Source organism: Rhopalosiphum padi, chromosome 3 (assembly GCF_020882245.1).
Source record: "Rhopalosiphum padi isolate XX-2018 chromosome 3, ASM2088224v1, whole genome shotgun sequence".
Lineage (NCBI taxonomy): Eukaryota > Metazoa > Arthropoda > Insecta > Hemiptera > Aphididae > Rhopalosiphum > Rhopalosiphum padi.
Window position 1 is genome coordinate 65,031,328 of NC_083599.1, and position 115,429 is coordinate 65,146,756.

Sequence of the window (115,429 nt, forward strand, 5' to 3'; positions counted from 1 at the left end):
CTTTTTGCATTTGCATGTTTTTTGTAGTGGTCGTAGATTATTCTAGGCAAGTTATTATAACTTATTGTTTTATGAAATGGCGAAACTAAATAGATACTAAGTTAAAATTTGCATATTTTGTCATATTTTAGGAAAAGCGCATATTTGAGCAAACTCTTAGCATATTTGTGCATATTGTGTATTGTTTAAATTTGTATGTACGTAAAATTATCGGGGAAAATCTTAATTGGAAAATATTTAAATAAATTAAGATCATAGATTTCAATTAAATATTTTAAAAACCACTGAATTATATAGATAAATACGTATTATATTTATAAATAACAATAAAAACTGATTAATAATTAGTGATTATCATTATATATATATATATTGTATTTTATTACTACGTAATAGTAGTCATTACGTACACATATAATTATAAATTGATACCTATACCCAAAAAACGTATAGGTATGTTGTAGGTACCTATTATAGTTATTTATAAACAATTTTTCATACAATAAATTATTCTAATAATAATTTAATTCTTTATTTGATATTATACCTACCTATATAATAGCTATAATTACCAATAACATAATATAATTTTGGGAAATTTTTGGTAATAAAATAGGTAAGTTGTAATCTCTACCCGATAATTTTGTCATTTACATAATATACAATTAAGGAAATATCGGTGAGAGAATACACCAAACACGTCACGGCTTTTTACTTAAAAAAATAAATTTATATTTAAATACATTACATTATTACATTATAATTTTACTATTTTTACACTATTTTACACTTACAATTTTATACATAAATACATTTAACTTGTATTTTTTGTACTGATTACTCAAATTAGATCCAACATTGAAAAATTTCATCTATATTTTTATAACGAATTTTTTACCACGAATACTAATATGAAAATGAAAATAATTTTTGGAGGATAACGAGAGGCGCCTCCTCGTGATGACCTCTGGGTAATTCTAAATGGTTCTCAAAAATATTATAAGAAAATTAAACGTTTATTTTTATTCGGGCCGATTTTACACATCAAACATTTGTACCTGAAAGAAACCAGGGCCGTTTTACAACTAAATCATTTTTACCTAAAAAAATACGGACCGAATTTACAATGAACCTTTTGAACATATTTTTTTTGTTCGGGCCACGAGTTTAGAATCGCCTCCGAGAAAGACGGATAATTGAGATTCTATAATGTACTAATTATAATATTTAATTGTGTCTTACAGATTTTTACCGTTTTTCAGATTTGTCGCTTCACAAAGTCAAAACGTGCTGAAAAAAAAAAATAATACATTATAACTTATAATATTGTATATTATCTATTATTTATTATAAAAACACGTTCGAACTTCGTAACTATAATATATATAATATGTATACGCTATTGTACATATTTTGCAGTGCATTACTCACACATCGTCGTCGATTGTGTTGAAATTGAAAATACCATTATATGACACTAAATATATATATGATGCTGTTGTACTTAAGTCAGGCATAAATAGATATATAGTATAATATGGTATAATGAAATGGCAGAATAAAATTTGAAATGCGTGAAATCACTGTAGTGATCTATATATAGTCATATATGTGTCTGTCACAGCGTATTTCTAATTTCGTGCGCGAAAAATAGTGATGGTGATCGCGTATATCAAGAATAACCGACGAATAATTTCCGCCATTTTTGACACACCCGCGGTTTAACATATATATGTGTACATATAATATTATAGGTAGGTCGTAGGTATATACTCGTCCGCAACGATCATCCAAAGACGAGTACCTATACCTACAACTTACCTATGTCCTATATATATATATTGTATACACATAGCTAGACGATATTGTACAATACCTACGGTGCTATGATGACTGCAACTGACAGCATATATAATTTATAACGAATCTGAAGGGACCAAGAGATTTCTTTCGTTAAAGAGAGTTTTTGTAATAGAGAGTGTTTAACGTCGATAATAAAATGCGCTGCATGCAACTCGTTTGCGCACATTCAAAATTTTTTACCTGAAAATCGATGACTCGTATGCGCACGACGAAATCAGTCATTTACCTGAAAATAGATCACTCGTTTGCGTACAACTACAACACATTCACACACGTGTACTGCAGTACAAATTATCAAATATTTTATAGCAATATTATCTTATAAGTGTAGATTATATCATTTTGGATTTTCTAAACTACTTTTAGGATAGTTTTAGTAGGTATGGTTCAGTTTCTACAGTTGCTAGTGTGTTGGACGACGTACACGGAAAAAAATAATTAGTTGTGATAATCGATGAACAATTGGTACAACCCAATTTTTTGGTTGTATATATGACCACCAACCTTTTGGTAATTGTTACAATTTATTTTATGTAAATGGTTTTTTATTGTAACAACAGAATAACGAAGTAGTAGGTACATATTTTATTATTAGTTGCAGCTACTGATTAAATGTATTTATAACAAAATAATTTTAGTTTATGTAAACAAGCAATATGTTATCATTACCAAAATAAATGTTTGTCTAACAATGAATTTGGTTATCCCCATTATGACAGTAGGTACTTACAGCAGCTATTTAATCAGATACAGCAAGAATATTTGGTTATGGTTTCAAAGCTCTATGTTGCCAGTACCAAAATATATGTATAGATAACAATTTTTTTTTGGTAAACCTTACTAAAACATTGGTATATACGGCTATTTTTTAGTTTGATGTAGTAAGGATATTTTGGTTAACGTAACATAATTTTTATAAGTTGTGGTAACCAAAAATATAAGTAACAACACATTTTTTAGTTTAATAATAATATAATAAGCATTTATTTAAAAAAGCAATTCATTTCATAATTACAAATTAATAATCATTACCTTATCCAATATGGATATTTATATAATATGTGTAGGTATATATAATATAACATAATAATAATAAATAACTTAATAATAGTAAATACAAAACAGTATAAAATTAATAACTAATAATATACATTATAAATGTAGGTAAATACATCTTCTTTTTACCTTCTAAGCGACATGTTACTTTTTGGGGACTGGCCCCATTTCACATGTCAAGGTGTTGAAGATGGTTCTATACAATATACATCAATATATAAATATTAATGTTATACTTTTGAAATAACTTTAGTTTTATTTTTTATTTACTACAAAATTACACAATAAAAGTAATTTTTTAAAGACCACCTCTAACTGTTATATATCTTTTTCCATTAGATAAAATATTTATATTATTTGGTATGGAATTCAACAAAGAATCATATGAAACAAATATACTTTTGGTAGTATCTACCTCTACCTCATAAGCAAAAAAATGTTCATTGAATATGATAGTATTAAGTTCAAAGCAAAAAAATACTACTTGATCATTATTATAAACAAAAATGTCATTAATTAAACAGAAAACAGGTAGTTCTATTTCATGTATATTTAAAGTCAAAACCATTTTAGGTTGATATCGAGTACCTTTAATATTAATCCATGAATATTTCCATAATGAATCAAACACTTCAATTTTAGTAAACACTTTTATTTTTTTTATAATACTGTCAATGTCAACCACTGATTGAGGAGGACTGAATTCTATATTTCTACCTAGAGTACCTTTTAAAAATAAGTGATTAAGTTGTAATTGATGTTTTATTGCTAGTGTCTTGCAAATGTTACGCCTATTACTTGAAGTATTTGCCGCAATTTTCGATATTCGATGTTTAGCCTCAAAGCGCATTGACCATAAATTTATCAAAGGGCCAAATTTCAACATCATAGTAGGGTAATGCAACAAGTAATGATATTTAGGTTTTAGATTGTTCTTACTAAATATAAGGTATAACTCGTTATGTTCAGCAACAAGTGTTTGAAGTAATTTAGAACATTCTTTTTGGAATGATGTGGAAGTAAGTATATCCAAAATTTTTCTTAGTGATATATAGAGATACCATACTGGTTCATTCTGAGGAACAAAATCTCCTATAAGTAAACCAAAATACCTAACTAATGACATCATTTCTGAAGCAGAGAGTCTGATTGTATTCTTACGAATATGATCCATATTTAATACACAGGGTTTACTTCCTTTATCTGGGCCATAATCAAAGCTTATTATTCGATTATTTAGAACTTCTAAGGAAAATAATTTTAATTCCAATACATAGTAGGATATTAAGAATGATAAGTCATACTTCATTACACCTTCTAATAGATCATGCATCATATCAACACCAACATGATCAAACATTTTAAATCCTCTAACATCATTCCAAACACAAATTCCCGAAATACCACTACTACTGACATTATTTTCAATCAAATCGAAATTGTAATCATCTACTACCCTTATCAGTGTTTCATCTACATAACATTGTTTTCTCATTATTTCTTTATGAACCTTGCACATTCGACATGGATAGTTAGCTGAAAAACTTTCCACAAAGCCTGTAATACTGTGTATACCAAGATTATCTCCCAAGATAAGACCTAATTCAAACTTAACATTAACTAATTCACCATTACTTTCAATATCTATACCTTGTTCTCCTAAAAAGTTTAATTCATCAATAAGAGGTTTGAAAATAATATTGTTACCAAATTTTTGTCTGTCCGTTGAATGAAATAAAAGTGCTAAAAAAATTGTTTTTAGAGTAGACTGTATATGAGGTGGTAAACAAGGTATTGAAATATACACAGCACCTAGTTTGTGCACACCAGAATGACTACCAAGAGGGTTACCTACTTCGTAGTCATCAAAAAATAAAAATATAGGTAATACACATTGAGAATCGTGTTTTTCCTGTTTTTCTTTCCAAACACTCCCTTGTATGAAATTCATTAAAATTGTTTCACAGTGTATGATGTTATTTATATATTTTAATGTGTCTGATAAAATATTTTTCATTTGAAAAAATTTTTTTAAGACATAACGAATTGGGATAATCTGTTGAGTACAATTAATTGGTCTAATTGAAAAAGTATTCGACATTGTGCTATCATTTAGCCTTTGTCCTATTATATATTCTTGGGGAGGTATATATGTACCAAGTTTAGTGAAATATTTAAACCGTTTATACTCAGTATCTAAATTTAAGAAAGTTTTATCAATGTTAACAATTGCACTATTAAAATATTCAAAAAAATCACCACACGATATTTCGTTTTTATCAACAAATTGTTCTAAAATACCTTTTTTTAATGTACTAGTTATACCTCCTATTATTTCATTCATTCCGTCCATAACTTCTTGAACTACATTTCGAGGAATTTGTGAATTTGAATATAATGACGCTAAAAATGTATTTATTTGTGTTTCTGGTAATTCAGATTCAGTATTTGATGACTGGGGTGAACTCGCTGTGACAACAGTATTACTAACTACATATTCAGGATTACCTGTAGATAGTGATTGAGTACTAATTAACTCATGTGTACTAGATGAATCAATTGATAAGTATTTAGTATGAGAGATAAGGTGTTTTTTAAAGGAATTTAATAAATGAAATGAACGATTACAATCATTTTCAGCACAAAAGTAAACAGTAAAGTTATAATTGAAATGTTTATATTGAAAATGTTTAGTTAAAATATGAACTGTTGAAAAACATTGTTTGCATATAAAGCATACAACCATTTTGATATGTAATTAAATTAAACAAATAGTAAATATATTATATTATGAAAAAAATGCACTTAAATTGAAATATCTAGATCACTCATTAATGAATTTACTGTAACATATTCTACATCCCAAGAAGTTTTTAACTTATAGCAACCTTTTTGTATAAAATACCAAACTGGCTTACTTTCAACTGGATACTCTGCATGAAGAGCATGGATAATTTTGAAACAGCAGTCAACAGCAGTAATAATAGAGTTTACAAGATAATATGTATCATCAACCAAGACAAAATACTGAGCAATATCATTAATTGTTGGTCCTATGATAATAATCAAAGGTTGCAATGTAAAAGCTAATTGTTCATATTTTTGTTTTCTTCTTGTAATAGATTCTTGTAACTCTGCATGTGACCTTAAATGAAGTATGAAACCATCTCTCATTTCACTTTTTGAAGGTCTCCAATTACCTTTCCCCCTTTTTTTTTTAATAGTAACAGGGGAAAACAAAAATGGCAGAACCATGAATACTGCCACCAAAGAAGATTCTTCGTTTTCTGAAAATATAATAAAATCATTAAAAATATATATAGTATAAATTAATTATAAATATATACCTTGAGCTTGATCTAAGTATTCATGCAATAAGCTTTTGAGCGTAGGATCTCTAAGATTTGTAGATATACTTTTGGCATGTTCTAAAATTCTGTCTTTATAAATGGGAATGTTCTCAAATAAGGATTGTGTTTTTTCAGGATACAAAAAATTAAAGTCTTCAAGTAACTATAAAATTATGATAGAAAATGATTGTATATTATATAACTGTATAAATAAACATGCAAAAAACTTACAAGTTTATAACCAACAGGTTTTTTTAATGCTGGGAACTCATTCATATATTGACTGACTGTTTGGGTTTCTGAATTTAATACATTTCTTAGTCTATAGCTTTTGGTAATATCCCAATACTTTTCAACTATATCCCAGGGATCAGATGAGTTATTCAACCATTTAATGGGTTCTTCAACATCTTCTATATCTTAACCAAAATGGAATAATTAAAATATGAGTTAATTACTTAATAATAATGACCCACTCAAATCAATAATATTATTTACCAGAATTCACTAATGTGTTTGGGTTCAGAAAATTTGGTTCAATAGTTGTGGTCCCTCTTGAATGATGTGTTATGACACCAGCTTTCTTAAATTCTCTTCGACGGTTATTGAAGCAGTCCAACAATTTTCCCTTTGCAGCTTTTTTTACTGTAGGTCCTAGTAGATATGTAACATAAACAAATTTAATTAAAAAACAAGTTTAGTATTTTAAGTTAAAATTGAATTATGTCACAAAATAATTTACCATAGCTCATATATGGAATATAGTAGGTACTGATATGTTCCTTTGGAAAAATAAAAGTGATTTCTTGAGATAACAATAAAAGCTTTTGGCTGGTTACAATTTTATCTGGTTCGTTTTCTAGTTCTTTTCTGACAATTAAATTACATAATTTTCTTCTCCCCAAGTTATCTAATACTCCACTTTCGCTATACTTAAACAAAATACCTTTTCCTTCATTTGAATTGTTCAAATAGTTGAGTACTAAATTTTGTACCTAAAATAAATTTTGGAAGTTAAAAAAAATTAAATAATTATAATATTTAAATAGTTAAGGATTACCGATTCAGAAGATTGACGTTTTAGACTCAAATTTGAGTGCTGATTATTAATTGCATTTGAATTTGATACATTAAGTGTTTGATTATTGGAAGATGTGAAGGAGATTTCAGTGTCTGATGGAGTATCTGTAAGACCTTCAACACTTGCCAATGATGATGTAGATGGTGATTCAAAATCAATACTTAATGGGGAAGATATGTCCTTTATCAAGAGGAACAAAATGTTAATTTGAAGTAAAAACAACTTGTTGTGTATTATAATTATAGTGAGTTAAATGAATAAATTACCCATGAAGAATGTTAAAAAATTATGTGTGCGCTACTGGTACCTACATAATATAGTATTGTAATGGGCAACTAATCCATATATATATATATTATATATGTTTAAAATAAGTACATATATAATATACATACCTATTGAAATTTTAGAAACTGTGCTTACCATAATTGTAATTTGACTACTTGTGAGATCTAGTACTTTTTTCCATTCATCAATATTTGCCTTAAGCTTGGCTCTATGACCAATTTTTGGAACTAGCTCTTTCATCATTTCCTCACTTAAAATGTTCAAACAAGTAATGTCTATGCCTTCGTCTAACAATAAATACATTTGAGTAAAATACCTTTTTTTGGCTAATTAGTAATTACTACCAATACTACCTGTATCACTACAGGTTGGATTTAAGTGATATTACACAATTTGTGCATTTGGTCAATAGGTATTGAAATTTAGCTATATAAATGTATTTTTATATAGAGAAAACTAAAAGAATATTTTACATTAATTTAAGGACATATTATACATCATCAAATATTATATATCTGGTATTTTAAAAGAATACTAAGAAAATGTATTACCCAGTGCCCATTTAAAATGCCATAAAAATCATATTTTATAACATTTACCACATTATTAAGTCATATTATAACATATAATATTCCTAAGTAGGTCAAAATTAAATGACTAAGGTATTCAGTTGATTTAATATTCTTAAAAAAAGAATTGCAAGTTTAGGTAACACTAGAAATTATCATACTACTATAACATAAACTACCTAGGATCATCAATTAGTGTTAAATTATACTATATTTAAAAAAAATTAGATGGCTGGTATCTATTATTAATGTTTTCAATAATAATTGATATGTTTGATCCGAGTTTGTATCGTATGTTAATTTTTAGTATTAGGTATATTTGTAGTCAGGGCCGTCGTTAAGGGTAGGCAGCGCTGGCATGTGCCTAGGGCCTCGCGCTTGTAGGGGCCTCGCAATTCGCACTTCATAACAAAATATTATTCATAATAATACATTTTTTAGTTTTGAATTTTATTATTTTTTTATGCAATGATTATAATATGTTTATTTGTAATTTGTATGATGAAAAATATTATGCTGTCGGGTTTTAATTTATGTTGGGTATTGTAGTGTATTTAATTTTAATTTTTAATGCAGTACCCATCTAAATCATTATATTTTTTAGTTTATTATTATCGTTGTAGACGTCTTGTGGCCTACCGCTCACACTCCTTCCAGTGCCACGTCAAGATAACATAATAATATTATCGCTAACCAGTACGGCAATACGCTGCGCTGTATGCACGTAGATATTAATAGCTATTAGCTATAGAATAGCTTTATATATATTTTTTATATTTGTTTATTATGGTATAATATAAATTATTTTTTTTATACATACATGAAAGAAGATGTCCTAACTGACTTACCATAATCAACTTTGAGTAATTATTTGTTGGATTTAATTCTACAGAGATATTAGGTATAATTACACATTTTTGGTCATATAGACGTAGGTAAATAGTAAGAGGGCTATGCTCCTTAAATGTTAAACGCTATTCACGCTTTTGATTTCCATAGTATTATTACTATTATTGATAGGAAATTTTATTGGTTTTATCCTACAATAAATTAAAGGGCCGCACATTTCGTAATTTAGATATTACCTAAGGCCTTGCAAATCGTAACGACGGCCCTGTTTGTAGTTCCTTTTTTAAGATTGTTCAATCAATTCAATACTTTACATATTTAAGAGGATCTACATGTGTTGTCTTTGTACTATAAACAAACAACGTAGCAAATTTGTGTTCAGCAATTCCAATTTTGTGTAGTTAGCTTTAATATTAGTGATTAAACATTAAACTATTATAAAACTTATAAAATAAAAAATTATATTCTAAGAATCCACAAAATTGCACAGATAATATTCTTACCTTTAAGTTTATAATAATTCAATTTACTTTATTATTTAAGCTATCTAACTAAATACACAAAATTGTAACGGGTGAACTAAAATTTGCTATTTTTTATGTTTGTGAAACGAAAACAACACATACAATAATATATGAGTTCATTCAAATCTTACGAATTCACGTTATACACGTATAACTTACATATTTATAATGAATTGTACTTACTTTGAAAAACGTCTATGTACTGCTCCAGCCCCCAAGCCTTTAACATATTCGCCACATCGGCATCGGCCATAATATCATAAATCAATTTAAAATTTACAAAATTTGTATTTTCACTATACAGCAAAAACAGCGTGGTTAAGTAGTGAAGGACGTAAAAAACGATTTGCGTCGTGCGTATACAATGAACGCCAAACGCGGCAGCGTGAATTTTTATCTTTACTATACGCATGGGCAATACCCACAAAAACCATTGTACAAAACGTTTTGTTATTTTTACAGAATATTAGTTTTTTTTACGTAATTCAATTTAATTACAACTAATCATATTGTAGACATTACCAAACAATAATAGTCTCAGTTACACGTAGATTACATACAAATTTAGCAAAACAATTTTGTTGTGTTTACACATTGAGTACTAATTTAACAAAAATTTATTTGTACCCACCATATAACTTTTACAGATCTAATAAAGTAACTATACAAAAAAAGCTCTGCAATTATAACCAAAAAATTGGTAGATTCAGATATCAATAGGTTACTACTACTAAATATCGTTCAACAGAATATTTTTGTAAATTATTTTTTTCCGTGTAAACTATTTAATATGGACGTTGAAGTTTCTAATAATTTTGAAACTCGGCGAGGAAAACGATGTTTTAATATTGACAATTATAAATTTAGTGAGTATCGTGTTTTAATGAATGGAAATTTTAGTTTTAGATGTACTAATAAAAAATGTCCTGCGAGTGTTATTGTTAATAAATTAAATTAAATAATAAAAGTAACCAACTCCCATAATCATGAAGAGTATAATAATCGAACAATGATGAGAGAAATAATCAGGAGTATTGTTAAACAGAAAACGATTTGTATAGAACCAAACAAATTAATAACAAATAAATTTAAGTTTGAAACAGACAATCCTAAGCCTGTTAAAGTGAGAAGGAAAATGTGTGCGCAAACGAGTTGTAAAAAAGGGCAAACGAGTTGTAGCCATATAAAATGAATATATTATCGATATCGATAATAACGCGGTATTATTAAGATATTAAAAGTATAGATAATGATGAAAGAATGTAATCGTTCTTGGAAATTTCGGCATTTTGGCCGATTATTTTTATAATTTATAATACTATTATAACAGGTAAATAGTGTTGTGAAACATAAAATATTGTTTCGTTATTGAGAGTGACTATACGTCGTAGAGAATGAATCGACTAATGGGTATTATAAATAGCAAACCGACCAATATTATGTCATGTATTTACGTTATATAGAGTTTTTCGTTGTAAAGAGTTTCGTAGTTATAAAGAGTATATTCACTGTATGTGTATATTATACAAACGGAACGGAAAAAACTCTTCGTATATAATTTATACGCAATGTATGGGCGTAGTCGTACGCTTATGTACCTATAACGTGTTTACGTGTACTCGTTTATATATATGTATTAATAGCTCGCGCTTCGTATATTTAACCAATGGCAATACAACGATATGCGTATGGGCTGTGAATACTACACATATTATTATCATCTACCTATAAAGATGGGCGTCCGGAGGGGGGGAAGACGGGGCAATTCCCCCCCCTGTAATTCAAATTGAATGTTGAACATTTTAACTTTTATATTTTGATTTATAAACATTTCATCGATATTTTTACTTTAGTGTGTGAGGTTGGTATTTGATTTCATATAATTCTATAGTATCGCGCGAGCAGCCGTACCTAACGCACGCCTCTTTGTCGCTCCGTTAAATACCGCCGAGATCTCGATCATAGATGCTCAAATTTTTCCAAATTTATATATGTTTATATTATATTATGTAGCATACATATATATATATACATATACATAATACAAATGTAATATATTATATTATATTAGTAATTCTGTTATATAAGTGAATCAAGTTCGTTCGTAAATTTCCAGTGTCTTAATTACCGTACAGCCGTCGCGTTATCGCGAACGCCGCACGGCCGCCGTTATCGCATACGTCGCGTAGCGGTGCGTGACCTTTGTCTCCGTGACAAACATGCCACAATCGCCGAATCCAAAAACTAAAACTAATATTAAAAATAAAAATATTAATAATAATAATACAAATAATAAAACCATTATACAGGATGCTCGCCTAAACTTATCGACAAATAATCCCAACGTGAGCCATTCACCCACACAAAATAACTTAAATAGTCCAAATAATGATGGCTGGACACATCAAGCCGAGAAAAGAAACCGCTCAAGTTCCTCAGAACCAAGCTCTCCAACTCAAAATACCAACAGACACAAAAAGCTATTTATTTCTAGAAATCGATTTGATGTTCTATCGCAAACTGAAGCAATCGAAGTTGACACAATAACACCAAACCCAGATCCTAATGTAAGCAACCCTGAAGAGCGCACCTCACAGGTAAAAAGTACAAATCTACCCCCTCCCATAATAGTAAAAGGAATTAAAGACTTTGTAAGTCTACGCTCGGAACTCATAGACCTTGTGGGTCCTGAAAACTTCACATTTAAGTCAAGCATTAACAACCTCAAAATCCTAACAAAAAACCCAGAAACCTACCGAGCAATCATCCGTTTCTTACAAGGTGCAGAAGCCGAATTCCACACCTATCAAATGCAAGAAAACAAAGCCTACCGCATAGTCATAAGAAATCTTCACCCAACAACGAACACAGCAGAAATTAGAACAGCTTTAGAAGAAATCGGTTTTCAAGTACGCCAAATCACAAATGTCCTACATAAAACAACAAAATTAAATCTCCCAATATTCTTTGTTGATCTCGAACCTTCAGAGTTAAATAAAGACATCTTCCACATAAACCACATACTTCATACTAAGGTAAAAATAGAAGAACCATATAAAAAACGTGACCTAGTACAATGTCAGAATTGCCAGGAATACGGTCATACAAAAACGTACTGTGCACATACACCAAGATGCGTTCGGTGTGCTGAACATCACATCACCTCAGAATGTTTAAAGCCTCGAAATCTACCCGCCAAATGCGCGCTATGTCAGGGCGAACACCCTGCAAACTATAAAGGATGCCAAATTCACAAGGAGCTTCAAAGACGTCGCAACCCAAACTCAAGAACCATCCAATCAACTTCAATCAACAACCAGTCCAATCCAAAAACCACAGTGAAGACTTCTTCGACTGAATCCAATCCCTCGCCCTCTCAAAATAGAACTTATGCAAATGTAACCTCGAATCAGGAACCTCCGAAATCTAACAACAGTAATCAATTAGACACAGGTACCTTATTATCTAAATTTATCAGTGACTTCCAAGCTATCATAAATCCATTGCTCTCCCTTCTTACAACAGTCCTTGCCAAACTTGCAGCCCAAAATGACAAATAATACCCAAACCTCCAAATCATTGCTCATACTCCTTTGGAATGCCAATGGTATTCATAATCATGTAGCCGAACTCTCACTTGTACTTCATGAAAAACGTATAGATATAGCTCTAATATCTGAAACACACCTCACTAACAGAACAAAAATACACATACCCGACTACACAATACTGAGATCAAACCACCCAGACGGTACCGCACACGGGGGAGCGGCGATAATCATTAGATCTACAATTCTCTTTCACAATGTCTCTCAAATTAGCGAACCCCACATACAATCTTTCACCATACAAATTACTCTAGACCATTCTCCTATCTCCATCTCGGCAGCATACTGTCCCCCTAACCAAATCATTACCACAATACTATTTGAGCAATTTTTCAACTCTCTCGGAAATTACTTTATTGTTGGTGGCGACCTCAATGCCAAACACACCCAATGGGGATGTCACTCAAACTCACCAAGAGGTAACTCTCTTAGACAAGTTATTACTACCAAAAATTACTTAATCATTTCACCCCAAGACCCCACATATTGGCCAACATCACCCCGAAAGCGACCAGATATCCTTGACATATTCGTCTCTAAAATACCGAACAGATTTAACACCATCATAGATAATCTAACGAATCCTCACTCAGACCACTCGCCAGTACTTCTCACCCTTGACACCTCTCCTCAAAAAAGATTAATGAATCCATCATTAATCAATGGAATAATTAACTGGGAAAAATTCCAATCGATACTCACAAACGACATTAACCTGAACGTTAGTTTAAAATCTCCAAATCAACTTGAGGAATCAGTACAATATCTAACATCAACAATACAAAATGCAGCATGGTCCTCTTGTAAACCAAAAATAATTGATAATTACAATCAAAGTAATCTCTCTTTGCCTACCTATTTAAGATCTCTTATTGTCCAAAAACGTCGTGCCAGAGCAACCTGGCAGAGAACAAAATATCCCACCGATAAAACTAATTATAATCACCTATGCACATTACTCAAACGACAAATGGCGAAACAACGTTCAGAAGACTTCGCCAAACAAACTAGCCTCTTAACTGAAAAAGATGGCTCTCTGTGGAAAACCACTAGAAAAATCTTAAAAATCAAAACAATGTCATTTCCAATCAAAAAAATAGACGGCAGTCTCGCTATAAACGATAAAGAGAAAGCAGAAGTACACAGACATCATCTCTCCCAAGTCTTTAACCCAAACGATTCCACCATTCCTTCCATAGAAAACAAAGTACGCAATTTTCTAGATAGTCCACTCCCAATGACACTTCCACCCAAACCATTCACTCCAAATGGGATAAAATTATTCATACAAAAATTTCCACTAGGTAAATCACCTGGTCATGATTTGATAACAGCCGAAATAGCCCGCAGACTTCCAAACAAAGCTATAGTACACATCACTCATATTTTTAACGCAATACTCCGACTTTCATATTTCCCTATTCAATGGAAACTTGCCACAATTATTCTCTTCCCTAAACCAAATAAACCAATAGATAACCCCTCCTCATATAGGCCAATTAGTTTGTTACCTTTCTTTGCAAAACTTTTAGAAAAACTCATACTAAACAGAATCTACCCAATCATCAAAGAAAAGAAACTAATTCCTGACACGCAATTTGGATTTAGAGAACACCATTCAACCATCCATCAAATGCACCGACTAGCCGATACTATTGCCTATTCTCTGGAAAAGAAACTGTACACTTCTGCAGTATTTCTTGATGTTGCACAGGCCTTCGACAAGGTCTGGCATCCCGGTCTTCTTTATAAACTAAAATCGTTCCTACCCCCATCATACTACCTTTTTTTTAAATCATACCTCAACGAACGTTACTTCTTTGTCAGGTCAGGAACCGAATACTCCAGTATATCCCCAATAAAAGCTGGTGTTCCTCAAGGCGCTGTTGTATCTCCAACTCTTTTTAATCTATACTCTGCAGACCAACCCACCAATCCGAATACACAAATAGCTGAATATGCCGACGACAAAGCAATATATGCCACCCACACCGATTCTGACATGGTTTCAACTACTCTCCAAAGACACCTAAATGATCTATCACACTGGTACTCCCTCTGGCGCGTCAAAATTAATGAAAACAAATCTGTACACACCACCTTTGCTCTTCGCCACAGACAACCTCCTCCGGTACATATAAACGGCAAACCAATACCAAACTCCGAAACAGCCAAATATCTAGGTCTAACCTTCGACAAACGTCTAACATGGGCTAAACACATACACACAACAAAATTAAAATTAAATCAACGACTCTACTCTCTCAGACCTATTCTCGGTAAATTCTCAAAATTATCCCTCAAAACAAAAATTCATATATATAATCTTCTTCTTAAGCCTATCTGGCTCTATGGCATACAGCTCTGGGGCTCGGCAAAAATATCAAATACAAAAAAAATACAAGTGTTTCAATCAAAAATCCTCCGACTCATAACCAATGCTCCTCCTTATATTTCAAACCACACACTTCATACAGATCTTCACATTCCGAAAGTCACTGATACAGCCAAGCTATACTACTCAAAATTTAGGAATCGCCTTCAAAATCACCCTAATCCCCATATAAAAAAGCTATTATCCATCTCCATCCCAGGAAATCCCACCAGGAGACTTAAACGACAATGGCCCCGTGACCTTATAAAGTAAACATAATATGAATACACCTAAATAATTGTAAATTCAAGTCGAAGTATCTTCACTGGACGGTTTCTTCTCTCAAGACATTCAAGCTATTGCACTTAATTAAACATACATTATGCTTATTGTACTTTTTGTAGTATAGATTGTATAAATTCTAGATTAAAAATAAAAAAAAAAAAAAAAAAAAAAAAAATATAATTCTAAAACATTTTGTAGTTTACAAGGAATAAACTTTTTTAGCGTATTTTTTGGTGTTTGATTTCATTATGTCCCTCCCTGATAAATTTCCTGCGGGCGCCCATGCCTATATAAAGCATACCAAACGGGTAAATAACCATATAGAAATGATATTATTATAATAATCGTATTAATACCTACACACACACACACACACACACTGTTGTTTTGTCCGACCGCGGACGTACGGGTTTTGTGGCGGGGGGGTGGGGAGGCTGACGGGTGGCGACGCCGCGTGGTTGGACGGTCGTCTCGATTGCGGTGCGGTGGCGGGACGATGGCGCGGCATCGGACCAGGCCTCCCGCCCACCCGCCCGCTCGCGCAACAGCTCGGCAGCCAACCGCGAGACCGTCAGCACTTGTCCACCGCTATAAATATTATCTAAAAACTTCTAAACTCAACTTCTTAACTTACGTAAAGGTGACGATGTACCTACGACTGCAAGTTTCATATGAATCGATTAATTAATTCGTACGAATTCAGTTGCCTAACGGCTAAAAATATCAAAAGGGCAGGTACATTATACTCTATTGGTAAAACGCGATAGAAATCTATATATACATATAAGATAGGTAGGTACATACTATACATACTATAAATAAAATACATATTATGTCATCCGATACAAACAAAATTACTGTTATTAAATAATTGCGTGAATTACCCATCATATATTGTATACTAATATAATAATATACTATATATAATATAGGTATTAATAAAGATGAGCAATATAGTTCTCGACCTAACTGTTTATGTTCACGACACACATCACTTGGGAAAATGCTCTATATTTTCAATATAAATTTAAGGGCGCATCTAAGGCCTGAAGTTCATGGTGACACCCGCATATATATATATAGGTTGAGAACCACTAGCTGATATTTAATCGTATATAATCGTATATATACTTAATATTTAATTTCGTATAATATTATATAGTGTATATTATAGATTATAGTAATTTACACTTTTATATAATATTATGTAGCAGCAGATCTAGATTGTTCACGACAAACCCTTTAGTGTTTTGTAAAAATCCTCAACTAAATACACACTATACATCATATAATAAGTATGGATGCTTATTATTTATATTTTTAATAATTTTGCTAAGACTAGTTCCAAACGTACGCCAGTTGAGAGCAGAGCACCATATAGTGCACTAACATATTTATACATATAGGTACCTATATATATATGGGATAAAACGACTCTGCAGCAATATACCTATATGGGTAGTTACAAAATACAAAATATAGATTATGTCTTTATTATATATACATATGTAGTACGACTAAAAAATTATTATTATTTTAAAACTTTATAAGACTATATAACGTATATATATTTGTTTTCGCCGGTGCCGATCCTACGATTACGGCGGTTGTCGGCAACGACTCGCGAATTATGTTGAGGACGGGAGCGGGAGGGGTTACCCACACAAGTGTACAAAAGTATAAGATTGTAATTTTTAAGATATTACGATCGGTGACCGTTTGGTATAATATATATATATAAATTATTATAATATGCGGGCGCCCAAAACATTAACAAAATGTGAAATATAAATATAATTTAATCAAGAGTACAACGACCTCACTTGCCGTAACGTATAAAAAAAAATATATAATAATAAAATTTGAAATATTTGAATACAAAGGTCGCAACAACAATTACAACTAAGATTGACAGTTGCCAATTATTTGGCCACTGACAACGAGTGGGCAAAATATAAAAAAATGTATGAAATAACCTGAAGGCGACAGCAATGATGGCCAAGGTGACAATGTGGAAGGACAGCCGCGGGTAATGTAGATCCTCTTGAATATGTCAAGGTTTAGTAGATGAGTCAACCCGATCACGGTGACATCAATCACACCTCGTGTTCACACGAGGGTTTTTTTTTGCAACACGCAAAGACGGTGAACGAGCACGACGTTGTGCTCAGTTCGACCATTGGCAAAAGACAAAAAAAAATCGTGGAAGCCTGGCTGGCCGTCGGCTGGCGAAAAATGTCACCGGATAGTGGAGAGGGTAGCTTTGTCGGACACTTTATCTCCTTGCCGGACATCTTATCTCTACCACATCTGTGCTAACCCGAGCATATAAAAATAGGTGACCAGAAAAACCGTTCCGCGATCGAACAATATTATACCCCGGGGTAATGGAAATGTCATCAATATCAAGTTCGTGGGATGCAGCAGAACGATGACAATTTTTACGGTCATCCGCGTAAATCGATATATAATACGAACTATACATATTATTATACGGATAACCTGTCAAAACAGTTGTGAGTTATAAAATATAATATATATATATATATCGTCGTCCTCGTGCCAAAAGTGGCCAAGTGTTTTTTTCTAGTTTTGAGTAATGTCACTATTAAAGTTGAGCGCTTATTTAAAAATCGAGAATTTAACCAATATTTATGAACTTGATACCAATAAAACCGCAATATTATACTTAACACTGTAGTTAGAATTTGACTTAATAATTTAAATTACTTTTAACTGTCTAACTCTACTGGCTATACTATATAGTAGTATACCGAGTGTATAATATATCTAAAAATTGTAATGTTTTTCATGTACCTAGAAGAAAAAAGAGTACACAATGTGGATAAAATCTCAAATAAAAATTCTATTGACATTCACATTACAGAAGCTGAAGGCAAGGCTAATTATTTTTAAATATTGTGTTTCTGTTCTATTATATGTTTATACATGTATATAACAATATAACATATCAGCAAATAATTAAAATTACATTGTCCATATTGTATAGCTGTAGGTACCTAAAATTTCTTGTTTTGTTTTTTTTTTTTTTAATAGAAAATTAAAATGTGTGTGCAAATCATAAATATGTGACTGATGTGAGGGTTAATGCTTATGAACTAAAAGGTATCAGGTATTATATTATGTAAAAATTAAATAATTAGTGATTAATTATTCAAATGCTATTACTTTATAAGTTTCATAAAATATTATTATTTTGACATTTTAAACTGATATAATCACTGATTTGCTAAAATACTATTAATTTTAGATATTAGATATATTTCTTTATTCATTTTTTTTTTTGGATTGTTATGAAGATCATACTAGCATTGAAGTTGAAAAAATTATTGACATTTTTCAAATAAATGGTAATGCTTATATTTATTTATTATGTTAAATTTGCATTTGGTATGTACAGTACATATACATACTTTTTGAAACTGATATATGTACTTTTATAATATTTTATTGTGGTTCTTGTAAATATTTTTTAGGAACAACCAGTGTATGTAATGTAAATATTATTAACGTTATTAGTGTTGGACACTGATGTTCCCATCATAGAAGGTAAAACTCTTTACTTACTAATTTTATTATAAATTATTTGTATACAGTATTGAGGGTATTGTATAATGATTAAAACTAATAACATCAACATTTGTTTAATTTTAAAATTTAAATAATTGTATTACATTTATGTTATATTTAAAGTGCCTGTGTCCATTGATCATGCGTCTAATAGTAATGTAATGAATGAGATAAATATATCTAGTGAAGATCACAAGCCATACTTAAGACAAGATTGTATAACACCACTCTACACTCAAACGACAGGTATTATAACAAATATTTTTCATTTTTTTTAAAGAACTATACAAAAGATCACAAGCAATCTAAATTCTATTTTTTTATTTATAATTATAATTTTTTTATTCAAATAAAATAACTATTATTATCATCATTTTTACTATGGTAATTTTACATATTATAGGTGGTATGTTTAACTATTATTTTATTTGACCTTGTTTTTTTGTTTATTTTAGAGTTGTTTATTAATGAAAAGACTACAAATGAAACTGTTAATTATTATGGGCACAATTTTGTTTCCAATAATCCAATCAGTTGTTGTTACTCAAGGCCATTCTCTCGTAAGATCGTACGAATATCGTATATAAAAGGACCCTTTCAGCCCATTGAGGATGATTTGGTAATTTGCAAATTTCCGAAAAATTATTGTGGTCAGTCATTTCATGCATCATGGAATTAGAAAGATGTAAGAGGTTAAGTTACTCAATAATAGAAGACAAAATAATTTATATTTTGATTTTGATAAATCTGAAACTACTATTTATGTACCTCGTTATAAGAAACATTTCAATTTCTTACCTCCAATGCCCTACTTCACATATCAATGGACATTTACATAACTACATTAAAACTGTTGGGAAAGATATTAATAAACTGAAAAAAAATATAACATAATAATATATCGATTAACATTCATGAAATAATTAAATAAATATAACAATCATAATAAACATAATAAATACCTAATAATTCAAAAATATTTTATAAAAGTAGGTATATTATAAGGTATGAATTAAAAATTGACAGTATTTCACAATTGATGATGATAATAATAAAAAATTTAACATAATAATATATTGATTAACATTCATGAAATAATTAAATAAATATAACAAACATAACAAACATAATAAACATAATAAATACCTAATAATTCAAATATATTTCATAAAAGTAGGTATATTATAAGGTATGAATTAAAAATTGACAGTATTTCACAATTGATGATGATAATAATAAAAAAATTAACATAATAAATACATAATAATTCAAATATATTTCATAAAAGTAGGTATATTATAAGGTATGAATTAAAAATTGACAGTATTTCACAATTGATGTTGATAATAATAAAATATTTAACATAATAATATATTGATTAACATTCATGAAATAATTAAATAAATATAACAATCATAATAAACATAATAAATACCTAATAATTCAAAAATATTTCATAAAAGTAGGTATTTTATATGGTATAAATTAAAAATTGACAGTCTTTTGCGATGGATGATGATCTAACTGTTTTAACTGATCTTTGTAAGTCGTCATATTTTTCCCACTTATCAATCGATTCTCTCCAACAATAACCAACATAGTGTCCAATAGCATTTTTAAGTTTAGACATTGGAGCTAGAAAGCTCACAGCTCCACGCAGTGTATATATTTTATTTAATATAAACATTTGTTGTGGTATTGTCGATAGTATTATGGATAAATCAAAATGTTGAACACTCCTTTGATGATCAGAAGAACTGCACAATAATTTCTATAAATATGTGGTTTTCTACTGTGTAGTTACTTTTCGATGAAATTGTATTACAAAACTCACATTTATGTATCTCTTCTGAAAATCTATTATTTATTACGTCCTGAATAAATGTCATATCATTTGTTGGTAGATTCGCAATAATTGTTTTTTCTTCAATTTCCCTTTGAAAAATCACAGTTTTTATATAAACGACGTTCTTTAAACGATGGGAAATCAATAAATAAACTTTGAAACATAAAGTTGGCTGTACAAGCACAATCAATATGTATAAGACCTCCCGTTAACTGTTGTGGTTGTTTTTCCCGCGTATCACTCAAAAAAATGTCTATGAGAATTATTGCTCTCTTTTTATAAGACTGCATTAACTCCATCTTTTATAGAATGAGCAATAAGCTCATAAAGTTTTGAAAATGTATTTGATGTAACAAATTTAGCGTACTTTACACTATCGACAAATGAACAACATAATATCTGAAATATGGTATCAAAAGCACACGTGTTCGTAAGTGTACATGCCAGACTATTAATTTTAATGCTCCTCAAATCCGTTGTACTCCCAATACCAACTATTGAAGATTTGGTGTTGCTTTTATCATTATAATATAATACAGTCGAATCTTTGTCCAAATAATTTTCTCGCTTAATTTTTTTTTCGGTTCTCCTAGACCTTTCCAATTCTCAACCTCGTTTATGTTGTCGGTTATAAGAGCAATTGAAGTAAAATCATTTTTAAACTCTTGGTTGATAGCTTTGAAACATTCTTCAATAATAGGAGTGTTATCTTCAACCAAATAAATGTTATCTGTGTTATGTTCAAAAGATTTTTCAATGTTGTGGGTGTCGGGTAATTCGTCTTTTATTTATTTTATTTTATTTTTGTCTGTGTCATTTTGTTTCAGTTTAGCTCCTATTATATTCATTGATCCTGTGATATAACTAATATGATCTTGCACAAACTCATCTACTCGAAGTGGCAATGTTTTATGTTGAAATGCTCTATTTTTCAAATCGTTAAAGAGGCTTTCGGAAGTTGAACTGGATTCGGTAATATAGCCATATTTAAAAATAGGTGTCATGATTGCTGACCAGCATGGCAATAGTTTGCAGAAATTTAAAATCTTTTTTGAGATACTTTCGTTATGTAATGCATTTAAATCATCTCCATGGCTTGTCACATCATTACATATGTCCAGGCAAGTATTGTAAACGGACCTCAGTTCTTTAAATATGTTATTTGGTGTTATTTCTTCGGGTATTATGATAGTGTCATCAGTATCAGGTTGTAATAAATTGTCATCGATATCTATCAATCATAATATGTGTACTTATTCTCTCTTTTAAATAATTTTTAGAATTTTGACACGGATTGGGTACTCCATTACAATTCAATCCATGTTCTTCACTTAAAGCTACTATAAATATATTATGTAATATAAATTTAATGTCATCAAAATCTGTGCTTGCAATCAACAAACTAATAGATCTCAAGTAAAAATTTTTTATTCGATATTTACAAGATTTAATTTCAGACCAACTACTTATAAGATGCATTACGTGATTAAAATCATTCCGGACCATACAAGACCATACAAGTAGGTACTTCAGCTGGTTCTTTTAATATTAACGACGAACACACAGCTAAATATTTTGATAGAGAAGAATATTGAGTGAATGATTTTACAACCGCCATCATTAGAGCCAAAGACTGGTCTGTAACTACTATTTTTGGTAAAACTATATTAGTTCTTGACCACTCGGTAAGCCAATTGATAGAGTTACTGTCGTGTCGTTCAGATAACATGTGTGCTGCAGTAAACTGACATTTGTTTTTATAGTCCATAACACTTATTTCATATAGAAAAATTGACGATGAATCTCTACCAGATATTAAATTTAACTTTTTTGTAAGTCCTCCCGTCGCGTCAATTGAAATTCTAGATAATTTATTTTGTGCTGTATACATTCTATATAAGTGTTAATTTCGGTCGACGTCCAATAATGCAAAAAAAATCTATCATTCTATCTATCAATTAGAAATTGGAAAAATAATTATTCTGAGTGTTAGAATAGGTTTTTAACAAATTTTATTAAAATCTTTAATCTAGGAAAACGCTAATAAAAAAAAAATTTGACATAAAAAAATACATAAACAGGCTATATAAAATATTAAAGATTAAAGAAAGGGATCAATATTTATAGACAAAAAAACTAATAAAACTCAAGTATTAATCTACCTATAAAAAGTTGAAAATTAAAGATGATATTTTAAAATATTTTTACATATCCGTCATAAACTTATATAAAAATTCAACTACCGTTTAAGGTCTCTAAGAATAGAGTTGGTTGAAAATTTGAAATACAACAAAATGAATGAAATTTTATAAAACTTTGTAAAAATATCTGATTCCTATTAGACGTATGAAATATTTGAACCTTAATTTCTTATAAACAAAATTACTGTGCAGATTTTCTTTATTTATTACGATTTTTTGTAATTTGAAAAATAACCAATTATCAAATAATCAATTTATTGTTAAATAAACGAAAAAATAAAATCTTAAAGCAATTACCTTGTTTCACTCAGAATATTATAATACAAAAAGTGGAATGTGAAGAAAATGGCATTGGAGTAGTGCATATTGAGATTTTTATTACTTAAGTTGATTAATAAAAATTAAACCAATTACAAAAACATTTGCGAAGGAGTTTATTTATTTATGTCAAAATAAGCAATTACTACAACTACTGAAAGTCACTAGGACTAACATACTATTCATCTAACATTTTTTGTTCAATAAGGATAATTTTCCACCAGGGAAATATTAGTCTAGTATGATAATATAAACAACAAACTACTTGTGTTAAGTATAAATAAAGTATAATGATTAGGTATGCTAAATTATGCATAAATATAATGCATACTAACCTAATAATATGTACATCACCGGCCTAATTTATAAGTCTTAACTTTAGTCTCCAAAAATATAATTTCATGTTTATTTATATCATGAGTATCAAAGATGAATAAATTTGTATTTTTTATTTTATAGCCTACTATATTATTATAATATAATTATGAAAAAAAACCTCATCATGTTAATGATATTGTATTTATTAAAACACAAAATATTTTGTATAGCAAATAACAATGTTTAAAATTAAATATAAATCTAATAATTTAGAATTATTCCATACTAATAATTAATACCACTGTTTATTTTATTGTCTTGTTATTTAATTATTTCAATATTAGTTAAAAAAAAATATGAGAATAAAAATGTCTATATGTAAATATGTTTTTACCATTAAATCGTCAGACATGTAATAGTATTTGTAAAATTTCTTAAAGTCCCTGGTAAGTACTAATAGTAGTAAAACATAATAGGTATAACTGATATTGATATGCATATGATATATCTTCAATTAAAAAAAAAAGTATTTGTATTCAATTACTTAGTTAGTAGGTATTCATAAAAAACATTTTTTAAATAGTATTTTAAAAGTTTCTATTTTACATGTTGTCTATAAAAAATCTTTAAAATACTTTAAATTTTACTTGGAATTTAGGTAGCATGCTGTTGCTTTATAATATGGGTACCAAAATATTAATATGATAATTTTTTATTCATCATTATAAATGCAAGTATATTGTTCAACAATGCATGTATGAGTTTAAAGTTTATAAGATACAACTTTATTAAATACTATCAAATGAGCGTATACCTAACAATTATGTATAATTATTATTTTATTTGCTTTTGTTTTACAGCATTATGATAAAACTTTAAACTTACCTTAAATACAGATTATATTATGTTAAATACATTTTTTTAGTAGCTAGGTATGCATAAATTTTGTTGTATGAAGACAGAACAGGTATAAATAAATAACACATTTTTTAAATTAAATAAATAAACATTTTGTGTTTATAATTATTATAAATAGTTAATATTTGATACTTAATTGTTCATAGTAACTCGTAAGGCAATTGCTATTAATTAAAAATAATTGTATTTTACAATTTTTGAATGAAAAATTATTTAGATAATAATGAACATGAGCTTTAAATAACTATAACATTATTTTTGGTTAATTATACAATATAAAATAACAATACTATGTAAAATAATTATGATATTACTCTGTATTGTATAAGCCCTACAATATAACCATTACAGTATATTTTATAGAATAAATATCAACATTTAATACTGAAAATTGATAGTAGTATAAATTATCTAGAAGTAGAAGAGCAAAATACCTAGGTGTGCTATTACAATTTATTTCTTCTAATTTTCATTTAAAAAAATACTTTACTGCTTCTTGAAAGTCAATTTCAGAAGCATTTTCTTTTTTAACAATTATAACCAATGGGTGCTCATGGATTCAATCAGTGGCATAATTGTGGGGGGCAAGTGGGGGCACTTGCCCCTCCCTGACAATTTTTTGAAAGCTAAAGGTATATATTTTAACCGGTGGGGGAGGGGTGTCAGGGTTTTGATAATAATAAATATATTACATTCATTATACATTGCCTCCCTAGATTTTTTCCCAGTTACGCCACTGGATTCAATCCATTGAGGGATCAGAGGTAAAATTTGACTCTCATAAGTGATGGAAAAAATTATTCATTAGTGTATTTAATAACCTATCCTATGTACAGGGTTGAGCAAGTTTCTTTATTTATTGTAACTGATTACAAGTTACAAGTTACCTACTCGAAAACTGAGTAACCAGTTACAAGATACTAGATACTTTTATATTGTGTAACTGGTTACAAGTTAAAGTTATGTAACTATGTTACATTGATAAATAAAATATGTTTGAATTTATTTTTATAATATAATTAACATATTTTAAAAGTTGAATGTATTAAGCATAGGCGTATGCTTGGTAATATGCTATGGTTTTCACGACAACCTACCTATATAATAAATCACAATAAAAAAACATATTCATATAACAGTCTTTAAAACAATTGTCTAACATAACAGTCACACAATTAGTAGTTAGTCTTATTATGAAATAAGTGCATGCGACATAGGTATAGTGATACTATTATAAAATAGTAATATTTATAATAATTAAATTATTAACTAATTTAATAGGTAGGTAGTATTTATATAATATGATACCTAATACAATTTAAAAACATGAAATTGAGTTTAAAATTAAATAAAAGAATTGTACTATTTATTTTTTACTGAAATGAATAGAATTAATTTTCTTTTAGACAAACTAATTTTTCAAAATTGTGGTCAGATAAATTTCTTCTAGTAGAACAATGAATAAATCCAGCAAATGAAAATTACCTTTCCACTGGAGCAGAAGAACAGAGATTTGTATTAAACTTTATAGTTTTTTTATCGTGACATAATCATTTAAGATTAATGACTTATTTTTATTATTAAAAAATTGTCATTATAAACATTTTGTTCTGTGTTATAAATATTAAATACAGTCTATTACGACTAAAGAAATATAAACATATCTAATATTATGTTTATATATCTGTGATTACAGCACCAAAATGTTTTTTAATTTAAATTTTTTTATAATACCTAATATGATAATCGCACAGTGATAAATATTAAATATGTATATTATATACCTACAATGTAACTTTAAATTTTAACATTAATTTTAATATAAATTTATAGGAAGATGTGTAACTAGTTACAAGTTACTAAAGTACCAGAGTTATATAAGTTAGTTACATGTAACTATGATATGCCCAACCCTGCCTATGTAGTATGTACTGACTGAAAGAGTGCCAATAATTTTAATTATCTTCAGAATTTCTAAATATACTTTTGGAGGTTGTTTTAATGAATCAATATTTTGATTTTAAAATATTAGTGGTGATTTAAAAATTGTTTGAGTATAGACTTCTAGTATTAATAATATTGTTATACTTAAATATTTAAAAAATGTTTAATATATCTTGATATTTTTTTAAGAAAAACATAGGTAAGTATCCAAATAATTTAAGTTTACAGTTCACATGTAAAATAAATTTTGACTTTATGTAATCGGAGCGTTTAAAAAGGGAATAAAAAAGTAATTGGTTAGGGTATACTTATTTATTATTCATATTATATCATACTAGACAGATCAAAGTTTTTTTGAACTAATTTAATCTTTCATCCATAATTAAGCACTGTTGAGACCAGCTCAACAAATTTTCCACCAGGGAATTATTAGTATGGTCCGGTAACAACACACCGGAAGAACTGTGATATTACCCACGTTGGCTTGTAGCATGTTGCATTGTTGCATACGTTTTTTCTGGGATCTAGATTCTACGTTTACGTTGTTCTTAATTTAAAATTTCAGTTTGTGTTTGCTGTCTTCTGTTTTCCTGTTCAGACAGTATTAACTAAGCAGGACGTATTCATAATCATCCATAAGTAAGAATGCACTTTAATTTGCTCAACTTATTTTCGCCAAAAGATAATTTTTTTCAAACATAACCTATGCATTTATTAGGCCATAGTAGTCTAACAAATACATAGTTTTGAACTGAATTTTCTTTGTTAATGGTCTGATACATCTGAAACAATGATAAGAATAAAAAAATAATTGAAATTATTAATTCGTCAATGCCAACTTAGAAAAATCCGACCGATCTAAAGAATACAAAGGTACTAATAATAAAAAATATCCTAAAAATTATAGTTCAAATTTATTTATTTTTCAATTCACATTCAAATATTATATTGTTACCTAATATTACCAAATAGTTAACACAAAATATAAAACATATAAACTTTTGGTTAACCATTAGCGTACTATCTACGCTTTTCAGTCTCAAGACCCAAACTTAAAATACTAAAATCAAAAAATTAAGAGCTTATTTGAGTATAATTAGTTAATTTAAATAAAGAAAATTAACTTTTGAACTTGTTAATGCTTAGGTACCTTTAAAGTTTACTAGCCCTGGACTTCTCTACTTCAGTACTTGGTTAACATTGAATTCCTACATAATAAACTATGTCTATCATTGATGATTGATCTGAGTAACGAGTAACATAGGTAAATAACACTCATATATATATATATATACATATATTTAATCAATGGTCGAAAATAATCAATTGATATTTTGGACCATAATTATGGCTAAAGACCGGATTTTGCATAAATGCATGTACCGTCAAACTGGCCAATTTGAGGCGTGTGTTTAACTTGGAACAAAAATATTATCTTTTAGTTTTACCTCCATAACGGTCTTTTCTCAATTAATTAATGTAATACAAGAACTCTGTTGTTATCTTAGAAATATTTAAAATCACTTTATTAGTGTCTCAGCATCAAATTTTAAAAGAAAGTATTCATTTTTATTAATTAATTTTATGTTTATAATATCTATCGTTTTCAAAAGGTCCGAAAACTTACACTAATACTCGTTGAATGAGACGTTATACATTCAAATTGATAATAAAAAATATGTTCGGATATGTGTTAAATTTACTACTCTATATAATAAATTATTATAATCCTGCATAAATGTCTGTAAATTACGTTTAACTTATTTAGTCCAACTTAAGTCACTGTTATTCAACCTTTGGCCAAGTTATATCTAGAATAAATTTAAACAAGTCCATTACATTTAAATGTGACTAACCTTAATAAAATTTAGTCTAAACACTACCTATAATTATATTTTTAATTCTGTACAGATGGGTAAATGTCGGAGAAAAACTGGTGGTCAAACAAACAAACATTTGAATCAAGAATGTTTTTATTTTTTTTATATGTTTATTTATAATAAAACATGTTACATTGAAAATACCTTTAAATAAATTAATCTTAAAGTTATTTGCAATATAATTTCAAAACTAACCCAATTTACATTTGATAAGATACATTTGGTACACAACACAAAAATTGAAAATATTTTTAAAAATATAATATTACGTTTCTGTAGATCATTATTATTAATTCATTGCATACTGATTTTAATATTGAATGTTTTTATCTTATCTATTTCGACATTTCGTCTAACATTATCGACTTATTGTCATTTGTTAATACTACAGAACACGGACTGACAAACTGATGACTGTAGTTTGAAATGTACATTCGACAATTAATAGTCAACGTATTATAAAAACGTGTTTATTTTGTATAACATTGTTTGTGAATTGTGTTAGTTACTTTACAATAGCTAAGTGTTCAAGTTCAAAATTACCATCACCTAGAAAATTGATTGACATATTATTGTTACTTATTGTTTTTCCTATAACGAATAAATTGTTTATTTTTTCATCACAATCATAAAATATAGATACTGACGATACTGTAGTTTATTTTTTTCTATCATTAATATTTTAATTTTATAATTTTACAATAAATAAATATCCAGCTGTAATAATCAAAAATTATTTTGCATTTTATGTGCATATTTGAAACTTTAAAAGTGCATATTTTAAAATTTTAAATGCATATAAATCCAGTCTTTAGTTATGAGTTTATGAATATAAATCCTTTTATTTACCATGTTTCCTAGATAATATAAAATATATTATAATAGAATATCGTAATCATAATAAAAAAAAATGTAGTAATTTAGGCACCACTCTGCTGTACATTAGCTGTCAAGTGGATCATTATTATGTCTTAAATTTTAATTCAATGATGTATCATTGTACATGAACAACCATAGGCATAGGCGCAAAATGGAGGGGGGGGGTGCTTAACACCCTCAAGTTTCATATTAGTACCTCCAAATTTTTTATAGCATCATCGATTTTTATTGGTTATAAGTTATAACTTAAGAATTATGATCTATATAACTAGAAACTTAAATTTAATCCAAATTGCACCTACGTAAACAAAATTCTGAGTGAAGACGGTCTATCATCCTATACCACCTGATAATTGGTAAGAAAAAAATAACAATTTAAGATATATTAAAATATTAAATTCATGAAAAAAAATTAATAGGTATAAAAATGTATTAAAATATAAAAATTTTTATTATAATTATTAATCACTAGGACAATTAGTTGTATTTTTTGATAAACATTTCCAAGTAAAATGATTTTTACCATTGTATTTAGCTATACAATATAAGTGTATCCTTCAAAACCTACTTTTCCACTACCTACCTTTAGTAGATTTAAAAACGTTCATCTGAAAGAATTAAAATACAAATATAAACAGAACCAATTTGTATTGTAACACTGGTGATGAACTAATTTTTTTTATATTTGTTGTAATATATATTTATTTTATTATTTTGAAAAAATAAAATGATTAAATGTAAATACATTTTTTTGATATTTTTAGGGAATTTAAATTTTATTCCTAATTATTAATACATATTTATTGTAATACTACATGTATATTCATACTGTAGACCAAACCCTCACCGTCGACCCAGAGGTAACGTCGACCGATTCGGCTACACTCTATATTTCGTCAATAATAAACGGCTTTCGACGCATACGCGTCCGACTATAATTACGTGTATAATTATTTACCTCCATGCCTGTCTAGCCTCCATAACCTTCTGCTCACGAAGTCAGATCGACAACGGATATTTAGGCGGCAAGTGTATCGGTCCGGTGGTAAAACTTACACCGCGACCACGGTAACCCATACACTTGTGCGCCAAATTGCTGTAGATAAACGCGCGACGTGGCAACTTATGGACGCACGAATCCGTCCATTAACAAAACGTCCATAAGTGCACACAATTACGTCGATAATGGATAACGGTTTTCTACAGCGGACAAGTATAAAAACGGCACACGTTGCGTACGGCGGACGAACAGCTCGCAGCACTAGCGCAAAAGACGTTCGAAATCCAATAAATATAATTCACGGCGATCGCGCACACAATATCAATATAAAAAAAAACTATCGCACGCAGCGCGCGTAGGTACCAGCCGAGATGGTTGACGCCGCCACAACCACGTCAATGACCATGCGCGATAGAGTTGGTGGACCGGGGGTATGAGTGAATTCGCAAAACAAATATAAATAACAAATGTTATGCAACGAACCAACGACCGACGACGATATCTGATATAGATAATATAATATTAATAATTGGCCGTGGTATCGTTGCACCACAGATATGTATAATAAACTAGATTGCTAACTGCTGCATCCTATCAATGTGTTTAGTTGAAGCAGACAGCAGCCATTTAATTCGAGGCCTATGGGCTTTATCACGGCCTTAGATTTGTTTGATAAGGAAGCCGATAAAAAAAATAAATAATTAAATTATAAAACAAATTTTTATTGCACGTTATTTTTCTTATTTAAACAAATTTTGTATCTAAATATCAATAACAATTTTTAACATAGTTTATTCAGATAGGTTAACAATTTTTACATGTTATAAAATAAAATGGTTTTACTGAGTTTCTGTCGTTTACTAGCAGTTTTCATAATCGAGGATGTTATTATTTTACTGTAAGAATATAATCTCACGTTAAGATAGGTTCTGGTTACTTTGTTTATAATATCGATTTTGTGAGGTCTTGCCAATAAATCTGTTGAATTCCAGCAAGCATCACATTTTGGAAATAGCGTGGTGTCTGTCGCCAGTGAGTTTTGGACATTTATCATAATTTTTAAATCCATATTTTTAATAAACATTTGTTTTTTATCCACCATAATGGTTTTAAATAATGTTTCTGTCAATTTAACAATTTTGTATACCCCATAAGAAGCATACTTCAAACCGCCTCTGTTTTTCATAATTGTAAAATATTTTGGTGTGGTATTATTTTGATAAACGTGATCATTTTCAATGTATGGATCTGTAATAGCTTCAATACAACCATCACATTTCAAAGTTGGGATTAGTTTTTTAACAATATATCCACTTATGTAATATAATATATTTTCAATAGTGATGCTATTAAAATCTAATTTATTGTACTGTTCTGCTAACAATGAAATATCAAATTCATTTTCTAAATTTTGTTCTGGTGCTTTATATTTCCATTTGATTGAAAAAAGAGAATCTTCATGAGGTGACATCAGTGTACAGTTTCCTGAGCTAAGTCTTATTGAAGTGTGCAATAAAGTACTTTTTAGAGCATGTTTGAATTGCAAACAGGTAGGATTATTATTATGACCCAATCGACCTCTCATAAATCCAAAAAAAATTTCTATTGCATCTTGGCTTAATTTGTATGTCAGAATAAATTTAAAATGTTGATTTATTAACAAATCCTTTGCTATAGCTATAGTAGATTTTATGGATGCAGCAAAACCTAATATGAATGTTTTTCTTTTACTTTTCCACAGATCTTGCCCAGTAGCTGTCTTCAGTGAATACAAATAGTCAATATTATTTTTCATTTTTGTTTCTAAGTATTGAATATTTTGTTTATTAATTGGTTGTTTAAAGCCTTTTGCATATGGGTTTCTGGAATTCAAGAAATCAAAAATCTCATCTACAACCCTGATGAATCTTATTGTTGCATCACAATTTTCAAAATCTTTTGAGGTCTTGGATAGAAATTGTAGAGAGTCTGCGACGGAACTGCTAAGTGTTTGAACTGCTAACTTTACCTTCATACTATTGCTTTTCCAATTTATATGTGAAGAGTTTATCTTGTTTGCCAATTTAAAGCCCATGTCGTTTTGCAGTTCAAATAATTTATGAATATATCTCCATTCAATAAGACTGTTGTTTGAATCTTTAAATACTCCTAGTGTTCCCAAAGCATTCCTAGCTAATTTAACATTATGGCATGCATCAGGTGTGAAATAAACATTAGCTTTAGTTGAAGTTATCGAAAAATCAGACTTGATAAAATCAAAAGGTTGGTCTAGATCACATCCTAGAGTTTTAAAAGTTGAAGAATTAGCATATGCTCCATCACAGGTGACTGCCACAACATTAATCCCAAATTTATCACATTGGGTAATAGCAATCCTAATTAATTGAGCTTGTACATTTGATTTAATTTTATCTACAAACCAATACCCAATTGGCCATTTCCATTTTTGTTTTAAGCTAGACAACATAAAAACTAAAACCTCCGTTGACTCTTTTTCACAGTCTTCAACTGTCAAACTATTACCATAGTCACAATAACCAACAAACCTTAAAAAATTTTAATTTATAAATTTATATCTAGTTATAATATATTCAACTATGAATAATATTTTCTAATAATACATACATATGACTAACTTTATCCCACTGAACTGATTTTTTAATACTCATGGAGTCTAATATCAAACAACAAAATTTGTCTTCTTTGGGAAATTTACCTATTTCTAATAGGACATCTTGTAAAATACCAGTTTCAGCATTTATATTTGATACCCAATTTCGTATAGCACTTGGATTAGGCAAAGAAATTGAAGTCCTTTAAATTACAATTTATTTTTCAAAATTACAATTTCTGTAACTCAAATATATAATTGTTTCAGTTATTGAGGATATATACCTACCTAACATAGTTATATGCTTTTGGAGAATAAAAATAAAGTGTAGTTGCAAACTTTTTTACTTCTTCGCTGTATCGCCTTGCAGTAGGAGCCACATTACCATTATTTATAATATCTTTTAAAAAAACCTCAGTAAAATTTTTTTCAATTATATTAGTAGTTTCTCTATCAGTACAGGATCCAATAGTAGACATCAATTGCTGATAAGAATAATTTTTATTAATAAAAATTACAATATAGTTTATTAATATATAAATATACAGTTAAGTTTCACTCATCCGGTAATCAGTCATCACTAATCACTAGAGGCATTTCACATATTATAATAACTTATTAAGTGTGTACTAAGACTAAGCCAATCTTTCTCAGTTAGCATTTACGTAAATACCTCAAGTGAATTTATTTTTGTGTTCTGCCTTCTAACCGTTTGTTGTAAAAGTTTAATTCGCTTTTTGAGGTTGGCTTTTTTTGGTGTATCAAACAATTTTTTTTTAAATTTTCTTTTAAGTGTTGGTGTATATGTAGGGGTATGAGGTGACTGGCTGGAATCTGCAACAAATTTAATACATGACAAAGCATTATTGTATATAAATTAAAATTGTTAACATATTTAACTTACTAGGTCCAATAAAAGTCAGATCGACAACTTCATAATTACACCCAGCATTTTCAACACCAGAATCAATAGGTAAATTAGGAGAAGTAGTTATTATATTAATTATATTTGATGAAGAAGAAACTGTAGATAAAAATGTAATTTACTTAATATAGGTAAGTAGTAGTAATAGGTAAGTAGTACAAATACAACATTGAATGTAAAGAAGAATTTAATTTTACCTGAAGAACTATAATTGTGATCAAATTTGTTGCTGCTTAAACATTTTATTGCTTTTTTGGAACAATCGAAATTGGATGGTATAGCTGTATTTTTTAATATAAGTTTTTCGGGGGCTTCAACAAATTCACTTTTATTAAAATGGAGACTGCATAAGCGTGAAAATTTTGTTGGAATGAAGTTATCTCTTTGGATAGAGTGCACCCATTTTTGTCTCCTTAACTCATCGATTGGAAATCTATAATTAAAAACAAAATATCAAACACATTATTAAAAGTGTATTTCAGTAGAGCTAATTATTTTTGATAACTTTTTTGTAAAGTATTTAGTTACCTAAATAATTTTGTAGTTGAACCAACAACCCCGTCCTTGCTACTGCATCCATCAGCACAGCACTTATATGGCATAATTGGAAAAATAGCATAAAAATATTAAGTCTCAAAACAATATACCTATTGCAAAAAACAGAACACAACAATACTGTCAACAGTGTCAACTACTCAGTTTTGAGTTTTCACAGTAGTACAGTACACAAGTCAACAGACAACAACAACAATTGATAAGGCAAAATCTACATCGGCCTCGATTAAAATGGCGGATAATAACTTCGCATATTATCATCAGTTAGCAATCTAGTTTATTATACATATCTGTGCGTTGCACATATATACGACACATACTATATTATGTTATTATTGTTATTAATTTTTGAGTATACCATCTTATTGTAAACAGTGCCTAGTGTGATAGGTCCATAGTATAATTAATATTAAATATCTAATGAGTAATAATATTTTAAAATTAATCTACATATTTTAAAAATGTCAGTGTATAGTAAAATTTATAATATGCTTAAAAGTTTTATCTCCCCACAAATAATTTAATTGAATCATAACAAAATAATTAACTGCAATTTTATTTATTGTTTTAATATGAAATTTTATCCAAATTTTAACTTCAAATATCTATAAAAAATTATCATAGAATTACAATAAATATTTATTGAAATGTTTAAAAACTTGTTTAGGTTCTTACATTTTTGTATCAGAGGATTAAATACATTAAAGGGGATTTAATATCTTTAATAACACAAAAAAGCTTACAACACCAATAAAGCTATTTACGTTTATTGAGCAAAATTTCACATTTTTAATGAAAAATACATTATACGTTTGAATTGTATAAAAATAATCTTTGTTATTTTGTTATTATTCAAAAAATATTAATTGTAGAAACTTAAAACCTTTTATTTTTATCACTATTTGAAGTTTACATTTTAATAAAATTGATCATAAAAAGAAAAACATTTGAAAATGAAAATTATTTTGTTGTTAAAAATTTACAATTTTTATTGTTTAGGTTTGAAAATAAAATAGAATGTTCCTTGTCAGTTGTGCTTACAGAAATCTAAAAATTAAAATGTCTGAATATACTTCATATTATCTGTTAATTATTAAAATAAAATATATTAGATGATTATTAGTTCATACTATTTAATATCACTTTTGGCTTGCATCTATCTTTTTTCCCAAGTACCAAAGTCTAGTAAATATATATATTTTTTTTAGAAAAATATGAGATACTGTCTTAAAAATATACAAACAGTTATAAAAATCTATTTTGTGTCATCTAGAAATTCACATGAAAATCATATCAATATATCATATTCAACCGTTAAAATCTTTACCCAATTATTTTCCCAAGCATCACTATTATTATTAAGTAAGTTAATTCTTCATAGTAGTCTGACAATTAGATTTTCTCATTCAGAATGTAACTATATAAGTACATTATAACACACTCGTCATTATTCCCAAAAAATAATTTTTTTTGTTTAGAACTCATTCTTATTAAAACATATCAGTGTTCATTAATTATGTTGTAAATAGTACCTATTAAAACAAAAAATTTTAACAAGATATTTTTCATTGCAATTAAAAAATTACTTTTTTTTTTACAATTTGTCACCATCGGCACAAATTTCTATTATCATACAGTTTACTAAACGTGTTCATGATGTTATGGTTTGGTAATATAGGTATGTCTGAAGTTAGCTATAATCTTTTCTACGATGAAACCATGTGACGTGCAACAGATATATATTCCCCTTGGAATTCACAACATACAACAACAGCTATAGCATAATCAAAGCCAATAGAATCATTAGTATAGTACCGCCTTATCAAAAAACGATAAGCGGCACGTGTACGTTAGCGTCGTTACGGCAGTGACGCCGGGAACTAACTTCATTCATGATTGTTGGTTAATCTCAATTCATTCTTTTCAGACCATTTACTGGCGTGGACGTTCGTATACGTTGTGATCTAATATACAATTTTAAGTAGAATTGTTATGTTGTTTTGTCAAACGTGACTTGATTTGATTTATATGTTTATTTAGTTAATAAATAGTCGCGTATATCTACGATTATGTCTTTGAAAAAAACCTCGCAACGGGCTAGTGGCAGTAAAAAAAGAAAACTAAGTGACGGTTCCATTGATATAGAATTGCATCGTAATCTAGATTTGTTTAGTGATCCCGATTTTCAAACACCGTCGGACGGTTACCGAGACCTGTTTGGTGAACTTATACCGCCTAACGAGTGCGTCAATAATGCACAGGCTAAAGATAAATCGACTAAGAAAAAAACACCTGTATCAAAGAGAAAAAAACTGCCATATGAAGATGTTTTTGTAGATACTCCAGTAATAAAACCTAAAAGAGTGTTTGTTGCTACTCCAAGAATGATTAAAATTATGAGGGAGGCACAAAAAGAATTGTACTCTCTTATGGGTGTCAACAAAAGTTCGAGTAATGTTTCAATTAAATCAAACGACAGCCTTAATGTCAGCGGAGTACAACATTTACAAGACAGTCCTATAACAAGTATAAAAAATGTGGCTAAAATAAATACAGAGAATAACGATAAGAATCCTCAACAAGTTCTTAAAGGTAAATTAAAATATTTCATTGATATTAGTATTTATTAAAAAATAAATCCTTGTTGAATAAACTTCTTTGAGAGGACAACTCATTTGTATCTGTTGTATTTGAAACATAAGCAAATTTGTGTTTAATAGAATCCATTTTATGTTGTTAGCTTAAATATTATAGTTAATTTATATATTACAAAACTTAAAGATACGATTATCCAGGGCATCTCATAACATTTTATTAATATTCTAATTTTAAAGCGAGTTATAAGCATTTTTATCCAGTCGATCTCAAGATGAATTTGAGTCGATCACGACACCCTTTTGAATTTTCTTGAACTTTTGAATTTTTTTCAGAAAATAATTAAAATATTTTTTTTTTTTGTAAATTTGTATATCCCATGAATATTAAAAATTATATTTAGAAAAAAGCAATAAATAACTATGAAAAACGGTAATATACACAGATATTGATTAAAAAGTGTAACTATAAAATCTCTGAGGTCGATCGTAAGTCTATTAAAGTTGGCCACCCCTGGTATATTTATATGCTCACACGTGTATTTTAATAGATGAACAAAACTCTAACGGTGTCAAAATATTAGCAATACCAACGACGAGTTAAAATAAAACTTTTAAGATGCCTTAGATATATTTTTACCTAGAGTTGTCTTATAGGTAAATTGACTAGTATTAATGACATGAAATGGTTTCTGCTGAATACAAATTTGCTCTATTTTACATTAATAAGACAGAAACAACACATGCAGATATGGTGTTCTCTTAAGTCAAAATATTTTTATATATACGATACTGTGAATGTCTGTATATAATCTTATAAATGTCGACATATAAGTATCAAAATAATTGGCGAGCGTTGACATTTTGTTTAAATGCACTACTAATAAATGTTAAAATGCATAGTGAAATGGTAATCTCAGAATTATAGGAATATCACAATAGTATTATGTTATTTTATTTATTCTGCGCTATATTAGTTTCTTATGATGGTTGATAATTTTGATAAACTTTTTTACCATACTTAATTTATATTATACTACTAGCAGTGTTGTAAATAATACTTTTTTTATCAAGTAGCTAATTAAAATATTATACAAATACTTTAAAAAAGTGCTTTAAAACCCTTTCACTGCTATAAACTCACATATGCGTCCAATGTAAGCGACTTTGGTGTGCTATGGATGCACATACGTTTCCTACCATTTTAAAAATCAACAAAAGCTGTTATTGATAATGTGATTATAATATTATAAAATGGTAAATAATTAGACGAATCTAAAGACTATAAAAAAAAATATATGATAAATATCAAAAAAGTTATAAGCAAAATTTAAAAGATTAAAGATTTTAAATATTTTAGATTTATGCACATTTTTATATGTATTTTGAATGAACAAAATTGCTTCAATGGTACAGCTGATTTTTTAAAAATTAAAATTTTTTTTTATTAAGCTTAAAACAAAAATTTAAAACTACTTATAACAATTTATGATTATGAATGCAAATAGGATACATTTAAAAGTTTTATATATCTTTTCAATAATTTTAGATGTGAATATTTTTTCTATTATTACTATTAAATACAATTTTACGTTTACAACTAATTTTTACTCAAGATGATTTTTAATTTTGTTTATATACTGAGTGAATATTTTATCAAACAGCACTCGTTACTTCAAAATCTATTAACGCTTTTGAAAATATTTTTTACATAACTTCCAGTCAAAATAAAATAACATCTTATTTTTTGAGAATCATATTTTTAATCATTTTTTATTTTTTTGAATGCCAACAAATATTTTAAATTTTATAGTCAGAAGTGAAGCAGAATATTTTTTAGAGTATTTTGATATATAAAAATCGAAATTTGGACAAGTGCCTAGTTCATGAGTTATTAATATTTAAAACTAGGTGAAAAGGTGAGTGGAGTAGTATATTAACATTTTGGGGGTATCCATATACCATTCCATTCTGCTCATTTAAACTGTAAACACTTATAAGCTAGAGCAAGAACTTGTATGCATTAAAAATTTACATCCCCATATTACATTAAAAATTTGCAATGTTTCTTTAAATATTTTGTTACTTTATTCAATTTTCTATTTATTTATTTGAAAAATAATAATAATAATAATAACACACCCAATACAGATCTAGTCGAATCTACCCAGTAACCATTAAGATAGCCTCTTTATAACAACTTTATGGTTTAATATAATTGTTGACCTTAATTTATGAACAATATTTATCTAAATGCTCGATTTCCGATATCCTATATAAGTATTCTCCATTGAACTATATGATAACTGGAACGCTCACCATGCAGTGTTGCCCGAGCGAGTGTGTTAAAAAGAGATAGCGAATACTTTAGGTGTGTCTATCCTTGTTTAACATACTGCGTAAATGTATAATTTTATTTTATATTACTATGTGCCTAGTAATAACTAATTGTACTTATATATTTATGCAGCTTAAAGCTTAAATCATAATTATTGAATTACGAGATAGTTATATATAATATAAATATTAAATATACATATATATTTTGATTAATTGGCAATTAAATCTTGCCTACATTCAGAAATTAAACTGTTAGCTTAATTGACAAAAAACTATAACAGTTAAAAAAAAAAAAAAATGAAATGTAATAATTAATAATGCTATAAAAATCTTGGGAAAAGGGAAATATTTTTTTCAACCAAAGTTCAGATTTACTTATGTACAATGTTATGGTTCTCTAAACTCATAATGGAAAAATATTTTTTTTTTTTAAATATTGACAGTTAGGCATTAACTAGTTAGTTTTAATACATGATAACTTTCTAACTTAACAGTTATATAATAATTATTATATTACTTACATAATAATATTGTGTACAATATTATTATAATACATTATTATGTACATAATAATGCATGGATGGTAACAACGGCTTTACCGTGTAGATATAATTGGTATTCGGAAAAAAAGGCACCGTACCAACTAAATACATTATTTGTTATTTTATTATGATTTACATAATTAAATATAATCATTATGTTTATCTATGTACACTTCTTTTTTCTTTAACATATTTAAAAGTATAGCTGCAATCTGCATTTAACTTTGTCGATAATTATCATTTATCATTTGTACCTACATAATTCAAAAAATGTTAAGGTAAAAATTAAAAAATAATTATCCAGTGTTTGGAAGCCGCCTTCGAGTTGGTTGAGTGAAAATTGTTTCACTGGAAATTAGGTCAGAAGTAATAATTGGGTGTCCAAAGATTGGATTATTAATATTATTATTATTTTAAACTATAACTTGTATCTTTATCATGGTAATTTTCCTGTAATATAATAAACAATTTCAAAATAATTAAAAATAAAAATAATAATTTCTATTTCTAATGAATGATAATATATTAAACATTGATAATCTTTAAAATATAAATAATATTAATTCAAATTATGTAGATTCTATAACAGATATACCTCTATCAAATGATAATCTATCTCTTTTTCAAATAAATATAAGAAGTATAAATAATCATTTCAATGAACTAGCTATGTTGCTAGGCTCAATAAAAAATTATTTTAGTTATTTTTATAATACAAGATATAAACATAATATAAACATATGCCTACCTAATTATAATAAAGTATTTGGTCAAATGAGTGTTTTATATAACGGTCTAAAACTGTGTCAAACCTTAAATATAAACATTAGCCATTTTAGTAATTTAAAATCATTCAAAAATTATGTAAAAAGTCTTGATCTGTCTATTATTTAATTAATTTATTAGCCTTAATACTATGTTTTTCAATATAATATATTTTTGTTTCATACTCTTATTTTATACTCTGTTAATAGTATTGTATATCTATGCTTTGCTACTTCTTAATATTGGATATTACTTATTTATTTTTATGGATTAATTCTAAGTTTATATAATATAAGAACCGCTCCCCCAGCACAAGCTTCGCTTTTAGGGGGTGCTGCAATTAATTATTCTATGTATTTATATAATGTATCTCTTGTTGTTTTTGCAAAATGTTATTATTATTAAAAAAAAAATATTGTGCATTTACTACTAACTAAGCATATGATAAAGTTAATCAAAATAAATTTGCAAATGCATTGAAGTCTTTGCTCTATTTATAACTCATAAACTACTCATCCAAATTTCAATTTTTAGGTATCATAATACTACAAAAAATATTCTTCAGAATATGAAAATAAAAATGTAAACAACTTAAAATTATTACAATAAAAAATATAATTTTTTTAAATAAATATTTTGTTTAGACTGGAAATTATATAAAAAAATATTTTCAAAAACATAAATGGGTTTAAAAATAATGAGTGTTGTTCGATGAAAAAATCACTGTATAACTGAATCACTAAATCACTCTATATATTGCAGAATTAATACTATATAGAGATATATAATCTAGTGGGGTTTTTTTTTTCTTTTATATAAAAAGTAGTGATACGTATTTGATTTTAATATTTATAATTGATAATTTTTACTATTTATTTAACATACTTTTATTTTTATTTTATAATAATTTATTTTTTGATTTAGGAGTTGTTGCATTTATTGATTACAAAATCGACAATGAACGCATTGATTCAAGTATCAGTTCTAGTCTCATTAAAATAGGTGCCAAAGTCGAAAAAACATTTAATCGAAAAGTAAATGTTATGATAAGTTATTAATCTTTAAATATATTTTTTAATTTTTCTTGATTTTATTTATAGGTTACGCATGTGATGTTTTGTGATGGCTACCGCAGTACATATAATAAAGCAGTTGAACGTAATATCCCACTGGTATCAGCAAGGTGGATGGAATATAGCAGAAGAGCTAATAAGATACAGGATCCAGCTGACTATCCGCCTGTAGGTTTGGAAAAATACACCAAAACACCATCAAAAGTTATTAAAATTCCAGTAAGTAAATTCCAATATATAATTTTAAATTTTAAATGATAATCACTAAAATTAAGTTATGTGATATAAATATTGTAGTATCTTAAAAAAACATTGTACTTCAAATAAGCATCATTGATTATTATTTTATTTTTTGAAATTGATATGTTTATGCATAATTAATTAAAAAATGGTTAATTTTGTTTGTGGTAGATTGGATATAGCGTTTCGTATATTTTTGATATTGGTTCAAATTATTATAAATTTTTCTGATATCTTTAACTATCTTTTGTATTGCTCGTATCTAAAGTTTCAGAAAATAGTATTTTCACTAACACACTCTTTATAAATATTGAACATACTTGCAATAGATACAAAATTTGATTCAACATGAATGTTGATTGACGGCAATAGTGACTAGGGACTTTTGGCAATAAATATAACCAATCTAATATGAAAAATATAATTTTGTATTTTTAGTTGTCTTCGAGGTTGTGTTGGACTAGGAGTTAGTGAAATAGGTTTGAATTAGCTATAGTTTTAGTCTACCGTTTGAAACAATCTTCACCAATACTTAGTGTTTAAAAATATTTTTCGATATACCTTCAATTTTTATCCATTAGTTAAACACAACTATATGTGTATATCATTACTCGCAGTTTCTTAACTTTATCTGATTTGTTTATTTTTCCTCATCGGGTAGGTAATTAGACGACTAGTTACAAGACCTTTTATATAACTACGTTTTTCCTATTATGTTTTAATTTTCCAAAAGAATATGAAGATATGTTTTCGGTCTTCATCAGAAACTAAACCACACATAAAACTATTGGAACTTGTTAATTACCATATCTTAGTCATTTATATAAATACTATTTTATCTGTATTGGTGTCTTTGTTAATGCACATCTGTGTATTTACTTCATTTGGAATAACTATGGCCGGTATTTTTCTACCTTGATTCATTTTAATCTACAAAATTGGACAATCTATTTTTACTACCTATTCAAAATTATTTTATGTTTATAAATTTTAGTTGTACTTATCAATTTGTTAAAAAAACGTATGTTAAACATTAAAAGTATATGCGATCAGTGAATCCAGTGATATCAAAGCTTTATTCCCGTGGACGACAAATTTGGTTGTAATTCAAGAATTAAAATTTACAATTTTGACAGGTTTACAAATACAAACAAATGGTGATTATCAAATTGACCTAGCAATGACCTTTAATTTTAATTAGTTTTTTTATTTTATATTAGCAACATTTTAATAAGAACATATTTTTCAATTAATACATTTTGAAATATACTTAGTCCGACATTTTCATGAAATATTAATAAAAAAAAAAAAATAGTAACACAAGTAAAATATGCAAATTTTTTTTTAAAAAACATCAAAATATGCACACTATAATTTCATTTTTGGACTCATTAGGTTGTGATTCAAATTTTTTACTCATCAAACAACTTTTTGATGCACTCAGTAAAAACATGCAAATGCATGAACTTCCTGCCCTAGTTATTATTATATTTGGGTATAAATTAATATAATGTATTTTATAAATAAGGTTGGGCAATATCTTCGATACAGGTATTTTAAATACACATCTTAGATACAATTACTGAATTATATCTTATATCTTCTATTCTGATACAGTTATGAGAGTATTTAGCATTTTGAATTGTTGTACATTGCTTATTCATCAAGTATTATATTTTATTGAAAAATACTATATACAGTGAAAACTGTATAATGAAGAATAGCATGGGACCAACCAAGAATTCCGCTTTAAGCAGTTTTCCGCATTATTGATTAAAACGGAAAAATGTCAGATTATAAATTCGTATCAATTTTTCATATCGATAAGTTAATACTTTTCATTCAATGATAGACACGTATACTTTGGCATTTTCATATGTAATTGAATGGACGTCACTTGTATGGAGAAGGAAACTGTTCAGTGTAAAACTGTTGGTACATAACTGTTTCATAGCTATACATATGTGGTAAGTTTATATTGCAGATACAATATGTAGTTTTTTATTTATTATTTAAATATTTCAATTTTAACTTTATAACAATATATTTATATTTGACATTTACATTTACTCGTATATGTTGATACTTACTTCCTATAAGCAATAGTTTGTGGTGAGAGAGGGAGTCTTTTACAATTATTTATTAATACACTTTTACATTCTTACAATTTATAATACATAGTGTTAATATTAAGCAGGGCTTGGATTTTATAGCACTAAAAATAAATTAAATATGTGCTATAATATGCCATAATAATATGAAAAATAGCAAAAATAAAAATGTATTCTGTTCATAATTAAAAAAAACTTATATTTATAATAATTGAAGGGTGGGCGGGAATAACGTGTTATGTAGCAATTCGTAAATGTTCAGGAACAACTAAAAACGAAAACTGTATAATACATTTTTTTAAATGTTATTTGGAACACACGTAGCACGTTCTTACATATTCGACTATAACACTCTACTATTATTTTATTTTTTTGTGTAGGTACATCACTTAGACGGTTAACATCACTACTAGATAAATTATTTAGACTCATAGTAAAATAGGTAACACAATTGTGATATCCGCACGTCTCGCGTCGCGTTGACTTACTGTGAATAGTAAACGCTTAACACACATAGCACGTTTTAATAGTCAACTAAACGCCGGTTTCTAAGTTTATACACGATGATTGTGTACGATAAAAACATTCTGGGAATTTTTCGATTCTTAAAACATATTGAGATTGCTTCATAGCATGTTATTCCGCAAAAACATGAAAATTGAAAAAATGTTACATAGCATGTTATTCCCACCCACCCTTCAATTACTGTTTGATAGGCTAATACGCCAGACTATTTAAAAGTAGACTTTAATATGAACAAAAATGTGGGTATTTTTCATATGTATTAAAAAAAAAAAAATTAAAATAAATGACAACATTTTTATAATTATTATACCACATAATTATAACTAGATTTATAAAAAAAAACAAAATAAAACTTTATATTATGCAAATTAGCAAAAAATAGCATTAGAAAATTTCATATTTGGAGTCCCTGGTGCATAAAACAAATTTATAGCTCACTCTCCTATTTTTATCTGTACCCTATAATAATTAGCAAATGTTATAAAATCCGAGCCCTGATAATAATAAAAGAAAAAAAGTGAAAACAATAACAAATCAGTATTATAATAATAATAATAACTTCTTCTTTATATGATGATAACAATTTAAATAAAAAGAATAAAACATAATACAACATAATAAGATATAATAATAATGTTGGAAAATTACACAAAATGTTGAAATGATTCTATTTATGTTTTATTTTACCATAATTTTAAATTTAATATCATTATCAATTAATTTGATATTTGCAGGTAGTTGGTTAAATAACATAATCCCTTTATTTATATAATAATTATCTATCAAAGATGTATTAGGTTTGATAATCTTAAATTACCATTATTTACCTCTCTTATTTTACACATGCTATAGGATTCAATGACTGTTTTATTCATATAGATTTTCATAACAATTTATGCGTTATTGTATAATTATTATCATCTTTCCGTACCAATATTTCAGTTGAGCTCATATATATGTATTTATAGCCCTTTTCTTTCACCAATGACTTGGACTTTCTCAACGATAGTCTTCTATATTTTTTCAAATAATTATTAATGTAATCAATAATAATTGATGAAAATGATAATTATGATGACTTGCATTTTTCATTCTGCATTAAAGGTACACCTACAATTTTGACTGTATTTTCCAAAAATTTCTGATCCAACTCGTCAACTTAAGCTTTTAATTATTTGAACTCTGCTGAAAATTTTTCATTATTTTCAAACAATATCTCTTTTTGTTTATAAAGTTGTATCGGTCATATGAAATAATGGTTAATCAAAGTAATTGAACATTCCTACTTCAAATAATTATTTATTCAATTTATACTTACCATATTATATTTTAAACATTTTGTTGTTAATTGTGAAATTTTGGACCTCACATAAACTTGTACAATGTGACCCCAATTTCTTATTGAAAAATAAAAAAATAAAAATTTTTTTTTCAGAAATCCATGTCATATCAAAAGTTTCTAGATCCAAGTTATATTGAACGTGACCAGCTATTTAAGTCAAAATGTGATAGCATTATGAAACAATTTAATCTCAGTATAAACCATAATGATGAAAATGGAGAAAATCATTCTAGCATTGAGACTCATCAAAAAATGATTGCGGATGATCTAGTAAGTCTGCCTTTAACAGATTGATTGTCAATTATAACTTAATAGCATAAGCTTTAAAAATTGGTTTCCTTTTTGTGAATAAAAATTATAATATAATGGTAAAATTTATAAGTGTATTATTTATATTATAATATTTAATATTATAACCTTTACAATATACATTTATTTAAATATTGCACTCTTATAAGTATGATTGAAATTTTAAAACATTGGCCAGGAGGATCATTCAGTATCCACTCTTAACTGTAATACTGCACAAATTTAAATTTAAACATAAGTATATTTTAGTATTTTATAAAATAGTAATGAATACTTTGTTAAGTATCAAGTTTATAATTCTTTTATAATATGAACGTATTTTAAATTAATATTATAACATTTTTTTATAGAGATATCATTTTATTTTACCTACATTTTTTATGATTAAAAATCATTTAGAAAATGTTAAAATTGATTAATTATTATTTCAGAAATTATTTTTTTAGTTAATAGAACGTTACACATATGTTGTCACCGTCTTACACATTTAAAATATAGTAAAAGCTGTTTTGCGCGGGATAGAACCACTCAGGCTGAGTGATGTTTAGATTCCTTATTGATATATAATATCAGCTATAACGTTTTACTATCAAATTGTTTTGTATATATTTTGTTATAACTTACATGGTTGTTAGTAATAACTTATTACTAAAATACTAGAAATGTTAAATCTAACTCAATAGAATTTTTCTTATATTTGTTTTAATATTCATTTTTTTATTTTAAGGACGATCTCCACAAACCAGATCATATTATTAATATAGTATCAGATGATATACGTAAAGTATTAAATATGACTGATAATCCTGTATCAGATGAAAAACTAGAAGAATTAATTGTACCAATTAGAATAATAAGAAAATATCTCACGCCTGATGGAAAGGAGAATACAACATCTAAAATACTTGATAGTCAAATAGCTAAAATTGAAGATCAACTAAATTTAAATTTTCAATCTAGAAAACGATTTCGTAAACTATTATTTCCTTCTGATGAGGATATAAATAACATTCAAGAAGTTATTAACTCTCCAACTCAAACCAAAGACAGTAATTCCAAAAAAATGTCTGTAAATTCTACGATTATCCAGACACCAAAAGACTCTTTAGCAGATAATAGCGTGGTATCACAGTCAATTGCCTGTACTGGGATGATGAAAAGGTAAATTAAAAAAAAATTAAAATGATTTTTATTGATATTTATTTAAAAAAATAATATTTTATCATTAACATTTTTGTTGAAACAGTGAAATGAAAATTTTAAAATCATCTATAAAAACCTTAGGAAAATTTGTTTTCCATGCTACGGTGAAACCTCAAACTACCTATTTAATTACTAAATCACATTCTAATCAATCATTGGATATTGTATTTGCAAAGGCTTATGGCTGTTTCATTGTTTCGGAAGATTGGGTAAGATATTTTAACAAGATTAATTTTTTTCATATTATGATAGTAGTTTTATTTATTTAGTTTAACATGTTTGTGATATGTTAATTTTTATATTTTTGTATAAAAGTTAATTATTGAATTTATGTTATTTTATTATTAAGGTACATGAATCGTACAGAATTGGAAAATGGTTATCCCATCAACATTACTTGATCTCAGATTTGTCTGAACCTGTAAAGGTAAAACTTCTTAATTCACGTGTATTATATTATTTTTATTAATGTTTAAATGATTTTTTATTAACATGTTTTTATTTTTAAGGAATTTCAATTACAACGTCACACAAAATATAGATCAGTGTTGAAATTTCATATATTTGATAATGCTGGCAAAATATATATATCAGATACCTGTAAATCGCCTGCTAAACTCTTAAAACGATTGGTGCATGCTTGTGGTGGTCATTGTACAAATACCAAATCTATCGCAAACATTGTAGTAGGTGATACACCAAAAATGGATAATAATGTTGACGAAAAATGGATTTTAGACTGTATAACCCAAGGGATATTGTTAAATAAAAGTCAGTATAAATTAGTTAATACTGATGAATATTGATATTTTGACTTGAAATAATATTCATACCAACCAGTGTGAATAAATCTTTAACATTTTATGTTACTTTAGTTTTACTTTTGTATTTCCTTTAACCAATTTTATGTATTTTTAAGTTATTTTGTTACTCTATTTTTTATATCTTCTTATCAAAAATCATTCTATATGTGTTTTTTGGTTATTAATATAGAAAATAATTCATGTAATTTTGTATTTTGTTTTAATATTCATTACTGTGTTAGAATAATCAAATTTTGTGGGTAACAGTAGCTACATACAGTAGTAAGATCATGAAATGGCATCAGCTATCACTTACTTTTCTTTCGTTCCCAACTAAAAAACATCAAAGGAAGAAGAGAATTCTATATTTTAGACTCTGAGATAAAATAATAAAATTTAAAATAATATATGCTTTTTATATTAATATTTATACTGTATTTTCTGTGTTTTTGACTGGCTAAAAACTATTGATGTAGATCTATCAATAATAATTGTTCCGATAAATTTTTTTTAACTAGTCGTGCAAAATGCTTTTTTAATAATGATCATACCTACCACACATCCACCTTAGCATTGCCACCTCAGTTACTCTCGCACTATATTGTGTTTTATTGTTTATAGCTGAAGTCTAACCTACAGCCTATGATTTAAAAATAATATCTTAGTTTTCATTGTTTTTAATTTATTAATTTCTTACTAAAAAAATTTGTCCTGCTATGCCATAGTATATCTTAGATATGACTCGCCGCAAGAAGAGGTTTGAGACTAATTCATGCAATATCACTAGCATCACAACTGTTTTATAAAACCTACCTTTTAATCTCAATTACAAATGAAAATTAATTTCCAACAAGATTTTTAGTTGTGTTGAAACTAGTGTTGAAACTAATTGTTAAATAAATTCTTTGCTATAAAAGTAGTAATTTTTTAATAAAACATAATTAAATTTGTAATGAAATTCTTTGAATAAATAAAATAAAATTTTTCTTCGTCATTACAATTTTTATAATTTTGTATGTGTGTATATATTTTACAAATCTTAAAATAAAAAAAAACATTTTGTTTAAAAGTAGTAAGCTATATCTTTTATAATATTTATTTTTGTTTATAATTAACGCATTGTTGTTTGTGCTGAAACCAATTTTAACATAATTTTTAAATTCAATTTTTTGTTGTGTTAAATAACAGTGCAATATCTAATACAAATAAATAAGATAAAATAAAATAAAATGATACAATATAATGATTAATTACTTTTTATAATTTTAATTAAGGTTAAGTTTTTAAGCTTGTAGTAATTTTTGAATCATGTCCAGGATTATTGTGTTGCCAGTATGTTAAAAAATCGCCTTACAAAAAAATTAACCCTAAATTCTATTAGAATTATCTAAATCATACTGTTGCTGCCGAAAGGAAATGACATAATAATATTTTGCACAGTCCCACCCATACCTTCACTGTTGACCAGCGATTTTGCACTCAATCGCTTATTGCAAGTTGCTGATTGATATCTTATAAACCCTACATAGGAGAACAGTGGTTGTCCGAAAAATGATAATGAACCAACGACTGATAAGAGAGAGGGATAACCACTTGTCCGAAAAATGATAAGATAGGTAGGGTAGGTTATACGGTGGTTACCCAGTGACTAACTTGAGGTGGTGGTTTTTTTGTCCAAGGGAGTGGCAACGTGGGCATCGCTGTAATAACGTTTTTTTTCACCTTAGTGACTGCTGGATTACTGGTAATTGTGGTATCAGTCGTGACATGTCGAACCATGACACTGTTCGAACAACTGCATTCGACCCGTAATTGTAGTATCAGATGTGTTATCATTTTCTCCTACTTTCTTAAGGGTCGAATGCAAGTAGGAGAAAATGATAACACATCTGATACTACAATTACCAGTGATCCAGAAGTGACACCAATGTGAAAAAAAAGTTATTACTGTGATGCCAACGCTGTGCCACTCACTCGCTGCGCTGCATTCGGACAAAAAAAACGAAAATATTCCACGAATTGCTATGCAACAACACCTCAAGTCTATCACTAGGTAACCACGGTATAACCGCGAGTATAACATACCCTACCACTTTTATCATTTTTCGGACAAGTGCTTATCACTTCTTTCTTAACCGTGCCATGTCATTTTCTGTACTTTTTTAGATTACACATTATTTTTAATTTAAACTTAAACAATTTTTCTTTAATTTTTTTTTGTAAATTATTAGAAAAAACAAATGGTCAATTTCGGATAACTGCATTCATAATATCAAATAGAGAAAACAAAAGTTTTGTGTTGTCAAAGCAAACAAGATATGTTCCATTTCTTCAACAACATATCACAGAAAAGGCTTTAAAAAAACTGTGAATAATTCATGTGTGTCTCATGGTATCTAAATGGAATAGATTGTTAAGTTAGTATTTATTTTTTTCTTAGCCTAATAAATAAAACAAACTTAAGTAATTTTTTACTAGGTTTTAACAATTTAGGTAACCTATAATTCTGATGTAATCTTTAAATTTAATTTTTTTACTCAATAATTTTCCAGAAGCTGCAAATAACTAAACATTTATTCAGTGTGCATAAAGAATTAGGCGATTATGACAAGGATTGTTCCTAGCAACACTTCAAAATACTGAACAGTTCCATAATTTATTAATGAATGATGAAAATCAAAGTTTTAGATTAACACTACAACAATCACAGTAAAATACAAGTTGATTACAAATTGAAATTGAATAAACTAAATTTATTGAATAATTACCTATTTATAGATTTTATCAAGGACCATTGGTTGTGAATGGAATTAATAAAGGTGTCCTATTTTGCAATATAGCTCATTTACAGAAAAAAAGAGTAAAATTTAAGAAATGTATGTAAATCTAATGGAAATTTCTTGTGAGTACAATTCTCTATATAATTTTTAGGTCCGTGTATCTGGTTGTGACATTTTTGAATAATGATGTTTATCAGATATTTTCACTCCATGTCTTGTTTAAAAACGTATGTTTTTTAATTGTTTTTAAAATTATTATTTAATAATCCAATTTAAAAATATATACATACCATTAATTTGTTTTTTGTTTTATAGAGTTTCCCAATAGTTTGTCTTCATTTTTTCCAGGTAAATAGTAGCTTCCTTTTGTTGAATCTGAAAAAATGAGTTATTAATAATAAATAATATTTTTTGGCAGTCATACAGTTAAAAAATCTCAAATTTTTCATTTTATATAAACAAATTTTAATGCAACATGTATATTAAAAATGGTAAATAATAGTAAATATAAATGAAACAATTAAATAATTAATTTTTTTCCATAGATTTTAGGTTTGCCATACTTGTAGGCAACACAAATTTATGCTTTACCATCAATGGAAGATAGTTTCAATGAAGTTGTACAATATGTTAATCAATTCTCTGATTTAGTTGTACAACAAAATGAATTCTTAATTGATTTTGTTTTTTAACGATGAGCCCTGAAAATGTCTAAGAATATAATCAAGAAATAAGGACAAATAACTATATTGAGAATTATCATGCTTCATTGTTGAGGCTATAATTAAGCCTCATCCTAAAGTTTGGGAATTCCTTAATATGATTTAAAATTCAATTTTTCTGCAGTAAGTGTCAACTAATTATGGTAGAAAGAGTAACTAAAATTTAAATATTTTATGTTTTTTATTACAGGAAAAGAGAAAATATATTAGAGTTTTAACAGTTTAAAAATGATGATAACCTATTTTAAATATTAATTTATGTTTATGACCATGAATTTATGGGCTATTTATTTTTAAATTGCGTCATTTTTGCGTATTCAATTTCGTTAGGAATTAGTAAGTATCTAAATAATACAAAATTTACATTTTGATCATTATTATTATTAAGTAAAAAACGGCGCGTAGTTAAACAGTCGTGGGAGAAACGACTTTAATATCGGGCGCCTGCCTTTGCAGTCTGTGTCAAATAGCCCCGGACACAGTGTGACCAGTGATCTATGACTCTGTGCCCACAGCCCAACGCAATTTAAGAATTAACTCATGTTGCTAAAATTCGGTCTTTCCTGCCCTGACTGATCGTCCTCGATCAGCGACAATCGCACTGGATATATTGGGTGACTTAACGACATTGATAATTTAATAGTAATAGTATATAATATATGTTTAAAAAAAATTACATTGGGGGAAAAAAGGGTTGCCCTGAATAAGACAAAAACATTAACAAAAATAACATTACGAAAATTTCAGTCTAACTGGTAATATGTGAGAAGTGCTGGCGGTCGTCTGGTCCAGGGCCAATTGTTTGTGGGCGTGGGTTCAAATCACACTTCTGAAATGTTATAAAATGTTTACAAATATACACTATAGATAGAAAGTAATTAACAAACTATTAGGAATTGTAGTTTACACTTACCCAATATATTTAGGAATAATTAAACAATTGATACATATGAAAGGGGGACGCGTAAAAACCTGGAATGTTAAACTCTGGAATTTAATACCTGGACTGTAAAAATTTGGATCTCACACACACATATATATAATGTATCATTTTTAAGGGGGTATGAATAGGTCATAAATATTAATCAATAATGTTTTTCGGGATAGGTACATGCGTAAAGCCATTAGCCCATTAGCGCAAAATATAACCCAAACACAACCAAAAAGCACAAAAACAATACCTTTTTTTAAACTAACTATAAGTGCAAATACATTTTACAAAAGTAAAGTGTGTTTTATCAAAATCATATAGTTGTTAATCAACCTTTTACAGTAGTAATATTAATATGAGTTGAAAAAAATTTTAAATTAAAATTACATATTAGTAGTTATTACTATAATAAAATGATATATAATATATATAAAATGTTATAAAATGATTGATGTGAAACTTGTAGTGTAACGAGTATAATATCGTATCAAGTAATATAATTTATTTTACAAAATAAATAAGATACAAAAGCGCAAAACAAATTTGCGAGTTTGTTGGATCGAAAAAAATAGACTATTTGGACTTTTGGGTTTCGCCGATTCAAAAACCAACAATTGTTAATCTTAAACCGAAAAATTATATCGATCAAAAAAAAAAAAACGTTTCTAGTTCAAATTATAGATTAAAAATTTAAATCAATAGTATGATATTACCTACAGTAACAACAGTTATATAACAAAATAAAAATATTAAAAAAGTAAATATTATAAGGTAAGATTATAGGTAATTTAAATTCATAGAGTGCATAATATTATTATATATAAACTACATAAATATATTTAATTTTTAAGTATCTACCTATTTTAGATGACCTAAATTTATTTTAAATTTTATAATTCTTTCGATCTTGTACAAAGATTTTGTTGAATTGTGTAGTTTCATAAGTCCATTTTAAGCATTTGGGAAAAATATTTTCAATTAAATCAATCAAAGAAACTCCAAAATTTTCATAAAGTTATAGGATAACATATTTTATGTTTTAAAAAAAAACATACTTATGTATCTTTAGTACAATATAGGTATATATATATAATTGCATACCTACTTATATCAGTTGCACAATTTATTATTTTTTTAATATTTTACCAAAGATAAATAAAAATAATAATATTTTTTCTTAATTTTTTTTTTGTTTGTGCTGAAGCTGAATGAGTTTAAAAAATAGATATGTCAGGTACTCAGGTCAGACTACCATTGGAAATTAATGAATATATATGGCCAGTCATTAATTGTGTTATTAAACATATGACTAATATTTATATTATCTTATAATATATCTTTTTATTTCATAGTAAATAATAAACTGAATACAATAAAAACAATAAATTTTTATTTTTTACCAAATCCTAAGAGAGTTGGTAAAATATTCGCTACATACTGGACAACGTTAAGCATCTATGAGGTTTAAACAATCACCACATAAGATTTTATGGCCACAAGGAATTAAGGCATGTGTCCTTTCAGCGTCCGTGCATATTATACACTTAATATCTTGGTTGTTTAATGATGGAAGGATACTTGGAACTTGAAAAAATGGAATATTTTCCAATTCTAACTGCCTATTTCTTGCTTCAATTTCCATCATGTACATCATATCCGGATTGGTATCTTCTGGTGTTATGAAATCTTCCTCATCATCTAAAAAATATAATAAAATTTATGAATATACAACTAGATTAGATATTTTCAGAATAGGTTAGATACTTCAAGTATTAATAAACATTTGTCATAATAATACTATTAAAAATAAATTTGTTCAAATTTTTATTTTTTGTATTATAATATAAATATTAAGTGAAGCAGACGCTCAGAAACATTTGAACACCTAATCTATTATAATTATTGAGATATTAAGGTTATTGCAAAATGAGTTGGATAGGTTATAACATTTAAAACAATAATTTATTTAGACAGTTAATTATGTTAATATGTAGGTTATTGGTAAATAATATGACATTAATTATTTCTGCTATAGATTTAGTTCCTCATTGGACTTGTTAAGACATTTTTTCTAAATAAATAAGTAATCTTCGATTTGAATAGATTAAAAATACTTACTGAATTACAAGGCTCTTCCTCCCTTTCATCTTCAACCAAGTCATCTAAAATAAAATAATAATAACAAATTAATACAAAACATAAATAAATAAATATTAACATTACCATTAATCATGCTTTACCAAATTTTTATTTTAAACTGATAAAAAATACTTACTGAATCTAGAGTATTTAAAATAATTTATGTTAACTGTAATTTTTTTAAATTTCACTCAATTTAATCAAATTAATAATTATTAACAATATTAGTTTTACCATCTAGTTCTGCTACTACTGCTGTTTGATTACTCTCCTCATTTGATCTTTGAAGTAAATCTAAATAAAATCAGTAAATTTAATAATGGCAAACGATAAATATTTTTATTTTCTCACCAAAATTATTACGAGGCTCTTCCTCCCTTTCATCTTCAGCCAAGTCATCTAAAATAAAATAATAATAACAAATTAATACAAAACATAAATAAATAAATATTAACATAACCATTAATCATGCTTTACCAAATTTTCATTTTAAACTGATAAAAAATACTTACTGAATCTAGAGTATTTAAAATAATTTATGTTAACTGTAATTTTTTTAAATTTCACTCAATTTAATCAAATTAATAATTATTAACAATATTAGTTTTACCATCTAGTTCTGCTACTACTGCTGTTTGATTACTCTCCTCATTTGATCTTTGAAGTAAATCTAAATAAAATCAGTATATTTAATAATGGCAAACGATAAATATTTTTATTTTCTCACCAAAATTATTACGAGGCTCTTCCTCCCTTTCATCTTCAACCAAGTCATCTAAAATAAAATAATAATAACAAATTAATACAAAACATAAATAAATAAATATTAACATTACCATTAATCATGCTTTACCAAATTTTTATTTTAAACTGATAAAAATTACTTACTGAATCTAGAGTATTTAAAATAATTTATGTTAACTGTAATTTTTTTAAATTTCACTCAATTTAATCAAATTAATAATTATTAACAATATTAGTTTTACCATCTAGTTCTGCTACTACTGCTGTTTGATTACTCTCCTCATTTGATCTTTGAAGTAAATCTAAATAAAATCAGTAAATTTAATAATGGCAAACGATAAATATTTTTATTTTCTCACCAAAATTATTACGAGGCTCTTCCTCCCTTTCATCTTCAACCAAGTCATCTAAAATAAAATAATAATAACAAATTAATACAAAACATAAATAAATAAATATTAACATAACCATTAATCATGCTTTACCAAATTTTCATTTTAAACTGATAAAAAATACTTACTGAATATAGAGTATTTAAAATAATTTATGTTAACTGTAATTTTTTTAAATTTCACTCAATTTAATCAAATTAATAATTATTAACAATATTAGTTTTACCATCTAGTTCTGCTACTACTGCTGTTTGATTACTCTCCTCATTTAATCTTTGAAGTAAATCTAAATAAAATCAGTAAATTTAATAATGGCAAACGATAAATATTTTTATTTTCTCACCAAAATTATTACGAGGCTCTTCCTCCCTTTCATCTTCAACCAAGTCATCTAAAATAAAATAATAATAACAAATTAATACAAAACATAAATAAATAAATATTAACATAACCATTAATCATGCTTTACCAAATTTTCATTTTAAACTGATAAAAAATACTTACTGAATATAGAGTATTTAAAATAATTTATGTTAACTGTAATTTTTTTAAATTTCACTCAATTTAATCAAATTAATAATTATTAACAATATTAGTTTTACCATCTAGTTCTGCTACTACTGCTGTTTGATTACTCTCCTCATTTGATCTTTGAAGTAAATCTAAATAAAATCAGTAAATTTAATAATGGCAAACGTTAAATATTTTTATTTTCTCACCAAAATTATTACGAGGCTCTTCCTCCCTTTCATCTTCAGCCAAGTCATCTAAAATAAAATAATAATAACAAATTAATACAAAACATAAATAAATAAATATTAACATAACCATTAATCATGCTTTACCAAATTTTCATTTTAAACTGATAAAAAATACTTACTGAATCTAGAGTATTTAAAATAATTTATGTTAACTGTAATTTTTTTAAATTTCACTCAATTTAATCAAATTAATAATTATTAACAATATTAGTTTTACCATCTAGTTCTGCTACTACTGCTGTTTGATTACTCTCCTCATTTGATCTTTGAAGTAAATCTAAATAAAATCAGTAAATTTAATAATGGCAAACGATAAATATTTTTATTTTCTCACCAAAATTATTACGAGGCTCTTCCTCCCTTTCATCTTCAACCAAGTCATCTAAAATAAAATAATAATAACAAATTAATACAAAACATTGAAAATAACTACTCTCGAATTTTGAATTTACTATATTTACCTATTATGTTGGGTTGTTCTTCTTGAAGTGCATCTTCTCTGTCTTTATTTAATGCCAACACATGCATTTGTTCTTCATATGTTGCAACGGTGTAAGAACAACGCAAGAGAAATGTCTTAATATCTATTGAATCACGATGCAGTTAGCGACTTGCTGATTTTATTTTTTTATCATTGGCTAAATATTTTTACCTAGGGCCCCGTGTTATTTCCAATCCATTATTTATTTGTTCAAGGTTAACCGAATAACTGTCATTTATTTAGCATATATTAGCTAAAACAAAACAATTTAAAAAAAATACTGATCCAATAATACTTAATACTTATTATTTATGGTGGTTTACTTTTCCTTTAAATGACCAAATATTTGGGTGGGGAACTTGAAATTATATGAAGAATTTAATGTACTTAATATAAATAAAGTATATATATCATCTGTAAATCACAAAGTCAACACTAGATATGCTACTAATAACTATTCGCTAAAATTTCCCAAAAAAGCTGGTTGTCGTAAAATGTATGATTTTGTTGGGACACAGACACATAATATAATGCCCAAAGAAGTGGCTAATATGTCTCTTTCTATTTTCAAAAAATACATTACCCATTGGCTTCACCATGAATATGATGCTACAATATTGAAGTATCACGATTAATTTGTTTTACACTACCATTGTTTGCTTTTTTTTACACATAACTTGTTTATTGCTGTTCAGACTTGTATTATTGTATTTCTGTTATTGATTTTTTTATTGTGTATTTGAGTAGGTATTTAAGAAGAAAATGATAAATGTAAATGTGTTGTACATAAGATAACTCCTAGGCCTCCACACGAGTTTAAATTCAGTTTGGGCTAGTAATCATTTCTGATATAAAAAAAAAAAAAATAAAAAAATAAAAATGTTTTACTGGAAATAGCATTATTATAAGGTTTTTTTTAGTACAATTTTATACTATCCATAATATCAAATGCATTATTTATTATGTGACACAATTGAGCTGTCTCTTCACACCCTTTAAATTCCGCATCTTTATTTTTTAAGTAAAGTAGAGCATCACCAACACTATTGCTTAAAACCTGAGCAGCCAATCTTACCTTCATCTTTTCGTTCTTGTAATACACATGCTGCCTAGATGTTCATTTTGTTGCTAATTTCAAACCTTCATTTAGTTCTTTCTTTTACAATTTTTATCCCCAAAAGTATTTCTTATTAGTTTAATCATATATTGGAATTTCATCACAGTCATAAACAATATTTGTACCCATGTTTACATGGTCATACACATTTTAATGGGTGTCACTTTCTAGGAGCCTTTTTACACACATTTTATCTATAGTCAGATTGCAGCAAACATGTTTATCATTTTCCACTTTCTGTTTCAAAGTTTCAAACGCTTCAAATGTAAACCCTGACTTACCATCTATCACTGTATAGCACCTGCTTAATGTTCTAGACATTATTATTTCTTTATGATTCTTGAAGCATAGGGAAATGCTGGTAATCACCATTTTTTATTTTATTTTTTTTCAGTAATAACAACTAAAAATGTAAAATCTTCAATCCATTTTATGTACCGATAATGGTAAATTCCTAGAATACAATATAGCAATTAACATTATCCGATTATTTATTACGCGATCGATCGATAATGGTAAAATTAATTTTTATAACGATCGACCTGTATTTCTAGAAAGATCAACCAGTCGATTGGTTGGCGACCCCTGTTCTTGGGTGAGGTAAAATATTAAAAAAGGACTTGCGTACATATGAATAGGTACGAGGTGAATAATACTGCAATGTAACAGCAAATTCACGAATTACTTTAGGAGAAGAACGTTTTTTCCTGTCATAGCTTCTTTTACAATACTCTCCAATATATCAGAACCTATAGCCTATAGCATATAATAATAAAAAATACATTTGTTTAAAAACAAATTCCTTGTCCAGCTATTGTTAAATCATATAATCAATATATGGTCAGAGTTGACTGACGTATGTGATCAACAGATTGAATGTTATCGAACATGGGTAATAACCAAAAAATGGGCCCTAAAAGTGGCATTACATTTTATCGATTTAAGTATAGTGAACGCATGGATGGAGTACCGTGAAGATGCTGAAAAAATGCGACTACCTAAAAAAGAAATCTTGGACCTCATGAATTTTAAAATGTCTGTTGCTCAAGAATAGCTATCTACAACTGTAAAAAAACGTTCATTTCCTGAAGAATCCAGTTCGTCAGATACTGAAGACGTTCCTCAAAAACTATGTAGGCCACAAAATTATAGAGCTTCAGTTCCACCAACAACAAAGGTAAAAGACGGATTTGAACATTGGCCTGAAATAAGTAAATTATCAACAGCTAGGAACTGCAGAATGAAGAATTGCAAAAGTAGAAAAAGGGTAATATGTACAAAATTTAATATTTATTTATGCCTTCAGCAAAAAACAATTGCTTTACTAGTTTTCATAAAAATAAATAAAATATAGTCATATTTAATAGATTTTTTAAACTAAAATTAACTCAGTATAGGTACTTACTGTTTTTATTAGTTTTAAATTGAAAGTTAAACAATTATGTTAAAGTCGAGATGACTTATTTTTTTTTGGTTTTTACTTTATAAAAAAATTTAAGTTAAAAATATATTATCTTAATAATTATTACATTTATTGATACCTAACCTACACAAATGTGTTGGTATGTTTTCTGCTAACCAAATTATCAAATAATATTTCTAATAATGGTTTACAAGTCTACAATACTATCAATACTATAATGATGTATATATAATATATTGAAGTGTTATAAGCACTTGATATATCTCAGGTTTTTAGGGCAATATTGATTTACCTACGTCCTACACAAATGTGTAGGTCAGTACCAAAGTTATATTATTGTACAAATAATTATAATTTTATTGCATTATCATCCACAAAAGTGTAGGTTAGAGCTGAAAGGTATAATAAATTATTTTCATTTCATATCTACTCACTTATCAAGAAAGTGATTTCTGGCCAATTTCAGCAAATGAGGCGCATCAGAAAAAGCATATATGTTGCTTTTAGTAATAGGATGTTCAAATGACGTTTTCTCCATTGATATACCTAAGTTATGCCATAGTCCTACATTTGATGGACCCATATCACTAACGATAGCTATAACATGGTAACCTACAGAATGTAAGCTGCTTATGATGGTGTATAAAATATCTTTTGTCATTGGTGTGTCATAGTTATAATAAACTGGTTGTTTCCAAGATGCAATAAGTCCTATTAATACATTTATCAATATTTAGGTATGTAGATCTTTGTACATTAGTCTAGAATATTATACATTATTACCTTGTACAACAACAGTTTGTACACATGTGTGTGGACCCAACATTTGTTCATTTTTTTTGTCATAACAAATTCTCTTTGAAATGTAAGTTTTGTCAAATGAAACTATAGTAAGCTTTTCATTAAAACTTATTGTATCTCCTTATATTTAAAATAAAAAAAAAAAATATCATTGACGTTAACGTCTTTTAAATATTTTTGATGATTAATAAATACCTTTTGCTTTCATTAAACAAATTACACTAGAAAGTATACTAGGTTTAACTAAAAATTTTGCTGCTGACATGCTAAGTGTTAATAATCCTGGTTATAAGTTAAAATGATTACATATTTTATTAAATATAGTCAAAAAATGTATTAAGCATTACAAACCGGGTAAAGGAAATTTTTTCTCTTCTTGTAAAAATCTACATGCCTTTGGGGAAATGCTCCTAATAGAAATAGCAGAAGAAATGTCATCAGATGTCCATTTGAAAACCCTTTTTTTAGGATTTAGTAGCATTTCTATTTGTGTTGGACTAAATATGTCTTTTAATGTTTTTGAAAAACGACTAATAAATCTTTCTTTTTCTTTATTACAATATTCCTTTAAACTAATTACTAATTTCCATAACTTTTCATTTTTTAAAAGTAAAGTATCATTTTTATTTTTCAAAAGCACAATTTCATCTTTTAATCTATACACGGGTAAAAATTTTAAAAATCAACAAAAATTTTATAGTATAATAATAATATTTATTTTCCAATAACATTAAGCAACAAAATACATAAACATGAACATTAAACACATAGTTAGATTATCTCTAAAGCCACTACGTTGTAGATTTAATTATGTTGATAGTAGATGTATAAAAAAAAAGTTCTTTGTATAGTAGTACATTTTTTAATTAGTTATATTATAAACTATTTTTATGCAACCCCACATGAACTAAAAACCAATATTCTCCTGGTTGAGTAGTTGGATCCAATAATTTGATTCGTTAGTCTCGTTAACATTAAATTAAACTAAAGCAATTATAATAATGGCATGCAAAATTGCAAACATATATCCAAATATAATACAGCAAATAAAATTAAATGTACACAAATCTATTATTAATAGAATTATTAATTTTAAGATTTTACTTTTTACTATATTTTTTTTCCATATTAAATTCCTCAGTAATTAAGCTAGGAAGCTGTATAAAATCATTATTAGAAAAAGACTTATTTGAAATAGGGAATAAATTACGACGACAATTTGGGGAATGGTAAACTCCTACAAATTTAGTGTAATCTCCTACAAAATATAGTGTTAACTCCTACAAAAGACAGTATTAACTCCTACAAAAAATTAATACCGCTTATTGCTGTAAAAAAATATCAGTCTTGCAATATATTAACACATAAAATAAAAATTATTTGAAAAATATAATAAAACAATAGTCAAAATCATTTAAGCTTAAAATAAAATTTTTTTTTAAAAAAAAATAATAAAAAATTCAATAAAACAGTACTTAGTCATAATCATTTACGTATATTTTTAAGGCATACTTTGGAGATAAACTCAAAACGTGAAATTTCTCCTCATATATATTTATTTTTTTGATTAAGTATGAATTGATATTTTGAAATTATTTTTGTCTGTCTGTGACTAACTTAACTGCACAAAACGGTGAAAGACGCAAAAGATTGATTAGACTAAACTAGATAAAAATTTCTATGTAGGAGATTACAATATCTTTAATTTTCAGGTAAAAATTTTAAAAGATATCAGTGTAGGAGTTTATATTTAATGATGATTCTGGTAAAAAGGTTATTCGTGTAGGAGTTTACATTTAGCCGACAATTTATCCCTGAATTAACTTTAGGCGAGCTATTAAAAAAAGATAATTATAATCATTTACATTATACTAAACAATAACACCTGTTATTTGCATCTTCATTGGTGACTATAAATGTACCACTAGGTGTGGTTACTTTAGTAACATTATTGTTTGCATAATTGATTGGAGTAAATAAATAAGGCGAACCATGTATGCTATAAAAAAATACACCAAAAGTAAATGTTGATTAGTTAATATATTAATATATTTTACTTACCTTAAAGGTACTGCATTAGCTTTAAGTCTTCTAGCTCGTTCTGGTGAATAACCTGCAGCTTTTTGAATATCTGTTTTTTCAATAATATCACTTTTAGAAAATTGTATATTGTAAATATACTTATATCTTATGAAATTCTATAATATTAATATAATAATACATATTACTCGTTCTACAGTAAATTTATTTTATGTTAGTGCCCTTTGTTATTTGCAAAGTCCATTTTTCACATAGCTTTTCGTCTTTCGGGAAACTATGTAGATGAATAGAAGGATCTTTTACTATATTTTTACTCCTATTACCACTAAGACAACCTTCTAATATACATAGAGGCATATTAAATTCTTCACTAATACTTTTTGTGTGCACAGTTACTACGGTAAAGTGTAAATAAATAAACTTATAAATGTCAATTTTTAAGTTTGAAATTTGAATTTGGTATCGGGTATACAACTTTTATCTGTTAAGATAATGACCTAATCTGTTGACTGATAAGAAGCGGAGAAAAGCAATATGGCTTCTTGCACCAAATATCTCATAAATAGTCCTATAGCTGTCACATCTATTTAGTTTATCATGAATGTACATCTCTCGCGATTATAACACGCGGACCACGAAGGGCGCGGTTACGGCCTACCGCGACGGCACTCGGCGGCGAGATGGAATTCAACGTCATCTTTTGAGCGTTGTATACGTTTCACTTTTACCATAATTAGATGCGCGCGATATTACATAGACCTATAAAATAACGGACCGCGCATAGAGAAAGATACGTGAATCATAGATATGTGCGAGAGAGAAAGTGCTATGTTAAAAATACCAAAGACGATATAAGCAAAAATATATTAATATATCCAACAATTCGGCCAATAAATCTTTATTTGACAAAAGAAACCAAATAATTTTGTAATTGATTTTAGCTTTGCTTGAAGCAACAAAGAAAACACCGCCCCTCAAATATTTAGGAATTTTTTTAAAGAAAAAACACAAAATGAAGATCAGGTATTGATTTTTACTGACGCATCCAAAACTGAAACCAGCATTGCATTTACAATAATAATCAGTATACAAATTTAGATTGCCTGTAGATGAATTCTGTAAGTCGATAAGTTAGCTTAACGACAACTTTCGGTTCGTTAAGCTATCGAAAGCTGTGTATCGACAATTTGAAAAAAAAGAGATTCTGTAATTAAGTTTTCGATAAGTTATCGATATTTGTCGTTAATAAAATCGATAACAGACCTTAACGATAGTGCCACTTTGAAACCCCTCGTTAACGTTTAACGAAATATATTTATGTACAGTATATGTGTTTCCTCATCATAGACTTATAATATAAGTTTAATATAAGTCTATGTTCCTAATTCTTCAAAATGATAATTATGAAATATACATGACAAAATAAATGTTGTCAATTGTCATGGAAAAACGTTGGCTTTTAAGTACTTGAACTATGATCAAATAACAACTAATAGTTATTTTCTTAAATGCATTGTTTTTTCTTTTATTATTTTAATCAAATTTAATTTAAGTATGGCTCTTGCTTATTTGGCTTGGGAACAGATTTTTTTGGAAGAAAGAGTTCTTATAATTGGAAGACGTTTAGAAAGAAGAATACTTAGGGATGGTCATAATCCTTTTGAATTACCAAATGATGAATTCATGGGTGCATTTCGTTTGAGCCAACAATTGGTTATAAATATAATTGATGCATTGAGGACATCATTACAGCATAAGAGAACATCTGGATTATCTCCTGAATTACAAGTATCTATAAAAAAAAAACTAAATAAAACTATTATTCAATTATTGTAATTGGCAATAATATTTTTCTAAACAAATATTCAAATAAAAATAAAATATTAGAAAAAAATCAAAGTATTAAATATAAGAAAAGTATTTAAAATAGGTACCAATGAAAATACTTCATGCTGAAAGTATTTAAAAAGTTATTCAATACTTAAAAAAGTATTTGAATACTTTTACTCAAATACTTTACAGCATTGATGAAGGATAAACAATTGCTTGTAATGTTTATTATCAGTGTTGTTTTTTGAACTCATTTAAATACAGATACAATTCAGAAAGTATTTAAAATACATCAGAAAAAAAATTTAAGAACATAAACAAATACTTGACATGTGTTTAAATAATTCTTAATTGTAAAATCCAGTATTAAAATTAATTTTATAGTTAATAATTAATAATTTAAAGTTGTAATGTCACATTTAGAACTTGGTATAATATACTACCTACCTCATTATATACTAAAAAAAAAAATGATAATACTCTAATAAAAAATTGTAATATTAAACTTTAATACCAATTAATAATAAACGGTTGTTAATGAAATATAAAATAAATAAATATTAAAATAAATGTTTAATAATTAAATTTTAGTTATAAATAAAATAATAATATAATGATTATCAAAAAACAAATTGAAATGTGATTTGATGAATAGATAATTCTATTCAATTTTGAAAAGTTTTTACATAGAAGTATTTGATTTTCAAATATAAATATGCATAAGACAATATTTAAAATAGTTTCCAAATACTTAATTTAAAAATTATTTTAAATATATTACAATATTGCCTATTACCTAAATTTAAATATATTTGTTTAGGTATTAGTTTGTCTTCATTTTTATGCACAAGGGAGTTACCAAAAAGGATTAGGTGGTAATAGTATATTAAATATTAGCCAACCTTCGGTTAGTCGATGCATACATTATGTTACTGAAGCTATAAATCAGCGTTTGTTACGAAAATGGATTAAATTTCCAATGACTGGTGCTGAAAGACAAAGAGCTCGAGAAAATTTTGCACACGCTCCTCAATCATTTGAAGGTACAATTGGTGCCATTGATTGTACATACATACATATACTTGCTCCTCGGCAACATGAAGAAGCATATGTTAACCATCATGGTAAACATTCATTAAATGTGCAAGCTGTAAGATAAATTTTTTTCATCTTACAGTATTCTTTTTTATACTTTGAATTACCTATGTCCTATATCATAGATTGTAAATTCGAAACTACAAGTTCTAAATATTAATGCAAGATATCCTGGTGCTAGAAATGACTCGTATATTTGGAGTATGTCACCTGTGCGTCGTGGAATGGAGTACCATTATAATAATGGTGAACGCCAAACATGGTTAATAGGTATTTAAAATATATGAAAACATTTTAAATAAAAACAAACATTTTTTTTTCTTTTTTTAACTAAGAGAATTATTTATACTATTGTTATTATAAATGTATATTTAAGGAGATGCTGGTTATCCGTTAGAACCATGGCTGATGACTCCATTGCCACACTATCCAGAAGGTACTAGACAGTTTGAGTATACTAAGAAAATTTGTAAAGCTAGGAATGTAGTAGAACGATTTTTTGGGGTGTTAAAAAGCATGTGGAGATGTTTGTCTTATCAGAGAGTGCTTATGTATTCACCTGATATGGCAGGTAAAATTGTCAATGCATGTGCTACTCTTCATAATATTCGTATCCATTGCAATCTACCTACTCTTGAAGATTTTGATGTCATTGATCAAGAAAACAATCAAGATGAATTACTTGAAAATCAACCTGAACCTGAATTTGACCCAGCTCTAATCGGCAATGAAAGAGGACCTCGAGCAATTGCTCAACGTATACAAAAACAATTAATGTTGGAACAGTTTGGAAACCATAGAGATGGAAACAATGATCAATAAAAATGCATTACAAATTAAAACTGTAGTATTTGTTATATTTTAATATTTTTTAAAATAATTTATTATACATTATTTTTCATTACATAACAAATATATTAATCACTTTAATTTAGGAATTTAGCATAACAAATTATAAACATTATTAAAATAAAATGATAAACCTTTTATCATAAAAACATAAATTTAGTAAAGGATTTGAAATGAGAATTTCAAAAATTTATAGTTTATCTATAACTTTTGAATAGATTTCTATTATAAGTTTTTCGTTTTCCAACCTTTTTTTATCATTATCTGCTAACTTTTCCAATGCTGTAGCAATAGTTGTAAGTGCATCAGCTATTTTAAAATTTGCTTCAACTTCTTTTTCAGCAATCAATGAGAATACATCTCTGGCAGTCTGTAGTTGATTACCTAATTTCACTTGCTTTGCATTATTTGTCAACACTATAAAAACCAATCAATAAATAAATATTTTGTATAATTAAGTTTTAAAAAATATACAACACAATAAATTAATAATATTTTTAATTTAAAAATAGGTACATAGGTACATATTTATATTAGAATTTACCCATTAAACAACAACTATAATGAAAAATGTTTACTTTGCTTTTTTTGAATTGATTGAGATGGTCCTATTGAAGCTGAAATTGGAGTTGCTAGTAAATTACTTTTTGGAGTAGATTGGGATGGTCCTATGGAAGCTGAAATTGAAGTTTCTTGCAAAAGATTTTTTGATGTAAACTCATCTTCACAATAAGGTTGTAATACTACATAGTTGTCTTCAACTGTAGCTAACAATTCATCCAGATCATTAATGCTCTCATTTATTGTAACTAAAAAAAGATGCAATCATTAAAATGAATAAATACTAATCATAACAATACAAACCTGGCACTGGATCTATATCAGTAGTTTGCCTCAAAGTTAACACTAAAGGTTCAGCATCAAATATCCCTTGATCTCCAGCAACTAAACGTTCAATATTATCCTCATAATATAAGTAAGTTTCAAAAACTCTATAAGCAATAAATCTTATTGATATTTTATAATACTTGTTCTTCTGGCCAAGAGTCTGCACATTCAGTTCCTTCAACATAATCATGACCCATCAAACCAAAGACTTTTTTATCCAAATCACTTAATGGAGGTAGATCTATTTTTTTATTTCCAGTTTTCACACGAGCTGCTCTGAGTGCTCCTACTTTTTTGGAAGTTTTGGTTTTTTGGTCTCTCCATGACTACAAATTAAAGACAAATCGAGAAATTGTAATGGGCAGTGGTGTGGTAATATATTAATATAACCTTCTGGAAATTACATTATTTTAAATCAACAATTACATAGTATTTCAGTCCTCCTTCTTTACTACAAAAAAATCACTTGTAATGTAATTACTATTTGCATAAGCACAAGTAAATGATTACTAAGTTGACAAAACTTTTTTTTTTTATTATTTTGTATTATTTAAATTATAACTTGAATTGTTGACTTTAAATGCTGTATAAGTTACATAGAAGTGCTTAAATCAAATATTTGTAATTTAATGCAATTTGAATTAGGTAAATTAGGTAATGTTTATAACTAATATTGTTATTTATGACTAATTATCATTTAAAAATTACTATCATAAATGTGTGTTTATAAAGTTAACATAAAAATACTTAAAGTAACAAAATAACCTCTTTCCACGATTTAACATTTTTAATAGCTTGGTTTGAGTTTCTCATATTATTTAAATGTGTTGCGAGTTCTTCCCAAGAACCTTGCAATTTATTTTTGGCATTTAATGTTGTAAACTTTCCTGTAGCAACTTCTGGATGCTGGATAAGATAGTCTACCATAAACTCTAGTTGCTGAATATTTCGACGCCCTTGCCTTTTTTTTTTGTGGGTGGTCCATGGCTGTAGATAATATTAGCATAATATAATATACAATGATTAATGATATACTTTTTATTTTAGAATTTTAAAAATGTCAATAATGATATATAAAATACATACATTATTTGTAAATAAATGTCTATAATATGTTAATAGTATTCACTAAATACATTTACAATGTGTGATAAAGATAGGCATACTTGTTTAAATACCTACCACAAATATGTAATAGTAGTACAACAGTACACAAGAGTACTCATCTAAAAAATACATTTAATGTAGCATGTAGGTACCTACTACCTACTCTATATATTATAACATAATATAATTTAAATAATTTAATACATACAAGTATACAACAGTATGGTTTTATATTATTCGATTTTGAAAACAATAAAATTATAATTTATAAAATTATTTTATTAAATTGTTTATCATTATAGTTATAATATTTATACCAACATACCTATGTGTCTATTAATATAGTAGGTATACATATACATACACTATATAATTACAAAAAGGATTATAATAAACAAAATACTACATAATTTGTATTATTATTTTTAATTAAATTGTGTTTTTTTTAAGTCTAACACATTTATAAATTGTAACTTTCTATAGGTAAATATGAAACTGTAGCCATTAATATATCGGTAACTTACCTTTCATCCATTGTGTTTCCATCCATTTTTTATTTTCTTTACGCCAAAGAAGAAAGAACTACACTCGCTTTTTAAATTTTTAATAATAATTTTGAAATCGTAGTCGGAATGCGCATTATCACTTCGTAATAAATTACAAAAATAGAATAAGTAAATAAACGATTTAAAAATATTATCATAAATATGAGTCGTTGATTGGATAGATTAACTAGCGTCTTTGTTTTTGTGATAGGATAACGAATATTTACGATAACAATAATTATCCATATTGTATCGATTATTATTCGATACAACGTTTTATAGAATACGATTTTCGTTGAAGTGATTCGATACAAGCTATGAATTTCGATAAGCTATTTTAACAAACTTTTTCGTTAAATCCTTATCGACTTACAGAATTCATCTACTGTCCTAAACAGCATATTTACTGCAGAAGCCTTAGCGATCCAAAAAGCAATCCATCTAATAAATGAAATGCCTAACAACTCTTTCAACATACTAACCGACTCTCTGAGTACACTAAAAAGTATCCTAAACCCTAAAAAGAATAACGAAATAACCAATAACAGTACAAATCTTCTCAACAGTACTAACAAACTTATAAGTTATAACGCTAACATGGATTCCTAGCCATACCGGAATAGAGCGAAACGAAAGAACAGATATGATGGCAAAACAAGCAATCAGTGACCAAACCATAGAAATATTAAACTTTATTTCCAAAGATGACCTTAAAAGAGAAGCTAAAAATATCATAACAAATTTCGAAACCAATCAACACCAGCAAGCTCATGATGATGATTAAATTTGTTTTTAATATTATTTATAACAGCGAATGTATATGCAGCTGATCTTAGTTGTAATATAGGTCAAACCATAAAAAAGATTAGCTAGTTTAATTACATGATCAGCAATTTGTTGTTCATTTGATGATGAAAACACTGACAAACAACCTAATCTTGGTGGCAGTGGCGGATCCAGGGGGGTGGTGCAGGGGGCGCGCGCCACCCCCTCGGCTTTTTTTTAGTTGAAAAATTACATTTAAAAATACAATAGTTTAAATTTAAATACAATTTAAAAATTGTAAAATGTTTTTATGAAATTATTGTGTGTAAGCATAATGACGTACTTTTTAATAAATAATAATGAGACGTATTTTTATATCCCAAATCGCCGGATGGTGGTTTGAGGTTATTTCTAGTTTCTACATGTGTAGTGTTTATATATTATTATTAATATTATCTTGATAAGTATTTGAATTATATCTAAAAATAAATATTCCATTCAGATTATTTTCGGGCCCCGACGTATGGCACAGTCCTCGTTATCGTAATAATTGAAATAGATATCTATACATATAATATTTCACTATTCATCAGATTACAATTTAAATTATACAACAACAACAATATCTGATTTTCTTCGTATTGTGTACAAGTGTACAAAAAATAGTTTCAGTATTGAACTAGCTGTTCTATGTCGTGGTTACCTATATTTATGTTAAATTATTTCTTAATGGTTATATTAACGGTATAATAATATATTATATAATATTAACGGTATATTTCTAAACCTATAATGGACAAATTTGTTATAAAAAAAAAAATTAAGTTGCATGAAACCCATGAAAGTGTCACATCAACAGAAGAAGTGGATACTTTAACTCCAAGTTTGTCGTTCAATAGTTTACTGACTTCTGCTTCGACGAGCTCAATAGAATCGCAACGTATTATTAATGATAATAATGATACTACTACTTCATCGGAAAGTTATGATATTGGTAACTATATAGACCACATATATTCTATTAATGATTTTACTAAATTTATGATTCTTAAAAATCACTGGGTCCCTCCAAAAAATTATATATTTCCTTTTTCTGTACATAACAAACGCAATAGAGAAGAAAAGCGACGTCCTAATCATCAGCATTTATCTAATTATTCTTGGTTAGTTTATTCCGATGTGAAAAAAGGACTTTTTTGCAAAAATTGCGCCATTTTTACTAATGATATTCTAGTAGGTGGTCAAAAAACAATATCTGTTAAAAAATTGGTGACAGAACTAGTGGCGCAACTAGGCTAACTGGGGCCCCAGTGTCACTTTTAACGAATGGGCCCTAATTAAAATTATTTATGCTTATTATTGTGAACAAAATTTGGTCGATAAAATGATAAATTACAAAAAGGAAAAAATTATGTAATGTGTTTAATGTTAACTTATACTTATACACTTGTAAGTTGTAACAACTGTTTCTAATCAGTTTACTGAAATGGAAGTGGTAATTACTATTCATTATCAATACCACATATTAAAATTAAGTTAATAGATTTATTAAAAGTTTTACCAACCAAATAACAACATAAATCATAATATACTTATAAAAACAAATAAAAATTATAACTTTTAAGACTACACTAGTCATTTATAAACTATACATTTTAATATTTTATACATTTAGAGTAATAGAATGAAAACTATATTGTTAGAAGTAATATATTTTCACTTAAGAAAATATTTTTTCTTGTTTTTAAATCGGCAAACGTAGAAATCATTTTTTCCAAACCAACTTGATTAGTTACATTTCTTTCTATATTTAAAATGGAAATATTAGAAAGTCGATCCTGTCCCATACTGTTCCTCAAATAGTTTTTAATTAATTTTAATTTCGAAAACGATCTTTCTGCCGTTGCAACTGTCACAGGCAATGAAATATAAATTATGCATGCAGTTATTACATCACAGTATGTTGTACAAAAATCATTTTTAACTATAAATAAAGCCAGATCCTTAATCGTTTGAATATTAGTGTTTAATAATCCTCTTAAACACAATAATTGTCTGGTAAAATCTGAAGAAATTTCATCATTGTATAAATAAAAAAAGTCCATTGAAGCCTTACAGATCTCATTTTCATCCATTTTAGCTAACATTGTAGGAAATAAGAAATCAAAATTCTCTGTAACTTCTTGTAGTCCTTGAAATCGTGAATTTAGTTGAAATATAACTGTATCAATCACAGGTAGAAAAATTTTAGCCCTGAAATTTTCATCTGTTATATTTAGGCGACGATCACCATCAATTTCATCAAAATATTGTGGAGCAAGTCTACTCCTCTTAACATGAAAGTTTGGAGTAATTCCCCATCTGGAACATAATTCTTTACACTCCAACAGTATATTTTCATAGCTATCTCTTAGGTTTTCTATAATTGTTTTGGCTTCATTTAAGTTTTGGCATGCATTGTGCAAATTTGTATTTTGTTTCTGAAGGGATTTGGATACACCGCGTAATGCTCTCAAAATCTTTTCCCAAAAACATAAAATTAGAACAAACTCCATAGATTCTAGTTTTTTTTTCAAAGACAAACTAGTAGCTTTTTCATCTTTTTTAGAACTAGTTAATGATATATTAGTTAATGCTTTTAAAATATCTATAAACCTTAACTTTAATGCATTTATAGACTCATGTCGTGATTCCCATCGGGTTGGGCACACCTTTTTTAAGACTTTCAGTTTAATTTTTCTACTTTCGTCATTCCCAAAAGCCAAGTTAGCCCACCTAGGAGCACTGGCACTAAAAAAATTGAAAATTGCTTGAACAGTTTCAAAAAATGATACAACTTTTTGAGAGCTTTTAGCTGCATCTGATATGACTAAGTTCAAGTTATGGGCACAACAGTGAACATACGATGCTGTAGGAACTTTGTCTTTTATTCTTTTTTGGACTCCGGAGTATACACCACTCATGACAGAAGCCCCATCATACCCCTGTCCTCTGCATTTATTTATGTCAATATCGAGCTTCACTAATATATTTGTGATTAATTCTTCATAATCTTGTGCTCCGTGTTTTTCAATAACAAAAAATCCCAAAAACGATTCCTTTACGCTTATACTTGATTCATTATGATTTATTACCACATACCTTATAACTATACTGACCTGATCAAGTTTGGTAATATCTTGAGTCGAATCCATTATAATAGAAAAACATTGCGAACGTCTTATTTCATCACATATTAAGTTTCGAGTACTTGTAGCTAGAAGGTCAATTAATTCATTTTGAATTTTCCAGCTAAAATATTTTATTTTATTTTGTTCATCTTTTAAAAGTTCGTTCATAATGGGGTCATACTCGGCCAACAAACGCACTGTGCGCATAAAGTTTTTTTTATTATTATTATTAGAATATTTACAATCTATGCTACAATAAGGCATAATAAGCAAATTTGAGCACACATACGTACAATTTTATTTACAACATGAACACATGAGGAGGGAGGCCATCCAGTGATAGAACCCAACGTTATTTAGTTGTTACTAACAGGCATAAAGTTACCTGAATAAATCAAAATATATCAATATTATATAAGTTACTTAAGTTTAATTAGATATTAAAGTACCTTCTCCGTCAAATTGTTCTGGATTATTATTTTTCTGTTCATGGCCTCTCAATGCTGTGTTACCAGAAGTAAGATGTAGAATTATTTTTATAATTCTATGTAACACTTTTCTCCAGAATGTAGCTTCTTCTGAATATTGTCGTTCGGTTTTTTTATCAATTGTTTCATTATTAACCCATAAAACACGAACTTTACAGGCATCAATATGCTGTGCTGACATTTCGTGTTTGTCAATTTTAATAGATAGATGTTGCCAGTCATTCACTCCATTAATCCAGGCATTGTTGAAAAATGCATAAAGGCGATTAGCAAATAGCCAACAAGTTTCACAATATACTGAGTCCAACCCAACAGAATAGCACAGCCAGAACCTTGGTACTTGTATACCAGACTTAAGTATTTTGTTATAATAAAATTTCGAAAAATGAATAGATTTGCCATCTTCTTTAGTTGTTTTGGGAAAAACAATATCTGGTCTACATGGTCCATATGCTAAAATACATCTTTTAATATAATTGCTCTTAATAGTATTTTCAAAATGAATTCTGTCAGTAGGATATTCATTGTGCATATTAAAATCTAAACAAATGAATATAAAAAGACATTTAACAATATTATTAAAAATAATACCTAATAATATTAATACTAGTAATAATATTCATACTTAAAATATATAAATATAACATAATATACATATTATGTACCTAAAATTGAACATTAACTAGGTACACAAATATATTATTTTAAGTAAATAATATCTTTTAATTTAATTTATTTTCATTATTTTACCTGTAGCTACAGTAGATTCTTGTACATTATTATCAATTTGAATCACAGATGACTGGAGTAATCCATCATGGTAATTTAATAGATTTTTTTCTGAATGTTGAGGTATATCTATAAAATAGACATGTAAGTAGTAGGTACAACATTTAACATTAAGCTTCAAAATTACATTATTAAACATCAACAATATTTTTAAAAACTGTAATGTACTAATGTAGGTATTTTGATTAGTTTACCTGTAGTAGAATTATGTATATTTTGTATATTATCAATCTGAATCTCAGGTGAGTGGAGTAATCCATACACAATGTTATGTGTCTTATATTATGTTAACCTATGTATACATTCTTATTTTTATTTTCATTAAACAATATTTTTACTAGTTCAGTTAAAAATATAGGTAATAATTAATTTTTAATGAATTTAATTTTCACTTTCTACGCTTGACTAGAATAATACTTTTAATTTAAATAGGTACGAAAAGCAACACCTTAGCTTACAAATTACAAAATTTGAATTTTACTTGATCATACATTTTGAAATTGTAACATTTTGATATGATAATATTACCAAGGGAACCAAATGTAATTATTAGGTAATAAAGTTACTGTATTAAAAATTACTCTAAATTGATTGCATTATTATATTGAAAATTTAGGAAAATATTATAATACAAACAAAATTAAATTAAAATATTGCTTTCATTATGGCATTGCACGAAAATTGATTATTTTAAGTTATGAAAGTTGAATTTGTTGTTATTATTATTTTAATTGCAATAAAAATGTATTTGAATTAACCTAGGAATTAACACTGAAATCAAACATATTTTAATTTCACTTAACAATGGCTAGGTATATAAGCATTCACAAAAAAGATGCAAAATAAATGCAATAATTTCACTGTACTAGTCATTATATATAAATATTAAAATATATAATGTATTAAAAGTACCATCCATTTCTTTTTAGCTTCAATTATTAAATTATTTCTACTTACCTATTGTAGAAACAACAGCTGGGATTGTTGAAAAAAAATTATTAATTTTAGGCAACTTTGACGTTTGTTCTTGAATTTCCTTCTTTTTTTTTCTTTTTTGAAATCCACTCAAGCACTTTTTACTATCTGACATTTTTAACTTTAACTTTTAACTTTTAAGTATTGACAATAACTTTCAATGAAAAATGTTGGTGGTGACTCGTGACTGTGTAGCAATGAGCTAAATGAGCCGATGAAGCAGTTTTACTATGCCGCTATGCGCTATGCTAACAGTCTGTTGTCGCCTGTCGGTGACCGGCGTTGTTATCGTATTTTTCCATTTTATTTTTATCCGTACGCTATTATTAGAATAATATTTCGATAACACATCAATGCTGTCATTTCGGTATTAGATAGATTACTATAGATTATTTGATTATATTATTAGATAGTTCACTCGTCTTTTTCTTTATTAAATTATGAAATTGATAATTTTAATTTGTTGTCCGTACTTCGTGAAATTATATTCGTACATCAAAATGTCATGATTTTTATATTTATTAGGAAATTTATTATCAAATATGTAAATAGATTATTTTATTTAGGCCGGGGCCTGGGGGCCCCTGCAGTCTTTGGGCCCCGGTGTTTGACACTCCCAACCCCCCCCCGGTAGTTGCGCCACTGGCACAGAACCCCTTATAAAATTTGCTAATTTATTAGGAAAACATGGAGACTTAGACTGCCATTCTCAAACTCAGTATCATAAGTTGGCAATAGTTAAAAGTGAATCATTTATTCAAGTATATAAAAATCCATCTTATGATATTCGGAATCAGGTTGAAACTTCACGTAAACAACAGGCTATTGAAAATAGAGAAAGACTTGTTCCAATAATAAAAACTTTAATTTTACATGGACAACAGAATATACCTATAAGAGGCCATCGTGATGATGGTTCATTACTTAATACAAATAATAGTCCTGTTGCAACTGAAGGAAATTTTCGTTCATTACTAAGATTCCGAATAGATAGTGGGGATAAAGTTTTGGAAAATCATTTAATGACAGCTAAAAATAATGCTACTTATATTAGTAAAACATCAACAAATGAGTTAATAAATCATTGTGGTAATGAAGTTCTTTCTATTTTATTAAATAGAATACATAAGGCAAAATATTACTGTTTTATTTGATAAAACAACTGATGTATCTCACATATCCCAACTTAGTATATCAATTAGATATATTTATGAAAATACAGTCAGAGAAAATTTTATTGGTTTTGTTGATCTTCATAAGGACAATTATAGTGCAGATGCTCTTGATTTTGATACAGATAATGAAAGTAACACATTAGATTTACAACAGTCAGAACCAACTATTACAGGAGAAATACTTGGTTCAACAGTTGTAAAAAAGTTGAAAAGTGTGGGACTAGATTTAAAATTATGTGTAGGAATCGGTTGTGATGGTTGCAGTGTTAATATGTCGACAATATGTGGAGCAGCAATTACTATACAAAAATCTGCCAAGAATGCTTTAATATGTCCGTGTTTAAATCATTCATTGAATAATAATTTATCTAGATCAAATAAGATTCAAAGTGTAAGAAACGCTATTGGAACTATACAAGAAATAATAAGGTTTTTCAATGTTTCAGCTAAAAGAAATTTTATTTTAAAAAAACATTTAGGGTATCAGCTGACTAGTCACTGCATAACTCGCTGGATTGAGAGACATGATTCTGTATTACAATTTATAAATGACCTTCCAATTATATTGAAAAGTTTAACTGAAATTTCTACATGGTATGATATATCTACTTCATCAAAAGCCAATTCATTGTGTAAAACTATACAAGACAGTGAATTTGTTATGTGTATTTTCTCTTTAAATGACATAATGTGTCTAACACGACCTTTAAGTATATTACTCCAAACTAAAAATTTAGACCTTTTTTCTGCTACTACTAAAATAAAAGAACTTAGAGAAGTACTAAGTACAAAACGAAACGATGCAAATCAGTGCTTTAATATTATATATAATAATGTTGTTGAAATGATGTCAAAATTAGGCACTGAACTAAAACTTCCAAGGACTACTAAAAGGCAGACTTACAGAAATAATATTGAAGTCAACCCAGAAGACAGTCAAGGTTACTGGAGAATATCAATTTATATTCCTATTTTAGATGAAGTAATAAAAGATTTTGATAATAGGTTTTCTAGTGATAATATGCAATGCTTTAATTTTAATTTTTTGATGCCATTGAATCTCATGAAATGTTTCAAAAACACTGAACAGTTAAATCAATCAATTAAAGACATTTTTAATCAATATAGTGAGTTATTTGGTGAATCTATATTTTCTATTGAACAAAAACTAAAAGGAGAATTAAATCTATTTGAAAATAAATTAAAATCAGATACTGACCTCACAACTATAACATCAGCTATAACATTTCTAGACAAGCTTGATTGTGACTATTTTCCAGTATTTTCTTTATTTATTAAAATTCTAATCACTCTCCCAATATCTATTGCTACAGCAGAAAGAAGCTTTTCTTCTCTACGTTTACTAAAAACATGATTAAGATCTAGAATGAGCGAAGAAAGGTTAACTGGTCTAGCTTTGTTATACATTCACAAAAATATTGATATTCATAATAATATTGAGAATATCATTAATAGATTTGCTAATGATAAAAATAGAAAATTGGACTTTATTTTGTAATTTTATTAACTGTACAATGATTATTTTATAATATTAAGCACCTATATATGAAGTTATAATAACAGTAACAACTATTTTGTTTTCTGTTTTGTTTTATTGATTATTTAATATAAAATAAAGTTTTATACCTACTTGAATTAAACTGTGATTAATTTTATTTGAACGTAAGTTAGTTCAAAATGATAAATTGGTAACACATTTATATATAATAGTAAGTATGTGGTACCTATTTAAAGTATATTAATACTTAAACTAATTATTGCTTAAGTAAAGTATTTATTTTATCATAAATAGTAATTATGATTCATTATTTTTATATACCTACTTCTTATCCCTACCTATCTTTATTACATTTTTAGATATAAATAAAATCATAAACATATTTGGGAAAATACTTTTAATTTTACATAAATATAATTTTAACTTACATAGAAAGTTTGACGAAAAATCGGAAGACCAATGTAATTGGTCCACATAAATGTCTACAAAATGTGCGCCCCCCCCACAGAAAATTCCTGGATCCGCCCCTGCTTGGTGGTTGATAGTTACTGTGGTTTATTCTTTCTTGGAGAGTACTGTATGATATATTGAATTTTTTAGCAGCCTTACGCATACTCATCTCTTTATTAGCAACAACATTTATGACTTGTACTAATTCTTCGGTATTCCAACTAGCTTTAGTTGTTTTTCGAACGTATGTTCGTAGCATCTAAAATAAATTATTAACCTATTAAAATTATAATATTTAATATAATTTATTTGAGACGGGGTAATGACAGTCAGACAAAATTTGGCCGGTAATACCCCTTTCATAGTTACTTTTAAATACATGCATTTACTTAAAAACCATACTATTTAAGTGAATCATGATCACAAAATTGCAATCCTCATAATTTTTAGAGATAAATACAACCATTAATGTAGAAAAAAAAATTAAAACTCTTACCTTCAGATGATTTTCGATTTTGAAAAATATTTGATCAAAAGTAATAATAAAATTGATAACAAACTTTTGGTGGGAAAAATTGTGTTTATCATTTTGAGACATTCAGTATTAGGTTTCAACACTTATTAAATTACGTTAAAATCTAAATTTTAGCTATCATATTTCATGAGATATGTCACTGCTCGGTATTACCCACTGGCCGCCATTCACCCACGTTCCCCTACTTTTTGAAATTACTAATGATACAAATGAAAATACAAACACTCATATTAATGCGAAACATATTCTAAATAAATTGTTACTTGGGACTATATACTACAACGAATAAGTTTAACTTCGAAAAATATTCAAAGCTCAACAATAAATTTATCTACTAATGAAAGATCCTTTTCAGTTCTTAAATCAATTAAAAATAGATTAAGAACATTTCTGGACTAAGAAATGTTGGATGCCCTAAAAATCTTTATCCATTGAAAATAACATGACTGCAAGCATTAATTTCAACGAAGCTATTGATGTATTAGGAAAAAAGGCTAAAAAACAATTTTTTTTTTAAATTGTGAAGATTTTGTAATATTTACATCGAATCAAGGCCGGATTAAGCACCTATTGGGCCCCGGGGCTGAAATTTTATATGGGCCCTTTTGACAAAACATGCTTTACAAAGCCGCTCGCTACGCTCGCAGAACGATACATTTTTTTAACTATTTCACAAATTATCAATACCATTATAAAATTATAAAATTCATAGCTATGTACAATTTATGTCTAGAAAATTACTTATTTTAGTATGATAAAAGTAAATACAAATTTTCAAAATAACTTTAAATTTATTAACAATATACAATAAATATCAAACTAAAGTTAATATATAAAATAAAAACTATTTAATTAAATAATTTTTTTTTCTTGCTTTACTTGAAGCCAACTCTTTTAGTACATCATTTAAGTCTAATGATTTTAACAAATCATTCTCAGAATATAAAATCATTTGTATATTTAAGTTTTCTTGGGTTTGACTAATTCTATACTTATTTCCGCAGAACAATTAGCTACAGGAATTGTCAAATATATTTTTAAAGAAGTAAATATACTTGGAAATACCTTTTCGAGTGATTGATTACCAAACCAGGCAAATAATTTTGGAATGTCAGCTGGATCAAAAGAAGGTTGACAAAGCCTCCAGTATTCTTTAAATTGTACAAGTTCGTTCGGTAAAGTAAAATCTACATCATTTTTATATTTTGAAATAAATGTTGAAACACTCAAATCAATTTTTTCATTAGATTCTTGAGTTAAGTGTGTTATAAATAAAAAATGATCACCAATATATTCATAAGCGGAAATTCTTTTGTTTAACTCTGACACAAATTTATCAATAATGAATATATGTGTCTGTACACGAAATTTGTTTTTTCCTTTTAATACTTCTTCATTTATGCTACCATCAGGAAATTTTTTTATTTTTTTTCTTTGCTTTTCATCTGAGTAGTAAATGGTAATTTCAGGACTAAGATTAGGTATTTTTTCTTCGTAAATTGAATTTGAGTCCCGTAAACTTAACACATAACACTTCAATGATTTTAATAAGTTGATCGCCTTCATTGTGTCACAGTTTGAATGTTGTAATTCAGTTGACGTTTTGTTACTTCTTTCCATGATGTCATTCCAAAGTAATGACATATATCCAGTTTCTCTTTTTACCATTTTCTTCCATAACGATTTAGCATCTATAGTTGTAACATTATTTTCCTCGCCATCATACATACTTTTTAATGCAGTCAAAATTTGTTCATAATTTACAACTATTGCTTTACATGCTTCTGCATGACATGACCACCTAGTGTCACTTAAGGATTTAAGTGTAAGAAGTCGACTAGAATTTCCTTTGACACTATTTTTTTCTTCTTTTTTCAATATGTTAATAAGTACATTCCACCTGTGAGTTGACCCACTAAAGAAGTTATACAATTTTTGTACAAAATCAAAAAAATTGACAGCTTCAGTACAACAATTTACACTATTTACTCCAACTAGATTTAACGAATGAGCTGTACAAGGTATAAACACAGCTAATGGATTTTTATTTTTGACATAAGCTTGAAGCCCTTTAAATTGACCACTCATGTTTGAGGCGTTGTCATAAGATTGACCCCTAATGTTCATAATATCTAATTCACTTTTTTCAAGAAAGTCATCTAATACCTTGTACATAGATTGGCCTTGATGATCTTTAATGGGAAATAATCCTAAAAGTCTTTCTTCCACACCTGTTAATGTGCAGTAACGTAGAATAATGGCCATTTGATCAACTTTTGTCAAATCTGGAGTTGAATCCATGAATATCGAAAAATATTTACATTTCTTTATTTCATTAATAATAAAAGTAGTTAAACTATTTTTCATTATTGTCATTAATTCATTACAAATGGATTTTGAAAGGTATGATGGGTTGCCTTTTCCTTGATTTCCATACTGTTCAATATGAGCCTTTAGGAAAGGATCGTATTCTGAAATAAGTTCTAATAGGCCCAAATAATTTCCATTGTGTTGACTATTGAACTTTTCTTCTTTTCCTCGAAAAGCAAGGCCTCTAGACGATAAAAATGTAATGACAGATACAAGTCCCTTCAATACTTCAAACCAATAATTCGTTTCAGCAAAAATTTGACGACATAAATCTTTATTAACAGAGTTGTTGGTATTAGATCTTAATAACCACTTATTGGTAGCATTTCTGTGTTGATGACTATTTTCATGTTCGCCAATCCGTTCAAATTTTTTCCATTTGTCAAAACCACCAGAAATAAAGGGATTCTCTCGATTGCTTCCATACAATTTACAAACAAAACAATATACAGATCCTTCACTAGGTGAATATAGAAGCCATTTCCTATTACATTTTTGTCCATTGGGTAAGAATCGAGTAAACATTGCTAGTGTTAAGTGTCTGTTGAAGTTCTTATCTGAAAAAAGTCATAATAAATATTTATTGATAACTGACATCTAAACATTCTATTGAATTTCACCTTATTAAATAATTTTACACAATTTTAAAAAGGGACTGAAATGCTTTAATATAATACAGGTGAATTTAAGTTATTAGAATAAAAATGAGTCGATAAACAAAATAAAAAAATCTATATTTATAATTCATAGTACTTACAAGATCCTTTAAAATTATAAATATGAAATACAAACATTTACTATTAAATACATATTTTATATGCATTAATGTATAATGTATTAATGCATTATGCAACTAAGTTATATCAACAATAGATTAAACTAGTTAAATAAAAAAATAAACATCTTAACTTAACTTTAACTTGTTAACTAGTTAAGCACCTTTGAGTATTTACTTGTATATTATAAACACATAATTTATCAATACTTAAATGATTGTTAATAACTTTTTTATAGAATTTTTTAATTACCTGAACGTTTTGAATTTATAAAATCAGAGTTTATATTTTGAAAATAATCAGGTCCTTTTTCTACACAGCACTCAATAAAAGATTTGTGCATGTTTTTTGGCCAGAAAAAGGGATCCTTGTACACATTCCAATCTACATTGTTTAGTTCAGTAGTTGTTTCTTCAATATTAACTTTTACCATATTATCTAAAAATGAAATACAGCATCAATGTCAAACAAAAGCAAACATGAACTAAAATATATAATTAGGTACCTACCTTCAGTTAATTTTTCTTCAATTTCAATGTTTGTGCTGATGTCCAACAAATTGTCATGTGGCAAAATATCACTCTGGCTCTCAGCTGAACCATTGGCTTCTTTGTCATAATAATATTATGAAAAACAATTTTTAATAAAAACTGGTGTATAACAAACTTGCAAATAAAATAGTTATTTGATAGAAAATCAATTAAAATCTGTATTTAGGTACCTTCAGGTAATTTTTCTTCAATTTCACAATTTGTGCTGATATCCAACAAATTTTTTTGTGGCGTAATGTCACTCTGGCTCTCAGCTAAACCATTGGCTTCTTTGTTATTATAATAATATGAAAATAAAATTTTTAATAAAAACTGGTATATAACAAATTTGCAAATAAAATACTTATTTAATAAAAATATTTTATTTTTAATAGTTTATAAAAGAGTAGTTTTTTTAATTTGTTGATTTTTACAAATTTATAAATTAATAACTAATATCATTTTCTCTTTTTATAAATACAACATAATACGTCAATACGTAATATTTATTAGATTAGTACGTTCACGATCGTCACGGAAGAAGGCATGATATTATAGTGCGTTGAGTGACGAGTGTTTACAATGAATTTGCGAGAAGAAAAAAATTTAAATCAGTTGTTAGATGAAGATTTCGATTCTTATGATTCTAATATTTCAACTATTGACGATTCTGATGCCGATCCTAATTTTTATCCATCCGATGTCGCTGAAAAAGGCTCAATTAGAAGCTCACCCGATGTACCAAATTACGATCCATCAAGTTTTTATGCGTTAGTGCTTCAAATACAAAATTTATCTGATGATGAATATTCGACCGAGGTAAGTACGTCTAGTGATGAAAGTGAAAAAGATGACGATTCTGAATGGGTTGATGACTACAAAACTATTTCCGATTTTGAATTTAATTCGAACTAAATATATTAGAATCTGCTAAAGACTCTCCTATCGAATTATTAAATCAAATTTGGACAGACGATATACTTGAAATTATTATAAGCTCAACAAATAATTATGGTAAAAATCTTACATTAAAAAATCAGCCTCATAACAAAAATTCTAGAAGTTCAAATTTCAAAAATACTGATAAAGAAGAAATCAATACATTTTTGGGTTTATGTTTACTTTTTGGGTCTGCCAAATTTTCTGTGTTGCGAGATGCATTCTCAAACAACCCTTTGTATTATTACCCAATCGCTAAAAAAATTATGTCGGGAAGACGATTTGAGCAACTTCTGAATTGTTTCAGTGTTGAGTATTCAGAAAAAATGGTAGTAGCTGAAGGCCCAATGAAAAAACTTGAGCCGGTGTACATAATGTTGATTGATAATTTTCAAAATGCTTTTTACCAACACATCGAATTCTCGTTAGATGAGTCTCTGCTTCTCCATCGTGGAAGGTTAGGTTTTCGACAGTATATTAAGGGAAAAAAAGCGAAGTACGGTATAAAATTTTATGAGCTTTGTTCTCCAGATGGTTACGTTTTTAATATAGAATTTGTGCAGTGTTATAAACAACAATTGTATTTATTATTTACATTCAAGTTTTGAGAGACCTGTTTGATTTCCAAGTTATGTTGGTTTTCTAGAAACCGTATCTGACCTTAAATATTCAAAAATAAAGAATTGTAAGTTTAATTATTTGATTATTACTAATACAATTACATATATGAACATACACATAGATACTTAACATACACATTTATTTATTTAGATGAACAACAACAGAGAGAAAAACAATAACAGAAAAGTTTTGCACATTGAATCAAAGATCTTGAAGCTACTAAAAAAAATTCTTTCCCACAATGTAATTAATACAAAATTATACATACGAGGAATATCCAGAAAGTAAGTGTACTGAGGCTCTCACAACCGCATGGAATATTTTTTTACTTTGTTCGCTACACTGCTGTATACCTTTACTCATCTTTTTTTACAAAAAGACCATAAGAAGTTCACGTTGAAAACTGCGGCAACAAGAATTTTTCTCGTGAAAATTTAGAAGAAATTGAATTTGATCAGTTTGAAGAAAATGTCAGCTATATTGAAACAGTAAATAAAACATCTTCAAGTACTTACCACAATTCAATTAATAGTATACTTTTAACAAGAAAAAAAGATATAAAATATCAAAAAGGAGTCCATTTCCTATTTTTAATTTAAATTTGCAACCAATTGATGATGTAATGCCTGAAGTTATTGGTTTTGATAGGATAGATCCTCCAATTACATATTTTTCAAAATATTATACTGATGTTGATTTTAAACCAATGGTTCAATACACTAACATATATGCATTACAAAAAGGAAAACCATGGAAAAATACAGATATAAGAGAAATTAAAATATTTATTGGTCTTCATATCATAATGGGGTGTACAAAATTTTCAAGAATAAGGATGTATTAGAATCTGGTTTTTAAAATTAATGTTTTTGTGGAAAACATGAATAGAAACCGATTTTTTTTACTTAGAACAAATTTCCATGTAATTGATAATTTAAAAATCTGTAAAAATAATAATAATAAATTTGTAAAAGTCAGACCAATGTTTGATTGTATAAAAAAACGATGTGGACAATTAAATATAGAAAGAAATGTAAGTATAGATGAACAAATAATTCCTTTTAAAGGTCATTTGAACATTAAACAATATATGAAAGGGAAACCCAGTCCGTGGGGAATCAAAAATTTTGTAATGTGTGGTGCTAGTGGCCTAATGTATAATTTTGTTTTATACCAAGGTTAAGCCACAGAATTTGACCAACAATTTAAAAAAAAATTTGGATTGGAAGGTACAGTTGTCCAACTCTTTCTCAGCCATTGGAAATGAATAAACATTTCCTTTTTTTTGATAATTATTTTTCTGGCTATAATCTTATGGAAGTATTAAATCAGAAACAAATTTATGCAATAGGTACAATAAGAGAAAACAGATTTGCAAAACCATCACTTTTGAATGACAAGCTAATGGCTGATAAAGGGCAAGGTACAACAGATAAAATAACAAATGTTGAAAATAATATTACACTTGTGAAATGGTATGACAATAAAAGTGTAAATATGTGCTCAAATTTCATTGCATCAGATGTTCCAGATACTGTTCAGCGTTGGAATAAAAAAGAAAAAAAATATATTACTGTAGAAAGACCTGAAATAATTTAGTTATACAATCAAAGTATGGGGGGTGTAGATAAATATGATCAGCTTATCAGTTACTACAGAATATTTTTAAAATCTAAAAAGTGGACTTTGCGAATGGTATTTCATGCAGTGGACATGGCTGTTACTAATTCTTGGCTGGAATATTATCAAGACTGTAAAAATCTTAATATTCTTAATAAAGACAGGATGGATTTGTTGGAATTTCGGTTAAGATTGGCAGATAATTTAATATATGTAGGAAAAGTTGATACCCCCAAAATACCTAGAGGACGCCCTCGTGAATGTTCCTCATTAGAAAATTCACCATCACCTTCACCAACTAGGGGTAAATACAGTTCTAGGGAAGTTAGACCTTTTTATGAAACTAAAACAGATCAAATAGGTCATTACCCAGAATCTGATGATAACAATGATGCAACTAGATGTATAAATACAAATTGTAAAGGCAAAACACATGTATTTTGTTTAAAATGTAAAGTACATTTATATTTTGTGGTAAAAAAAAAAACTGCTTTACTGAGTTTCATAACAAGAAATAAACTAAAAACTGTTTTTATTTTTCATAATAATTTAAGGAATATTATTATTAAAAATAGTTTTGTTATTCAATAAATTTGTGTTCAAGAGTAACCTTAAAAAATCTCTTAATAAATCACTTATTCAGTATTTACAGACACTCAGACGTAGAGTAATTAAAAAAAATCTAGTTGTTTTAGTGGCACAAAAATTATGATAGGTATTATTTAAAACACCTAAATTATACTACAACTGTTAATTGTTAGAGTAGAATAATTTTTAAAAAATCAATGAACATATCGTCCAGTAAATGAACACCATCACTCCTGTAAATGAACACTGATTTTTACTATCTTCTCTATATACAGTCGACTCTCGATAGTTCGAAATTAACGGGACTGCTGAAAAACTTCGAATTACCGATAGTTCGAATTGTTGAGTAGTTCGAAATAACGAGAGGGCAAAAAAAATTCGAATTATAGAGAGTTGAGAAAAAAATTTTGTTTTTTAGTATTGTACAAACATACATACATATTAATTATTTCAGTAAATAAGGTGATACGACATACATATTAGAGTTATTTATTGTTAATTTTAACATTTTTAATTATTTATTATTATTATAAAAGATTATTATTTTTTAAAGAAATCTGTAATGGTTTTCTGCTTCATTGAATTTAGTTTCATTTTTTCAATAGTATTTTCTATAGTAAATAAAGCATCAAAAACCTCAACAGTGACTTCTGACTGGAGCGAAAAATTTCGTAATTTTTCCAAGGATGAACTGGCTTCTTTTAAAGTCACAAGAGGTAGAGGACTTGAGTCATCTTCATTGTCTTCATCAATGCTTAATGTATTTTCCAAAATTTCGGCGTCAGAGATGACTCCCCATACAGCAACATCTTCATCTACATTGACATAATCAGTGAAAGATACATTTTCTTGAGTTGGCAGGGAATTCCATTGTATCGATTCAATATTCAACTGGTCGTTTTCTGTTTCTTGAATTTCTATGGTAAATCCCGATTTTTTAAAACACTTGAGTACCGTAGAAGGAGCCACTTTTTTCCATGCCTTATCAACAAATATCATAGCAGTCAATACACTAATGTTTGGCGTTTGTTCACTTTCAATGCATTCCAAAACATTCTTTACAACTTCTTGACGGTAAAAAGTTTTACAATTCTTAATTATACCTTGGTCGAGTGGTTGCAACTTCGATGTGGTGTTAGGAGGAAAAAATTGAAGTTCTATATTAGTTAAAGGTGGGGGGTTATTATGAACTGTACAGTTATCTAAAAACAGTAGAATTTTTCGTTCCTGTTTTTTCATGTCTTCATTGAGTGAAAACAACCATTCATTAAATAATTCTGTCGTCATCCATGCCTTTTTATTTGAACGATAAGTTATAGGAAATGAACGTATGCCCTTAAAACACCTAGGTTTGGCAGCTTTTCCTATGAGGAGTGGAGTTAACTTTTCGGAGCCGTCCATGTTTACTACTAATAAAATCGTTAACCTGTCTTTACTATGTTTCCCGCCGTGGCATTTTTCTTCTTTAAAAGTGAAGTAGTAATTAAATTTACTTTAATTTACTTTTTCGTTGTTATTATCATATTTTGTGAGAAAAACTCATATTTAGTTGTCTTATCTCATAGTAACCGATAAACACCAAAACTCACATTTCGAACGGATGTTTAGGTAAGTAATATTGATTTATTTTTTATATTAAAAATATTGAATTAAAAAATACTTGTTTTTGTATCGTTACAACGCAACATTTTATAACTTACAACTTTTATTCATAAGATATAGCGAAGTTAACAATATGGTTTTTATTGTTCTCACTGGGTAGATAGAAATATGTATAAGTATTTTGAATATGGATACTAAGTCCCAATGATAACTATGAGAATCATATACATTTATTTTTAAATAATGAACTTCATCAACAATATTTTATTAGAAAAATGGCTCGTATAATATCTGACGATGTTATTTCTGAATTATTAAATGGTGATGTATCGAATATCGAGGAGCTTGATGAAGGTGAGGATATTTATATGAAAATTTGGATGAGTTGCTACTAGAATTTCCTAATACTGTCGAAGTAACTGTTTTGTACAACTTTTTAACTTTTATATAAGATTAAAAGAGTAGAAATTGTGCATTGATTCAACTATATTGATATCTTTTACATTATAGGATAATAATAATATTGTATATGAGGAGATTGATGAAATACAGCAGATTAGAACTCAAGATGTTTCAGAGATACGACTGGATGAAAACAATGATGTAGAATCATTTTATGAAGATGCAATGAGACAGCCAAAATGGGAAAAAGGTATTATAAATTGTTTGAATTATACTTTAACAAACTAAGTATTAAATTTGTAAAATTATCTAGGTTCTTTGGAGTAGCTCAAATCATAAATGTACTGGTAAATTACCTAAAGCACATTATATTTATTCACCATATGAATACTTTAAATTATTTGTCGACCAAAATATAATTGAAAATATGGTAGGGTGACCATAAAAATAAAATAAAAATACGGGACACTTTAGTTACTTAACTAAAAAAAAAAAAAAAAAGGAAATTCTAATTTTAACTAAATATATTAATATAAAAAAAACAAATTAAATGTATGTTGTATAATAGTTTTTAAATACAAATAAAATATTAATAAGTATAATATGTACACAAAAGTCCAAAAAAAAATTATTTTGATGACGATGGCATGTAAATTTCTTCTTTTGATGTTTTTGTATACTTTTGTGCTGAACCGATTTTATCAAGTAACCTAGTTTCTTTTAATAGAATATTATAAAACTCATTACAAGATAAGTTTTTAAAGTGTGTTTTTACGATTATAATTGATTTGATAGTTTCAACCAAAAATCGATTTTTTTTCATCTGTCCACAACACATTAATGGTTGAAAAAATCCGTTCTACTGCAGCATTTGTACCAGGAATTGCCAAAGAATATTCTACGATTTTTGATATGTTAGTTGTATCAATGTTATGAGCTTTAGTGTATTCAAATATTTCACACCACTTAACTTCTACTTTAGCGGAATTTTTTTGCCATTCATGAATTCGTGATTTAAAAATTTGTTCTACATGACTGAATTCATCAAATAAATTATCTTCATCTAATTTTATGTTAGAATTATTTCGGTTGTTTTCCATAAGAAATTTAATACATTTTTGAACATTTTCCCAAGTAGGACAGTTTATTAGTTGGACCCAATGAAATATTTTCAACTGGTCAAAGTGGCAACCCCATTTTTCTACGTAAGATAAAAAAGTATTATAAAATAGATCAGTACTTTTTTTGAATGAGCTTTCATTATACATATTATTGTTTTTTAAATCATTTAAAAGCGATAAAATATTTGTTGTAAGGAAGTTTAGATGTTTTCTATTTTTTATTTTTCCAACTAAAATTTCTAATTCCTCTGCAACTTCACAGGCTGATATTTTATCTCCTTCTATTTTAGTTACAGTATCACAGACAACCTTTAATTGGCTTTGTAAAAAATGAAACCACACTATAGACATAGGATCGTTAAAAAACGATTTTAATATTGTAGGACACTTTTCCTGTTTCTCGAAGTATGATTTTAAGCCCGGGTAAATATCAATAATTCTTGTTATTGCAGGTAATAAGGATAACCAACGAGTTTTTACACTTCCAAGAATATTTTTATATTCAACATTTGCATATTCACAAAACTCTTTCAAATGTTCAACTCGAACTGTATAGATATGAAAAAATTGAAAAATTTTGTTAACTATGATTTCTACATCAATAGGTAACACATCAGCACTTGATTGCATAGCGTTGTGCAAAATATGAGCAGCGCAACCTACTCCAAAAATATTCGTTTTTAAATTGTTATTTAAAATTGAAAAAACATTATTTGATCCTTTTCTTAAAACACCTCCAAAGTTAGTATTGCAATTATCTCCAGAAAATGCAACAATTTTATCTGACAACTTATGCTTTTTTAAACTTTCAATTATATAAGTTGATAAAATATTTGCTGTTTCTCCTTTTAAATTTGTTACTTCAAAAACTTTGATTTGTATTCCCGAATTTGGTTTGAAATAACGTATTAAAATTGGTACGATTTTTAGGTTCTTATGGTTAGAAGTATCTATCATAATTGTAGCAAAATTTATATTTTCTATTTCCTTATAAATTTGTTGCATGGCGAAAGGAGCTAACACATTTAAAACAATCGATTCAGCCTTAGTTCTCGCACATGTAAATTTTTTATTATACATTTGTTTTAAAAGAGATGATGTGCAGTCCATTGATCGAAATGAGTGATTGTGTATCACGGTATGAAATGCGAATATCCCTTCTTGTGCTGCAGTACGTCTACTTTCGTCAGTGGACCCACTCGGATCATTTTTTAAAAAAAAAGAAGTTACCTTTTCGTGTTTTGATGCAGCTGATAATGCCAGTAAATGTTTTTTTACTTTTGTAACATGTTGTGTTATGTCTGAACGTCCACCATGTTCTATAGAAAACACTGACTTACATATGGTACAAAATATTTTTCCTACTTCGTCAGCATCTTGTAAAAAAGGAAATTCTAATTTTAATTGTGGAGTAAAAACGCACCGTCTTTTGGGCATTTTAAAAAACAAATTAGGTATTATGGTACACTGAATTTTAAATAAGCTTAATAAACTACACGTGACACGTCAATACGTCACTACGACTACGACTACACTGTGAATGTCATCGTGAACTCGACACTCACGTATAAATATTAATAACAAATTATATTTATAATTTTACATAGATATTATAAAATAAAAATAGACATTATATTTGACAACAAACTGGTTGTGGTGAATGGAATTGTACTTATTTAGTAGACGACGTCACACATCAATATAATAATATTAATAACATTTTGTACGTTATCGTTATATCATTAGTATTTATAATCGTCGGTTTAACGTGTCGATAATAATGTGACATTATTAGTTCTCTATTTTCAACTCGCAGCAATTATAATAATTTATTGTTAAGACAAGAATCTAAAAATAATTCTGATAAGTATAGATTAGATGTTTTATTGAATATTGTGATACAAAAATATCGTAGAATAAAAAAAAAAAAAATTATAAAATTATAAATTAACAATAAAGAGAAAAACGGGAATAATACGGGACCTACTTGAAAATACGGGACAAAATGCGTCCCGTATAACTTTTGTCGGGACAACGGGACACAAAGTGGAAAAACGGGACAATCCCGTATAATACGGGACGTATGGTCACCCTAAAATATGGCCAAGCAAATTTTTATTCAGTCCAAAAAACAGGAAAATGCATAAATACTTCTCATGAAGAAATTGAACAGTTTTTGGGCATAATTATGTATGTATAAATATTATTGTTGATATTCCATTTTCTAAAAAATATTGGTATATATTTGTTTAGGTATATGAGCATAATAAAAATGGCACAATATCGTATGTTTTGGTCCAATGAAACTCGTTTCCCTACAGTAGCTGATAAAATGTCGAGAAATAGATTTGATAATTTAAGAACCTTTTTTCACGTTAATGACAACACTCAAATACTGCCAAGAGAACACAAAGACCATGATAAATTGTTCAAAATTCGACCATTTTTAAATTCTGTTCGCAATAACACAAGGAAGATACATGTTGAAGAGTTTACTTCTGTTGATGAAATTATTATTCCTTTCAAGGGAAGGACTCTTATGAAACAATACAACAAAAACAAGCCACACAAATGAGGAATTAAGTTATTTGCAATTGCGTCAAAAAGTGGTATTGTTCACGACTTTGAAATTTACGTTGGTAAAGGAACTTACTTTACCTCCATCTTAACATGGTTTAGGAATAAGTGGTGATGTTGTTATAAGATTGGCTGAATATATTCCAAAAAATGAGAATTATAAGGTAGTACCTATTATACATTATAGTACAGTCTTGACCACGGTGGAGTCAACACGTTTGTTTGCTCCCTCCGTTATCTTTGTTCACGCGTACGCACGTGTGTTATCTACGTTTAGTTGTGCTCCGTGTTTCTATAAGTATTTACCGGTAATTACCTCTTATCACTACATCAATCATATAATATGGGTTTATGTGTTACTTGTGCCGTGAGTATTAAACGCGGTCAAAACGACTCGATTACGTGTTCTTCCTGCTCTAAATTATACCACCTTAGTTGTGCTTCGTTGAAACAAGATGATATCGACTATTTAAATAGTTTGAATAAATCATGGTCTTGTATTACGTGCGCTAAAAAATCTAAAAATACTATTTCTGTCGCTGGTAACTCTATTCAACCTCTTAGTTCACTTTCTACTACCGAACCCGGCTTGAAATTAATTATCAGTTATCTCGATAACTTACGCGCAAAGCAAACTAAGTTTATTGATCTGGTCAATGCGCAAAATGAAAAACTCAATTCTTTCGACAATAAATTCCACGATATCTTCTCTCAACTAACAAGTATCAGAAATGAAAATAGTGTGCATCGTAATGAATTGGCTGCTATCAAAAACCGTGTTGACCTGTTGGAATCAGCTGCTCCAAAGTCCAATGATAATCGTGATATGTTTGCCGAATTTATCGACCGACATTATCGTTTTTAATGTGCATGAACAATCTATAAAAAAAGTGCGGCCAGCGAAACTAGAAGCATGACCGTCACCAGGGGCGGACTGGCTCCTTCAGAGCGGCCCGGGAATTTTTTTTCAAGCGGCCCATCGCCCATAAACCATTGTCTAAGGTCTTTTCGACGGCGTTGCCGGAACTACTTAATCATTATATTGACATATTGTCTAAGGCCTAATCTAATACACTATTACAGCACTTACGTTTGAAATACCAGACATTTTCTCAGTTGAATATTTAAATTATAATTAATACTAACAGAAGATAAATAAAACATTTTAGAAATACATGGTAATGATTATTTATTAGCTCAAGGAATTAATAATTTATGGAGTGTTTTGCTTTTTTGGGCTAAACGGTCTATAACAATTTGGTATGGTATATCACTTAAAATACTTTTTTCTGTAGCCATTAAAACAAAAGCTTCTAGGTTGTCCTGTGTCATACTGTTCCTATAAACGGTTTTCACCTGAAAAATAAAATCGCATTCATTTTTACAGTATAATAAACAATTCAAAATTCAATAAATAAATTTATATTTATTTTATTATTTAAAAATGTAATGTACCTGCTTTAATTTTGAGAAGGATCGTTCACAAGCTACTTGCGTAATGGATAAAGTTAATAATATTTTATAAGCTTTATATAGCATAACATATGCTTTACTATACATATTATACTTATGTAATAAAGTAAAACAACATCTCAAACAATTTCTGCAAGACTCCTTTTTAATTATAGTGCATACGTCGTTCACTACAGACTCCGATTCATCATTTTCATCACCACTGTCTATAAAAACCATAAATTATTAATTTACAGAATACTTAAGTGTATATTATTTTACCTGGATTATCGAGGTTTTCGTGTTCATATTCATCTTGAATAGTTTTCTTAATATTGGGCCATTTTTGTGAAAAATCTATTAACTCATCTCGTAATAAAACTTCAATACGTTCTGTCATACGAGATTCATCATCACCGAACTCTGACTTTTCATTTTCACTCAAATGCTGACATATAAGCTGAGTTATTTTTTTAAAAATATTTTTTCCTGAAATACTTTCAGGTTTCATTGGAAAATTTCGAGGGTCAAACAATGACATGTCGGTGTACAAGTCCTTGTGCTTAGTAAATCGTTCCTGTAAGCTTGAAATAATAGAATCCATTATGCAATTAAAACCACTTATTTTATATCGTTGGGCTGCGTCAGTTGGTAATTCATCAGTAGTTTTAGTTTTATATTTATCTTTTTTACCACGATATCTAGTGAGCGAAAATGATGTTTCTACCTCAACTTCAGAATCCATTTCTTCTAACTTTCTGTTTTGAATGACTGCGAAAGTTTTAGCAGTTTCATATATATCTTCAAAACATCTGGATTGTTTTTTTAATGTATCAATCGACGACCGTACTAAACGATGAGCTTGCATAAAATCTAGTCCAGACGTTTGTAAATAGTTGGACAAAGGATTGGTTGTTTGAAATATTTTTAAATAAATATTGGCTGTTATTATAATCTCAAATTTAGTTAAGCTGTTAAGTAATGTCAAAGCATCAGATCTAGTGTTTTTATTAAATTTTTCTGAAGACGATATTAAATATAATGAATGAACTAAATCTACAAACAGTGCTGTATCTGAATTTCCATACTGGCCAAAAATTCTATTAAGTGCATTACTCTTTGACCACCATCGTGTTGAATTTGCTTTGATCAAACGTTTTAATGAATTTTGTTTTGAATGACATTTTTCTAATTGATTAACCCAGGTGTCCATTCTACGATATGATTCACGAAAAAATACAGCACATTTATTTATCAGACCAAATAAACTAATGGAGGGCACATTAGTCTCACTAGTATCTTTCATAACTAAATTCAGCACGTGTGCGTAACACCATGTATGGATATGTCCTGGAGATTTATTTTCAAGCCATGTAGTGAATCCTGCATACTGACCTTGCATGTTTGATGCACCATCTGTGCTATCTGAAATGCAATTAGCTATGTCAAGATCATGTAATAATAACGTTTTTTCAGTTAATTCAAATAAATTGCGTCCCTCGCCTGAATGACTTTCCACCATTGATAATAGATGCTCTTCAACTCGATCTGTTACGTAGCGTATAATTATTGATAGCTGATCTTTAACTGATACATCTTGAGTGCTGTCAATTTGAATGGAGTATATTCCTGCTTCTTTTATGTTTGCTACAATTTTTTCTTGTATTAATGATTTAAGTATTTGTATGATATATGTAACTGTAGTTTTTGAAATGAAGGTGATAAGATTTCCTCTGCCTTTAGTTATACTAGAATTTGATTCAAGTCTGTTTTTGCTTTTATTAATTACGTTTTCTAAATGATGCCTTAAAACATCGTCAAATTTTGATATTAAACATAATATTTCTAAAAAGTTGCCATGACTCACATTATTATTTTCTAAAGTATATGAAGATTCATTTGTATGAGATCTGTAACTCATACAATTTTTTCCGATACACTTAATAGTTTCAATTATTCTTTCTAGTACTCGGTGTCGTTCCATAACTTCTTTACGTCGAATTTCCCTGGCTGATGAAAACAACATGTGTGGAATATTTGCTCTATGCTCATGATAAAGAAAAGCATCCACTGATTTAACATGGCAAAATGTATCCTCGTGTTCCGCGATACGTTGATAAACATGTTTCCAACTGTTCATGCCCAAAGTAAATGGGTTGCTATCTGTTGACGCACAAAATGCAATGCATACTGAACAGAATAATTTACTCTCAGCTTCAGAAAAAGTCAACCATTTTCGATGTATCCCGTCTGTACGTTTATATGCTTTTTGTGGATTAAATGGAATATTAATAGTAGGTTGGTATGGATGAAATTTAAAAAATGCATCAACTTCATACTTCTCTGGTTTTTTGAATTTGTCAATAATGTTTGTTGCATTTTCGAAATCCACAATAGTTTCTTGATTATTGTCTTGTTTTGTTTCAGTACTACATATAAGTTTTATTGAAGTTTGCTCACATTCTAACTTATTTGTACTTATATTTGGGTTAATTTTTTCTGGATCGTCTATATTAGGGAAATCCACAATACTTCCTTCATTATCGTCTAGTTTTGTTTCAGTACTACATATAAGTTGTATTGAAGTCTGCTCACATTCTAACTCATTTGTACTTGTATTTGGGTTCATCATTGATAAAGTTGGATTTTTGAGGGTAACTGATTCGTTCAGAACGTTTTCGTTCATTGCCATATTATGATTTATTTTTTTAATAAACATGTCTCTTAAGTTGCCACATCTTTTTGCTTCTTTGTTTAATAATTTCGCCTTCTTATCCCGTTGTTTTTCCGCGCCTCCTTTACGTTTTTTTGTTTCATCAATATTCATGATTGCTCTCTTAAAATAATTTTTTTAATTTTTTAATTTGCAGGGTAGATATTTGGTTCTAAAATTTTTACAAAATATAACAATTAGGGATGTTTGATGTAACCAAAAGTTAAATGAGGATTATTAAAATACAGTAAAACGCTAAAACCCTCTACTCAATTTTCAAGCCTTAATTATTAAAATTGAATGTTATATGAATTTTCAAAAACTGCCACTATTATATCTTTCTATATAGTTATTTCTAATAATTAATTAACGATAATTAAATACCATAAAATAGGGTGAATAGAAAAAAATGCAAATGTAAAATTTTGTAACTTTGATGTCCACCCTATTTGCTATCAATAGGTTGGTATATTTCTTTTATATTATTAATCGGTAATCGTCAACCAGAACAAAAGTATATTTTCCTTCTGTGACGTACAAAAACTAAAAAGCTACTTAGGTATCATAATTCTTTTTACTTTTTATAGTGTTAAATAAAACCATATTGAACATTTACTATTTATAATGTTTAGTTATCCATAATTTTAAATAAAACACTTAAGAGTAAAAAATATTTGAAATTTTCTATATAAACTTTAAAGTTTTTCTCTTTTTATTACTGAAGAACCTCAATATATAATATAACTCAATAGTAATTTATCATGTAAATAAAATTATATTTTATATTATAGTTATAATTAAGATACATAAATTATAATTGAATAACAATATAACATAAATAACAAAAGGTAGAGTTAAATTATTATTTATTAATAATAATCTAAAAATATTACGTTTGGATGCAGAGCCTTGGTTTTTATCAGCATTTTTATTCAAATACTATAGAAAAGTATAAAATATGTGGTCTTAGGGAACCGTAACAATATGAATTAAGAAGAATTCAATTTAAAAACGACAAAACAACAACACTCGTTGGGGTACAAAATTCAAATAGCTAATAGGGGATAGCAGGATAGGCCTCTAAAACTAATAATTCTATTATATTTTAAACCATTTAACCAATTTTTAATAATGATTGAATATAGATTAAAATGTATAGGCCTTATAACAATAACTTTATTTTTTTTACAATAAATTATAATAATATATTATTTAAAAATTGATTTGACTTACCTTTAAAAAGCTGAAGTTATAGTACAAAATACAAATGAACTAGGTAATAAGTAATATTTATATTTTATATAATATCACAGACGACAGTGTTGTTAGTCGCGGACGAAAACAGTATATTTTTAAATTATATAACAACTAAAAACAATAATACATCGAATTAATAATATATCGTTATCGTATATTATAAACAACACGGCGACGGCGGCCGGCAGGCGGCAGCGTAATTTATATTTATATAAATACCTTATGTTTCGTATGTTTCTTAGAAAAGCAAATTTATATTTAAGGTACGATTATTATCGTATTGACGTATTATTTATGTTATATTCTATAGATTTTAAATTTACCAAAAACTGATAAACTCTTATTATAATCTAAAAATTGTAATTAGTTACTTGTACAACCAAATTGTCCGGCCCCATAATTCGATTATTTGACCGGCCCATCGGGAAATTTCCCGATCTCCCGATCTGCCAGTCCGCCACTGACCGTCACGCTCCCGGTGGCCATTTTTCATTAGGGCTACGAAGAATGGTTTCCCGCGTATAATAATTTTAAACACTTGTTATACTTGTTACACTTGTTATACGTGCGCGTATCGTATATATTTTATACGCGTGGCTATGAAACGGGTCTTTACTATAAAGGCATAACAATATTTATACTTCTGTATTACACATTTTTTATTAATTTATTATCACATTTTTAAACATAAAATAATAATAGTAACATTTAAAATATTTACAATTGTTTTCGAAATTTAATAATAAACATAAAAATCTATTCATCGTCATCATCATCATCGTCGCTCGAACTGCTGTCGTCTGGATAAATTGTTAAAATTATTGGCTCTAATATTTCGTCCCTCAGTCCTGCTTTGTGGAAATCCTCCTCTTGAATTTTCACGCAATGTTCTCCACATTTGGCCCAATCATCAGCAGTTACCGCATCAATTTCTGTATGAACGAGTGCCTCAACATCAGCAATTTTAAATGTTGAGTTTTTTTCAGCCACTCTCCCTTTAAATTGTGCCCAAATCAATTCTATGGGATTATACTGACAGTGGTAAGGTGGAAGTCTCACCACTTCATGCCCCATTTGGTGTGTCAATTCATCCAACTTATAAATTTTTCCATGCGGCATCGCAAGTTTGACTTTCGCCCGTAATTCGTCAAGAGTTTCGAGGGGAGAAAAGTCTATATTTTTTCCGCGCAACCATTGCTGAACATCCGTCTTCCTACTATTTGACTTCGGGTAGTATTCGAGTAATGCAGAATGGTATGATGCGTTGTCCATAACAATGACACTGGGCTCTTCCAAGTTCATTAACATTTGCAAATACCACGTTTCAAAAATTGTAGCATTCATCTGTGAATAATAATCTTTGGTATTGCCAGAGTTACAACGAAAAATTAATTTTGCGTCTTTGACAAAACCAAAGGAAGGAGACCCAGCGTGACAAACAATAAGGCGACTGCCTTTCCCTGTAGGTACTTTTAAGCACTCTGTATTCTCCTGGTTTAGCCAAATATGTCCCCGAGTATGATTTTGGTTAACCCAGGTCTCGTCTGAATAGACTATTGGCCGAATATCACCATTTGTACGAAGCTCGTTCATTTTACGTAAAAATTTTACGCGCGCAGCCACTATGTCCGACCGTTTCATAAGAAATTTGTGACCGTCGTTACACCTTTTGTACTTAAAATTAAGTTTTTTCAAAATAATTTTTACAGATGATTTCGACCCCCGGTAATCAGTTTTTTCTCGCAATGCTGCTAAAATTATTGTGCTTGTTGGAAATTCTCCTTTATCATAAAAGCTGTGGACCACTCTTCTGACCACAACACTGTCGAAATCGTCAAGATCGGTGACAGGTTTGTCACGACTATAACGTTTTCTAGGTGATCAAAATTTAATATCAGTAGAACTTCCGGTACCTAACTCTTCTTCATCACCCAAAGATATAGTTTTGCTTTCCTTACAAATTCTCTGTACAGTAGACCGACTTACCCCACAAGCCTCTGCCGTCCTCTCTTGACATAATCGGAAAAAATTTGCAACTTCCGACTGGTCTTTTTTACTGGCCAACGTTTTAAAAAAATTGTACACGTTGTATATGGTTTTTTTGGTTTGTGAATGAATATCTGGCCGGATCGACATTTCAAATAAATAATATACGCACAAAAATAATGAAAAACCGCAAAAAAAAACAAAAATGTACAAACAAACAATATGCAACAGCCGTACAAGAAATTCGTAACAAACTCAATTCACTCATCGTTGTTGCCCCTTCTTCGGCATATCCGCCGGGGAAACGATCCTGGGCGCTCTACTCCATAACGATGGTGTAGACATCCTGGCAAGGTCGCCATCTGAGACACTTCACTATTCGTGGAGCCCCAATGACAGACACTTTATAATTTAAGAAGGTCGCCAACCACAAACCGAGGCCCTATTGAGCCGGAGTATTGTGGATTTATATACAAAGATGAGAAACAATAGGAGGAAATAATTTAAGTCGTTTTATGGAGATATATAAAGTTTAATTTTGTGCCGAGAAAGCCAAACGGCATAAAACTCGGACTTAAAAAAAATTAATCGGAATAAAATATTAATGACCTATACTGTTAATATAATATAATTTTATATATCTAAAACAACCTCATGAAGGGGCCCGGCGTTCGTAGACGTCGAGGGTATACATTACAACCATAATTTATTATATATAATGTTATTTTTTTTTATAAGATATAAGGAATATAAAAGTACTCACATACCGGCCGGATATAACAATATATATATAACTAAAAATACCAAAAAAACACCACGTCACTCATCATTGTTGCCCCTTCCTCGGCATATCCACCGGGGAAACGATCCTGGGCGCTCTACTCCATAACGATGGTGTAGACATTTTTTTTTTTTTTTTGACACTTAGGGTCTTAATCTTCCTCGGTGCGAGTGGCTCTGGAGCTAGATTCTTCTTCTTCCGTCCCATACTGGTTCTCGCTTAGTGCAGGCCTAGGGAAGCCTATTTATGAGGTGAATTAAAAGACCAACCCTTCGTTTTTTTCATAAATTCGGATTAAGTTTGATATTGAGGCTGTACATCTCACTTTACAGAAACCCCCCCATGAAAGTTTGCCCCTTCGAGACGGACTTTCATGGATGAAAAGACGTTGGATGTAGATTAAATTTATGACGGATAGAGAGTTGAATATGTTAACTCTACGCTTGAATATTTATATAAGTACTGTGAACTACACATTATTATTATGATTTCGTATGGCATAAATGAGCAACATTAACAACACTTAAAATATTAAAAGATGTAACATCTACATAATTAAAATTAAAATTAAAAATTAAAAGATGGTCAACAGTGATAAAACTAAAAAAAAATAAATAAATAAATAAAATAAAAAAAAGTAAACATATAACACATAAAATAGATAGATAAGAGGTTCCCCATTTGGTAAATGTAAGGGTTGTGCTATAGTTTCACATCCAGGTTCTTCATCCATTCCACCGCTTCTTCCTTCGTCAGGTGGATATCTTCTATGGTACCTTTAAATGCATGAATTGGACACTCAGTGATGATGTGATTGATCGTCTGGGATTCATAACCACAGTCACACGTTTCATTGTCTCGTAGTCCCCATTTATACATCATGTGACCACTCCTACCATGACCAGTTCTAATACGGTTTAGTGTTACCCAAGTATTTCTTCCGAGGTCAAATCCCGGTTGTTTGATAGTTGGGTTTATCACCAGTTTTTGGTTATCTGGATTTTCTGTTGTCCATTCGTTTTCCCATTTAGAACTTATATTGAAATTATCTTTGGTGAGGTCCCTTGCTGTTTTCCATGGTGGTTTACGTGACTTGAATCGTTGGACATCTTCTAATGCAGTCAGGTCCGTGTGTATGGGGAGAGAGGGGTTATTAGTGTACTTTTTCCATTCTTGCAATAGTGCATGTTGTCTTCGTAACTTTGGCGGAGCAATGTTGCTAAGCACTGGTAGCCATTTTAGTGGTGTGGACTTTGTCAAACCACCAATTGTGCGCATTGCCGCATTAAGGTGTTTGTCTACGTTCTTTGTGTGGACGCTGTTAAGCCAGACAGGGGCACAATACTCAGCTGTAGAATAAACTATTGATAGCGTGCTTATACGTAACGTATTCGCATCAGCTCCCCATGTTGAACTAGATAGCTTTGAAATGATGCTCTGACGGGTCTTGACTTTTGCTGATAGTCTGGTTAGGTGTTCTCTATAAGTGAGTGTTCTATCTAGAACAACTCCTAGGTATTTTGGGTGTTTAGTATTTCGTACTTCCTGACCTCCAAAGCTTATATTTATTTCTTGACTAGCTTTTTTGTTATTCAAATGAAACACTGTTACTTCCGTTTTTGTTGGGTTAGGCTTTAGTCTCCACCATTTAAAATATGAGTCTAACTTACTAAGGTCGTTGGTTAGGGGCCCTTCTAGTCCCTCAAAGCTGGTACTCTGACTAGCTAAGGCGATGTCATCCGCATAGATGAACTTTTTGGAAGATGTCGAGGGCAGATCTTTTGTATATAGGTTGAATAGTAGTGGTGCTAAGACCGATCCTTGTGGTAATCCGTTATTTAGCACTCTCGTCTTACTTTTTTCCTCTCCTATGTAGACGGTTAGTTGTCTATTACTGAGCATGTTGTTAAGTAATGTGAGTAATGTTTTACAGGGGATTACATCGAAGAATTTAGATAGTAGGCCTTTTCGCCAAACTGTGTCGTAAGCAGAGGAAAGATCGACAAAAGCTACAGCCGTTTTTAGTTTTTTATCGTAGCCGTTTTCGATGTGGGTGGTTAACGCCATGACTTGGTCACAACAGTTTCGTTGTGGGCGAAACCCTGTCTGTTCTTGCGGCAAGACCTCATCAATAGTTTTCGATATTCGGTTATAGATTAGTCTCTCGAGTAGCTTGTAACTTGCACTTAGTAGCGATATTGGTCTGTAACTTTTTACGTCATCGTTTGGCTTCTCTGGTTTTAGCGCCGCTAATACCTTGGTTGTTTTGAATAGTTTTGGTAATTTACCCGAGTGTAATATGTCGGAGAAAAAGTCGGCTAACCATTTTCTTGTATTGGGACCACAGTTCTTAAGAAATTCCGGGTGAATACCATCTAATCCCGCCGCTTTACCAGTTTTTACACTTTTTAAGGCTATTTTTACTTCTTCAGAGTTAAAATTCTTAGCCCATTCAGATCTGTCCGTTGCTTCACGTTTTTTAGTTTTTAGGTTAATAATAACTTTTCTTGCTGTTTCTTTATCCATCGTAGCTCTGGTCATTTCGATTATTCTGTTAGCAAATTCATCGGGTTTAATTTTCGGTACCGTTTTTGTTCTTGTCGGGTTCGGGTCAAGTCTGCGGAGCAGATTCCAGGCTTCTCTACTGGAGTGTTTGAAATCTAGATTTTCCATTGTCTCAATCCATCTATCTTTACGTGATTTTGCCAGTGAAGTTAGGAGCATATCTGCAAATTTAGTTGTGCCATTTTTTTTGGTATTCTGTATAGAGTTGATTACTTTCAGGATTCCACCCTGGTATATAATCTCGTCTATAACCTCGGGGAACACAGCGCTTTGCCGTTCCTTTAACAATACCCACAAAACGGTCGTAATTATTACTCGTTGGTTTGATCCACCTAATATTTGCATCAATAGATTTCGCGAAAGTATGCCAGTCTGCTTTTCTAAAATTCCATCTAGGTTTCTGAATGGTTTTAATAATTGGGATTTGAATGCCAACATTTATGAGTATAGGCCTGTGCTGGCTTCTTGGAAAGTTGTTTAGAACGGTTCTGTAGGCTGGTATGGCTATTCGGTTTTTATTTTTTGAGACGATGCATAGGTCAGGGTTGTATCCCCTGTCCCACCGACCTGAGTGAAATGTCTTCCTATCTTTTGCATTAAATACCAGTTGCATGTTTTCGTTATCCATCCAGTTATATAATATTTCACCATTATTATCATTCATATCATATCCCCAGCTGGTATGGTGGCTGTTAAAGTCTCCAATATATATTGATTGATGTGGCATGACTGGTAGTGGGGGGGGTTGCCATATTTCGTTAGGTGGTTTATATATGTTGAGGATGGTTATCTCAGCGACACGTATAGCTATAATGTATACAGTGTCTGTCGATGTTGAGAAAAGGTGGCTCCAGTTTTTTATATCGTTCCTAACGTAGGTGGCAGACCCATAACTTCTATGATATAGAGCTGAAATAAGTGTGTATCCAGAAATTGTAGCTCTTTGTGTCATTTGTATCTCATCTGGAACATGAGTTTCTTGCAACAGGACTACATCTATTTTATGTTCTTTCAATAATCTTTCGAGATATCTGCTTTTATCACTGCTAATTCCTTCCACATTAAGTTGAAAGATACGGAGCTGAGTGCCCAGATCTCGAGTCAAATAGTCCTCATAAGGACGGTTTTCTGGTTGAAAAGTGTTGATGTTAGAGTTGTTGTTGCTCATGGTTGCTGTGAGGTTTTAAGAACAGTACAGCAGCCGGTGGTGGTAATTCTTTAGCCGTCTAGGACGTTGCCCGGGCTACACTACGTGGAAGCGAATTACCTTTGTACCCTAACTACACATAACTTCGACCTAATGCAACGGTGTGAGTACTGGTTCATGAAATTGACGGAGGTGAATTACGTTGTATGTCCCTTGTATTCGATTGGACTCTGGATCGGTTACGGTATAGGCGTTGTTACCATTGTAGCTAGTAACGATGTAGGTCCTTCGTATAATAGAAAAAAATTTTGTATGCATTTATCTATAGCTGAGCTGAGACGGTGGGTCTTGACTAGGACTTTAGTGCCGACAACAAATGACGTTGGCTTGCCTTGTTTGTAATGGCGCCGTTTCCTCCGTTCAGAGTGGCTGATTTGAACTTCTCTAGCCATAACAAGTTTGGTGTTTTGTACAAGAGGGGTTCGGAGTGGAAATGAGACGGCCTTGCCGAACGGGTTATACCGGTCCTCAGAGAGAAATAATTCTTGCGGAGTGTTGCCCGTAGCTTCGTGAACGGTATTATTTAGTACCCACTCAATGTATGTCACATACCGAGGCCATTCAGCGTGGTTGTCATGACAATATGCTCGAAACATTCGGCCCAGTTCGCGCATGACTCTTTCGGCTGGGTTTGACTGTGGATGATACACGGATGTCTTGGTAGGTGGGACACCGAGGGTCGCTTACGGAGGTCGATGTTTTAAAAGAGCTTACCGCTCTCGCTATCAATTTTAACGTCGGTCCCGATAACATTCCAGCCTTTTTCCTTTATAATTGTAGATTTATACTAACACCAATTTTAATCTATATTTTTAACTTATCATTCCAAAACGGTATATTCCCCGACCTATGGAAAAACTCTTTTATTTATCCCGTTTTTAAAAAAGGCGATCCCACAAATGTTTCTAACTATCGGCCAATATCAAAAATATCAGTAATTCCAAAACTTTTTTCAAAACTAATTTCTACTAAAATTAATAATTATTGCTCCTCATTTCTCACTCGTCATCAATATGGTTTTAGACCAAAGCGATCAACTCTACTTTTTAATATTTTTATAAACGACATTCCGGATGTTATAAAAAATTCTCGTGTTTTTCTTTTTGCTGATGACCTTAAACTGGTAAAAATAATTAACAATCAAGATGATGCGCTTGACTTATAAAACGATATTGATAACATTCAATCCTGGTGCTCAACTAATCGCCTGTTATTAAACATTGACAAATGCAAATTTATGCGATTTAGCCTCAGTAAAAATGTCATCAATTACAATTACAAAATTTCCGGCACTCATATTGAATTATTAACAAAATTTAAAGACCTTGGTGTCATTTTCGATTCTAAGCTAAATTTTTCGGCCCATATTGAAATGATAAAAAATAAGGCAATGCGCAACCTGGGTTTCATCAAAAGAACCTGTGGATCATTCAGTGATCCACTACCCCTAAATGTCTTATACTGCACCATTGTTCGCTCAAACCTAGAATACTGTCCATTAATTTGGACTAATAACACTTCTAAACAGATTGATGCGATCGAATTAGTTTAAAATAACTTCCTCCGTTTCATCTCCTTCAAGTTTAGTATCTATAGACCACCTCATGGTTCCTATGATTCAGTTTTATCATTTATCAATCTCCTCCCGCTTAAAACTAGACGCACTTTACTACTATCAAAATTTTTACACAATTTACTCTTAGGGAATATCGATTGTGATGAGCTACTTTCCCTTATCCGTTTTAAAGTAAATCACCGTAACACAAGATGCAATGATTTATTCCATCCCGTCTCATATAAAACAAACTATATGATGAACTGTCCTTCAAATATCCTAATGGCTGCGGGTAATTCCATTACCTTTGATTTAGTTTAGCATGTCTCGCCCTATTTCTTTCTTTGCTGTTATTTATTCTTTTAATACTCTTGTCTATATTTGTAAATTATTTATTTATTTATTTATTTATTTACAATACGGGACGAACCCTTTAATACATGAATATAATAGTATAATAATAATAGTTTTAAAAGTTTAGGAAACGAGGCTCAAATTTTAGAGAGAGAATGAAGGGTCAGTGTTGGCAATGCGCATAAGACAGATGATCGGTGAGTTAAGATAGTAGTTTGAGGAAGAGAAAGGTATATGAAATGGAACAGATGATCGTGTACGGCGGGAGGGGACATTAAATGAAACACGGGATAGTGATTCAGGACTGTCAATTTTAGATGAAAGAAGATTAGATAGAAATGTCAAGTTAGCTGAATGACAACGATCGGCGAGGCTTCCCAAGGAAAAGAGGCGTTGGATTGGCGTGTAATCGTGAGGTGGACAGACTACATTTAATTTGTAAGCAGCTTGACGGAGGAATTTTCTTTGAACCCTTTCAATCATACTACGTGCGGAAGCAGTGGACAGGTCCCAGAGGACGGAACCATACTCAAGGATGGGACGGACTAGGGAGCAGAAAAGAGTTTTTAGAGGGGAGAGCAAGTGAAAGTCTGAAGAGACACTTTTTTTTTTTTTTTTTTTTTTTTTCTAAATCTAATAAAAACTTGACACATTATTAATGGCTTCAGCCAAGTCCCTCTCTCGCTTTAATCTGCGAGAAGTGATCGTTGATATATACAATTTTAAGTCTTCATCTGTTAAGGACTGACTGGTTAGAATAATATGCTTTAATATTTTAGACCCCAAATCGAAAATTTTCCTTTTTTAACGTTATCCCTTTGGAAATGGCTTCAGTCAATAAGGACAATGCTATACTTTCGGATTTTACTCCAGGATCATTATCCTCGATAAAGTTTAACAAGGCAGAGATGTCTTGATTGTTCAAAGTCTTCAACATATGAACTGGCATCAATTTAACCCATTTCAGAGACTCTATCAAATGACTTGTTATTAATTTAGCATCATCAATTGCTCTGTCTAATTTATATGTTCTAGGTTCTTCAAGATTTATAATGAGCTTTATGGGTCCAATATTGAGTTTTATTATTACTGTAAATTACTTAAATTATAACTATATAATGTATTATTATTACCATGTATACACACAAAAATTGTTAAGGACTCACGTCCGTTTATAATAATAAAATAAAATAAAAAATAAAATAAAAATAAAATAATATATTATTATACTTATTTAAAATTTGATTGAAACGTTTTTATTGCATTTTTTACTATAGCTCTCAATGGATAACTGGTTCAACTCATATAATTTACAATGTAAATTAAAATATGAAGGAATTTTGAGTGTTGGTACTGTGAGGTCTAACCGTATTGCTGGTTGTCCATTAGAAAACGATAAGACAATAAAATCAAAGGGACGTGCCACGTGGATATTTTGATTATTCTGTTGATACCGAAAATAAGATTGTAGTGACAAAATGGTTAGACAACAAAATAGTAGGTACATGTTATATCAAATTATAAAGGACCACTTCCTGTTGAAAATGTGAAAAGGTGGTCAAAAGCTCAAAAAGATAAAGTGGAAATCCCCAGGGCAGCAGCGATTGGAGAGTACAACTCTTACATGGGTGGCATAGATCTCCACGATATGCTGGTAGAGCTCTACCGTGTTCATATTAGGGTTAGACGGTTTTATTTGCGTATTATATACCATTTACTGGATATGTGTGTTGTCAACTCGTGGCTCTTATACAGGAGATACTGTAATCAACTCAATATAAAAAAATACAAAAGTCTTATAAAATTAAAATCTGAAATAGCACATGCACTACTATTGTCTGGGAAAAAGAAACCCAATAAAAGGGGTAGACCTTTTTCAACTACACCACCAAAACCAAAAAAAAATTGTTTGTTCCTAGACCTGTGGATGATGTGAAGTATGACGAAACTGCACATTGGCCAATTCCTATAGATAAGAAACAAAGATGTAAGCGTTGCATAAACGCATATACCACTATGACTTGTAATAAATGTAATATGCATCTCTGTTTGACAAAAAGTAGAATGTGTTTTATAGCTTTTCATCGTAAATAGTAATAGAATAGACATGTCTTGTTTAATGTTTTTACTAGTTTGTTTATATTATTTTATACTGTTGAAATTAATTTTTTATTTTAATATTATGTACTGAAAAGGAAGAACTCATAAGACTGAGGATAAAACTTCCTATGTTTTTTTTAAATTTCAAACTGTTGCAATTTTTATATACAATATGTACTTAATAGAAAAGAGTAGTTGATTTTTATTTAATTTTATAGTTAAATAAAACGTAATATATTAATTATATTTCGTTTTGATAAAATAAAATTTGATTTTGAAAATGTTCAATATATGTGTTCTTTATACGCCCAATGATTATTATATGCATCATGTTGGTACTTACGTCATTTAATGACCAAAAAATTTGAAAAAAAATGTTTTTACTTTTATTTAGCCCCAAGTATAACAAAAACCAAAAAACAAATTTTTTTTGAAAAATGTTCATCTCTAGGCCTAAAAGGGTTAAGCCGTCATCTGTATTGCTAAATTTTGTAACATGATTGGTATCGTGTTAGCGTTACGCTAACATTATCGTTTTATAGGTTCTGTGAATTATTTAATGAACTTGTAGTGAAACAAATATAAAAATGTTTGTCTAGTTATATCCTACAATAATTAGATTGTTTAATAGCAATTTAAACTGAAATTGTCAGTATATAAAAATAAAAACAAATCATTTTTGATAGAAAAGAAAGGTATAATAAAAAAATTAAACAAATCTCTGTTTCATAACAAAATCTGTTAAAAGAATAACAATTTAAAATAATTATAACTCATAGTTCAAATTTTCCTAGTTTTTTTTTTTGTGGTGTTGCATGTCAGACAAGTAGGAGTAGTATGTTCTTTACATATATACACACCATAGAACAAAAAACTGACCTGTAAAATATAATACAAAAAAATGATATTATGTATAATATAGAAATTTTCATATTACCGAATAACAATAATATTTTATCTAAATAAATATCTTCATAATGGTACTTTTGTAAAGCGAATTTTTCTTACATCTGATTCGTTGATCACTTGTAACATCTGGATTCGGAATTTATTAATTTTTTTGTGAAGTACATTTAGTCATTTTTATTATTTGTTGTAGAAAGAGAAATGATAAACATGGCTGTTCGAGACATTTTACCATGTAAGGTTTAATGAGCTCTTGTCCCAAAGTTTTTAAATATTAGCGCATATCATTAATGATGTTTGGCCACTGACCTGATGATATTTACACATTGTCAGTTATTTACAAAAAATAAAAATAAAATTAATATTACTCATCATCACTATAGAATTCAGAATCCGAAGACGTATCGCCAACTGTCATTGTCAGACTTTGTGTTTCTGCGGACAGAATATCGTCTATAATAAAATCAATTTTGTAGAATTTTTCTTCCTCTTTCATAGTGTGTGAAATTTTTCCACATCTTCTCATCCACTCGCTCTATACCAGGGGTCACCAACTAATTTCTATGGGGGTCCGTTTTGAAACTTACCAAACTTTACGCGGTCCAAACAGTTTCAATGACTTTTACACACGTTAATAAATAGGTATTTATAATTTATAAATTTGTGATTATACTTATTTATTTATTCAGATTGTATTATACACACGTTAATAAATAGGTAGGTATATACATTTTTTAAATTTGTATTTATATTTATTTATTTATTCAAATTGTATTTTACACACATTAATAAATAGGTATATACATTTTTAAATTTGTATTTATATTTATTTATTTAAATTGAATTTGCAAAAAAAAAAAGATTATACTTGAAATATTTCATTTTTAATGTGAAAAATTACATTTTTTAGTTTTCACGAGCTTCCTAATATTTGGAGTGAAGTTAGTGCAACTGATTTGCATTAACTCGTTAAGATGTTCATCTGTTAACCGAGATCTGAAATTGTTTTTAATAAAGTTCATCTTAGAAAAAGCGGCTTCACAAACATATGTTGATCCAATCATTGTACACAGTTTTGAAACCAGGCGTTTTAGTTCTGGGTATTTACTTGAACAAACGTATTTCATCCAGAATTGATCGTACTGTAAAGTGTTGGTGACTTGAGTAAATTTTTCCTTTAAACTCATGTCTTCCTGGAATTCGATTATCTCCATCTGTAGGGCAGCTTTATTAGAGCCAAAAACGCTTGTGGCTTCACTACTCCATTCGCCGTTGGGATGTAATGAAAAACAATTATTCAAAATTTGCACTACATTCTCAATTTTTTTGAAATCAGTAAATCTATCTTCAAATTCAGATTTAAGTTTCTTTATAAAATTAATGAACTGATTGAGATCAATATCATTATTATCTTCAGCGTCATCAAAAACAGTATTTAAGTTAGGAAAGTGCAAACGTTCGTTTTCTATATCTTCGCAAAAGAGATCCATTTTCCTTGAAAAACATTTGATTTCTGACAGTAGATGGCACACTAATTTTCCTTTACCTTGTAGTTTGAAATTTAAATCGTTGATATGTTTAAATATATCTGTCAAAAAGCGATAGATGTGACATGTTCTTTTATTTCAAGGAAATCTAAATAGTCTTTTGCACATAATTGATCACTGCTAGAAAGGAATAACTTGATCTCGTCCAATATTGCGAAAAATCGTTGAAGTACCAAACCTTTGCTCAACCACCTTACATTATTGTATAGCTGTAAATCACCATATTGTGATTTAACTTCATCAAGAAACGATTTAAATTGACGGTGCTTCAATGATGATTTGGCTCGAATAAAGTTTACTATTTTGATCACTTGTGTCATTGTAGCTTCGAGATTTAAATTTAACTTGCAACACAACACACTTTGATGGATAATGCAGTGATAAGATATTATCTTGTTATTGCATTTCGGATTATTAATTAGTCTCTGAACAAAACCTTTTTTATTTCCAATCATCGATGGCGCGCCGTCTGTTGTTAATAAAATAAGTTTTTTCATATCTAATTTATATTTTTCGAAATATTCTATAACAGTTTTATATATGTCTTCACCACAAGTGGTCCCTAAAAGTGGTAAAATAGTTAATATTTCTTCAACAAACTGTTCACTGGTATTGTCGAAATATCGTACAAAAATACACAACTGAGCTGTATCAGTCTTATCACACGATTCATCCATAGCTAAAGCATAATAACCCGTGGCCGATAAAGATTGTATTAAATTAGAATGATTCTCCTTTGCTAATAGTTCTGTATTTCGAGTATTTGAAGACGTAGATAACGGAATATTACGAATAGTCTCCATAATATCATTTTTACTATCAAATAACGCATTTCCAGCTTCAATCATACATTCTTTGATTACATCAGCATCGGTAAACGGTTTCATGTGTTTAGCAAGTATCCATGAAATACGCATAGAAGCCTCTGTACATTTTTCTTGTTCACTCATTGCCTTGTTAATAATTTGAGTCGATGTTGAATAAGATAAATATAAACTCTCAATTTTGGATTTACGAAGATTACTTCCTACCTGGTACTTTTCACTAAACGATTTGTGTTTAGTCTCATAATGTCTTTTCAGATTTGAACTTTTGATGATGGCTACTGTTTGTTGACAAATCAAACAAACAGGTAAAGCTCCAACACGGTTAGGTAATGTAAAGCAATCAGTCCATTCTGCGAGAAACTGTCGATTTTCAGCTTCTACTTTTCTTTTTTTTCTTTCCATATTCAAAATTTGTACAAGAAAAACTAATAATCGAACACGAACAGAACGTCAACACACACAGTGCAATAAACGGTTTGAACTTACGAACACTATCTATACTCGAAACTCGTCTGTCGCGTCGCGGCGCATACGGATTACCGCGAACTATACACGCGTTCTACGTAGACAGACGCTCGATGTTATGATATTATCTTATTATTTATTATCGGATTTAAACTAGATAAAAACTATTCCGTGGATAAGGCCCGTTTCATACGCGCCACTCCGACGATGGCGCGTTTCCCTCGCCGGTATGGCGCATATGAATTTAATCAATGTAAAATGAAAACGCGCGCACAGTCCGTAAAAAAAGTGCTCGAGGTCCGTATCCGGACCGCGGTCCGCCAGTTGGTGACCCCTGCTCTATACCTTCCAATAACAGTGTTTTGATATCACTTACTTTGTTGCCGGTGTTGTTCTTTTTTACGTGATCTTTCACGTTAGCCCACGCCAATTCTATTGGATTTAACTCACAAAATGATATGGAGGGAGTCTTATAATTGCCCTGTTGTGTGTTTCAGCCATATCGTCAATTAAATACTTATCATATTGTGGTCTTAGTCTTTTTACTATATCGAGTAATTGAGGGATTACCATAGGTCGATCAATTACTTCGCCCTATTCATGTAACCATTTTATGATGTCTGTTTTTTTTGTCGTTGTATTTGGAATTTTTTCTTTTTTCACAGAGTGATACTGGGTAGAGCACTATAGACACAGAATATAGTGCTATAGAAGCAGGTATGTGCAACCGCCATTTTGTGTGCAAAAGATTGTAAGATAACCTATTATCATATCTTAATATATGAGAATCATATTAAACGTTATGTAGGTATAATTTATTAATAATAATTGTATAAATGTATTCATTATTCGAGTTATTTCTTAGCTTATTAGTTAATAGACAGGATTTAATTGCACTAAAAATATGCCAAAATTGCAATGAAAATAGTACAATAATTGTATAATTAAATCATATAATTGCTTCAAAAATGTACAAATTGCATTAAAAAATGTATTCTTAAAACATTACAAAATGTATAATTATTATTTATTTTCTTACAAACATGATAGACATTTACAAATTATAAAATAAAGAAGTTCTTGGAAGTATTCAATAATTAATATATATTATTGATTTATAATTCTTTATATTTGTTGTTTCTAGATGGAGCTTTTAAGAAGGCTTTTTTTCCTAAAATAAATAAATAAATTCTTCGAAATTGCGAACATTTATAAATTAATACCATTGTTAATTAATTTATTAATGTCTGGATATAATTCACAAATTTTTTCTAATACTCTGTTAACTGCATGCACCAAACACGGGATATGAATTAATTTTGAATAAAATATTTTTAATGTTTTCGCTGCTTTCACCATATAAGTACCAGCATCACTTATAAAAAGTAATATATACTTTTTGTTCGATACCGTGAAATATTTTTAAAGAAAAATTTACAAATTGACAAATATAGTTTCATTGGTGCCCACTAGTTATTTACATGAAATTAAATATGATTTTCCTGGGTTTCCATCTAATTTACTAATTAATAAATTAGCAATACTCAAACCTAAATAATAATTTTTACATACATTTTTCTATAATTGTTTACGTAAATTAATTATAAAAATATAAAAAAATATTTTATAAATAAATAATAATAAATTATTGTTATAGATACCATTAATGACCCATAGAAGTCCATATCGCACGTATATTACACCTTTATATTTCTTATAATCAAATAATGAAAATCCATATAATAATGTTATTATTTTTATATTATAAAATTAGTTAAGAAATATTTATTTGTACATTTATAATTACATAAAATATACAAAATTGCAATAAATTGCAACATAAAATTAAATAGAAAGACTGTAATTAATACAAACCGTGTACATATTTGATCAGATTCGAATTATTTGATGATACAAATAAGTTGCAATATCAATTAAATCCGGTCTTTAGTTAAAATATTCTTTGTATAGAAATTAATCAAGATTGTAAGAGTAATGAGATAAACTTTATCTAGTCATGTTAAGAGTGAAATTAAAAACATTGTAACTAGTTCCTATTTGAATAATAGTTCTCTTCCGTCTGGACTTATAATCTGTGATCCACCTAAACTTAGGATTTAACTCAAAGATAGCAGTTTATTTCATTTTAACCCAAGAAGATTGTCCTTCTTTGAGAAAGATAAATTGCAAATAATATTGGATGATTTGTTAGCTAGAAAAATTATTAAACCTAGTAATTCAGAGTATAGTAGCCCTATTGTATTGGTAAAAAAGAAAAATGGTGAACTTTGTTTGTGTGTAGATTACCGAGAACTTAAAAAACGCATGGTTAAGGATCGCTACCCACTACCATTAATTGATGATCATTTAGATTCATTAAGAGGAAAAAAATATTATACTTGTATTGATTTGAAGGATGGATTTCACCATGTTAAAGTAGCAGATCATAGTCAGAAATACACTTCGTTTACTACTCCTTTAGGTAAGTTTTCATACTAGCGTATGTCTTTTGGTATTTGCTACGGACCTAGCATATTTCAACGATTTGTTAACAATGTTTTTCAGGATCTAATCAAACAAAAACGTATTATAGTTTATTTTGATGACATTGTCATGGCAACTGAGACTATTGACGAACACTTAAGTATTCTTTCTGACGCTTTAAAGTTGATGAGTGTGTATCAACTTCAAATACGGTTTGATAAAAGTCAGTTCCTTAAACTTGAAATAATATATTTGGGATACCAGGTTAGTGTTGAAGGGATCCGTCCTAATCCAAGAAATGTGTCTGTTATTCGTGATTATCCAGTCCCAACTAATCCCAAAGCTCTTCATAGTTTTCTTGGTCTAGCATCATATTTTCGTCGTTTCATACATAACATTTCTGTTTTGGCTAAACCATTATTTGACCTATTGCGAATAAATATACCATTTCATTTTGGTTTAGACAAATAGAATGCCTTTGAACAAATCAAGAATAAGCTTATAGACCACCCTATCTTATGTCTATTTAATCCTCAAGCTGAAACTCAATTATACTGCGACGCTTCCAGTTTAGGATTTGGATCTATCTTACTCCAGAAACAATCCGACAATAAATTTCACCCAACTTTCTACTTCAGTCGACGTACTACAGATGTAGAATCCAGGTACCATAGTTATGAATTAGAAATGCTCTCAATTTTAAATTCCATTAAAATATTCCATTTATATTTGCAGGGCATTAAGTTTAAAATAATAACCGATTGTAATAGTATTACGTTAACTCTAAAGAAAAAAAACATTAACCCCCGAATTGCTAGATGGGCTTTATTCTTGCAGAATTATGATTATGAAATTGAATATAGAATAGGTAATCGTATGCGACATGTATATGC

At 28.6% G+C, this 115,429-nt stretch overlaps 11 protein-coding genes across 12 annotated transcripts; 4 read left to right on the forward strand and 7 right to left on the reverse strand.

Moving 5' to 3' along the window:
* The first annotated feature begins 36,718 nt into the window (after positions 1 to 36,718).
* On the forward strand, positions 36,719 to 51,324 carry LOC132927568 (uncharacterized). Of its 2 annotated transcripts, XM_060992117.1 has the most exons (10): positions 36,719 to 37,425; positions 41,999 to 42,108; positions 42,175 to 42,366; positions 46,459 to 46,635; positions 47,402 to 47,835; positions 47,921 to 48,086; positions 48,227 to 48,304; positions 48,387 to 48,648; positions 50,912 to 51,097; positions 51,233 to 51,324. In XM_060992117.1, exons 1-9 carry the CDS (start codon positions 36,903 to 36,905, stop codon positions 51,049 to 51,051), a joined length of 2,082 nt encoding a protein of 693 aa, XP_060848100.1. In that variant the 5' UTR covers positions 36,719 to 36,902; the 3' UTR covers positions 51,052 to 51,097; positions 51,233 to 51,324. The 2 variants fall into 2 exon arrangements, with proteins under 2 accessions (XP_060848100.1, XP_060848101.1); XM_060992118.1 differs by lacking the exons at positions 50,912 to 51,097; positions 51,233 to 51,324 and having other exon boundaries at positions 48,387 to 48,886.
* A 13,241-nt stretch (positions 51,325 to 64,565) lies between these two features.
* Positions 64,566 to 66,758, forward strand: LOC132925360 (putative nuclease HARBI1). Its single transcript, XM_060989763.1, has 4 exons — positions 64,566 to 64,799; positions 65,662 to 65,991; positions 66,062 to 66,206; positions 66,313 to 66,758. Exons 1-4 carry the CDS (start codon positions 64,566 to 64,568, stop codon positions 66,756 to 66,758), a joined length of 1,155 nt encoding a protein of 384 aa, XP_060845746.1.
* A 217-nt stretch (positions 66,759 to 66,975) lies between these two features.
* LOC132924092 (uncharacterized) lies at positions 66,976 to 68,639 on the reverse strand. Its single transcript, XM_060988186.1, has 5 exons — positions 68,439 to 68,639; positions 67,814 to 67,999; positions 67,650 to 67,749; positions 67,364 to 67,594; positions 66,976 to 67,202 (listed from the first exon to the last, which is right to left on the reverse strand). The coding sequence occupies exons 1-5, from the start codon at positions 68,598 to 68,600 to the stop codon at positions 66,976 to 66,978; spliced, it is 906 nt and encodes a 301-aa protein (XP_060844169.1). The 5' UTR covers positions 68,601 to 68,639.
* A 1,039-nt stretch (positions 68,640 to 69,678) lies between these two features.
* Positions 69,679 to 75,627, reverse strand: LOC132925361 (zinc finger MYM-type protein 1-like). Its single transcript, XM_060989764.1, has 5 exons — positions 75,495 to 75,627; positions 74,499 to 74,588; positions 73,730 to 74,288; positions 72,207 to 73,483; positions 69,679 to 69,842 (listed from the first exon to the last, which is right to left on the reverse strand). Exons 1-5 carry the CDS (start codon positions 75,625 to 75,627, stop codon positions 69,679 to 69,681), a joined length of 2,223 nt encoding a protein of 740 aa, XP_060845747.1.
* A 123-nt stretch (positions 75,628 to 75,750) lies between these two features.
* LOC132925362 (52 kDa repressor of the inhibitor of the protein kinase-like) lies at positions 75,751 to 78,062 on the forward strand. The gene is made up of 3 exons (XM_060989765.1): positions 75,751 to 75,802; positions 76,194 to 76,565; positions 76,633 to 78,062. Exons 1-3 carry the CDS (start codon positions 75,751 to 75,753, stop codon positions 78,060 to 78,062), a joined length of 1,854 nt encoding a protein of 617 aa, XP_060845748.1.
* A 568-nt stretch (positions 78,063 to 78,630) lies between these two features.
* Positions 78,631 to 82,086, reverse strand: LOC132925363 (zinc finger MYM-type protein 1-like). Its single transcript, XM_060989766.1, has 4 exons — positions 81,579 to 82,086; positions 80,478 to 81,476; positions 80,257 to 80,378; positions 78,631 to 78,915 (listed from the first exon to the last, which is right to left on the reverse strand). The coding sequence occupies exons 1-4, from the start codon at positions 82,084 to 82,086 to the stop codon at positions 78,631 to 78,633; spliced, it is 1,914 nt and encodes a 637-aa protein (XP_060845749.1).
* Positions 82,087 to 87,175: 5,089 nt separating this feature from the next.
* On the reverse strand, positions 87,176 to 88,036 carry LOC132925364 (tigger transposable element-derived protein 6-like). Its single transcript, XM_060989767.1, has one exon. The coding sequence runs from the start codon at positions 88,034 to 88,036 to the stop codon at positions 87,176 to 87,178; it is 861 nt and encodes a 286-aa protein (XP_060845750.1).
* A 334-nt stretch (positions 88,037 to 88,370) lies between these two features.
* On the forward strand, positions 88,371 to 92,335 carry LOC132925365 (piggyBac transposable element-derived protein 3-like). The gene is given in 7 exon segments (XM_060989768.1): positions 88,371 to 88,393; positions 88,509 to 88,600; positions 88,603 to 88,652; positions 88,748 to 88,886; positions 88,951 to 89,063; positions 91,808 to 91,950; positions 92,014 to 92,335. Coding segments are annotated over 7 exon segments (882 nt in total).
* A 1,190-nt stretch (positions 92,336 to 93,525) lies between these two features.
* On the reverse strand, positions 93,526 to 96,829 carry LOC132927987 (uncharacterized). Its single transcript, XM_060992534.1, has 3 exons — positions 94,072 to 96,829; positions 93,793 to 94,016; positions 93,526 to 93,693 (listed from the first exon to the last, which is right to left on the reverse strand). Exons 1-3 carry the CDS (start codon positions 96,614 to 96,616, stop codon positions 93,535 to 93,537), a joined length of 2,928 nt encoding a protein of 975 aa, XP_060848517.1. The 5' UTR covers positions 96,617 to 96,829; the 3' UTR covers positions 93,526 to 93,534.
* Positions 96,830 to 98,394: 1,565 nt separating this feature from the next.
* LOC132925366 (uncharacterized) lies at positions 98,395 to 100,107 on the reverse strand. Its single transcript, XM_060989769.1, has 3 exons — positions 100,010 to 100,107; positions 98,551 to 99,620; positions 98,395 to 98,402 (listed from the first exon to the last, which is right to left on the reverse strand). Exons 1-3 carry the CDS (start codon positions 100,105 to 100,107, stop codon positions 98,395 to 98,397), a joined length of 1,176 nt encoding a protein of 391 aa, XP_060845752.1.
* Positions 100,108 to 110,804: 10,697 nt separating this feature from the next.
* On the reverse strand, positions 110,805 to 111,989 carry LOC132925367 (general transcription factor II-I repeat domain-containing protein 2A-like). Its single transcript, XM_060989770.1, has one exon. The coding sequence runs from the start codon at positions 111,987 to 111,989 to the stop codon at positions 110,805 to 110,807; it is 1,185 nt and encodes a 394-aa protein (XP_060845753.1).
* Between the last annotated feature and the right edge of the window lie 3,440 nt (positions 111,990 to 115,429).

Excerpts from the sequence above, each read along its gene's own strand:
- LOC132925364 (XM_060989767.1), bottom strand. The coding sequence starts at position 88,036 with ATGGACGGCTCCGAAAAGTTAACTCCACTCCTCATAGGAAAAGCTGCC.
- LOC132925362 (XM_060989765.1), top strand. The coding sequence starts at position 75,751 with ATGCGCTATGCTAACAGTCTGTTGTCGCCTGTCGGTGACCGGCGTTGT. Across the intron at positions 75,803-76,193 it reads CGGTGACCGGCGTTGTTATC|GAAAACATGGAGACTTAGAC; the intron begins GTATTTTTCCAT and ends CTAATTTATTAG. Across the intron at positions 76,566-76,632 it reads AAATAATGCTACTTATATTA|AATACATAAGGCAAAATATT; the intron begins GTAAAACATCAA and ends TTTATTAAATAG.
- LOC132927987 (XM_060992534.1), bottom strand. The coding sequence starts at position 96,616 with ATGAATATTGATGAAACAAAAAAACGTAAAGGAGGCGCGGAAAAACAA. Across the intron at positions 94,017-94,071 it reads CGAAAACCTCGATAATCCAG|ACAGTGGTGATGAAAATGAT; the intron begins GTAAAATAATAT and ends TGGTTTTTATAG. Across the intron at positions 93,694-93,792 it reads CCTTCTCAAAATTAAAGCAG|GTGAAAACCGTTTATAGGAA; the intron begins GTACATTACATT and ends TTTATTTTTCAG.
- LOC132925360 (XM_060989763.1), top strand. The coding sequence starts at position 64,566 with ATGGCTCTTGCTTATTTGGCTTGGGAACAGATTTTTTTGGAAGAAAGA. Across the intron at positions 65,992-66,061 it reads ATTCATTAAATGTGCAAGCT|ATTGTAAATTCGAAACTACA; the intron begins GTAAGATAAATT and ends CCTATATCATAG. Across the intron at positions 66,207-66,312 it reads ACGCCAAACATGGTTAATAG|GAGATGCTGGTTATCCGTTA; the intron begins GTATTTAAAATA and ends TGTATATTTAAG.
- LOC132925363 (XM_060989766.1), bottom strand. The coding sequence starts at position 82,086 with ATGTTTACTCGATTCTTACCCAATGGACAAAAATGTAATAGGAAATGG. Across the intron at positions 81,477-81,578 it reads ATACCTTTCAAAATCCATTT|ATTTGACAAAAGTTGATCAA; the intron begins GTAATGAATTAA and ends ATTCAACTCCAG. Across the intron at positions 80,379-80,477 it reads TTCCGCTTATGAATATATTG|ATTTTACTTTACCGAACGAA; the intron begins GTGATCATTTTT and ends AAAATGATGTAG.
- LOC132927568 (XM_060992117.1), top strand. The coding sequence starts at position 36,903 with ATGTCTTTGAAAAAAACCTCGCAACGGGCTAGTGGCAGTAAAAAAAGA. Across the intron at positions 42,367-46,458 it reads CAAAAGTTATTAAAATTCCA|AAATCCATGTCATATCAAAA; the intron begins GTAAGTAAATTC and ends TTTTTTTTTCAG. Across the intron at positions 46,636-47,401 it reads AAATGATTGCGGATGATCTA|GACGATCTCCACAAACCAGA; the intron begins GTAAGTCTGCCT and ends TTTTATTTTAAG.
- LOC132925366 (XM_060989769.1), bottom strand. The coding sequence starts at position 100,107 with ATGGCGACCTTGCCAGGATGTCTACACCATCGTTATGGAGTAGAGCGC. Across the intron at positions 99,621-100,009 it reads AGAAGGGGCAACAACGATGA|TCGTGACAAACCTGTCACCG; the intron begins GTGAATTGAGTT and ends AAAACGTTATAG.
- LOC132925367 (XM_060989770.1), bottom strand. The coding sequence starts at position 111,989 with ATGGAAAGAAAAAAAAGAAAAGTAGAAGCTGAAAATCGACAGTTTCTC.
- LOC132925361 (XM_060989764.1), bottom strand. The coding sequence starts at position 75,627 with ATGTCAGATAGTAAAAAGTGCTTGAGTGGATTTCAAAAAAGAAAAAAA. Across the intron at positions 74,589-75,494 it reads AGCTGTTGTTTCTACAATAG|AAAAAAATCTATTAAATTAC; the intron begins GTAAGTAGAAAT and ends CTCAACATTCAG. Across the intron at positions 69,843-72,206 it reads AATGGATGAAAATGAGATCT|GGTTTAGGATACTTTTTAGT; the intron begins GTAAGGCTTCAA and ends TATTCTTTTTAG.
- LOC132924092 (XM_060988186.1), bottom strand. The coding sequence starts at position 68,600 with ATGGTAGACTATCTTATCCAGCATCCAGAAGTTGCTACAGGAAAGTTT. Across the intron at positions 67,750-67,813 it reads ACTCTTGGCCAGAAGAACAA|GATAATATTGAACGTTTAGT; the intron begins GTATTATAAAAT and ends TTATATTATGAG. Across the intron at positions 67,203-67,363 it reads ATCAATTCAAAAAAAGCAAA|TGTTGACAAATAATGCAAAG; the intron begins GTAAACATTTTT and ends TGGTTTTTATAG.